At 35.8% G+C, this 126,038-nt stretch overlaps 7 protein-coding genes across 10 annotated transcripts; 3 read left to right on the top strand and 4 right to left on the bottom strand.

Moving 5' to 3' along the window:
* The first annotated feature begins 6,792 nt into the window (after positions 1-6,792).
* On the top strand, positions 6,793-8,614 carry LOC135072910 (keratin, type I cytoskeletal 9-like). Its single transcript, XM_063966935.1, has 4 exons — positions 6,793-6,836; positions 7,085-7,342; positions 7,767-7,827; positions 8,098-8,614. The coding sequence occupies exons 2-4, from the start codon at positions 7,337-7,339 to the stop codon at positions 8,475-8,477; spliced, it is 447 nt and encodes a 148-aa protein (XP_063823005.1). The 5' UTR covers positions 6,793-6,836; positions 7,085-7,336; the 3' UTR covers positions 8,478-8,614.
* Positions 8,615-9,163: 549 nt separating this feature from the next.
* LOC135072456 (odorant receptor 94b-like) lies at positions 9,164-13,166 on the top strand. Its single transcript, XM_063966364.1, has 6 exons — positions 9,164-9,250; positions 9,377-10,236; positions 10,332-10,431; positions 10,510-10,611; positions 12,203-12,361; positions 12,498-13,166. Exons 1-6 carry the CDS (start codon positions 9,239-9,241, stop codon positions 12,540-12,542), a joined length of 1,278 nt encoding a protein of 425 aa, XP_063822434.1. The 5' UTR covers positions 9,164-9,238; the 3' UTR covers positions 12,543-13,166.
* Positions 13,167-13,236: 70 nt separating this feature from the next.
* LOC135072448 (glutamyl aminopeptidase-like) lies at positions 13,237-49,481 on the bottom strand. 4 transcript variants are annotated; one of them, XM_063966351.1, is made up of 20 exons: positions 49,099-49,481; positions 48,908-48,963; positions 47,331-47,531; positions 46,489-46,850; positions 43,082-43,217; positions 37,669-37,945; positions 37,295-37,465; positions 37,002-37,099; positions 36,775-36,909; positions 32,317-32,483; positions 31,975-32,118; positions 31,548-31,633; positions 31,235-31,365; positions 26,305-26,505; positions 24,575-24,651; positions 24,241-24,398; positions 23,442-23,571; positions 23,013-23,235; positions 22,147-22,297; positions 13,237-13,557 (listed from the first exon to the last, which is right to left on the bottom strand). In XM_063966351.1, exons 3-19 carry the CDS (start codon positions 47,526-47,528, stop codon positions 22,151-22,153), a joined length of 2,841 nt encoding a protein of 946 aa, XP_063822421.1. In that variant the 5' UTR covers positions 47,529-47,531; positions 48,908-48,963; positions 49,099-49,481; the 3' UTR covers positions 13,237-13,557; positions 22,147-22,150. The 4 variants fall into 4 exon arrangements, with proteins under 4 accessions (XP_063822421.1, XP_063822418.1, XP_063822419.1 ...); XM_063966348.1 differs by lacking the exon at positions 13,237-13,557 and adding an exon at positions 18,944-20,824; XM_063966349.1 differs by lacking the exons at positions 13,237-13,557; positions 48,908-48,963 and adding an exon at positions 18,944-20,824.
* Positions 49,482-50,295: 814 nt separating this feature from the next.
* On the bottom strand, positions 50,296-56,305 carry LOC135072464 (uncharacterized). The gene is made up of 2 exons (XM_063966376.1): positions 56,066-56,305; positions 50,296-54,214 (listed from the first exon to the last, which is right to left on the bottom strand). The coding sequence occupies exons 1-2, from the start codon at positions 56,256-56,258 to the stop codon at positions 53,943-53,945; spliced, it is 465 nt and encodes a 154-aa protein (XP_063822446.1). The 5' UTR covers positions 56,259-56,305; the 3' UTR covers positions 50,296-53,942.
* Positions 56,306-64,588: 8,283 nt separating this feature from the next.
* On the bottom strand, positions 64,589-73,977 carry LOC135072909 (protein apnoia). Its single transcript, XM_063966934.1, has 3 exons — positions 73,782-73,977; positions 66,087-66,259; positions 64,589-65,397 (listed from the first exon to the last, which is right to left on the bottom strand). Exons 1-3 carry the CDS (start codon positions 73,888-73,890, stop codon positions 65,233-65,235), a joined length of 447 nt encoding a protein of 148 aa, XP_063823004.1. The 5' UTR covers positions 73,891-73,977; the 3' UTR covers positions 64,589-65,232.
* A 9,936-nt stretch (positions 73,978-83,913) lies between these two features.
* LOC135072441 (uncharacterized) lies at positions 83,914-86,236 on the top strand. Its single transcript, XM_063966343.1, has 2 exons — positions 83,914-84,334; positions 85,060-86,236. The coding sequence occupies exons 1-2, from the start codon at positions 83,929-83,931 to the stop codon at positions 85,542-85,544; spliced, it is 891 nt and encodes a 296-aa protein (XP_063822413.1). The 5' UTR covers positions 83,914-83,928; the 3' UTR covers positions 85,545-86,236.
* Positions 86,237-87,852: 1,616 nt separating this feature from the next.
* Positions 87,853-122,418, bottom strand: LOC135072440 (acyl-CoA Delta-9 desaturase-like). Its single transcript, XM_063966342.1, has 8 exons — positions 122,330-122,418; positions 95,770-95,891; positions 93,606-93,718; positions 92,054-92,216; positions 91,468-91,641; positions 90,139-90,324; positions 89,483-89,643; positions 87,853-89,110 (listed from the first exon to the last, which is right to left on the bottom strand). The coding sequence occupies exons 2-8, from the start codon at positions 95,877-95,879 to the stop codon at positions 88,878-88,880; spliced, it is 1,140 nt and encodes a 379-aa protein (XP_063822412.1). The 5' UTR covers positions 95,880-95,891; positions 122,330-122,418; the 3' UTR covers positions 87,853-88,877.
* Positions 122,419-126,038: the final 3,620 nt, after the last annotated feature.

Below are 126,038 nucleotides of genomic sequence, written 5' to 3'. Positions count from 1 at the left end.
CGACAAAAATGAAAGTGGTGCACATGCTGGATCTAGTCTCTGACTATATCATGGGATGTAGCCAGAGACCATCCCCAGCCTGTGCACAGGGGCTATTGCAGTTATTGGAGAATGGACTAGGGTTATGGATGAAGGATGGATGGACTGGTTACTGGGCTATGGATGGAGACTACGGGACACCTGCCTGGTTCATAGTCTCGGACTGAAAAAATGGCAGGCGGTGACTAGCCAGCGACTAAATGGGCCCCCCCTGGCGTCATGGGTCGTATAGACCGGACTGAGGGGCAACATTGGCGTCAGCCAGCTCAGGGGTGTAGAGAGGTGTGCTGCGCTTTCTCCGAAGTTACTCGCGGCGTTATGCCCTTTAACACTTCCACCCCTGGAGCATATAGCTCTAGCGACTCCACTCTGGCCGGCCGGTTAAGGCAAGCCAGAGGTGAAAGTCCTGCAGACCCTCTCGGATTCCACTTCGGCAAGCCGAAGACGAGGGTCTTGACCGACTCTCGGGAGCACTCGGATTAACAACTGGCCCCGTGGTGTCGCTACTCACCAACAGCTCGCCACAAAGCTGCCCTGCGGGGCTATGATTATTATTATTATGGAATCGAAATACGGACGCACCGACGGCCATCACACAATAAGGACACAATAAGCACACTATAAGTGTAGTGTGTGACGGTACTTGGAGAATAATAAACATGGGGGTAGAATTAGATGATTCTACCCACCATATGGATCGCGCACTCGATTATGTATGTATAATAATTCAATGTTACCTATCCGCGTTTCGCGTTAAAACCTGTTTAAATTAATTCAATTTTTGTAAGAACTTTTTAATTTTTCGTGAAATTCTGTAGAAATCTTGAAAAATTGTTATTGAGCTAAGGGAAAACATGTTGGGTAATAAAGTCAATTTTAAGTCATTTATTGGCATAAACAAAATAGAGAAAGAATAATTAAGGGGAACTTCCCGTTGGATCGGAGTTTACTCAAAGGGTTAGGTACTACTTAATTATTAATAGGAACCTAATTACATCTGCATAATATTACAGCAAGTCTTCCATTTAGCTATCAATACTTTAAAATTAAACACAACATTGAACACAAATTTTCAGAAATCTGTGAAATCTAACAGCAAAAATATTGACTCTACTTTTTCAGCAGGCAGGTGAACAACCGTACCAAAGGTTTGAAACAAGCTCAGATCAGTGACTAGACGAATTCCTTAGCGCCTTAGAAACTACTCGCTCTTGCGCTCTACTTTTTTCCAATAAAATATATGAAAAACTTATTCAAGAATAGAATCATGGTTCTGTGAAAAGGTGTTTCGATAGAGCTTAGAAAATGGACGTGGAAAAAGCTAGTGAAAATCGCATGTAAAGGTATATTCACATTACACGTGCGTATTACTTATACAGGGTGGCATGGCGCTAAAAACACAAGTCCATCGCCATCAACAAATGAAGAAGTACCTATTGCACTCAAGTAACTATAAATAATGATTGACGATATACCTACAACTAACTCCCGATTTCATTCAGATTCAATTGGATTCAGAAAGCTCCAAGCAAGTACTCCAGAATTTATACAAATTGTAGGTGTAGTTTCTGAGATTTCATGATTAATCAGTAAGCCATATTTAATTATGTACTAGCGACCCGATCAAGCTTCGCACGGGTGCTAAGTGTATTTATTATATAAACTTTCCTCTTGAATCACTCTATCTATTAAAAAAACCGTATCAAAATCCGTTGCGAAGTTTTAAAGGACAGTCAATACAGAGGAACAGACAGCGGAAAGCGACTTTGTTTTATTACTAATGTAGTAAATTACACTTAGCACCCGTGCGAAGCCGGGTCAGGTCGCTAGTACATATGTAGAAGAAAGATAAGTACTGATACAGATAAGTAAAGCTAACCTACCTTATTTAGTTTCAATGTGGCATTCGACTAGAATCGTCTTCGCATGCGCACGTGGTTATTTGGAAGTTAAAACACAATGTCACGCGACTCACGAGACACACTTCTTTAAAATTAAAATACCTACTTACCTATAACATTACCTACAGTGCAGTTAACCAAATCTACACTCGCGAGCAAAACTATGGAATCACTTACATGAAGTTGTTTCCACGCGAACTTGTGTACTAACGAATTTGTTAGTAACAAAAAAAGTGGCACCATTTTAAAGATTAAACTTTTATCTTTAAATTGATACCAAATTCATTTAAATCACACCAGTATTTAAAAAGATATCCCGGCTGATGTGAAGAAGTAACGAAAAAGACATGTATGAACTGTTTGATACGTCGCGAGTTGCGGCCTATTTACCCCCTATAAAAGCACGCGTTTTCGGATTTTTGCTTCCACACGTTGATTCATACACATCTCCGCTTCTTTTGACACTTTACCTGGGATTCTACACCTTCAGAAGCAGCACAAATCGTTGCACTATTGCTAGAAGGGCTCCGCCAGCGGGCTGTCGCACGTCAGCGCCACATAAGCCAGTCCTGGGTTTCGAAAGTTTTAAGACGCTTTCGGGAGACTGGTGGCTTTATCCCGAGACCAAGTTCTGAACAGCGCCGGCGCACATCGCAGAGGGGAGACCGTTTTTTCATGTCAACCTCTCTATGAAATCGTCATTTGACTGGAATCGACGTCCAGTAAGAGCTCAGAAATGGTTGTAGGATAGCTGTTAGCGAGTAGACAGTTTGTCTAAGACATAAGCAATAGAATTTAACTCCAAAAAGGCCTGCCACAGTCTCGAAACTGACGGCAGGTCACCGATAAGCACGCTTTCAAACAGTTCATACATGTCTTTTTCGTTACTTCTTCACATCAGCCGGGATATCTTTTTAAATACTGGTGTGATTTAAATGAATTTGGTATCAATTTAAAGATAAAAGTTTTATCTTTAAAATGGTGCCACTTTTTTTGTTACTAACAAATTCGTTAGTACACAAGTTCGCGTGGAAACAACTTCATGTAAGTGATTCCATAGTTTTGCTCGCGAGTGTAGATTTGGTTAACTGCACTGTAGGTAATGTTATAGGTAAGTAGGTATTTTAATTTTAAAGAAGTGTGTCTCGTGAGTCGCGTGACATTGTGTTTTAACTTCCAAATAACCACGTGCGCATGCGAAGACGATTCTAGTCGAATGCCACATTGAAACTAAATAAGGTAGGTTAGCTTTACTTATCTGTATCAGTACTTATCTTTCTTCTACATATGTACTAGCGACCTGACCCGGCTTCGCACGGGTGCTAAGTGTAATTTACTACATTAGTAATAAAACAAAGTCGCTTTCCGCTGTCTGTTCCTCTGTATTGACTGTCCTTTAAAACTTCGCAACGGATTTTGATACGGTTTTTTTAATAGATAGAGTGATTCAAGAGGAAAGTTTATATAATAAATACACTTAGCACCCGTGCGAAGCTGGATCGGGTCGCTAGTACATAATTAAATATGGCTTACTGATTAATCATGAAATCTCAGAAACTACACCTACAATTTGTATAAATTCTGGAGTACTTGCTTGGAGCTTTCTGAATCCAATTGAATCTGAATGAAATCGGGAGTTAGTTGTAGGTATATCGTCAATCATTATTTATAGTTACTTGAGTGCAATAGGTACTTCTTCATTTGTTGATGGCGATGGACTTGTGTTTTTTCGCCACTGGGGGCACACTGTTCCGCCAATGTCACGTGCGCAGCTTTTACACAATGATAGAAATAAAGTAACAAGAAAAAATAATTTAACTGCAAAACTAAACGGACTTATCGTACCTAAAACTGCAAATAGGTAATCTCTATATAGAATGGCCGGATGGAATGATACGTCAATGCTATATACCTACGAATGTTATGTTAGTGAAAAGGGAAGCATAAGGTAGGTTATGTTCACATAGTTACATGTCGATGGAGCATACTTTTTACCCGATAGCGCCAGGAGGGTTATGTTTTTTGAGAGACCCGTACAATCACTGATATATCTACTGCTTCTGTTGTAAAGTTGTTGCATTTAAGCCGTACAATCAATCTTTTTGTTTGATCCATACTTAAAGCGCCATGCCACCCTGTATAAGTAATACGCACGTGTAATGTGAATATACCTTTACATGCGATTTTCACTAGCTTTTTCCACGTCCATTTTCTAAGCTCTATCGAAACACCTTTTCACAGAACCATGATTCTATTCTTGAATAAGTTTTTCATATATTTTATTGGAAAAAAGTAGAGCGCTTTCAATTTGCTCGTACACATCTCGATGGGAAGGCGAGTAATGGAGGCGAGTTCTGTTCTCCGATGAATGCAAACTGTGTTTGCAGGGCAGCAGTCGAAGAGGTCGGGTTTATAGGCGGCCTGAGGAGCGATTTGTGCAGTGCTGGTTCGCTGAAACAGTGGCTTATGGGGGTGGCTTGCTCGACTTAACATCGAGATGTGTACGAGCAAATTGAAAGGGTGCTTATCGGTGACCTGCCGTCAGTTTCGAGCCTGTGGCAGGCCTTTTTGGAGTTAAATTCTATTGCTTATGTCTTAGACAAACTGTCTACTCGCTAACAGCTATCCTACGACCATTTCTGAGCTCTTACTGGACGTCGATTCCAGTCAAATGACGATTTCATAGAGAGGTTGATTTGAAAAAACGGTCTTCCCTCTGCGATGTGCGCCGGCGCTGTTCAGAACTTGGTCTCGGGATAAAGCCACCAGTCTCCCGAAAGCGTCTTAAAACTTTCGAAACCCAGGACTGGCTTATGTGGCGCTGACGTGCGACAGCCCGCTGGCTGAGCCCTTCTAGCAATAGTGCAACGATTTGTGCTGCTTCTGAAGGTGTAGAATCCCAGGTAAAGTGTCAAAAGAAGCGGAGATGTGTATGAATCAACGTGTGAAAGCAAAAATCCGAAAACGCGTGCTTTTATAGGGGGTAAATAGGCCGCAACTCGCGACGTATCAAACAGTTCATACATGTCTTTTTCGTTACTTCTTCACATCAGCCGGGATATCTTTTTAAATACTGGTGTGATTTAAATGAATTTGGTATCAATTTAAAGATAAAAGTTTAATCTTTAAAATGGTGCCACTTTTTTGTTACTAACAAATTCGTTAGTACACAAGTTCGCGTGGAAACAACTTCATGTTAGTGATTCCATAGTTTTGCTCGCGAGTGTATATCTAACTGAAAACTTTTTATAAAAAAAGTTACCGTTAAAGTAACTCGTTCGTTACTTCGTTTATTTCCCTTCAATTATCTAATTCGTCTAATTTAGGAGGTTGTTTCTAATTGTCTGAATTTAGACATTCCATTTTATGGATCCTGTTTTCCTCATATTATTATGTTCTTCTAATTAATTTTGTTGCGGGTCTAATGACAGTTTAACTTTCCCCCCGGGACAAAGACCTTCACTGGTTGAGTTTTTATTGGCGATCAAGCTGTAGATCCTGGCTACACAGGAGTTGCAGCGGTGGGAATGAGAGTTTTATTTTTTATGGATCCTATAAATGCTCTTTATTTTGTGTCTCTATTGTAATAAAGAGTAATGAAAATCAAACTACAAAATCATTAGATTTGGATACCGAATCAGTTTATGTTTACCTAATATAGGTAGGTACATACTTGTAGATTGTAAGAATATTAAATTACCTATCATAAAGGTGTTTACTTATTGTTGATAATATCTATCATGATGCATAAACATGACCTCTTGAACTTTGGATCATCATTCAAAGATTCTGCATCATGACAACAACAGACAACATTAAAATTAACTCTTTGACACTTTCTCAAATTAGAAACTGAAGTTTTCAATCTTGAAAAAAATCTAAAGTCAAACTGAATGGTAAATATATGCACCTACCTACTAATATTAACATAACATAGTATATAATTTGTTATAGGTACATCCTTTTTACCATTCCTTCAGTGTAATTTTTCAGGATTGCAAACTCTTCAATTTCTAATTGCAGTTTTCATTTAAACGTGTGTGTTTAAAAGTAATCATCACTAATTTTAACTGTAAATTATAATAATGTCGATGGATATTCACTTTTGTTATAAGTAATGAAACAAAAAAAAATAAACAAACAGAAGCTCAAAGTTGCACAGCGTGCTATGGAGAGGGCTATGCTCGGTGTTTCTTTACGAGATCGAATGAGAAATGAGGAGATCCGTAAACGAACTAAAGTCGCTGACATAGCCCGACGGATTAGCAAGCTGAAGTGGTAATGGGCAGGGCACATAGTACGCAGAACTGACGGCCGATAGGGCAGCAAGGTTCTGGAGAGGAGGCCGCGTACCGAAAAACGCAGCGTGTGACGTCTACCTACAAGGTGGACCGACGTCATCATAAAGGTAGCAGGAAGGCGCTGGACGCAGGCCGCTACCAACGGGGAAACATGGAAAGCATTGGGGGAGGCCTATGTTCAGCAGTGGACGTCCTATGGCTGAGATGATGATGATGAAATAAACAAAAACAATATCGAATCGTATTACACTGAAGTTAACGTCATGGCAACAACAATGCTTGTCAAGAACACATTATTTGATTGTCAGTTGACTGTGAGGCTGTTGCGTATTGTTTTTATAAGTAAGTAGGTACTTAATATTTATCTTTCACTGTCTTCCTATAAATTACCTACATCAAAATTTGTTATGATAGGTAGGAATAGGGAATACGATTACCTATACACAAAACAATATTTCGTTATAATTATGTTGTTATCTGTACAGAAGACTAAATATTCTAATAAATATTTTAGCCCAAAAATTTAAATATTAGATATGCCTAATTAAATTAGATACCTGAAACGATTCATTAATTAGACACCATGACGTAATAGGTATGTTCGCAACGCCTGATCTTCATTCTTCAAGCCTTCTAAATCTTTCTGTCATCAACTTATTAACGCCCGTATTCACAAACGATGCTTGCTTAAGTGAAGCAGCAAATCGAACGCACAGCGTTGAACAGAGCTCTGTAATTGGTTCGTGTGTCACCTTGTCCGTCCACGCGCACTGTGAGACCTCATAGTAATGTTTGTGAATACGGGCGTAAGACACAAATGATCTTAATACTTAAGTAATTCAGATTTTTTATCGAATGGTCGGAACCTTGAGAAATTCGTCGGTTTTCCCAACATCCGCAGTCCAAGCCTTCTCGTCGCCACAGTAGGCGTAATCCCATTTAATGCTGCGAACGTGACAAGCTAATGAAGAATATTAATCGACACACATTATAGGCCATTCATTGCGATGCACAAAAACCAAATGCTAGGGATGCAGCCGGTATATAAGGACTGGTGGAACCAACATCGATATCACATCCAGGCGAGCTTCCAAAATGGCGGTAAGTTTTATAGATTCATCTATATAGAATAGAATACAAGAATAGAATAGAATTTATTGATCACAGTAAGCACAAATTATAAACAATAACAACACAAAACGAATACTTATAGAAAAATAATGGGTCAATAGGCAAATGTAAATACTTAACTAATATAATTTTATGTAATATTATATTTAATATTTGCAAAGAAAAAGCCTTCATTGCAAGTCAGTGTAACTAACTCTGTACAAGCTTAAAGTTTAAGATGTTGAACATTTAATTCCAGTGACGAAATTGTGAGCTTCAGTCATATACAAACGCATGGTAGCATTTTTCCCTGTTATCTAGTTAAAATATTAGGTGCTAATTTTAATTCTCTGTCATTGTAATAAAATAGCTACCAGTTCCTACTACATTTTATAAACTTTTACTTTAATTGCAGACGGTATCACTGCTCTTCGCGCTTGTAGTTGCCATTTCTTCAGGCGTTATGGCTCTACCTGGTAAGTTAATGAACAAATAATGTCAAATATTAAGAATTAAAAACCGTACTTACCTTACGAACGTGTCACAAGTCACAAACCGTGCTATGCTGAAAATACTGTAGTTTCATTAAAATCCGTCCAGTAGTTTTTGCGTGAAAGAGTAACAAACATGTTAACATCCAGACATCCATACAAATTTCACTTTCCCATTTTAGTATAATATTAGTAGGATTAACTACTGCTATTGTTTACAGCACATTACAGAAATAATGATCATTTGCTTGATAGGTGGCGGTGGCTGGCAAGGCGGCGGCGGTGGCGGTGGCGGCTTCCCCTCTGTGGCATCCGCCCGCTCTGGCTTAGGCGGCTGGGGAGGCAGCAGTAGCTTCGGAAGATCCAGCAACTTCGGCTCAGGGTGGGGTGGATCTAACGGCCTTGGACGGAGCTCAGGCGGATCTTGGGGATCAAATGGTTTTGGACGAAGCTCTGGGTCAGGATGGGGATCCAACGGAGGATTTGGAAGAAGCTCCGGTTCAATCTGGGGATCTAACGGGTATGGAGATGGCGAATTTTCCGCACGAGACAGCTCTTCATGGGGAGACTCCAGCTTCAGATCAGGCTCGGGCTGGGACAGCTCCGGTGGAGACTTCCGATCTTCCAGCTGGTAGGACTATCTGATCTCAACGTGTTCACGATTTAGAATGAATTGAAAAATGAATATGGATTTTGAATGTGCTTGCTTGTGCAATATACCCACTAGTTATGTATCATTAAAAGCAGTAAATTAAACGGTTTCAGCTACAAAGTGTTTTACTTCGATAAACTCGTTCGCGATACGTGATTAGTTGGTAACATATTGATTTGATTCGTGTGTTAGACTGCAAATGTCTAATTAAGGTTTCGTTTTCATTGTTTTGGTACATGAAATAGGCGGAGCTCTCGTAGATTGAGTGCAAATAATGCATGGTGTTTTTGTTCGTGAAGTTGAAGACAAAAGCTTTTCCAATAAGAACATGAATACTTTTGAAGGAATACATTTTTAATTCTAAAAATGAGAGCGAAGTGTTTGTAGTAAAATATACCTAGACATTGACAAACAAACGTAGCCTGCTCATGAAAATTTAACTTCTTTCGCTGTGACGTCAACGCGTTTAAGGGCATTTTTCCCGTAAGTTAATGGCATCATGAACAAATCAAATAGATGAAGAGTATTGCTACATGGTTTAGATACTGGATGACTTTAATCCATTGTGGCAATAGTACTTTTCGACGCGATCATACCTGCATAGAGCTCTATGGTAAAAGAGTCGATGGTATCTGTCTCACTTACCATTTAATTGTGTACTTCAGCATTGTTGGAGAACACTTGCACTTATAAGACTAAAAACGAAATCCTTACTAATTAGTTCTTCAACAACACTTCATAATTATGAAGTGGAAGGTAATATCAGTATTACTTACCCAATTAGTTACTTACCTACTCTACTTGCTCAAAATAAGTGATTAAAAATTTGGTTAGTATATTTTATAACATAAAATTATTCTATCATAGAAAATATTGTTACAGAAAAATAAATACCGCTCCCGAATTGTCTTAATAAAAAAAGATAATGAATTCCTGCAGAAAAATATCTTAGTGACCATGATCACCCATAGGATTGAGAACATAGGGCTGACCTTTTGTGTGAGTGATGGGATCAAAATACATTGGCTGGCCATATTTGCTATAATTTCTTTTGTACTAACCCAAGGATTGCAAATTATTGGTTTGTTCAATGCAAAAGACGACATAGACAAGGTATTTGAATGCTTCAGCGTCATGTCTTTTTGTGGCATGGGAATTCTTAAGCTCCTGTCTCTATGTCGAAACCACAAGCAATGGAAAATGCTTTTGGACAACATCAAGCAGTTAGAAAATACACAGTGCCAGAATGAGACCTCGAACGTGGAATATGAGAGTGACGACGAAAATGATACATTTACTTTCCCAAGCTACATCGAATCTTACACCAAAAAGTTTCAAATTGTCTCAACTGTTTTGAGCAGAATGTATGGATTTACAGCAATTATTTACATTCTGTCACCGTTCGCAGAATTTGCCCTTTTGATATTGACTGGCAATGAGGATTATGAGAAGCCTCACGTTCTGCCAGGTTGGGCGCCATTTGATTCATGGAGTTTTATTGGGTACTTAACGAATGTGGCGGTAGAGACAATTTCAGCAACTTATTGCGTATTGGTTCACATTACTTTTGATTTGACATCAATTGGCGTGATGATTTTTATTTGCGGGCAGTTTTCTTTGATTCGTGATTACAGCAGTCATACAGGTGGAAGTGGAGCATCGTGTAATTTGTCGAAAAGAAGAGAGGATCGCGCACATCACAGAATAATTATATGCCACAAAACTCATTGTCTACTCATGAAGTAAGTGTATTGTACGTATTGTAAAATCCTCGTAGATACCGTAGTCTTCATTATAATATAATATTCATACTTATCTACTGAAATGTTTGTTTTAGTACATGTGACGAATTGGGAAAACAACTGCAGAATATACTGGGGGTGTACTTTTCCGTAGCGACCTTGACTCTATGCTCAGTTGCAGTAAGGCTCAATTCGGTAAGTTAAATCGCATTTAGCGTAATAAAAACACAAACATACTAGGTATACAACTAAACGTAATATTATTTCATTCAGGAATTGAGTCGCATGGAACTTGCGAGCTTACTGCAGTTTATGTGCGCGACTCTTACGCAGCTTTATCTCTTTTGTCATTTTGGACACAACGTTCTGCACCAGGTAGGTATTTGACCTAATAAAAAATAGTACAAGACAAACAGTACAAAGAGCAAAGAAGTCATAAAAAACATACATTATCTTTGCACCCGCATTGCACTAATTTCTCATCATTCAATGTATTAAAGGCGACGATAAAATTCAATTCAATCACGTGTACCGTTCACGAGTTTAACTTCCATTATCTTAACAGCTATTAATAACCAGAATATTAGTCTCTGCTTAATTACTCACCACGCTATTTGGGAGGAATAGAAAGGGTCAGGGAATTGCATCATCGAGGGTCAGTCCGACAGCGTAATCAGAAGACTATGAAGTATTTCTTGGAAAATGCCAAAGCTCCTCCGGCAATCTCTTAAACTTCCTGAAAAATCGTTCCTAAAAAGAATAAGGGCCTCTTTCACCGTCTCCGAGTAAAGTTCCAATTAGTTATTTCCTTATTACCACTACTTAGCAAGTAAAATAAGGAGTAATTTAGCGTTATTCCGAGATGGTGAAATTCGACAAATTGCTACTCGTGACTTTAAGCAACGAATAGCCTACTTTACACTACCTACTCGGAGATGGTGAACGAGACCCTTAGGTCCCGGAAAGTTGTATTTTAACAGCAAAACAATACTGAAGGAAGTTCAAAATTGTAAATATTCCAATTACCTTAAATAAATACGTCCATACAGATATAATATATCTATTTTTATATTACCAGTAGGTATAATTTAACCGTCTAGTATAGCTCATGCATAAATATTGTGATTGTGATGAAGCCAATTGCTGTTTTATTGCACAATTGGAAAGGCGTACAGACTCAGTAAACTTTCCTAACCTTGACGTCAATGAAAGGTCGATTTGAACTATAGGTCTCATCTAATACTGCACATCATGGGCGATAACAACGTACAAGTTGACACTTATTACTTAATGTGCGTACGTGAATGGGCACATGTTACTGACGTTTGTTCATTTTTAAATAAATAAGTATCAAGTTGATACGATGATAAGGGAATTTGCGAGTATATTCGCTTATCTTAACTTTTTATTCAGATGCCCAAAAAGTGTTTTGGTTTGACGCAAATGCATTTTAGTCTTATTATGTAAGGTATTTTACGTGATTTGAGCGGGCCTTAGTGGTTTTAGCGGGTCGGGATTATGTTATATTGCGTGTAATTGCAGCTTGAAAACTCCATTCAAATTGAACTGTAGATTTAATTTCATGTTGATGATCGGGAGGGGACTCCCCAACCCGTCTGGCCAGCGTGTGGCAGTATAGACGGAATCATTCAATTGGCTCTAGCAAATGAAAGAGTTATGCTTCTGCAATGTAAACCTCATTTCAGAATAAATGCACGTTTCCTACAACTAACGCTTTCTTTCTAGGCGCAGAAAAGTAGTTTGCCGATAGTTGGGTCCGATTCTGATTTGTATGAAGAATCGGCCGATACCAAATCGGTGTAGGTAATGTGCGCATTTCATACATCTCCATACTGATTAACAGCTCGACCCAACTATCGGCCAACTAAAAGTCGGTGGTCTGTGCCGAGGCTTACTGGTTGTCTACCTAGCGTATGTTTTTAAACAGTTTTCATATATTTTTCAGAGTTCAATAGGAATGGGCGACGGTCCATTTGGGGCTGCCTACTGGTGCCTCAGCCCTCGCATACGCCAAGAACTGGTGATACTAGGCATGGGTATGATGATGCCAAGGTATTTTAAAGCAGGCCCATTCATTTCGGTGGATTTACCTTCGTTTGTTCAGGTAAGTTTAGACCACGTCTTCGCAATGGTTTTGGCATAAGGTTTCGTATGTTTATTTATGAATAATAATAAGAATAACATTATTATTACTTCTAGCCTGTGCTCCAATTTCAAGTAATTCAAAAAAAAAATTTCAGGTTTTACGCACAGCTTATAGTTATTATGCTGTAATACGGAAATGAGCTGATAATGGGGTCATATTAGTAGATAAATTGTCTACATTTACTTAGATTTTTGCACGATATAATGTAGTGATGCAATTGTCATGGAAAATTTTACTAGAGCAGGGGCATTGAGTCAGATCACACCGCAAAGATAAAATCCACCAATAATATGTATGAAGCTGCGCTCACCGAACTCTCTAGAAGGCTGTGAGAAGAACCAGAGTAAATTGACACTTCTGTCGAATTTATTAAGTTTGTTTTTTGAAGTGAATCATTCACGAATTCATTAATTCACTGCAAGTACGAGTATCGCGGGAAAAACAAGTAATGTGATGGGAATATTTGGAGTAAACAAGGATAAAAAAGAACAATAAGCCGCTACATGAAGCTGCAGACACTACGGCCTCACAAGTCTCGACGCAACAACAGTTGACTCACGCCCGTATTCACAAACGATGCTTGCTTAAGTGAAGTAGCAAATCGAACGCACAGCGTTGAATGGAGCTCTGTGATTGGTTTGTGTGTGTGTGTCACGCGCACTGTGAGACCTCATAGTAACGTTTGTTAATACGGGCGTCAGATTATTTTAGCACAGTGCGGATTGATGGATGGCTGGTCACATAAATAAATAGTCGCGAAATTAAAGTAAATATTTAGATTTAACGCAAATAAATTATTATTTACTTTATTATTTCAATAAAATGCACTAAAATGTAGATTAAAATACTTTTAATAAAATATTATTAGACTTTTACAATAGTATTAAATTCGTACATGATTCCATAACAATAATAACTTATTTAAATAACAATTAGGTAATACAACTTATGATTTCTATTTACAATATGATTCTATACATAATTTGGTTTAGTATACATTTTTATTCAGCCCGGGTCCAACTAGCAGCATTAAAAAGAATAAAAAAGAATTGCGACTTTTCCAGTTCAATTCAAGTTTATTTATTTTGATAAGTTTATCTGGGACTATAACCCTTTACTGGTCTGGTTTGATTCGTGGTCAATGGCCGTAGATCCTGGATAGACAGGAGTAGAAGTGTTAGAATATAGATTTAAGAAGAGTCCGATAGTTCTCTAGGTTTTAACGGTAACGGTCCCTGTGCTACATAGAGTATGTTCTCTAATGTTACTATTCTCTCGTTTGAGCACATTGGGCAGTAGCATTGTGGGGAAACCTAGTGGTCTAGGCAGGATCCAGACTTTTAACAGAACATGTGCTACACATAGTACATGCCCAATTTTTACTATGTATCATTGAGTACAGAGATTCCCACCTTAGGCAGTTCAATTTTTCACTGCAGACCCACGATACCGCGCCGGTCCTCGTTTGCCAACTTTACTCCCAGGGGTATCGTGGGTCTGAAGTGTAGTTCTTTAACGAGGCCCACGATACCACCAGGGGTATCGCCAGGGGTATCGTGGGTCTGCAGTGCAATTTCACTTTTCAGGTTCACAACATCAGCCTATTCATTTTGTAGTAAAATAACCCTTACATCGAAATAAGATACCACAGTATTGATGGATGTGCTGTCGTCTGTACAAGATTTTAAATTTGGATAAATATTGAAAATTTAACTCATTGGAATTTTCTCATATTAGGGGCATGTACCTATCTACACTCGACAAATAAATCGACCCTCCCGCGACAAACACTTTCAATAGTATGCATCCCCACTTCCCACCAATATTGGCACCATTTAAAAGCCTAGTTCTAAACTTCATTTCATTAAAGGAAAGGTTTTTACCCCAAAAATGTGTCTGTAGAAGAATCCAGTCACTTCTTAAAAAATAGGTAGTTACGCTTGAGCTAACTTTTATGGCTATAAAACGAGAAGAGTTAAGTTGGGATTAATCGCTATCCATCTGTTAAATAGGACACGTGAGATCATTATTTGGTTTTATAACCATAAAAATTGGTTCAATTAGACCAATTTACTAATAAATACGAGTAGGTACTCGATACTTTTGATTCGATACCAAGTATTTATTGTATCGAATCAATTTTGCGATACATAATCGGTATCGAAACAAAAATACTTGGTATCGAATCGAATCAGCAAAACAACCGAAAACGAGATGAAGTTTCTCTTTATTTATCAAATCCAGTAGTTTCTCTTAAAAGCAACCCATTTGCAGAATGGGATGACATGAAGTTGGTGTTTCCTTGTCTTTACAAGTATGCACAGCAATATTTAATTGTTGTTGCAACATCAGCTCCTAGCAAGTGCCTTTTTTCCAAAGCCGGTGCAACAATGACACCAACAAGGAACAAGTTACTGTTTTTGGGCAATCTTAATGCTGAAGAGGTTTTGTTTAAATTAATAATAAGCCTAATAAACATTTATAATAAATAAATAGTTATTTTCTTCTCAATTTTGTTTAAATTATTGTCCTTCAACGTTCATTGATAGCACCCTCAAAATAATAAAACAAAATAAAAGTCCCAAAAAGTATCGATATCAGTAACTATCGATACTTTAGGAGTACTTATTTAAGTAGTATCGAAAAAAGATTTGAGTATTATCGAAATGAGTAGGTATCGATACTTAGGTGGTATCGGAACATAGGCTAGTTGCCTCATGTCACCATTTATCATAATAACTTTTAATTCAAATATTATTCTGTACAAGGGTCCGAAATATATAAACTTCAATAAATATAAATAAGGGATTGCTGTAAAAATTCAACTGAAACCCGTTAATTATTTACTTTTTTTTTCTCTTGACTGAAAACACCGTCCGCCATGTTTCTACGTCACCAATATTGTAAACAACAAAACGTCAAACACTAGTTTCAGGTTATTCGTGGTCTTTCATATAAACCTTTAGACATACTCTCTAATCTGTGATATAAACGCCTTGTTTTCACATAAAAATATTGTACAGTTCGCATTTATTGAAAATTATCATGGATCCTGAGTTTGTGAAAGCAGAAAGCACAAATCTGCTCAAAATCGACACATTGATGGTTGCAAAATTGTTTGCTTTAAATCCTGATTTCTGCTCAGCTAAGCTAAGGAATGTTAAGTTAACTAAGTAAGTACAGTTCATTTACAACCTTTTTTTTAATTTAGACCACATCATTAACTGAAAATAAGGAAATAAGTACTAATAAGTGTATTCTAACCTCTGACCAACTACTTATTGCTAAACTATTATATTATTTTTCAGGTCTGCAGGAGAATCATATTATGGTGATGATGCAATTGGTTATGTTCAACTTAAAAGGGAAAGTAAAATCTACACTGTGAAATGTAAAATGTGTCCTGAACATAAGGTGCACTCTAAGCAGTATCAGTTTCAGCAGTCATTGATGAAGAAGAAGAGATTATGTTGTTTGTCAAGATTGTCCAGCTGCAGCAGGGGGCTGCAAACATGCTGTTGCATTTTTAATGTAGTTGCATCGTCGCAGTGAAGAGACATCTTGCACATCAGTAGAATGCTACTGAAAAAAATCCAATCGTTCAAAAGTCGGCAGCACAAAACATCAGGTTCCGGAACCAGATACCAGTGTTATGGAGGAATTTGTAATTGAATGCAAAAATCGAAAAATTAAATCATGTCAGTTTATCAAGCATGTTGGAGATTATGAAGAGGTAAAAAGTTAGTCGGTGCAGAACGCATGATGGTTCTTTGGTTGCAAAGATTTTTGGTGCAAGGTCTGTGTTGACGGCTGCAATGAAACGAGGCCAAGAGCCGATTTGTCCTAAACTATTTGAAAGTGTAACTCAATAATAAATCATTTAACTCTTAGTATTAGCTTTATTATTTTTACCTATTTGTAAGTCTAGTATTAAGACAAAAATACTCATTAACTTGTTCTGTTCAAAATCACATTTAATTCACATTGCCTAAGCTCTGAATAGTAAGATATTAACAATTTTTTTTTCTTTTCTATCAATCTGTTTCCATATCTAATGTTTACCTAATAGTGTAAATTATTATAAAGAAAGATGTTTGTATCTGAATAAACTGAGAGAGTATGAGATGAATAAACTTAAATCATGGGAAAACCAGTAGTATAAAAGAAGAAGCTACCTGACTGACTGACATAATATCAATGCTATCATACATAATAACCTCTTGCCTTATGTATAAAAGGGTAAGAAACTTGAAATTTTGCACAGCAGTTACTCTTACAACATAGTGGGGAGACTAATTTTTGAATACTTACCCCTTTAATAATTTATGAATATACGAGTATAACCAGGCCTGTTCATCTCCGCGAGTTCACATCGAAAACAAAACACGCACGATAGCCCACCTACAGTGGGTCTAGACAAAGTGCAAATTATAATCGCAAAGCAGTCGAAAAGTGGTCGAAAAGCCCCTTTTTTGTATGGAGTTTTGACGGATTCGATTTTCGATTCGATCAAAAAGTGCGTTTTGTCTAGGGGGGCCGGACAAAGTGCAAATTATAATCGCAAAGCAGTCGAAAAGTGGTCGAAAAGCCCCTTTTTTGTATGGAGTTTTGACGGATTCGATTTTCGATTCGATCAAAAAGTGCGTTTTGTCTAGGGGGGCAGGAGGCGATTCGACAAGGCGTCACATACGAGATACGAGCGAGCATTGACACACGCACGCGTACTCTTGTATTATGGAAAAAAATAAAAAAATACTGTGTAAAAAATACTGTGCAGTATTTAACTGCCTAAATAATAATAAAAACACACAATTAAGTTGCCTGAAGACACTGAGAGGTAAATAAGTGGTTATTATTATTCATGATAATTCATGCAAATTCATGTATTTCTTCCGACATTTTCCGCAATTTGGCACTTCACGTCACACATTAGTTTGCCGAAGTTCGCCGAGCCAGCTATTGTCAATTATTATAGGTGTCAAACAGGATAGGGTCTTTGCGCTGGTTTTCGTCCAACTATCGGAGTTGCCAACTTTGTGATCTTAAAATACCCTTACATAAATGTATCATATTATTTTATGTCGTTCGAGTGCTCATAAAGGCAGTCAACTAAAGTCCATACTGCAACGCACACACAATCCGCACCGTAACGTAAACGCCTTGCCTCGCCGATGACAGCGCGCGAAGGGCAATGACAGCTCGCAAAACACTGACGTATATCAATGTCTCATGGACTTGGCGTAACTTTAAAATAAACGTACTCGGTACATTACGCACACACTTACACGCATTATAAATACATACACGATTTAATAAAACAACATGGCCGTAATATAGGCAATCAGCTGACAGGTATTTGTGTGTGTGTGTGTGCGTGTAGTTGTCAGTTGATTGCCTATAAATATGTTGTTTTCTTAAATCTTGTATGTAGGTACCTACTCGGCACAAGTCAGGTAGTTAGTGACGTCACATGAAAATGTTGCCAGAATGAGTACTGACCAAACATTATCTATTTCTTTTTTTTATACATCACCAGGGGTAAGTTAGAAAGAGATAAACAGCTGTTTGTCATTAATTTGTCGAATTTTTGTATAGATCTATATTTCCTCTCCACTATTACCTCCATGTCACAAAAGGCGATACGTTGTTGATCCCTTTCCGAGTTGATTTGCATGCTATATGACCTGAGCTATGCTTTAAAAAAATGACCCTTAGTCATCTAAGATTTAATTTTGTATGAAGAAGTTTAATAAACACTTAAAATTGTGTTTATAATGCTATCAATTAGACATACGTGCCAAAAACTTTTCCTGTCAGCACGTTTTTTTTTTAGCGCGATGATTTCTGCAATGTACCGGTGACCGGTGTATGGCCGCGCATTTACGTAATTTTTTGGAACTCTCTACTTTTTAAATTACATTTTCATTTAGGTAGAACTGTTGCTTAGGCATTATAGATTGCAACAAAACTAGCGCGGGATGGCTACTGCCTTCTGTGAATACAATACTTTGTATTCAAATTTTACGCATGTGTTTATGGCAGCTCAGTGAAATGGACGAAAACCGAAGTTAGATAGAAAACCAGCACAATGACCCTACTTTAAAAAAATAATATTGCGATTTTATAAATCACTTAAACAACTTTATATTAATTTGCGGTACGAAGTACGCCGGGACAGCTCGTAAAACAAATTCATTATTTACATATTACTAAATTAATCAACTTTGTTCATTGTTAGTTCATTAGTTGTGATTAGTTGTTCGTGTTTCGTTTGGGTTAGACCAAGAGCCGAATGCAAAAAATAAATGTTACGTAATCTTTTTGATGTTTTAAATTCCAGCAGTCTAAGTTATAAAAACAAATTTAAAACTGCCTTTAAATTAACCGACGTACACAAAAAAGTTTTAATTGAAGCTACAAATATGTTTTCGACTATTACAGCCACAAATAAAAAAACAGGAAAGAACAACACAAAACGCATCAAATCTTTTGTTAATTTTCAAATATCTATCCAGGCAATCAAAATGTTGTACAAAGATCTCAAAGAAAACGGATTTCAGTATTTATTTACTCGAAGACTAAATCAAGACGCTCTTGAAAACTTTTTTGGGTCAATTAGGCAGCAAGGTGGCTCTTGCACTGAACCTACACCCATCCAGTTCCGAAGAGCTTTTTCCAAGCTCTTTTTTTGCAACATGTTGAAAAATTCCCCTGTTGCTAATTATCCTATACCTATCCTAGACCTATCCATAGATACCCCACACGTATGGGTTTAATGAAAACCAAAATGTATTGCTTTTTTCTATATTAATTTGTGTGAAAATCTTAATGCTGTTCACAGAATACATCTACATACCAAGTTTCATCAGTATTTTTCTTATAGTTTCGGAAAAAAATGGCTGTTTCATACGGACGGATGTCTGTCCGTCCGTATGAAACAGCCATTTTTTTCCGGAACCCTTATAGATTCGTCATATAGTCTGTCTAGACATATGACGAATCTATAAGGGTTCCGTTTTTGCCATTTGGCTACGGAATCCTAAATACCGTATCAAAATCTGTTGCATAGTTTTAAAGATCTAAGCATACATAGGGACAGACAGACAGGAAAGCGACTTTTTTTTAATAATTATTACGTAGTGATGTTGGGCATATAGACCAAATAAAGACATTTTGATTTAAGGGGGGGACATCGTAAGAGCCATTCACATTTTTATCAGAAAGTTAATAAATTAATATATTTAGGTTTTTGAAATCTAAAACAGCCAGGAAATCAAAGAGGCAAACATGATACCTTTGTGATTTTATAGGAATTTTATTGTAAAACACGGTCATATTAAACTTTTATAAAAAAATCCAGAGGTAAATGTTTTTTTTTTCGAGAAAAAATTTTTCTAATCGTGTTTTCGAAAATATCATCCCATCACACATACGTTCTGTAATACATAATATTGAAAACAGTGCGAAATATAGTCAATTGCAGTTTTCACATACTAAGGGCCCATAATGACATTAGTATAATGTTTGTTTATGTAATAAAATTTGGTTTGAAATACCTACTGAATTGAATTTTTATTTCTTACTAGCTTTTTGGCTTCGCCCACGTGAAATAAATTGTCACAGTTATGTGTGTTATAAAATATTTAGGTGCTAGCTCTTACACTATATAACTGGCGGCCGCATGTAGCTGCGCGTTGCCGCGAAGAGCAGTGAATGCAAGTGTGGTGCGCTAGATGGCGACACAGTAGCTTCTTGTAGCAGTCAGCCCTATGGCATCAAGACAGTACCGATCACTGACGTATGTCAACAAAACGGTGCTCGACTCTTAAGACAAGCTAAATTACACCATATTGTTGATGACATTGAGCATACATTTTTTTGAATACCTTCGCGAAGAAAAACTTCTGTACGTAGTACTTATTATTATTCTGTGGTATAACCCATAAAACAAAGCTATTTTGTACAATAGACTGATATAAAAATAAAATACTTTATGTATGTATCATTTAATTTATTGAATGAGAGTCTTGTAAATTTGCTATCCTGAAGAAGGTGTGTATGATAATCACTGTCATATTTTTCCTCACTTGAAAAAACTAATCTTCTTGTTGACAATTTACTTCTAAATGTAGATTTCTTGGGAGATGTTGTAGTTGATTGGTGGGACGTAGACTTTATTGGTGAAGATATGACATCTTTCAGAGTTGCACTAAATTGCACCTTCTTACTTCTATAGTGTTTCATTATTGATACTTGAGTGACCTTGTGATCATAATTTGAAACTACTTGGCATGATGCATGTTCTGGCTCAGCTTGCACTGCCTTATCTCTGAAGTGAGGATTACATTTTTCTGCTTGCATTATTTTGTCACAAATCTTATCCTCAACAGAAGAATGGTACAGCATCCTCCTTAGGCAATTCTGAAACGAACAAATTACATGAATAAATCATTTAAATGATGATCAACATGCAATTAAAATTGACTGACTTAGTATATTTTATAACCTCACCTGAACGTTTAAAGTGAAAATTGAAAAAATAATCTGCTGTTAGTTTATTGTACGTACATTAAAGTGATCTTCACAGAAATACACTGCAGTTCAACTGGACAGAGTTACGGGATCTCTTTTAGCTAGTTGTAACCAGGAGTTCCGCATATTCTCATCACTGGGTACTTTAATCCACAACTTCTCTAGGTTCTTTATTGATGTATTCTGACATTCCCGCACGATACAATAGTGGTAATTACTATATTTATCATGTAATCCTTTCGAAGCCATGGTAAATTCCGATAAAAAGGTTATGTTATTCACGCGTATTGTTTACAAGAATAGTGACGTCACGGCACAGATAATTAATAGACCATCATGGCGGACGGCGTTTATGGCTGTATAGATAAAATATAATTTAAAATTTAAAATATATTAGGATAGCTACTTCAAAAAAAATTCATATTTTTTTTATGGTGTAAAATAATCGTAATGAACCGTTTTATCAAATAATAAAAATAGTGGCAACTAGCCTATTGATCCCAGAGGTGAGCCCAAAGTGAGGTCTTTTTTCAAGTCACATTTATGGTATACTAGCTTTCCGCCCGCGGCTTCGCCCGCGTGGAATTTTGTCTGTCACAGAAAAACTTTATCGCGCGCGTCCCTGTTTCAAAAACCGGGATAAAAACTATCCTATGTTCTTTCCCGGGACTCAAACTATCTCTATGCCAAATTTCATCAAAATCGGTTGGGAGGTTTAAGCGGGAAAGCGTAACAGACAGACAGACAGACAGACAGACAGACAGACAGACAGACAGACAGACAGAGTTACTTTCGCATTTATAATATTAGTTGGGATGTTAATCATTTATTAAGAAATGAAATGTGTTTTTTTAAAGATATTTATTGAGATTTTAAATAACACCAATATTGTTGGGGTACCATGATTGTGTCAGAAGAAAATCTTTAATGTTCGCGTCGCGGGCGGGTCGATTTATTTAATGCCGAGTGTATATGAGTAAAGCCTGGTCCGTGAGCACGTAGAATTTTGTCCAATGACCCCAAGCTACCCATCCTTATCGCTCGCGTGTAATTATATTTCTGTCGCGACTGTGCGACGGGCGCCCGCGCCCCGCAGTGAGTGTGCGAGCGTGACAGCAGCAGCAGGCTTTAGTCTTATTTTAAAAGGATGCCGATGATTTCAAAGGCACCCTGTATGCAGTGAAAGGGTTAAGATGAGATCAAGTAAGTACCGCGTTAGTCTACGTGTTGTTCCAGCCAGGCGGCTACCGCGGCTTGGTGCGAGCCGGCCCACTTGATGTTGCCTTTGACGGTCTCTAACGCGCGACGTCTCGCCGCTTCGCCCGCGCCCGCTTCTGGGTACTGCTCGAAGAACGCCTCCATCTAGAACAATAAAAAGATTATAATCATTACCATTTACGGGATTATTGCTACCATATACCTCAATTTTGAGTTTCCGATATTTCGGCACTGTTGCAAGCGCCATGGTCACGGAGTTACCGGCCACCTTCCGTATATCATGCCACTGTTTACCAACTCACAATTTTCTCGCAACTGTTCTCGACACAGCACTTAAAGTATCCGAAAATAATAATTATTATGTTAGTAACCATGAGAGTTTAAAACAATTGAAAAAGATTGTTGTTACATAAATTTTTTGGAAGTTTGCTTTTAATAGGACCTTTTACGTGCAAATATATTTTTTAATGGTAATATATTTTTTAATGGAAGCAACGCAAAAAAAAAACTCAGGTCGCTATTAATAAAAGTATTGTAACTCTCCTTTCAATTAATTTGCATGTTTATGTACTGGTCTGAGCTAAACGGTGAGCTAGAGGTTTTAGAATTTAATTTCTGATTTCATCTCATAGCACAATACATGTGTGCCATGCTTTAGGCTATTGGACGAATGTCCTACTAGTAGTACAAGTAAAGTACACTCTGAGCCTAAGTCGCGAGTTAGACAAGCTAGTGATGCCCTGTTAGCTAGCTATGATAGTATCGAATGATTCACGTAATTCCTGAGGTAAATGAGCTAAAGGAGGCAGGAGGTAGGAGTGAACGAGCTTATGCTATTACTTATTCTCTGATTACGTACCTCTTTAAGCCTAAGTTGCGAGTTAAACGAGCTAGTGATGCCAGGTATCAGATTTCCCAGGTACCGGCTGTTAAGAGTAAATCGGTCTACTAGCTCCGGCCAGCGCGAGCGAACTTCGTCCCACACTAGTGCAGTGCCAGACGGATTGGAGCTGATGTAATGCAGCACGTTTAGGAAGTCTTGACTGCGAATGTTCTTTTCATCCCAGGATAGATATAAGTACCTGGAAGAAGGTGAAGTTTGGGCTTTATTAGAAAGAAAAAAAAAATACTACCGACGTTCATTAATTAAGGTACAGTTTTGAAAGGGATTATGTTGGGATTTTTATAAAGATTTAGAAGTATCAAAATATTGCTACGTCTGTTTTATTTGAATCTTCCGTACATTTCCGCACTTATTTGCATCGTTTTGAGGGTTGAATGAACTTACGTTTTAAGCAGCTCAGGATCCCGCGGTCCTGCCAGCGCATTCCTTAGCTTAGTTTGTTCCTGCGCATCTTCTTCCTTCAGGTAAATCTGCCAAAGCTTATCCCATTCGGCCTGGCTAGAAGATTTCATACCTGTAGGGAAAACAAAAACATAAATTAGTGCAGTTACACCCGATTTGACGATTCTAGGCCATCCTACTAATATTATAAATGCGAAAGTTTGGATGTCTGAATGTTTGTTACTCTTTCACGCAAAAACTACTGAACGGATTTTGATGAAACTTTACAGTATTATTGTTTATAACCCAGAATAACATATAGGCTATAATTTATGACGATCTGTGACAAACGAAATTTTACGCGGGTGAAGCCGCGGGCAAAAGCTAGTCTGTAATAAATACGTCTTAAAGGTTTTTGAAGTTAGGTTAGCTATTCGAAATTAGGTTTTTCAAATAGTTGGGTTTTCATAGTTACTTTTCAGAAAGTTGTGTTTACAAAGTTAGGTCTTCGGCAAATTTTGTTTTTGGAGTGAGGTTTTCAAAAGTTATCTTATAGCAGTTCGGTTTTATGTCAATGTTTAAAGCCTGGTCCGTGAGCACGTAGAATCCCGTCCAATGACCCCAAGGTACCCATCCCTATCGCTCGCGCGTAATTATGTTGCTGTCGCGACTGTGCGACGGGCGCCCGCAGTGTGTGAGCGCGACAGCAACATTATTACGCGCGAGCGATAGGGATGGGTAGCTTGGGGTCATTGGACGGGATTCTACGTGCTCACGGGCCAGGCCTTAGTTGTCAACTCACCATAATAATAGACGAAGTCCCTAAGGTCAGGCTCTATGGTGGAAGCTTTGTCAGTCCCGTGGTTGTTCAGCCAGTCCAGGAATAGGGCCCTCACTTTATCCTCGGCTTCTGGCAATCGACACCTTGTGGCCAGGGATAGTATCCTTGTTCTTAATAATCTGAAAAAGGTTTAAAGTTCTTATTTAATTAACCAGTTCTACTAGAAATAAGAAGGAACAAAAATCCAGGTTGTTATAACATAATCTCATAACTGGCCATAGCCTATTATTTTAAACTAGAATTCAAAGATTATTATATGGTATATTTACATGATCTGAACAAATAGATTACTTACCCTTCAATTACACCAATTTTACTTCTTTCCCAACTCTGCTTCGCATACAAAGGACTCACAAGCTTTTGAATATATTTCTGTGGAAGAAAAACTATTTGAACTATTTGACTTGTTGAACAAATTAATAAACGCACGACACGACACGGGACGACCTATAACACTGCACAACAAAATTGCAACTTTTGGCTGATGATTGACTTTCATTACATGATGTTTACTAATTTGACGTCGCTGATTCTGAATCTGCCGTCCATTTTTTCGTAGCAGCTGTTGTTTACGTGTTATAGCTTTCACTCAAAAATTGCTAAATTTCAGTCTTAATTCGCCGACAGTTCAAAAAATACTATGTTTTCTTGGTATAATTTAATATGGTAGCATTAAGAAGTGTTTGTATGAATGATCTAAATTAATTTTGTTTCATTTGCGGAGAGGATATGTTTAAATAATCCGTTTAAATGTGACAAAGTTCGTAAAATTGGCTTACAAAAATTAGTTTGGGGACCCAGTGGAAATGAAAGATAAGCCTTAAATTCCGCAAAAGGCGTGGAAAAGATGCGTTGAGTTTTTACGTTTATAAACAAATAAGAATATGTGTAGATTTAGGTACGAAACCGCTATGATCTGAAAGGAACCCTTGAACCATCGCGACGACTGTTTTTTTTATTTTTGAACAAAAATGGTATTAACCAAAAAATATTGAACTAAATGGTAATTCCTTGCATACGTTTGGCATGTAGACGTCTTTTCAACCCTAAGAAGTCACCTGAACCTCATGTTGATACTTCACATGAGGATTTTGAGGCGAAAACTGTCAGTGTGGTAGAGACTTTGAATTTGACCCGAAATTTTCAAAACCATGTAGCCAAGATGGTTTAAACGATCGTTTTAGATATTTAGGATCTTCAAGTCTTCCGAAAAGACATAGATGAGTTATTTTGGCATTTTAATTTTTTTTTTTGTTAAATCCGAAAAAATATTACTATTCTTACACATCGAACAACGTATGAGTCACTTACAAACATGTTTTTTTGGTTGGATGTAATATAAACATCGAATTACACTCTCTTCGCAATCACCTGAACAATTTTATCACAACTCTTAAGGATCTAAGTGAAGAACATGGCGAGCAAATCCACCAGGGCCTTCGTACGATAGAGGGACGCTATCAGGGCCACTGGAATGCACACATGATGGCTGACTGCTGTTGAATCATTCAGAAGAGCTGTCTGCCTTCAGCATCAGCAAGGAAGTCAAATAAAAGAAAGTTTTTTCAACTTCACAACTTCATAAAATAGGATCATCTCTAAAAAAAGAGTGTTTTTTTACAAAAAGACCCAAGTGTCATATTTTTTTAACCAAAGCTGATACAGATATTTCAATCACAGATTTGAAATCGTCATTAAAAATTGGACTAATATCATGTAACATAACCCAATCATCAGAAATGCTGTTGTGAGGTGTAATCGTTATTTCGAACTAGAAATCTTAATAATTCTACGGGTGGGTCTACCAATACCCCTGACGCAAGCCAGATTAGGAAATATAGATTTCCTTACCTACCATACGCCCTACTGGAATCGAACTCGGGACTCCACGAATTGGGATCAGGGATTTCCTCGAAACTGATTAACTGATTCTTACTGAAGTTTTTGCAAATAAAATGTTGGCTAACACATTCATAATGTTACTTGATATTTTTTCGGGAGCCTTTTGGTGTATTTCGTTCCTACCTGCAGCTTATCATGCACCACAGTCCCCATCAGTTTGTCAGCCAGTCTCGAGAAGACCGCCGAAGCAGTCTCCCAGGGCACGTAGTCTTCTTCCACCGACAGGTAGCCAGTCAGGTCGAGCGCTAGCCCGTACGGCACTGCCTTAGTCTCGGCCAGCGCAAACACGTCGTCTACCAAGTTGGAGCGGTCTGATATTGTTAACTGGAAATTTTGAAATTATTTAATTAAAATAGACGTGTTGCCACCACCAATCCATTGACGTACTTTTTAAAACTGTCAAAACGATTCTCCCATAGTGTTTGTATGGCAATACAAGCAAGTGACGTCACTATTTTGTCAAATCAAGTAAACTACATACTTTTTTCAATTACAATGCAATCAAAAATCTTAATTTAAAATTAATTAAGTTTTTAAGACCAGATTGAAGTGTCTTTATAATAAAGTTGTGCTTCAGAATTATTGGGGAGTGGTGGCAAATATCCAATTTATTGAATCCTGAATTCGAGATTTAATATTGAAATGATTTGTTCAAATTGGTGTTTTTGAATATGTTATCCGGTACTTTTTTATCCACAACGAGGATACCATAAAATCTGATTTTTATCTATACTAATATTATAAAGCTGAAGAGTTTGTTTGTTTGTTTGTTTGTTTGTTTGTTTGTTTGTTTGGTTGAACGCGCTAATCTCAGGAACTACTGGACCGATTTGAAAAATTCTTTTTGTGTTGGATAGCCCGTTAGTTCCTGAAGGCTTTAGGCTATTTATCATCACGCTAAGACCAATAGGAGCGGAGCACCAATCAAGAATATTTCAAATTAGTGAATTTTTTTCCTTTTGAGAGCTGACGCTGCGTAAACGGTTAAAGTTTCGCAAAAATCATGTATGACAGGATTGTTCCCCTTTAAAAGTTCTTTAAAAAAGTCCGCGGTAGCATATGTCTATCTTTTAAGCTTGGCTCATAGTAACCATTTTTATGCAAAAAAAATCTGTTTTAAAATAATGCATTATTTGCGAAGGTGTTTTTATAAACATGATATTAATCCTTATCCAAATAAATAAATTATTCACCACAAGTATTTAATTTTAAACATTCTTGCCCTTTACACCATTCGATTTCAATAAATATCTTAGGAGATATCGCAGTTTTAAAATCACATCCCAGCAAAATAATGATCAAGTACTACGCGCGCTACTGATGGATCAATGCACAGCCTAAACCGCTGATCGTAAAGACCTGAAACTTGGACAGTGTGTTCTTTGTATGACGTAAGCATCTGATAAGAAAGGATTTTCCAAAATTCTACCCCTAAGGAGGTAAAAAGGAGGGGCAAAGTTTGTATGAAATAACGAGATTCCTTCGTCCAATCTACTTAAAATTTTGCATAAGCATTCTATAACAGAATTAATGGAAGACGTGTTTCGTATTTTAGTGAAATGCACCCCCTAACTATGTTAAAAAGGGGTAGAAAGTTATTTTAGTGGTGATTTGCTTCAAAGTTGATATTAATTACTCATTAGTGCATTTTTTTACAATCATGACGTCATGTTAACGGCTACAATACTCTAGGGGCCTCCACTTAACCTCGGAGTGGGTGCCCGCTGCGTGCGCTCGCCCAACAATGCATAGTAATGCATGAAAGTCATGCCGCGGGCACCTGCTTGCGCTGTATACATAAACTCATTTTCGCGCGAGAGTTTTGGCGGAGGCCCTTGAGGTAGTGGGAGTAGTCTTGAGGAAAAGCTCCTTCTCCCACGGCCAGTGGCATGCTGGAAGCTTGGTGATTCTAGCACCCGTAGGAAAATATAAAAAAAAGTTTACCAATAATACTGCGGTAGGTGTAGTTTTCGATTTCGTTGTAAAAAAATAATACCATCGAGTAACTTTCACCGGATCAAAGGCCGAGCTGCATATTCATAAAATATAAGAAAAAAATATTTTCATGTTTATTTAAGGCGATTACATGGCCGAACGACCTTGAGCATTAGAGCGAGACAACGCGCCACCCGCCGCGCGCCCGCGCTTCTGCCTGATACCAAAGTGCGCTCAGAATACAGATGCGAAGCGCTGTCAATTCTAACATAACTGCCTACGGGAATGTTGACTCGATTTTAATTTACGCAGATCGAAAAAAATTGCGATGCTTATTTTGTGTTTCAAAACAGAGTTAAAAAAAAGAAAATAAATCATTATACAGAATAATAATAATTATCGTCAGCATATTTTCAAACTGAAACAAATTTCCAAAATTATCACTTCACGGAATTTATTGCAACAATATCTATTTTAACGGTAAATAATTTACGGTTAAAATAGATATTGTTGCAATAAATCCCTTGAAGTGATAATTTTAGAGTAAAAAAAAATGCAACATATGTAGTTTAAAATATTAAGAAACAAAATTGAAATAAATGATTATATTTCAATTAGACATTATTATACTTTAATTAGTACCATAACTATGAAAAATAAACAGTTATTTCCTCCTGTAAAGTTTGCAAAAAGGGACATACCTAAGCAGTTTGAAAGTTAGGCTGACGATATTCGTGATCATCTTTGAATATAAATATTTTTGATCATCGAATACAATTTAAGACTTTACTTTCTCCGTTATTATTTTTTGGTAAAATCGAGAGAAAAATAAGATTTTAGATTTTTGCGTTCCATTTCAACTAAAATAGATAAACACGGATTGAGCGACATTTTTATATGAGTTACATGTCAAGTACGAATACGAATACTGTGTGTCGAGGTAACACCACTACAATGTAACATTATGACAATATGAGGGTAGTTTAAAATATTTAAGCCCACCCGAACGGACAATTCCGCCAGCTGCCAGTCTGCTTGTGATCACGGCTGCATCATAGGCAGCCGAAAAATCAAGCCACATACAAAAACAGACTTCTTTTTCTATGCGGTTATTATTTTTGATTTGATTTTGAAATAAATCATATAAAAAAGCTATGAAAAACAGTATATCAGAAAAGATGGAGATGTTTGAAGAAACTTTTGATGGATATTTTTTTATATTATTTTCACATTTTCATCACTAAACTTTGAATTTTTGTCGAAATCCAATATCTAATTACTACAAGTGATATTTAGTTATTATCGTTGGAAAGAAGAGATAATTAGATGTTTTTAATGATCTTAAAAACACATTTCATTTTTTAATCAATTTCAAGTTAAATTTTTTATCGTGTTTTATACTTTTGTTAAACTTTGTCTGCTCGTAATTAGCTATTCAATCATTATCTGGATATAAAATGTTTTTATTAGAGTAAAGACATATTGGATCTTCATACCAAATAAAAAAAATCGGTTGAAAACGCGACAAAAAAAGAAGCAGATTTAGGTCAAATTTCGAAAAAAAAACATAATTATAAAAATATCAATCAAAAAAGTAGCTCATTTAGGGTCAAATGGGCGAACCTTTATTCAAAATGACCTAACATACGAAGTTTGTCTAACGTTCTACCAAACACCTGTAGGTATATTTTATATATTATTATCAGGGATCGAAATAGGTGGTACCTATCAATTTACCTAACCCTATTCGCGACGAGATGATTGAGCTGGATGAATCGAAAATTCCCTGGGAAAAATTCCGATTTTTTGTGGAGACCAATGAGATAAAGAAAACTCAAACCAACCAAAACCAATATACCAAACGGGGTACCCTGTAGATTAATATCAATCGAAACGCAAAATGCACAAAAGTGATGTGATAGTTTCCAAGAAATTAATAACATACGGTTTTGTTAATTACAGAATTTAAATAATCCTTTGTAGGTATTTTTTGTTGTCTTGTGATTTCCTATACCTAAGTGCGTTGTTTTATTATTATTACCTACTAATACATAATAAAAAAAAATACCTATGTATATCTCGAAGTATATAATAAATCTAGAAAAAATTGATAATTAGCATCTTGTATACCTATGTATTTAAATTATCTTAAACATTTTATAATAACCTATACATGTTTAAAATGACGTAGTAAGTAGCTACTTAGATCACTTTCATTCAGCCGCCGAACTACTATGAGTACCGAGTGTACCATCTGCGCTACAAATTCTTTATAGAAAAACAAAGAAGCGGAGCGTGCCGATGTGCGACACAGCCTCCCCGTGCGAACGCTAGTGAAAGACTGAGCTCCCGCATTCGCGCGGCCCGCGTGTGGAAATTACAGGGTATTTTGAATGTATGACACGTAATACATTATTTTTGAAAAAAAATGAACAAAAATTTTTTAGATAATTAAATTTTCTATCATTTGGTGAAAGAATCATTAAAATCGCTTCAGCCGTTTAGGAGTAGTAGGAAATTTCTTTGGTGAAATTAGAAGAAAGTTAAGAATTTTTTCTACCAAAACTAATAGTTGTAACAAAAAAAACGAACAACAATTTTTTAGTTTAAGATATTATACATCTCACACATATTTTTTTTTCTTGTTTGGATCATCCATTTAGGAGGAGTAGGGATTCAAAGAGAGGTCTATTTTGCAGTTTTGCCTCACCTATCGCCTTAACCTGATTTTTATATTTTAAAAGTATTCAAACATTTAGATAATAACGTTAAAACATTTAAAAATAATCGTATGAGAACGTTTTCGACTTCTCCACGGACGAAGTCGCGGGCAAAAGCTATTTGTAAAATAATTAGACTAAATTATTAAAAGTGCCTAACCAAAGTCATTATTCCACGCGGACGAAGTCGCGGGCACAGCTAGTGTATAATATTTGGCCAATGATTAGAAGTTGTTTCCTCAACAGCCAGATAGTTTTGACAGTTCCAACTCCTTGCTCACATTTTTAGGGTAGCTGCCTATATTGGGAGCATACGCTGACAAACTTACAGCTTTTATAAAATGACGTAGGTCTGGCAGTCACTAGCTCTTAGTCTATAATCAATTCAACAAGCTTACCTGTTCAGCTTTTAGTTTCAATTGTTTGATCAAGCTCTTCCACATGTCTAACGTATAGTTTACCCTGTAATAGCCTACTTGGTTATTGTTTATTTTCACCCAATTTTCATCTGCTTCGAGAATCATATCCACTGAAAAAAAAATAGGGTATGTAATGATGGTAAATTGTTAAGTTATTCACTGCCTGGGTAATGGCCGTTTTCACCATCAATCCCTAATTTTAAGTGACCCTTATGAAAACAAAATTCCTGTTATGTATTACCATAGGGGTCACTGAAAAATTATGTATTGATGGTAATTGGTCATTAGTTACCTTTTTGGACGCCGTTTGGGAACCACAGAATGTCTTTTTTCGGTCCCTTGTTTGTTGTATATGTGATTGGAATGAACCAACGGTAGCTGAAATATACAACCGTCATTAGCTTGCATACAGATAATAATAAAATACTACAACAATCGCCAGCACATGAAAATATTTTTTGATGGAAAATAGTACATATTACCACTGCATAAGATACCAGTGTTTAGCTTGATGTGCCATCGTTCATACTTTAACAAATAAATAACTAACGGCCGCCCACGACTTCGTACGCGTGGATTCCGTTTAACTCCTTAGGGGTTGAAGTTTGGAAAATCCCGTCTTAGTGAGCACCTACGTTCTAAACGCGGATTTTTTTTTTAGTCGAAAGGAGGTGCGTCTCAAATAAGTTAGGGAACCCCTGATACAGATAAATACTCACTCGAACTCCGAGTCATTTGGATACACAGCTTCGGGATCAAGTAGGAAACGGCGTTGGGTAAGAACGTATGTGTTTGGTTTCTCGCCTCTGCTTACGGTGACTAGCGGATATCCCATTTGTTTGGTCCATGTATCCATTACGTAACTGAAAAATAAAAGTAAAGAAAAAAATCCAGTTCAGGCGTATTTTTCGACTCAATCTATTTATTAGTTCACCAAAAAAAAAACTAATCAGTTAATGTGGAATCAGTTTCAAAAGCTCCTTTGATTCCTCCTATGTTAAGCAGTAGACCTATTCGTATTTAATCTTTTCGTAGATCAAGTAAATATAAAATAAACTTACTTAATATCCAACTCAGGGTGTTCCTGTTTGCTATAGGGCTCCAAAGACGACAGCAAATCTTGGGTCACTGTGTTGCCAAATTTGTATTTCTGCAGGTAGTCAGACACTCCTTTGCGGAAATTCTCTTCACCTATAAAGCCTTCCAGCATACGGAGAACTGAGGATCCCTTGAAAAAAGAAATAGCTAGTAGAATATAGGGAATATTGGATAATTTGCATAAGGGCTGATTTTTCAATCGTCGGATAACTTTTATCTGAAGAATAAGTTTGGCACATTGACATTTTCAGTATGGGAAATATGTCAAAATGACAAGTTTATTCTTCAGTTAAAAGTTATCCGACGATTGAAAAATCGGCCCTTAAGGCTTGGTATTTCTGCTAAAGTAGGTATTTCGCGCTGTCAAAATCTGCGCGCGCAATACTTCGCCGAAGACAGCGCGCCAAAGAGCTCTCGCGGCTACACAGTATAGAAATACGCAGTTTAGAAATACGCAGTTGGTTAGGTTAGGTTGACTTCTTTCCGTTCAAGCGTCACACTCACAGCACTTTCTAATATAAATCATATCCAAGTGATACAAATTAAAACAACTTTCAAAATTTTTGGGAATATATTTTAGAATCGAATAAATTTAGAATATAACTGCCAAAGTAAACACGGTTCAAAGAGGCGTGGCGTCACCCGACCTTCCGGAAGTTCCGCGCCGGCTAAAATAATTTCAAGATTACGTCACCCGACCTATCGGTAGATCCTCGGGAGCTTGAGCGATTGGAAAAACATTTTATGATCAGTTACTCGTAGTAGTGATTATTTAGAGCTTGGATAATAAATTATAGTTGTTGCAATTCACGAAACTTTGCATGAGGTTAATTACATTAATCAGTACACGCATCAATTTTGTTCAGTCTTTTTGTTTATTAATAAATAAAAATATCATACTAAAATTGCATACATATTTGTTTGTATTGGTCTGGGTGTTTTCTTTCCATAATTTATGTATAACTTACTATGTACGGGGCTCTGTATCGAAAATCACTATGAGCAATGAGCATCACACACGGTTACCTGGAGTGCATTACCGCAGCAAATTTTTTATAAATGTTGTGCTTTAGAGAGTCGAGAGTATAGCAGATAATTAGTCCATCGTGAGCAGAAATTTGTCCACTAATAGCAAAATTCGTTCAAATTATAGTTTTAAAGTTATTAGGAAAAAACAGATTTTGCTGGGGTAATTTATTTTATTTATTTATTTTATTGGGCTATCAACATGAGATACAGTATTAAACACAATTAAAAAATTAAGCCAAAGGTCTCTAGCTAACTGCTCCCACACAAACGATAACCACAGCATGCATAATATATTATAATGTAAGCAACCCGTGAACTTTACACAATACAATAACATATAGTACCTAATTACAACTTTGAATTTAAACAACAAAAAGAAAGCAACAAAAAATAAAAAATAAAATAATAAGAGGCCTCCTAGATGCATGCCACCAGGGGCATGTCACCCGTCTTAATTGTTTTTAAGAAACCAGCGAGGCTTTGAAAATGTATATCAAGTTCTGGCAACTTCTTGCTGAGATCATTGTACAAACCAGATACACGAACAATTGGTGAACTGCGACCCATCCTCGTCCTACAAAATCTATTTCTGAACAATCCACAAGGGTAACGTGGTATTCTCAAGGGCACGTTATAGGCAAGCTGACCCAGCAAAACAGGACTATCAATGTGGTTGTTCACCAAAAGTAATGTTTTGTGATGTCCCAGATCTCGTAAATGGCTCAACGCAGAAGTTTGAAAAAAATACCAATGATAGACCTTGATATGTCCAAATTAGTTCAAACATTAATCATTGATTTGAATGATAAACACCAGTGTAATTGAGAATGTTACTAGGTATGCAAAATCACTTGAAACCTATGTTACGGTTAGGCTTTTACATTTACAAATACATTAGTTTTTATTTCATTCAAAAATACCCAGTAGTTATGATTTTATAGGCATTCAAAGTTCGCTTAAATATTGAGTGCCGCCGACGGTCACGTGACCCCGCGTGACGTACATTCACAGTATCCGCTCACTAGAAAACGGATATAAACATACTTAAATACATTTTTTTTTGTAAATACAAACTTATTATACATATTAACACCCAGACCCATCACAGAAATTAAAATTGAACCAAACCCAAACTTGATGCGATTGTGTCGTTTTATTGCGAATTACCTTCCAGCTCCATCATTAGACCCTGATTACTATATAGAATTAAAGTACTCGTCAATACAAAACGAACGAACCCAAACTCGATGGATTTAGGTCGTTTTATTATAGAGTTCCTATGGCCACCTTCCAGCTCCATCATCAGATCAGCTCCATGTCATCATAATATTGCATGGTCATCCAAATCACATGTGTTTGCTAAATTTCAGCTTAATCGGTTGCCTGGAAGTGGGTCTTAATTCAGCTTGCAAGATTCCACCCATACAAATATGAGCCAGTCACAGTAATATGACGTCACGCGCATAAAATGGCGGGCCGGCCGCCGCCCGCACTTTTAAAATTCAATATCTTGGAAACTAATTGACGTATCGAAATAATTCTTTCACGTGTATTTTTTATTTTTAACAGAGAATACAGAAAGCTAAAAAACAAAATTAGTCAACATTCTTCATTAAAAGATTTCGAAATTCAGATAAAACGAATTTGTGAGTAAACCAGTACTCTTACAATCGAATAAAAAGGTATATAACCACAGTAAATATAAATGATGTGGCTTTGCGCAAAAGAGAGATTTCAAGAAATCTAATTTATTTTAACAGTCTTACTTTCGTGGCCGAATACGCGATTCCCTTATAACAAGGGAACATGGCATACAATGGACAAATTAAAATGTTCCTTGAATAAGCTATCCTGTTAATTTCAGCTTTATATTACGACTTATAAGAAAGTTATCGAACTGCAAAAAAATATCAGGAATTCTTCTATAAGCCGACCAAATTATAAAGGTTACAAAAAAGCGACCGTTTCATACATCAACTCCAGTTTTAAATCCGTTGACATCTGCTGCATCTGCCATCTTTTTGGTTAGAAGATTCTTCCATCTTGCAGCGTAGACCTTTAGCTACAGACCTTAGACAGTATTTTTGTGAAAATTCTTACGCATGGTGGAGGAAGGGACGCTCTAGACACACAAGTCTACAAGGAGTCACATCAACTCCAGTTTTAAATCCGTTGACATCTGCTGCATCTGCCATCTTTTTGGTTAGAAGATTCTTCCATCTTGCAGCGTAGATCTTTAGCTACAGACCTTAGACAGTATTTTTGTGAAAATTCTTACGCATGGTGGAGGAAGGGACGCTCTAGACACTCAAGTCTACAAGGAGTCACATGAACTCCAGTTTTAAATCCGTTGACATCTGCTGCATCTGCCATCTTTTTGGCTAGAAGATTCTTCTATCTTACAACTTAGACCTTTAGCTACAGACCTTAGACAGTATTTTTTATTATTTATTTGTGTCAGTGTGCTCTTTTAAAGAGTGTAAGACGATTGTATGTAGGTACTATTAAAATGAAATTTTAACTCATTGGTTTTGTCTCATATTTGAGGAATACTATGTATCATGAGTAGTCTTCGTTTAAAAGGATGCGAACGATTTAAATTTCAATAGGTAGACAAAATTGATAATTCTTAATTATCAAAAATTTAAGCTTTCTCCAGTAACACTGATATTATTATACTGTGACTCATCAAAGTCATCATTGTCAAAAATATTGACAAATCGCGAACTGTCACGGCCAAAAAACTGACACGCGTCCGTCCTCCGTAAGCGCCACCGCGCGACTGATTGAGATTGTTCAAGCCGTCATGGACGATTTTTTCCACATTTTTTAACATTGTAACTAAATAAGACGCAATATAAAAATTTCATCCGTTAAAAGCCCTCAAGTTATTTCTGAACTTTAGTTTAGTAAAAGATTTAGAATCTCAAATCGCTTATTTTAAAAATAAAACCATAAATAGAAAACGAATAGAGGTAACTTTGGGAATTTATTCTATCGAGTCAACTTCATCAAATCGTGTTTCCATCCGTTAATAGCCCTAGAAAATATCCTCAACTATGCTCAATAAAAACCTTAGCCTTTAATTTTACTGTTTAGTACCTCAAAAATGAAAAATGAAAACCTCATTTTCGCCATTTTCTCTGCTACCCGGCCTTAACCTAATGAATCGTTTTAATAGGAGGGAAAATGCTACCGTTTTGTATGAACTCGCAAAATCTTGTTCATATGAAACAACTGAATTGTGGCGTCAGACATTATGAACATTAAAATAGGCCTTAGGATTAGGGGTACAACATGTTTAACTGAAATTGTAGTTTAACAAGTTGGACATAAAACACTGTTACTAACATTAAGTTAGGCGGTCTTAGAGAGCTTGCGAAATTACTAACCTTGTTGTAAGATATAGCATCAAATATGGATGTAATCTGGTCCGGTGTGGACACAGTCTGGACAATGGGATGGCTTGAGAGCTTAGCATCGGTCACCAGCACAGAATGTAATGTTTTCGTCAAGAACTGGTCTAACTGAAATAGAAATAAGTCCACGTATTAACAAAAGAAGACTACAATAATATAAATTTTAATTCACTTTTAATTGATGAGAATAATGGGCTTACCATCGTCCACGATGGCTCAATAGCATTCAAGGCTTTTACTTGCATGTAGGACGCAAAGCCTTCATTTAGCCATAGGTCGTCCCACCATTTCATAGTCACTACAAGAAATAAATGGGCAGAGTTAGTTTTTCATAGTTTGAATTCAATTTATTTTCAATTTCACGTTATTAAATTGTTACCAGTTATCAGTGTCATGGTTTCGTTGCTACTCGTGGCTTTTAAGCAACAAGTAGCCTACTTGACACTTTACTCAGAGATAATGAACGAGGTCTTTAAAATTTTAAAAAGCATACCTAAGTTACCAAACCACATATGAGCTAGTTCATGAGCGATTGTATTAGCTACACTGATCTTGTTTTTAGATGACGCTGTACTGTCATCCACCAGGAAAGACGTTTCCCTGTAAGTGATCAGTCCCCAATGCTCTGTGGCACCAGACACATAGTCTGGGATCGCAATCATATCTGAAACAAAATTCTATTTAAGTTGGTCACATAAAAATATGTAGGTACATGTATAATGTCATTTTTAAAAGTAGGTTCTTATTTACTTTAAGAATAGTATAAGAATAAGAATAAGAATAAAATTTCCAGAAAAGTGCCCTTTAGTTACACTAAACTCATGATTCACGACTTATCAATATACATGTAATTAAGGATTTCTATACCTAATTTGGGAAGAGCGAAGGGCACTTCGTAGTACTTCACATAAAATTCCGTTGCTCTCCTGCCAATATCTTGGGCAAAATCAATCTTATGCATCTGATTCTTTTGCGCAAAGGATCTAAGAATAAAGTTCTTTCCAATCCCGTTGGCGTTTATTTCATTCTCCTTGTAATCAAAGTCACACACAACGAAACAAGCCAAATAAGTTGACATTGGGACGCTTGTTGCAAAAGTAACCAGTTCTGATTTGCCATCTTCAGTAGGCGATTTAGATATTTCCTGGAAGGAAAAACCATAACAATATTAATTTAATCAATTAATAATACCATCATAGGACCATTAGAGAGAACACTTATTATTAGGTCAGTTTTCAAGGATTAAAAAAGGACTCTCTTAGGATGCTCAGTCACATCATTGGTAATTATATTTAATGATTGATTTTCCTATTTAATATTGTTTATCCACCTCACTGTGGCGTGGAGCATATGCTCCAATGTCAAAATGGCCCCGTCTGTGGCGTGGAGCATATGATCCACAAAATGTAGGTTCACATTTCGCGGCACAGCACGCTCAATTTTTATTAGATTGCATTAAGATTACTACAGTACGTTCCTGACGAACCGGGCTGTATAATGATATACGCCTTGGATACGGCCTAGAAGGAAAATAAAAAGTTATCTGTCATCAAAGTTACGCTATTTTCGTTGCGCACTTTGCCTACTTGCCGCCTTGATTATACTACGTTGGCAGACTTATATTCCTTGAAATTTGTATTAGATCATAGAACGGTAAATAATCTTCAATTATTTATCTATTTTGTGAGGTTTGTTAGCAATTTTCATTGAAAAAAGCTGTGATGAATGCAAAAGTACCCTAAGTATGAACGACGTCTGTGCCGATTCATTGACTTTTAAATGATCTAAATTACCACTAATCTCCAAATGTTTCTTTTATTAGTTGCAGTATTTATCATTTTAGCTAAATACGTAAACATGAGGCATATTCTGATGTAAAACGTGAGAAATATCAATAAAAGTGTGTAACGGTTTTTTGTGGATCAAATGCTCCAAGCTCACAGACGCGGTTTGACATTAGTTTGACATTAGTTTGAAGTTTTTTTTGGTGGGGTGACTAACATGGATTTCCGTTCGTCGGCTTTATTATTATGACTTAAAATTAATTTGACTATTTATTTTATTGTATTTACGTCAACTTTTTATTTTTATTAACATTAATAATGAAATAAAAAAATCTTTTAACTGTCATTGGTATATTTCTTTGGCACTTGGTACAATTATTCTTCATACTCCTGAGCAGGTTATAGTATACTTACTTCCCACGGCAACGGGAATTAGCGGGAAAATCCTTATGTATGAAAAATCTAAACCGCTTAAGTTAGACACTTGAAACTTGGCATGCAGGTACCTTAGTAAACTTAAAGCTTAGTTACAACAGGATATCGCAAAATTCCTACGGGAACGGGAGTTAGCGGGAAAAAACATTTGTATGAAAAAATCTAAACCGCTTAAGTTAGACGCTTGAAATTTGGCTTGCAGGTACCTTAGTAAACTTAAAACTTAGTTACAACAGGATATCGTAAAATTCCTACGGGAACGGGAGTTAGCGGGAAAAAACATTTGTATGAAAAAATCTAAACCGCGTAAAATGGGATCCACGCGTACGAAGTCGCGGGCGGCCTCTAGTTATTGAATAAACAAAAAACCCAACTGCGTAAAAATGAATTAAAAAGATAAAAACAAGATTTGATGCCTCCGACTGCATTTGTGAACACTAAGGCTGAGTTGTCTTTTTTTTATCTTTTTAGTTCATTTTTAGGCAGTTGGGCTTTTTGTTTATTCAATAATAATTGAGTTAAATTTACTAGAACTTTCAAACTGGAAGTCAAACCCTCTTATCTAAATTAGTGCCTAATGTGCGCCTACACTTAAAGTGGAAGTTTTTTTCAACATAATTTTCTGTTGCTACATATTGTTGTTTTTTTTGCAGCAGAGCCATATCTCGTCGAGCCCGTTGAGCCCGTCGAATTCGACGAGCCCAGCGAGCACGTTCAAATTGTCGAGCCGCCACATCGGGTATCCTGGTTAGCCAGCCGGGCGAGAAGAAGTGACGCGCCTGTCTGTGGCGTGGAGCATATGCTCCAATGTCAAGGCCCCGTCTGTGGCGTGGAGCATATGCTCCAATGTCAAGGCCCCGTCTGTGGCGTGGAGCATATGATCCAATGTCAAAATGGGCCCGTCTGTGGCGTGGAGCATATGATCCACAAAATGTAGGTTCACATTTCGCGTAGCAGTAATAATTAAAGTGTTCGCGCCTTGCAGACGCGATGGAAATTTATAAATAAAACTCGGAAACTGCTTATTTCGTTGTATTCTTGAGACGTTACAATTTTGATGTTGTTCGATCGGAATCCAAAAAAGAAGTGATTTTATACAATGGTTTTCAATATAAAGTATTGACTGACAAAAGTTATGTGACATTTACATTAGAAGTAGATTTTGCTATTAGAATATGACGAGGCGCGAGTAGGGCCGCAACAAAAGCGTTTTCCTTTTATAAAATCATAATAATAATTATCTATGAATGTCATAAAAAATATTATTTATAGTTTTCTTTTTATTTTAGTTTAAGATGTTGAATAAATAACATTAAAACCTTAGGTAAAAGCTGATAAAAATTTAAAAGAAGAATTTGTTTATGTTTGTTTTATATTTTTTGTCTGTGATGTTACTGTTTCTTTCAATAAATAAAAATCATAATAAATCAATGGATTTTGATTTTATTAACCTACTATAATATAACTTGAAAAGAGCCCGGCAAGCGAGAGGTCATGGGTTCGATTCCTGCCTAAGGAAAGAAAGACAACAGCCCGGCAAGCGAGAGGTCATGGGTTCAATGAGGGCTATCGTTTTAGCGCTCACCAGTTAGCGCCACTGTAGAGTAAGGTCCTGTCACTTGCTAGTAGCGAAGACAGTGGCACCAACTGGTGAGCGCTAAAGTGGTTGGAGGACTATCGCATTTGTACTCATCAAGATGTTCCCAGAAGGGAATAATTTATTGGCGAAACAATGCCATATTTATTTACAAAACTTATGTACTATCAGGGACTCTTCCGCCTGACCACTTTGTAGAAATTTCAGCGTAAGCGCATTGCTCCGGTCACGTGCTCACCCCGTCTCTAATTGTTACGCATTTTACTATTTTTTACTACGACCAATAAGAAACAATCAGGGCTTAGGTTGCAATACGAAATACCATTGTGCACTTTATTGTCATACGGTTAAGGTTTAAAACGAAATGTTTCTTTTTCTTCAATCTTTCTTAGTTTTAGGCTCAGTTGCACCACCTAACTTTGACCGTAACTATAACGGTAACCGGTGCTTTTTATATGGAGTTTGACAGGGCAATCGCTAGTTCAAATTTTACACGAAGCCCCATATAATATTTTGTAGAGATTCTTTGTTGGGTTTCAAATTGACTAAAATGCGACGTTGCCAAACGTAGCGCTCGTTTGGCAACGTCGGATGCGGGTAATAAGCAATACTCAATCCTAAACGCTTTACATAGAGCTTGGTTTGCTAGGGCAAACATGTACAGTGGTGTTTGTCGTGCGGCGCGCGCGCGGAATGCGAGGGGAGGTGTCGACTGGAGTGCCCACTGCCCGGCTTCGATCTTTTCGACGGCGGGCAGCGGCGCAGGACGCACGTGTGCACCGGAGCGCGACGCGGCGCGTGCCCACGCGGCTCGCCGCTCCACACGTGGGCGTTGGTGATGCTGCTTGGTGACAGTGGTGCGAGCGGTGCTGGTGCTGTGATGAGGGACAGTGCGACGTGCAGTGGTTACACAAAACAGCTCTTCTCAGAGCTATGCAACGGCTCTTGTCAGGGCCACATTCCTGTTTCTGTGCAGAAAGTTGCTTGTGGCTTCGGCTGCAAACATTCATTGTTTCTATTCGATGACGATTTTTATTGTGGTCACTGGCGGCTACAGCGCCACTGTAGAGTAAGGTCCTGTTAATCGCCAGGGGTGCCAACTGTTAAGTATAAAAACGATAGCCCTCATTCCCGCCTTAGGCAGTTTTTATTTTAATCTGAATTTTCTAAGATGTTGCTAAGAAATAATATTTACGAATATGCAAATTTTCATGTCAGTAATAGCATTCAAAACATTTTCCCTCCGCTCCGCTCCTCTCCGCTCCGCTCCGCTCCTCTCCGCTCCGCTCCTCTCCTCTCTGCTCCGCCTTAATGGTGGAAACCGGCCCTTACTTAACGTAAGTATTTTTAAATGATCGATTCAGATAATTCTTATGAAAAAAAAATCTAATAATAATAATAATTTATCTTTCAAAATGTTCCAACAATATACTTCTAACATCCCTTTTTAATAAAATAAAATGTCCAGAGACATTAATAATGTGTGTGTGAATAATGACCGGAAGTTATCCGTACTACCTTGACACATTTCGGCCATTTTTGTCTGATTTTGTTAGTATTTATCTCATAAATTTTCGTAAAAATCCTTAGAAACCTTGCAAGATGTTATGTTCAGATTAAACCTAGGTAAATCTAGTTTCTGGAAAATGTAACTTATAGTTACGTTATCAGTTCTAAACATGCAGAAATCCATGTCTTGTAACTACCGATTTGTAAGCAAAAAAACAGACCCATTTTTGTTTATCTCTCATTTAAATTCCATTGTAATCACAAATGAACCACTTATATCCTCGTCTAGCTGATATACTCAAGTTACTGTAAACATCTGTTTCAACACTCTAAAGCCTTGGTTCTGTCGAATAAACATTTTTATGTCGACCTCAGTTTCGATGGTACTCTGAGTACTTAGTTTTTCTATGAAAGTTTCAAACATGTTTTGTTGAAGATATTTGTATGAAGAGGGTTGGTTTTTTGTATCAAATCTGTTAAAATGTGTGTTGGGGATTAAATGAAATACATAATACAGTCAAATACTCGTTTTTATTACAAAAATACTTAAAACTAAGTTTAAATTTTCGTCACAATTATTTGGTGTAGTATACAAGCTTTATTATAACATTTCTGTTGGAAAAACTTATTAAATTAGTACTCTTATCTCATATTTAGTATTCAGTAAAAATATCAGCGCTTAATTCCCACTAGAAGCGGAGATATTAGCGTTTTTATGAACAAAGGCGTAAAAAATACCCTGTCTGTGGTGTTGGAGCATTTGCTCCACACATGCAATGGAGATCGCAAGATGGCGCTTAACATGATAGAGGTATTTATTTAACTACTCAAAATGTATTTTCTTAAATCATGACAAATTACAATTCTTAGAAGCTCAAGAATTAGAAGGGCTTGTAATTCAGATTCTTAGATTTCTAAAGTTGTATGGAACTCTAAATAAATATAATTTACTTACATTCATGTTAGACAAAGCTATGTATGACTTTGGCTTCACTAAAGAAATGTTGTATGTGGCTTTGAAATCAGGCTCATCAAAGCATGGAAAAGCTTGTCGAGCGTATGTTGGCTGAAACTTGCTGGCCACCATGGTTCTGAAACAAAAAAATAAGTACCTAAGTAAAAAAGTTGTCTACCCAATAGTCATTGTGTTATAGTAAACTATATTGAAATGATTATTTATGTAGGTACCTATTATCCTGCAATCTTGATGAATAAAATCCAACAATATTCCTAGTAAGGCTACCATTAAAATCAATGACCATTTTGTAACTTCCCGGCACAATAACATTATCAAAATGTATCAGCAGCTGTTCAATTTGCTTCACTTCTAGAAACTTGGACACCTGAATTTCTTCTTCGCCTTTAAACACTTTCACAGAAGTTATATCTAAAAAGTTTGTGTGTAGAGTGATGTAGCTCTTTTCTTGTTTGACGGTTACATCAATTTTCACTGTTCCTTGAAATAATCCCGTGTCCATATTAGGGTGCAGAGAGAGGTCATAATGAACGGGTCGTACTAGAGAAGTCAATCTCTCAGATAATTTGTATTTTGTGGATGTTTCCATCGTTGTAACAGAGGAACTATAGAGCCGGCAAAATTGCTTCACAATGCCTGTAGTTCTCGGTAAAAAACGAGAGAATTTCGAAATCTTGAAAGATGTCATAAAATGCTTTTAACTAAATAACACAAAACACAACAAATTTAAATTTAGGGATTTATCATTTATTCCCTACAAAATCAAACAAAATGAAAGCAATATTGCATCAAAATGACAGTTTTGATCATAGAGAAAAGTAATACATAGGAAATAGAGAACCCTCTCTGTCAAATTTTTGAGCCTACTAATTGATAGCCTGGTGTTAAATTCCCTGTACTTAACCTACGTACGTAACGCTCACATACATACATAGTACACGCACACATACATACATAAAGTCCACGCACACATACACACAGTTCACGCACACATAGGCCCTCATAACCTTCAAAGAATTATTGTTTTTATGATGTACAATGTAGAATTTTTTCAAATCCATTATTTTGAAAATATTTATCTTTATGGTGTACGTATTTTCAAAACAATGTATTTGGAAAAATTCTACATTGCACATGGAAATGCAAATAAGTAAACAAAAACTTTTGAATTTAATAATTTTACTTTATTTATGAACACACATAATATTATACACCAAAAGCGTCTTTTCGCAAAGTTTTCAACACTAAACACAGAACACAGCACATTGAGAAAACTCAGATCACTTGTGAACATAACAGAAAGTTTCTTCGCGATTCACGAAGGAACGAACAAAACTCCGATGAACCAGAACAGCAGCAGGTACGAAGGAATGAACTTGAATTTGACTCGACTCTTCAATACTTTAATAGGGCCACAGAACTCATAAACGATGGCTAAGAAAACAATAATGCATTCAATTCAACCTAACAAAAACAACACCGGCCATTTTGGAGGAAAAACAAAGTTGCCATATGTTAAATAGTAATTTCTACTACTCTATTATGTAAATTATAACAAAAATGTCAATGTTCAGTTTTAAATTAAAACAAATTAATTTCATTTATAAAAAGTTTTCACATTGTAATTAACAATATTCTCAAATATATTTTAATTAAGAAAAAAATGAAAATATGAAGGAAACAGGAGCAGCGACATCTAGAGCGTTTTAGGGTAGTTAAAAAGTATTTGAATTTATTCACCGATGTCGCTGTTTGGAAGCAAGTTTCACTTCGATGACCGTTGTATGGAAGTTTCTTCACCCTGGTTTTGATAAAAAAAAGAGAAGATATCTCAACTAGCCAAAGTACTGCACAGTACAGTACTAGCATGAGGTAGCGCCCTCTTTATTTCTTGACAAAAACTAATTTTATTTAGGAGTGTGTTTCTTGCATATTGCTGAATTAATTAGAAATCAACTTATACATGTGATGTTGTAGGGATGTGAAAAAGTATTAAAATCTTCATTTTTGAGGTTTAAGTACCTGTATTTGATGTACCTGTCAGAATATTAGAGAAAGTTTATGAAGCTGATTTTACATACTAGATTTGCTTTTTGCGCGCAAGTTTTGTAAGAAATTGCAATCTAGTATGTAAAATCATCAAACTTCTAATGCTCGTAACTCAATTCAGACTGAGTTTAGAGGTACATGTAATAGTAAGTTTGGTTTATTACATTTGTAATCAAAAAACAAGGTTTGGTCGATGGCCGCGCGAAAAATCAATAATTATGACGTTTTACTTTATCATTCGAGAAACTTATTATACAATGTTTTCTCAGTTATTATAAGTTCAAATTTTAATATAGATGGCGCTTATTTTTATTTCAAGCATTTGACTCTTTGATTTAACGTCATTTATATTTTATGTCATTGTTTTTATTTTAACGTTTAAAGTATTATAGTATACAGATAAAATAAAGACGAAGATAATAAAATAAAGATTCATGCGCATCAAGTCGGCTGATGACCAGACCTGACATTCGGATTGTATCATTGAAGTTCGGGTCTTTTTAACTTATATATTAGTATTATCTCTCTGTATTTTAATATTCATTTTACTTCCCCTTTACTAATTAATGTTACACGCGAGTTAAACACTTGTTTCAGTAACGTTTTTTATTGAAATGCAATTTTAAACTACAGTTTGACGCGTCTGTACAATGTTCGTCACATTTTGTATAAACGGGGGAATATTAATAATCTTAAAAACAAAAAAACTGCACATAGTCGGCAGTAACCTTAAATCCTTTAATGCAACAACCTTGAAGATTAAAACGTTAAAATAGCCAGATGTAATGTTCTGTCAAAATACTTTAAAAAAGTTTAGGCGGGAAGAAGTTATTTTTTTATTCTAAAACACTACTCTCATTTATACTTATACAAAGCATTTTAAATAATAATGTTTTATCTAGGCATAGGTAAATAGAGAAGAACAGAAGATTACTACTTACTACGTGCCGTTAATTGTTGTTAGTTCACAAGACTTGACACCGATGCTTATAATCTCTCGAGGAAGTTGTCAGGTTCAATTTTATTACAAGGTAAGGTCCTACCTTATTTTTAATAAAAAAATATTTTATTTTAATTTACAGTTACAAAGCTAGTTAGTACCTAGGTAGGTACTGCGTAGGTACGCAGTTGTGGAAAATAAGTAAGTAATATTGTATCTTTGTCCCCGAAGAAATTAAACACGTTTGTTTATAAATTCAGTACCTGTTTTACATTGCTGCATTGGCAACTCCAGTCAATGATTTCACCCTGTACTATAGTAGATAGACCCTTTCAACAGTTGATATAGACTAATAATTAAGTAGGCAAGTTTAAAAAAATGCTAGGTAGGTACTTACTTTCCATTTTTCAGAGTACTCGAGTAAAACCCAATGAATCCTTTATCCAATCGCCCGCTAAATTCTATTTTTAGCGCATAGCTACCTTTCTGGATTTCGTCTTGTAAATTGACAACTAAAAATTCTCTTTTTCCTGGAACTATGTGAATGGCATCTATTGATATTTTATCTTTGCGCTTTTTTGTGAGAGATGTTGTCGTGATATTTAATTTGTTTGAATGGAGCGTTATGCTCTTTGTAGGATTTGTTACTTGGAGAGAAATTTCCACGACACCGTGAAACGTTTTGTTCGTCATGTCGGGTTGAAGGAGCAATTTGTAGCTTCTCGGAATCGTGTGTCTTGGCAGTCTGTAGTAAGCGCTCTGAAATGGAGAAATTGTATATAATTACAATAGACTGACATTAACAATATAATTTGTATCTATTATGTAGGTAAGTATCATCTAGTTTTTTCAGTGTGTAAGTAAAGTATTCAAAATTTTACTTATTACAATTTTATTTTTATTTTATTTCAAAGAATAATATAAAGCAATTATTGTAGGTTACTTACTTATAATATAATTATTTATTATAATTTATTATAATATATTAATACTTTTAGTAGGTTTAATTTAGTGTTGAATTATGATAAGTACGTAGGTAGGTACTAAGCGCCTATTAATTTGAAATATTATGTTTTCTGCAGTAGTTGAAATAAAAAATTTGTAAATAAATATCGAAATGAAATAATGAATTTTTAAATAGGTAAACAAAGTAATATTAACTAAGCATTATTGAATTTTAAATAAAACAGCTCGAAACAAATTAAGTTGAAGTGCATGAGATGTTTTTAATAGCCTTACCTTATTTGAAACGAGATCATCTTCCTTCCTTTCATTATTAAAATTTTTTTGAGTGTAAGGCGATCCCTCCAATGGACACGCCGATGCGTGCTTAATTCTGCTAGAAAGTACCACAGTTGATACAAGGAAACAGACCGTGGTAATAAGTAGAAATATCACCAATTTGTTGTCATTGGTCCATTGAAGAAATTTGGACATGTTCTGGGGAAATAATAACGTAATTTATAAACGACTCTTAGTCAGTCTGATATTTTCATATTGGTAAAAGGTTTCTTTCATTTCAATAAAATATGATGAGATCAGTAATTCATACATACCTTAATAACAATGGGGAGGTAAAATAAAATAAAGTAAGTATTTCTAATGACTTAAAATGCATCATTCGCGTTCGCAAACACAAGTTAATAAATAAAAATAATAAATCTGTAATGTCAAGGACGTCAAGGTGTTTTTTAATAATATTCACATTGATTATTATTCATATTGATATACAGGGTGTTAGGTAAATGGGTAGGTATATGAGCCGACACTAGCCCATGTTAACATATGCATATAAATGATAATATGGTAAAGTCAGAAAATTGATATCATCATTTTAATTATTTTAATTTTCATACAAATCTGATTTTATATTTCTTTTTGTATGAACATTAAAAAAATTAAAATGATGATATAAAATTTCTAACTTCACCATACCATTTATATGCGTATGTTAACATGGGCTAGTGTCGGCTCATATACCCATTTACCTAACACCCTGTAGAATGGTCGATAGCGATGGGTTTTACCTACTTAAGTATTTTCCTTAATATTTCTTCTTCTTTTATTTATTTTGGCCACGACTTGGTTTTGAGAACCATGATTTCGCCAATGTCACGTAATCAGCTTAGACAAAGTTTACAGGGTTTATAAAATTCAAAAATGTTTAGGTCCTTATCATTTAGTCTTCTATCAAAATATTGTCATACGTACTCTAAGTAGGCTATTAAGGTATTCTGTGACATTGATACACTTTCCCTGGCCCAAATTACGTAACGCATTCAAATTATTATCTATCAAACAACGATTCATTGTGCGTACAGTCCACGCCAATCGAAATTGGCAATCTTGCAAACAAATAGTCGAATCGAATCGTCTGTGTTTCTAGTGACGAGAATAACTAAACGATAGCAAAATCGAATTATGCGGAAATCTCTGAGGCAGTTTGATAGCAGTTTCAGTTTTATCTTAGTAATTCTATAAACAAGATTACCAAAATCTCTTCAAGTGAAAGTCATCATCAATTTAAATAACGTACTAACTAAGTATCATTAATTATCTTACGAAACTTAGCCTGAGTTGCACCATATTACTTTTTTTGACAAACGTCAAAAATGTCTCAAACTGCTCAATAGAAAAAGTTAGAAAAACTTTACTTTACTCCTTAGAAAAAGCGCCGGTTAATGTTAATGTTACAGTTAAAATACGGTGATGCAACTTCGCCTTAGTCGTACATTTATCTATGTATGTAGGTATGTATTATGAAGCATAACATTATTTTAAATAACTATAGGTACATAGAAAATTAATTTACTTACGTATAACTGATCTATAATTCAAATCACATAACTTTCCTTGAAGTTACGACGGAATACTGTAAGTAAACAATTTAGGTTTCAACAACGTTTCCATAGAATTCTTGAGCGTGTTATTTTGTTTCTTAGCACCAAATTAGGTAATAAATAAGTATTGTTGTTTGTCTGTAGATGTAGTAAAAGATTTCACTGACCTTCTAATTTCACTTAGCACTGTTACTTCATCGCGTAGGCAATCTAATGTTAATTAATGATTTAATTCAACACTTTGTACGTGGAATGCCTTAACATAAACGTCGCGTAGAAATCACAACAAGTGAATGCGAATTTTAATGTTTACCCATTAGTTCTAGTAATAAACGGTTTGTGTTGGCTCCGTCAGGCGCGATTGAGTGACATAATGGTGACCACGGTTTAGTGGGGCTACCCCCACTTTGTTTTTATTGCGTTAAAATGTAAATTGCGTCTAGTTTTTATTCTCGTACTAAACGGCTACCACAACGGCTACAGTCCTTTTTTGATAGGCAATTAGTGTTGCTGCAGTTACAGCAATCAACACAGGTTGCGATTGTGGGTTCGATCCCGCTGGGGACATGTCACAATAAGAAAAAAATCGATTTATTTTAAATTGATATTTAGAGATAACTCTGGAACAAAAGATTAAAAAAACTAAGCTAAGAATAAGCTTTTATTTGTGGAGTCACATTGTTTTAAATTCACAAAGTAAAATATCATTTTCATGCCAGTCAGAGCATAATATTCATATCTCTGAATCCTACTTACCTTCTACCACAGATAATATAATACTAGTCTTCTACGAAACTTGGTGAGCAATATTCGTTCTCAAAATTCGCAATAGATCCGAATAACATTTCAGTTCCTCAATCTCACTTCGGTGGTTTCACTTCACGCTCTAATAATTTTATTTTGTCAACCAGGAGACGACTCCACACCATGTGAATAAAATTATAGTTTAATAGGTTTTTTTATTTAATAATAGGAAATTATTGTGGAAAAATAGTAATTTAAATATGGTTTTTAAATGAGGCATAGATTTTGCTTCATTCTGGACGAAATTAATACACCCTACTACTACTTACAGCAGATTTTATCCTAATCTTTTCTCGAGGGACCACTTTTAATTTCATTTGAAGGAGTTAGGAATAAGAAAATTAAATAGGTATAGCCTGACCAGGAACATAAAAACCCTGGCATAGAGGCGCTTCAATTGCATTTGATAGTGCAACACTGAGTTTCGTACATGTGTTAAATTAATAGGCTAAATTTATGTATCAGGATTCAGGATTACGGGCTAATTTGATATTTTCATAAATGAACGAAAAATATTATTAAAGGTAACCTGGTTTAAATAAATTAAATGAAACCATCAATCGAGCTAGTAGGATTTATTTTATTATTCATCAATAATCAAATTCAGAACTTGAATATTCAACTGCAATGTCTGCTCAAGAACGCTTCAAACTCGGTACTTCTTTCCCAATTCCATAAAATTAAAAACTTAGAAAGTGACAAAAAACTTTAAAATAGGTAGTTGAAACAGACTACAGCAAATTTTCATAGTGGACTGTACTATACGATAAACATGTCAGTCAATTTGACAACCTTTGTCGGAAACATTATTCAATGAAAATATTGTCCGAACCCTTAGTATTTCTCTTCGACAAATACATTAACACATCGTGAACCACTTTTCTTTCACGACTGTAAAAATATTTTAGCAATTTAATTCACAAAATCAATTGCACACATTTAAAATAAAGTTTGTTTACACTTTGACAACAATAGACTGACATGCAAGGTGACATGTCAATGAAGTTTTCAGTTACTGTTGCCATTAAAAGAAATTAGTACCATTAGTTTTCCGCAACATGGCGAGGGTTTTTATGTTCCTGGTCAGGCTATAACTGAAAATATTATGTTTTATCAGATATTACAAGCGTCACACTCTTTTCTTTATTATGCCTGGTGATTTTTTGCTTCTCAAGTATGTAAAATAAAATTATTACTTTTACTGTCTACATCAATGATATTATAAAAACAAAAGTTCTATAATATCATTGGTCTACATATATTTTTTCTTCGTATTAATTTTTAGTTTGAAGTGGAGTGCTTTCAGTGGAAAGGCACTGCAATGTACCGCGCGAGAAAATTCAAGGACACATCAATTTTTCTAATGTAGACTACCATAAAGGTAATTTTTAATCTACACTACAACTAAGCTAAATCTTAGATACGTTGGTAAGAGGCGTAGGTATGGCAGGAATTAGAATCTTCCTCTGTCCTCTATTATTTTGAGTACTAACTTGTTAATTTTATTTGCAATATCCATAAGTTCTAAATCCATTTTTATTTGTATCTTTAATTGTAAGCCCGGTCTCAGTTTACAAAAGTGAAATAAAATCTCGAAAGGAAACTCCGTCTACTTTTTCAATAAGTCGAAGTTAAGTCTCGGTCTCGTAATTTTCTCAGACATCTAATGAACTAAAGAAAAGTGCAACTATTTCACAATAAAGTTTAGAGTTTTAAACTTTGTTAGTAAGTCTACAGTAGTATTTTAATTGTGGTCATCCGATTCTTAGCAATCTAGGTATGCCAGTTTCCATACCTTGACTAATCAAGTTGAAGTTTCATTACTCAAGGTAAAGCAAATGGTCACTATTTTATAGCTCTGGTACAAAGTAGATAATGTAGAGTCATAAATAACTACTATCAAACTGTCAATGAAAACAAATAAGTGCAATGAATTCTGTAGTTTATTTAAATGCACGACTGCCATATAAAATGTCTTATCAAAGTTAGGCACTTATAATAATAAAATTGAATATAAGTAAAACTTCAATAATGGAAAATTCTATATTGATAAGAGTGGTCACACCTAGTTACTTGCGGTATTGAAAGTTTTATTGTACTTTAATTTCAGTTCTTTGAGCTTAATTTTTATTCGATTCTGTATACCTTCAGTATAACTACATTCCTCATTTTCTCTTTTTCGGGTCCAACGTTAAATCCGTGCTGCTCTATGGGTGTGAAACGTGGAAGGTCACCAAGGTCATCTCGCACCAGCTGCAGGTCTTCGTCAACCGCTGCCTTCGCCGAATTCTCGGGATATACTGGCCTGAGAAAATCTCCAACGTCGAGCTATTGGAACGCTGCCACGAAATTACGATCGACCAGCAGATCAAGCGCCGCAAGTGGAACTGGATTGGCCACACTCTCCGAAGGGATCCCGATCACATCCCCAAGCAGGCTCTGGATTGGAATCCCCAAGGAAAACGCAAACGTGGTCGCCCCAAGCAAACTTGGCGGCGCACTGTGGCAGACGAGGCGAAGAAGATCGGCAAGACTTGGAGCGAGATCAAACACATAGCTCAAGACCGAACGCGATGGAGGACTGTTGTGGACGCCCTCTGCCCCATCTAGGGGACATAGGACCATAAGTCAAGTAAGTCAAGTATACCTTCAGTATACCTACATTCCTCATTTTCTATACTAGCTTAAGAATAGAGTTTGACTTAAGTATGCCCTGAACCTAATAAAATATGAAAAGTTTCTACTTATGCAGATAATTTGCAGGCTCAAGTTAAAATATCATAGTCAGGTATTACCTAATCATTTGGGTATAATAAAGAATCAATAATAATATAAAAAGATTATAAAAATAAAAACTCTAATTAATCAAAATAAATAATTCAGTATTACCTAAAATAAATAATAAATTGTATAATAGACTGCTCCAAGAAGAGACAGTTAGTTAAGTATTTACAAGAATAAATTATTTTTAATTAAATGATGTATTTACAGGTAGTCTTAAAGTTAGAATGTACAGACAAATTATGCTTATAATATTATTTCGCCCAATGTTAGATGTATCTAGGTGTTGAAAAACAACCCCGCGCCCGTATTCACAAACATTACTAAGAGGTCTCACAGTGCGCGTGGACGCACAGGGTGACACACGAACCAATCACAGAGCTTTATTCAACGCTGTGCGTTCGATTTGCTGCTTCACTTAAGTTAGCATCGATTGTGAATACGGGCAATATAGTCTTAATACTACGTATCACCTATCTACGGAGAAACAAACCAAAAAGTCGTTCAGTGAAAGTTCATTAAAAAGTCTCATACATAATTGTTTTTGTCTGAGGAATTTAGGCTCCTTTTTTACTTTTGCTTTCAAAAGTGTATACAAATGCTACTTAGTAGTATTGATAGTAATTAGGTGGAGGCCTCAGATTTTAGAGATGATGCTATGGGTGGAATAATATTTTTAGGTAAATTATGTACTTTTAGGTACAATCACTGAAAAATACTTATAATAATTGACATGTACAAGACAATTTTTCATGATAAAAGTATGACTTAGAAAAGGCTAAAGCTAACTTAATTACCACAATCTTAAAAGATTTTCATCTTTTGAATACTTAAATGTGCGAACGTGCTGCCATTATCACATTTAAGTATTTTAATAAATCTAGATTAGCTAGGTTCTACTTAGTAAGAGAGTCATTGTTGAAGATACATCCGAATTTTTGTAGCAAAACTGAAATCGTCTGGTTTTGTCACCGCAATGGAAGCAGTGGTTTTGTAGAGTAAGCGCCTTACTGACTTACTAAAGCCAGTAATCCTGTTAAGCTGCATAGGTAAGTATGTATGTATGTATATAGGCCTAAAGATGCCACCAAAATTTTCGTCGAAAAATGTTTGACAAGCATTGAATTTCTTTTTTCCCGTACCTCCATTAAAATAAACAAGGAAATTGTGCTTATTTTCCTTAGAAACGAAATTACACACAGACACTGCGAACCAGATAACTGTCACTTGACGGGGTTATAGAATGGCGTCACTTTACAAAAACCGAACATTTTGAAGATTTATTAGCTGATGAATTACTGGATGAAAAGGTGGGAGAGCTTTTGGGGCTCCACGAGTTTATCACGAGTAGTGGACTGCCCTAAGCTGATATTTCTCTATCAATATCTTTATTCTCTCTCTCTACATAGTGCAATCTCCATTGCCTTTAATTTACGTATGCACCATACTCTTCCATCCCGTTGCCATGGTACCCATAGTGTATATCTGCCATCACAGCATCTCGTCCCTTTACGGCGTTATTATTTTTAAACGCGTTAATAATAATCAGCATGAGAGCGAGTTTTCCCACGAAGAGAGACTTCATCAGCATGAACTTGAGCATGCTGAGGAATAGCGGGACTATCGTGGACTGGATGAGGAACGGCATGATGAACATCGGCAGGATTCGCTCCAGGAGCTTCTTCTGCTTCCCTCGACCTGAAATGAGACACAGTTTGAATTACTTAAAGGCTTTAGGGTACCTATTTTGAGTATTTTTTGATGATGTTATATTAAAATTTATTTTTGGTAAAATCCTGAGGCTGCTTAGGATGACTTTAGGAGGACTTTAGGATGAAAGTTTTAAGGGGATAATGAGAACCATTGGCTCGTTCGATTTAGTTGCCTATATTTTAGACATTGTGATGTATTTTCCTGTAAGGTACCTATGAACACAAAAGATGAAAAGTTACATTTAGGTAGGTAAGTACGATTACTTAGGTATTGCTTTCTATTATCTCGTTTATCTGAGTACAAGTAAGTGCAAGTGTTAAATTAGACTGTGTAGCAGTTAGATAATACGAGTATCTATTAATTTACATAGTGCTCAGGTTTAAGTTAAGAAGTGATTGTGGGTTGAATGAACGCCTTATTAATACGTTCGTGTTTCTTTTTTCATCAATAAACACTTATTTTATGTGCATAAAGTTATCCTAATAAATCGGCGCAAGAGATTTCATTAATATTAAACAGCTACAGCAGGAATCATGACAGGTGATGTGTTAGAATGATTAATCATTGAATTGTATGAGACTTATAAGAAACTTGTACCTACACTTACTTTCCATAGTAAGGCTGGTTAGTAAGTCCATAGTAAGCCTAATTAATTGGAAGCCACAGCCGAGAAATTGGTGCAGTTGGCAACTAACATATCGAGGTGTGGCGTGGGGTAAGTACATCTACCTTATAACAGAATAATGTGGATTCAAAATCCACAGTTATTTTGAACTCATACAAGTATTTTCACCACTAGTGCAGCGCCTAAATGGTGTGGACTAGATTTTTTGGCGGCTTAACATAAATAGTCATAATTATTATCTATTTGTGCGGCAATGAAGCCATCAAATAATTAAACTTAACCTGTTGAAGAATTCTTACCCATTGATGTTCGTCTTTATTTGGTAATTTAGAAAATGTGACGTCATTAGTATGCCGCATGGGTAGCTACGTGTATGATAGTATCGTTGCCGCCAGTACGCATTCTGCTCACTACCTATAGCGGGTCGTTGATCTGGTTATCAGTGCACGCAATTTCTCCACTTTCCCAAGTGGCAAATAAAACAAAAAAACATCATTAGCAGCGGGGGCGCGCGCGCCGATTTTTGTCTTGGGAATTTTTAAATTCAGATCACATAACGGGTGATCTGAATATACGAGCTATCGAAAAGTAGGTTATAATAATTGCATGCTACAGCATAATTATTTTGTTTTAATTGATATTTTTTATGCCCGCCGTGTTCCATTACTGAGAAATTTTAAGTAGGTAATGCTGGTATAAAATGCCTCAGTGAAACCTACCTACTGAAATACTCAATACCTAATAGTTTACTTACGGTTAAAGTAACCGTACTTACATACCTACCTACAATGTGCTGTGTAATACAATGCCTTTAAGGAAAACCTATTTATTTATTAACTTTTGCTGACTGAGGCTTATGAGTGAATCCCTCACGTTCGTAAAATTATTGTTAAAGTATTTTAAAATTTTACATGTAGGTATGTAGCCGGAGCTTTATAACTCCTGAATGTTAGGGATATTTCCCATCGATACAATTTTTAGGAATGTTATCAAATATTAAAATCAATTTAACCTTTAAAAATTTAAGAGTAAGGAAGAATGATTATGAATCATGAAAAATTCACTGGATTTTGTAGCGGCTGTTTCCTGAAAACCTTTTTCATGTCGGCAGGTAAGTGGTATTATCATTCAAAAAGTCTCAAAATTAATATGAATGATCCTTCTGGACTAAATGAGTTGGAAGATAGCAAATAATAAAGCCTGTAACCTACCTTCGACTATACTCCCGGTGTCCACCTCCAAAGACATCACCGGTCCCGTGCTGTTGCTCTCCTGGGGTACATTGACCCGGACCCCATCAAAAAGTTCGATTTTCTTATCAGGTGCAGGCGCATCTTGCACTGTGGCACTCACACCAGCAACACAGATCACTGCACAGAGGAACCAGAGAGCGTGAGCGCTCATTCTGATGGTTGTTTTGACTGTGATGCGCCGGCGCCGCCCCACTACGGACTACCGCTAGCCAGGGCCAGTCCGGCTCCGTATCACGACCACAGGCAATTTCCGGATTATGTACTCGAATATTCTTATGTAATTTAATTATTTAAGAAAGTAGTCGGATAGGTAGCTATTTTATTTTTAGAAATAGGTTTATAGTGTGGAGCTAACACACGTGTTTATTTTATCTATTAGGAAAGATGGCTAGGTCTGTTGAGGGTAGGACTTATGCTCCAAAAAATTTTCCACAAAATGTCTCTTCTACAGGGTGGAAACGTTAAGTGATCTCAGTCGATTATTTCTAAACTATACAAGATATCGAAAAACTGATTACTGATTCTGATAGTGCTTCACAAGCTCTTTCAAACGGTACCAATAATAAGTTACATAATAAACTGAATCTATCCGAAAATTCAATGTTTCCAGCTTCCATACATTTAGTAAAACCACATAATATTAAAACTATACAAAATATTCAAAAACTGGTTACTGATCCTGAAAGTGCTTCACGAGCTCTATCCAACGATACCAATAATAGGTTATAAAATAAACTGGATCCATCCGAAAATTCAATGTTTCCATCTTCCATACATTTAGTACAGCCACAGTCATGGCACTCATGTCTTGATAATATTATAGCAAGTAAAGCCTAAAACCAACGTTGTCCATGAATAATTTTAAATAAGAATGCAATTTGCGAGTTCATTTTAAGTGTTTATTATTTAATTAAAAAAAATATTTCAAATATTGTTTGGCTGGCATAAATTTAGTATGGAGGCTGAAAACATTTAATTTTCGGATAGATTCAGTTAATTCTGTAACCTATTATTGGTACCGTTGGATAGAGCTCGTGAAGCACTTTCAGGATCAGTAACCACTTTCTCGATATCTTGTATAGTTAAGAAATAATCGAATGAGATCACTTATCGTTTCCACCCTGTATAATAAACTTAAATCTACCTATCTACAGGAAGTAAAGAATAGTTGCAATTGGAATTTTCCCTGCTCTATGTAATTTACTTAATGAGTTCCACTATGTTCCGCTCTAAAACATTATAAAATAACCATACAATCTTCATGCAATAACTTAAAATAATAATGATAATCTTCTATACTTATAATAAATCTGTAGAGAGGTCAATTCTGTACATGAAATATATTTTCAAAATAACTATCAGGGGGTGATTAGTGATCGATACTGATGCCAAAAATGCAATCAGTAAAAATTTTGTCTGTCTGTCTGTCTGTCTGTCTGTCTGTCTGTCTGTCTGTATGTTCCTTATAGAAACAAAAACTACTCGACGGATTTTAACGAAACTTGGTACAATTATTCTTCATACTCCTGGGCAGGTTATAGGATACTTAGGAATTCCCACGGGAAAGGGAATTAGCGGGAAAATCCTTTTGTATGAGAAATCTAAACCGCTTAAGTTAGATGCTTGAAATTTGGCATGCAGGTACCTTAGTAAACTTAAAGCTTAGTTACAACAGGATATTGCAAAATTCCCACGGGAACGGGAGTTAGCGGGAAAAAACATTTGTATGAAAAATCTAAACCGCTTAAGTTAGACGCTTGAAATTTGGCATGCAGGTACCTTAGTAAACTTAAAGCTTAGTTACAACAGGATATTGCAAAATTCCCACGGGATCGGGAGTTAGTGGGAAAAAACATTTGTATGAAAAAATCTAAACCGCGTAAGATAGACCCTTGAAATTTGGCATGCAGGTACCTTAGTAAACTTAAAGCTTAGTTACAACAGGATATTGCAAAATTCCCACGGGAACGGGAGTTAGCGGGAAAAAAAATTGTAAGAAAAAATCTGAACCGCGTAAGATAGATGAAGGGGGGGTAAAACGAGATCCACGCGTACGAAGTCGCGGGCGGCCGCTAGTAACTAATAATTCTTGCAATGATTTCAGTCACATGATTCATGTCGAATATTTATTTACTTAAGTAGTCTTTCTGAATTTCAGACATTAAAAAAATGAACCTACCGGAAATATATTTTCAGGAACATATCGTATGATGTCTCTATCAGATAGAATAAATTACCCTAGTTCTCTCTATTAATGGTTCTATCAATGGTTGAGCTGTAATGTAAAGCTCGTAAAGTTATTTTTATTGAATAGGGGCCAATAACCTAGTTGATGAAAGTGGTCCAATAAGGGACTAATTCACGACACTTTTTTATATTCAGCGTTTGTTTATCGATATTAAATGGTACCGTCAAATATAGGAATTACTTATTTGCATACAGTTTAAATAAATGACTAAAAGCTATCTATAAATCCTCGTAACTTTTTAGGGTTCCGTAGTCCTGACAAGGAACCCTTACAGTTTCGATATGTCCGTCGGTCCGAGGTTTTGCTTGGAAACTATTGGCACTAGGGAGCTGTAATTTTGTGGAGGTAGGTATGTATATTAATCACGCGACAAAACGGTAGAATAAAATTTTGAAAAAGAATTTTTTTAGGGTAGCTCCCGTAGTTACCTACATGTAAAGTGGAGATAATTTTTTTTTATCTTCTACCCCATCGTGAGGGGTATCGTTGGATAGTGACGAGTAGGGCGTCCCACCCCTCTAAAAACTAAACTGTTGGCTTGAAAAATCTGGAAAAATTCATGATAATAGTGCTTTTTATGAACTTTCAAGGAAAACTATAGCGGTTAATGTAGGTTAGTTAGTTCAAGATTAATAGTCATTTGACACATGTATTATAAAATTTCTTAACCAGTAAAAATTCCTTAGAAGAAAATATGAAAAGTGACTTTAGGTGAAGAAATTGCTTGATTCTGAAATACAGTGTGAGTCACGTTAAAGTGTACATATGAAAATAGATGAAACTAGACCTATTTTTATCGACAAAAAAGTGGTCAAAAATTTTTTGAGATTTTTTTTTTAATTTTTTATAGAATTTTTTTTCTACCAATTACTTATTGTAAAGAAAACGTAATAACTTTTAAACTAAGCAGTATATCCTGATAAAATAAAAACAGTAATAATGCTAAATAACAGGCGATACTAAAAAAATACATACAATACACAAAAAATGCCAACAAATAATAAAAAATGATACTTTTTGAAAAAAATCTGCTTAAAAATTCGTTTTTTTTTTTGTTATTTGATAAATTTCTCCGAAAAATGCCCCTATAACAGGTGGTTTTTATTGTTTTGTATTATTCTCTATTGTATTACCTTTGTAAAACCAAAAATTGCATGTCTCTATCCCTATCACAACATTTGCTATGATCGTTTGAACTAAGCCTCTCCGGGCGCGCCATTCAACGCTTCGTTAACAACGAAACTGAAAATGGCTCTAGATTTGTAATTTTGATAAAGACAAGTTAGATTTCAAGTAAAAACAAAAGATTTCGAAGTAAAATAAGCATTTTAGTTAAAATTAAAATTGTCCCTACCTGTAGAGGAGAATAATGTTGTGGTAGGCCTTTGTTCAAACTATCATAGCAAATGTTGTGATAAGGATAGAGACATGCAATTTTTGGTTTTACAAAGATAATACGATAGAGAATAATACACAACAATAAAAACTACCTGTTATAGGGGCATTTTTTGGAGAAATTTATCAAATAACCAAAAAAACACGAATTTTTAAGCAGATTTTTTTCAAAAAGTATCATTTTTTATTACTTGTTGGCATTTTTTGTGTATTGTATGTATTTTTTTAATATCGCCTGTTATTTAGCATTATTTCTGTTTTTATTTTATCAGGATATACCGCTTAGTTTAAAAGTTATTACGTTTTCTTTACAATAAGTAATTGGAAGAAAAAAAATTCTATAAAAAATTTAAAAAAAATCTCAAAAATTTTTTGACCTCTTTTTTGTCGATAAAAATATAGATAGTTTCATCTATTTTCATATGTACACTTTAACGTGACTCACACTGTATATTGTGGTAACGACGGACAACTACGGAACCCTACACTGCGCGTGGCACGACACGCACTTGGCCATTTTTTTATATTGATTAGTAACATAGATATTTATTGATTGACTTGAGTAGTTAATCCATTAATCACTCGTCCACGAGGAATCATAAAAATGATTGACAGTAATGGCATTTACATAGTCACCTACCCTTATAACTTATCTACGTAATCAATTTCGAATTACATATTTACCTACTAAAAAGGTGCTCTTCGTCAATATGACTGGTCGAAGCACTTTCCTTCAGCGGTTAATGCTATAACTGGGAGCAGATTACTAGGCATTAATCATTTTAAAGAGGTCTTGAACACCTATAAAACTGGTTAGAAACTGCATTTAGAGACTGGATGGCGGCCTCAATCAGTTTAGGATTTCACCCCACTGGCAACATTGATAGACACTCGCTTAGTAGGTACAAGGTATTTCTTATACGAGGTTTTAAATATAAATAGGCACTAAAGCTTGAAGAAGCTTGCCACCAAACCAAGTGTGACGACGACCGCGACCTCTCTACCAAGAGTGTAGAAGAAGGTGCATAAATTATTGACTGTTATTATTTTTATGACTTTTATAAGCGCCCAGTTACCGGAAGAAAAAATATTTAAAAATTCAATCCGACGACTTGGCACGTGGTCTCACGTGGACCAAGCTAAAAGTGGGCCAAATCTCTGGAAGACTCCATACGAGCCTACTTATAACAAGCATTTGTTTATTTTTTGTAGCAAATTGAAATCCTTAAAAACAAGTAAAAGTTCTAAATGCCTATGGTGACATTAAAAACAAAAATAAAAACACGTGAAACATTCACGCACTTAAAAAATCCAACAAATTATGCTTTAATTGTTAAATTATACACATATCGTAGAAAAGGGTTAATTACGATTCTATTGCCGGTTCACACATTCTCAGTTGTTCTTTACTGGATCGTTCCACAAATTTTAATGGGCATATTATATTTTCTCGGCAGTTGATTCTTTAACTGTGCATGACGAGAATTACTGCTGTTGTCTTGGAGACAGAGATAAAAGCTTAATTGGTAGTTTAAACCCTTTGTTAAGTAAGTCTTTGTAAGAGCCCTTTTCAGTGAAATTTGCTTCTGACTTTATTATTACCTATGATGGACCAACTCATTTCCATGAAATTAGCCTAGAACTTAGTAGTTACGGCTGTCCATTTAGGACACATTTGTTCTGCCTCAGCAATTGACTTAACTCGTGTGAAAATCAAATTATACAGGTACCTACCTACCCTTTCGATTTCCTTAACTCTGTTTTACACTACTTTTTGCTTTTGTGATTTGCTCTTCTATCTATATTTCACTAAAACGAATAATGACAATATAGAGCACGATAAAGTTAAACTATTAATACTAAAACCTTTATAAGAATTTATTATTATTGAATTAGATTATAAAACTACCTGCATAATTGTGCATCATGTTTGCTCAATAAATAACCCCAAATTAAACAGAGTTTAAGTTTCTAAATAAATAATTAATGAATATTACATGGGTACACTGTTGTTATACTATATTTGCACAGCACCATGGTTTTAGAAAATCAATTAATTTGAAATTAGACGCCTCAGTAGTTAAGTAACGCTCAAAACTAACATTTTAGCCCCAGAGAGAATTCAAATTCTAACCCGTACCTACACACGCACAACATTAGGCCTAGTGGCTGTCTAATCTACTCATATAATTAATAACAATTGACTGTGATTATTAATAGCCATTTGTTATTATTGCTTATTAGTGGAGAATTTCTTCAGTAACGTTTCAGTGAATAGGCGTATTAAAACTTTTTTTTTCATAAAATCATTAATTGATTTGATTTTTATGAGCAATTGGATTACTTCCGGGAGAGAAACCGTTAGGTTTAAATTGGAAGTTTAAAAACGAAGTAATGATAAAGATTATTTGTTGAAGTTGTTCATGTAGAACGATATCGTGAATCGGAGTTTTTTTTCCTTATGGGAGAGATAAATTGATTTAATTAGATACAAACAGGGTGTAAGAAATTGGTTAATACAAAATATAGTTTTGACTAATATTGTCTTATTAATTGTATGGTGTTATCTAGACTGTTTGTAGTTTGTTTAAGAATGCCTATCCAAATCAAGAATCTATAAACTTGGCCTCATAAATAATAACCTTAATTAATTCTGAATTAGTATGCTAGACAACACAATAAATAACAGTGCTGTTCTCAATTTTTGATATCCATCACATTATTTCAACTATTTACACTACACCCTGTGAATAGCAACAATTTATTCACGCGTGGTAAAAAGGACACCTCGTTACCTGAGAGTCCCACTTTGGGTGTTTCTAGAATTTCGAAACTTAAATACTTAACTAATATAAAGTATATTAGGTACAGTATAATTAAATGATTTGCAGGCAGGAATGCATTCTCTCCGAGGGCTATCATAAGGCTTCCGATAATGTTAAACTGGTTTAAACGTTGCAGGTGCCTTTCGTTCATAAACAACTTTCGTTCTCATTCGCCACACGGTGAAATTTTCCATAATGGCTACAGTGGCACGCGTAATAATGTGCAAAACTGTGTTCTAGTTATTTTTATAATAAACAAAGCAACTGCTTATTCTGTATATTATAGAAAGCGGAGAAAATAGTATTATAATGCGTAAAACACTACGCTTGGTTTAGAAAAAGATTAAGATTTTAATTAGTTTATTTAAGAATAACTTATCAACCACAGAGCACGACAGGTTATGTGCACTTTTTCACATGTTTCACCGTAATAAGACATAATAGTTTTTCTTACTTAATCAGTAAAAGTAACTGTTTCATAAGCCCCATCTTGACAATGATCTCGAATCATTGTGTATTGTCATTTTGTGAAAACTTCTCACAACTTGCATGCGTGTAATGAAGATCAGATTAAGTATGCTCACTATAATTATTGTCAAGACCTATCTTGATTTTTAAAATTTTATTAAAATCTGGGATTTTACTTCCATTACTGGCTCATAAAGACAGTCTTCGTGATATTTGTATTGCCGCAGCAAAAGTTATTATCAAACTGGAAGCGATTACGATAAATGTTGAGTTGCACAATTAGAAAGCAGGATAAGTATGTCAAATTAAAGCTTTCACAGAGCTTTTACCTGAAAAAAAAAATGAGCATGAGCTTCTTATACTAAATTATCTCCAATGTGCAAATGCAACACTGCTGTATCCTAACATTAATAAATATCAACCAGGATAAGAAAGCCTTGAAACTGAATACGTGTGTGTCTGCAGGTTCTTAATTCACAGTGGCTAAAACCTTCCCAAGCCCCGAAAGAAAAGTCCTATATAATAACCACTATTTGTATAGATAAGCTGCTAAAAATCTTTCTACTAGAAATAGAAAATATCTAGCTTATACTATTTACATTGGTAGAAAATGCTCCTACTGTATCCACCTGTATTTGTCACATACATACTACTATGCTATGATAATGGCTGCATATTTGGTTTTATTTTACTTTCGATGTGAAAATACAACATTTTTTACTGCCCATTGTTAAACATGTCTTATAGATACATTACAACTGTTAATTATTAGTAGTTGTATCGTTTAGAATGTTAATTGAGATCGACTCGACTCTACGGAGGTAGGTACAAAGAGTGGAAAAATTAAACCAAATAATCAAAATCTACAGATTATTAAGTTAAGAGATTCCTAATATTATTAGTTACATAATTCCCCATTTATTAATAACTTAGGCTGGGTTGCACCATCTCATTTTAACTTTGACAAATGTCAAAAATCTTTCAAACTCCATACAAAATACACCGGTACAGTTACGGTCAAAGTTAGGTGGTGCAACTCGGCCTAAGGAGGTAAAACAAATGACACAAAATTATTATTCACTTAGTTGACTCTAGCTGAGCTAGTTACTTATACATTAATTATTAAGGCTTGAGTTGCACTATCTAACTTTGACCGTAACTGTAACGTTAACCGGTGTTTTTTGTATGGAGTTTGACGATTTCTGACGTTTGTTAAACCGATCCTAATTTCTGATTCTGTTTGCCGGCAGTGTTATTTTGTAAGGAACTGAAACTACAAACCTGAAAGTGGGACAATACGAATTAATTATTAATAGGAAGACCTATCAACAAGGCTCCATTTATTTCTCAAATGGCAACTAACTACTACTAAGACCCGGTTAATTTATTATTCTGTCAACTGAATGTTAAAAGGCTTAAATGATGCTATTTGTTGATGAACAACACGTCTTTTCATACCTACTTACGTGGTTATACGAAAATAGACCTATTTAAAGACATCTTTAATCTAGAAAAGGCTATTTAGTTCAGAATAAAACAACAAAGTAAATTGTATGATAGTTTATTTCTAGTATAAATAAATAGTTCTAATTACGTATAAGAAATTCGTCGTCTATCCTCCACAAATGGAAAGTTTTGCGGGAGACAGACGAAGTTTCGATACTTAAAATTAAATAACATATTTAATAAATTATGTTTTTAAGATGTCAATTAGTTAATAAATAAATTAATCGTTATTCGTGTGATGTCGTTAGTAATAAATGCACGTTTACATTCGACTATTGTTTCAGTCACGAGGTAGCTTTACCTAATTTCTGTCTGGTGGGAATCTTCAAAAGAACTTAGTAACGATAAGTTACGTAAAGGTCATTCATTTGATGCTTTTGTTAATTTCAAGTGATTCGTGAAAAAATTAAACCACGGGAAACTGAGTCGTGATTTAAAAAAACCGTAAGAAATCATCTTTTCTTTTAAAGACAAAAATCATTGCTTTCCCTTTATGGAAAATCAAAGTATCTTCATCACCATTCAACATAATTATAAAATTTTTAAGACACTGGATTTCTTTCCCGTGCCTTTGATTTTGATCTTTCGTTCAGTAGCGTTTAAGTTTGAATCGAAATCTCTCTTCGAGTTCGTAAATTATTGTAAGTGTAAAACCAAAAAAAAAAAATTAGCCGGGTGATCGTTTAGTCAGAAATGGTGGCGTCATTGTCAGATCTGGCCCACGGGGACAGTAGGGGGCCAGGGGCGGGCCAGGGTGCGGCGACTGGGGCCGGCAGCAGCTCAGCTCGTGGGTGGAGATGCACCAGGGGAGACGGCGCTGATGCCGCGAAGAACAGCCTGGATACCGCCTGGAAAGTTATTTGAACAGCTTAGTTATAAGAAGGATACATCAATCAAGTTTTATCCCTTCCTTTATATAGGTACATCAATCATGTTAAGTGATAATGTGGTGGAAGTGACAGATTTCCTAGTATTTTTGTCATCTACTCGTACTTAGGTAACTTGAGTTGTACCCTGCCTACCTATTTGCAAGTAAAAGTGGTTGAAGTCTTTATATACGTAAATATGTACATGCATAATAATATACAATTAATGTAATAAGTCAAGCGATCTTAAATTACTAAATAACTATTTTAGTTATTTTTAACACACGAAATAAAAAATTAATGTTCAAAATAAACTCAACTGTCGCTTCAGATTGCATTTTAATTGCATTCCAATTTAGTCGTTTAAATAACGAGCAGCCAGAGTCAGTTAAATAACGAGCAGCCAGAGTTAGCTATCATTTAAATAAATACGTGAAGCGAGTTAATAATATTTAGAGTGCCACGACGACAACCCCGATGTTCATAATAATCCTAAATGAAAGATAGTTTCATTAATTTTTGTCACTGGCAGTCCTCTTCTACTACAGCCTAAGCAAAGAGGGACGCCCTTTTTTCCGTGCAGCCGCGACAGTTAAGTACATATCTTCATAAAGTTCGTCGATACATCTTACTTGTATTAACTATCATACGAGTATTTTATTAAAACTTACTTGACTAATAGCAACGATGAGAAGAATGACGCCGATGGCCAGGTTCTTGACAGAGATGACGGCCAGAGCCATCAGCAAGGTAGAGATGACGCCCAGCGTGAACATCACGGGAAGGAAGATGAAGGACAGCCTCTTGAGGGCATTGTGACCAAACGTACGGCCGACGCTCATGTCTGAAACGTAAATAAATATAAAATATATCATTAATAAAACTTGCGCTTTCCTGCTACCTTTAAGAGGTCATCGGTCCACCTTGTGGGTGGACGTCCTACCCTGCGCTTTCCGATACATGGCCTCCACTCCAGAACCTGATGCCTCTTAAAGGTAGCGCTGGATGCAGGCCGCTACCAACCGGCCATTGGGGAAATCATTGGGGGAGGCCTATGTTCAGCAGTGGACGTCCTGTAGCTGATATGATAATGAATAAAATTTGCCCACATAAGTGCTAAATATTGGTCTAAAATCTAAATTGATTAAAGATTTTTCGTATTAGGCTACTCGTCCGCTAGTGCGATGGAAAGACCCGAACAAAACTGCTGTGGGTGGCCTCCTGTACGAGTGCTGATTTGACCATCAACAGGGAAAGATGGCACATCATGATAATCACGACTCTACCAAAAGTGTAGCAACTGAGAAGAAAAAGAAGAAGTCCACTTCTTATAGGATTCAATGCAAACTTAGCCCGGCCCTAACTAGGTCATTGCCAATAAAAAATACAAGTAGGTAAAGAGTAAAAACTAACGAGCATTATTTAGTCTTGTAGACAAACAGCAACGTGTGTGGTTTATACAAAGAACTATTATTTCCCACTTTACGAACATCGTGACTCCTTGTGGAAGATATGTTCCACGCCTTACTTTCCGAACTAGGTCTCCACTTAAGTTAGTCATTCTAATTTACTTACCTAAACTTGGTGCGGTGAATAAGTACTATAATGGTACGTTTTGCCAACTTTAATTCGTATGTTAAACTTTGGTTGACGTTGTTAGCATAATTATGATCAAATTCTGTTATACAAAACTTTTCGTCACATAATGAATACTTTTGAATTAATACAATTACGACAGAGTTCACTCTAACAACTCACAAATACACACCTCAGAGACAGTAGCCTCAAATATGAAATTAATTACGATGAAAAGTTTTGATTTGTTGGCTTTTATTCCTTTAAAAGGTTACGTTTTCAAAGTTAAATCTAGATAATGAAAAGAATCAGTAATTGGTCTTGCTCCAGTGAAACTTTTTGACTCTCTAAGTAGATTTGATTGTTTTTCTTCGAAGGAAAAGTTTGATTTTCATCGTATACACAGTTGTAGTGTGGTTGTAGTGTTATTCTATTAGGATTCCGTAGCTCATACGGAAAAAAGGACCCTTAAATAGTCTAAATCGAATAGGTCTACCTACATGTAGTACCAACTCCCCATTGATCTGTGGCGACTACGTCCCACTTACGCCTCATACCAATTAATTAAAATATACTTAATTGTAATACTTCTTGTACAAACTTAAGATGTAAATGCTTTCTTAGTTATAGCGTGTTAATTTTAGAGCATGGTAATTTTAGTTTCTCACGCACCTGCAATTTTAGGATTTTATTGTCGGAATGTTTAACTCAAATCTTTTTAGTGTTTCGCCGATGTAACATGTGGTCCATTGTTGATCTATGCAATTATTGCAGGTGTCTGTGTATCAAGCAACACCAACCTTTGTAATGTCTTTCTATTGTTTGTTGTTTACTTTGTATTATGTTTGTGCCAACCTTTGCCATGTGTTTCATGCTAATTGTTTTGTTTGTATCTTCGTGTTATTTTTACTTTGTTTTACGATTGTTACCTGAAAAGGCCGCCGACCGTCGAGAGAAAAACCAATGTTTAGTTTAGTCAGTCAGTACGCAACCTCGGTACCGGTCGGACGCCTTGAAGGCCCATCCTCGCGCTTACACAATACAGTTACCGTCTTACCAGTCTATATGAACTTTTATTTATAAAAACCTACGAACCCTGCTACCCGAGTATAGAGCGCCGACAGTGGTGACCCCGACGTGATCTTACGTGTTTTATTGTGCGCTTAGGGTTTTATCAGGGTTCAGGTTCGCGCCGCGCAGTGGATAATTTCGCGCAGTGATAATTTATAGACTTTCTGACAGTTTTTTGTGTGAGTGTAATCAACGTGTCGTTAAAATGGTTAATAGTCCCGTCAAGAGGGATACGCCACTCGACACATTCGCCGACATCGCCGACTTATTAGCTGAAAACGCTAGGCTACGGTGCACGAGGCCATCGCCCCCGGTAGCAGCGATCTCCACACACGACACTGATGAGCGTTTACGCCGGCTGGAAGAAAACATGTCGCTCCTCATAAAGAACTTGCAACAGGCACAAGTAAGCGAGGTAGATGCGAGAAGTAGCAGGCCACGCGGTCGTGCGAACTCACACTCGCGAACACCATCACGGTCTAGAACTAGACCGGCGGACTGGCTGTGTTGGTACCATCATCGCTACGGTGCACAAGCGAGGAAGTGCATTGAACCATGCCCCTACAACAAACCACAGCAGGGAAACGCCAGCGGGAGTCATTAACGGCGGATGACGCAATTTCCCATACACCTACACGCCGCATCTTCGTTACCGACAAGGCCAATAATGTAACGTTCCTCATTGATACAGGGGCCGACCTTTGCGTATACCCTAAAGCACTAGTCCCTACGGCTTGCAAAGCTTCTGCCTACGGATTAGTAGCCGCCAATGGAACTCCAATAGCTACGTATGGTACTATCGCACTGACCTTGAACCTCGGGCTTCGAAGAGACTTCCCATGGATTTTCGTGGTAGCGGATGTACAGAAACCCATTATAGGTGTAGATTTCCTCGCTCACTACAACCTGATGGTAGATGCAAAAAATAAGAGGTTGGTAGACGCGATCACTCATCTTACGGTCAATGGACATGTGGCTGAGTGTGAGCAACTCACTGTGAAAACTTTAAGTGGAACATCACCTTACCTCGATCTGCTGTCCAAGTATGTTGCGATAACACGACCAGACGGAGCCATGCAGGAGGTAAAGCACGGAACGAAACACCACATACTGGTGACGCCAGGACCTCCCGTAGCACTCAAACCGCGAAGGCTCGCTCCCGATCGTCTTAGAGCTGCCAAGAAAGAGTTTGATTCGATGGTAAAACTTGGCATCGCTCGTCCATCGAAAAGCCCGTGGGCAGCACCGTTAGTTATGGTAACCAAGACGACCACATCCTCCACGCCAGAATCCAGTTCGTCACCGATTCCCGGAAGTGAAAAGGAGACTGAAGAAAAACATCGTCCATGCGGTGACTACCGAGCTCTGAATGCAAGAACAGTGCCCGATCAGTATCCAGTGCGTCACATTCAAGACTTCGCACAGTGTTTAAGTGGTAGTAAAGTGTTCTCAAAATTAGACCTAGTGCGTGCATTCAATCAAATCCCTATCGCTGAAGAAGACATTCCAAAGACTGCCATCACAACGCCGTTCGGTTTATTCGAGTTCAAGTTCATGACGTTCGGCTTGCGCAACGCAGCTCAAACGTTTCAGCGGTTTATGGACGAAGTGTTAAGTGAATTAGACTTTTGTTACTGCTACATAGACGATATTTTAATTGCATCCAGTGATGAAAATGAACATTTAAAACACTTAGAGACAGTATTTAATAGGTTAAGAAAATATGGTGTAGTGATTAATCCTAAGAAATGTGTATTTGGCCAATCAGAGATCGAATTCCTAGGTTATTTAGTGTCCGCCGACGGTACTCGTCCGCTCCCTGAAAAGGTTGAAGCAATACGGACGTACCCACTTCCGGCCACAGCAAAGCAGCTACGACGGTTCCTAGGTATGCTAAACTTTTATAGAAGGTGCATACCTAAAGCAGCCGCTAGCCAATCTAGTCTTAACGAGCTGCTGCATGGTAACATAAAAGGTAAAACTCCAATTGCGTGGACGGATCAGGCGAGAAAAGATTTCGATGTTTGTAAGGAGAGTCTAGCACAGGCAGCTTTGTTAGCCCATCCTCGGGACGACGCCGAGTTAGGCCTCTTTTGTGACGCATCAAACAATAGCATTGGAGCAGCTCTGCAACAAAAAGTAGGTAACGATTGGCATCCTATCGCATTCTTTTCTAAAAAACTTACTACGGCCGAACAAAAGTACTCAGCGTACGACCGCGAACTATTCGCTATCTATGCTGCAGTCAAACATTTTAGGCATTACGTTGAAGCACGACAGTTTGTAATTTTTACTGACCATAAGCCGATAACCTATGCATTTCGTAAAAAGGAGCAACAGTGTTCACCCAGGCAGTTTAGATACCTGGATTTAATCGGTCAATTTTCAACAGACATACGTCATGTGAGTGGGGAAGACAACGTGCCAGCCGACGCACTTTCACGTATAGAGAGCGTTCGTAAAGGCCTTGATTGGGAATCTCTTGCGAAGTCACAGAAAAATGACACTCATCTTAAGTCGTTGTTAGATTCAAATAACTCGTCATTGCAATTACGACTTCTTAGTTTGCCAGATAGCGACACACCAGTCTATTGCGATGTATCAACTCAACGCGCCAGACCCTACCTTACAGAGCCTTTCAGAAAGTTAGCGTTTAACATACTTCATCAGAATTCACACCCCGGGGCACGTGCAACGACGAAACTCGTTTCACAACGATTCGTGTGGCCCTCAATGAATTCTGACTGCAAAAAGTGGACGAGAGCGTGCTTGGGTTGCCAGCGTTCCAAAGTGTCGCGACACGTTATCACTCTTCCTGGCACTTTCGCACCACCATCTTCTCGGTTTGACCACGTTCATTTGGACATTATCGTTATGCCTTACTCTGAGGGATATCGATACTGCCTCACGTGCGTCGACCGCTTTTCAAGATGGCCTGAGGCGATACCGATACCCAACCAAGAGGCAGAAACAGTAGCACGCGCGTTCTATTCGAATTGGATTGCACGTTTCGGCATTCCAAGCAGAATCACAACGGATCAAGGCAGGCAGTTTGAGTCGCACCTATTTAGAGATCTAAACGCTCTACTAGGTTCGAACCACCTACACACCACTGCTTATCATCCGTCCTCAAATGGCATGGTAGAACGCTTTCATCGGCAACTTAAGAGCGCAATTAAATGTCATGCCGACGAGAGTTGGACGCGGGTATTACCAACAGTATTGTTAGGCATTAGGGCATCCTGGAAGGAGGATTTACAAGCTACATGTGCTGAACTTCTATACGGACAGAGCTTGCGCCTCCCAGGTGAGTTTTTATGTAAGAGTGTTACGCCCAACCCAGTGCCTAGCGATTACGTCAACCATCTACGACAGCAGTTTAATAAGTTACAGCCAATCGACGGCACGCGCCATGGCATTAAGAGTACTTTCTGTTTCAAAGATTTGCTGTCGTCCAGTCATGTATTTGTAAGGAATGACGCTGTTAAAGCTCCTCTGCAACAACCCTACGAAGGGCCATATAAGGTAATAAGCAGGACAAACAAAACGTTCGTACTCGATATACGTGGACGCGAAGTAACGGTATCGATCGAAAGACTGAAACCTGCCTATATTCTGAGAGATGCAGAACATCATCCAAACAACCATCCGGACAGTGGTATACCATTGGAGGTAACTTTAGAGAGTGGCCGAGGTCAATCTACCGGTTCCAATGTTAATTCAGGTTCTCTATCTGCAGCTTTACCGCCTATCTCTATCGAACCGGACTTCCCTCGCCGTTCTGGTAGACGCGTTCGTTTTCCAGACTACTACCAAGCAGGCTTGTGATAATCAAACGTAATTCGTAATATCTTCTTTTTTGTAATTTTGTTATTTCGTTATTTAGATCACTTGTAGTTTACTTATCGCGATTGTTGTTTTTGTTCTCTTTTGTTCTCGTGATCTAAATCACTGGTAGGGGGGTACTGTGGCGACTACGTCCCACTTACGCCTCATACCAATTAATTAAAATATACTTAATTGTAATACTTCTTGTACAAACTTAAGATGTAAATGCTTTCTTAGTTATAGCGTGTTAATTTTAGAGCATGGTAATTTTAGTTTCTCACGCACCTGCAATTTTAGGATTTTATTGTCGGAATGTTTAACTCAAATCTTTTTAGTGTTTCGCCGATGTAACATGTGGTCCATTGTTGATCTATGCAATTATTGCAGGTGTCTGTGTATCAAGCAACACCAACCTTTGTAATGTCTTTCTATTGTTTGTTGTTTACTTTGTATTATGTTTGTGCCAACCTTTGCCATGTGTTTCATGCTAATTGTTTTGTTTGTATCTTCGTGTTATTTTTACTTTGTTTTACGATTGTTACCTGAAAAGGCCGCCGACCGTCGAGAGAAAAACCAATGTTTAGTTTAGTCAGTCAGTACGCAACCTCGGTACCGGTCGGACGCCTTGAAGGCCCATCCTCGCGCTTACACAATATAGTTACCGTCTTACCAGTCTATATGAACTTTTATTTATAAAAACCTACGAACCCTGCTACCCGAGTATAGAGCGCCGACAGATCTACTGAGAATCAGATATTTGATAGATTTCACAGTACCAGTCAATAGATCGAACTTTTTTAAAGTTCGTTCGTTCGTTCGTTTCAGCCGAAAGACGTCCACTGCTGGACAAAGGCCTCCCCCAAGGATTACCACAAAGACCGGTCCTGCGCCGCTTTTTAAAGTAATACAACTGAAATATTTTTAATTAGACATTTGATAGAACAATTTCCCATGGACTCAGAAAGTGATGAAGATGAAGTTTTCTATATAATAAAGCCTACGCCTTGTGGGAAGAAAGAAATCATTATCTCAATGAGGATCCGAGAATTTGACCGATTCACACTTGATAATTTTTTGTTACTTAATTGATTAGTTTAATAGGTACATCACCATTTTATTAGGCTGGGTTGCACCATCTTACTTTAGCTTTGACAAACGTCAAAAATCGGTCAAACTACATACAAAAATACCGGTTATCGTTAAAGTTGCGGTCAAAGTTAGGTGGTGCAACTCAGACTTAATTTTATAGTCGAATGTTGACGATAAACATTTTAGTGCCAATTCACGTATGTTTTACAGACAAATGCCTGCCAAATTAATAAATTGGACAATAAGGCAATGCTTCTAATAAGTTTAATGAGTAATTTTTACTGGAGTAGGTAACCAGTGTACCGATCAATTCCAATTATGACCAACGTTAATAAAAAATATTTGATTAGAATTGTGTAATTAATTACTTACACGTTTTAACGATTAGAAACTTTAGCATCGGATAAAAAGAAATATTGATTTATCATCAGAAAACACCAATTTATTATGCCTGTGCCGGGTTTGATAAAATAATTTTCTCCTGAAATACATTTTCAGGATTAGTTAGAAAAAGTTCATGATAAGTAATTCTAAGAAACTTATTGCAAAAAGCTTAAGTAAGTAATCATTTACACAGAAAAATCGATGTGTAAACTCAAACAAAGCGTTGTTGTTGTATGAGGCGTCATACAAGTTCGGTTAGTTCAATCATGTAGAAAATTTTCTTTCACAAAACGATGCTTTTACATTATTAATAAGTGGAAAAGGTCACATAAAATCACGGGGGTGTGTGTATTGATTACCTATAGTTTTGGTGCATAAAAGATGACGGTGTCTCAAGTCCTTTGGATAAAATTACACACCTTTGCTCATGAAATCCACTACCCTTTCGGAAGCTGCATCTTCACTTTTCACTACGGCGACGAATATCGTCACATACAGTAGGGTTAGTACCGTGATTTTGTTGCACATTTTGCTCACTATTAAAACTTTGGTTAGTTGATTGACCACCGGTTGGTGTTTGACTGATTATTTTTTTGTCGGATGCCAGGATATAAAGTGTCCTGCTGAAGACAATGGTCGGCGAGACCAAACGTTCGACAAAAGAAAGCGTAGGACAACGTGACGAACCGATAGAAATGTCGCCCTCGATATGTGGGCTCACGACTTCCCAAACTTTCATGAATTAAACATAGGGCGTAAAGTTTGTTTTTGAATAAGTCGATCGAATCGAATCAATTGTTTACACAGTACTTAGACAGTAACCAGACTGTACATTTTTGTTGCTTTATGTACAGGCTATTATCCGGTATTATAACGAGAAAGAAGCAAAGAAGAACACTAGTTATGTTAGGAACATTTGTTTGACTAGTCTTTTAATTATGCATACCTTTGACTTCAAATGAAGTCGGTGTAGTGAAAATTAAATCACAACAATTATTCGGGCAGGAGTTGTGGTAGTACTATTTTCTTTTGAGCTCAAACATAGGTGAATTAATGAATGAAGGCAGAATTTTTTCAATATTAATTAGAGATGATACAATGAAAATTGAAAAATTAAACTAGTCTTAAAGGACATAATATGACATCCAGCAACAGGCTGGAATAAACTGGATGTAAGTGATCGCGGACAGAAAGTGGTAGAAGGTTGAAGAGGAGGCATATTATTATGTCCGATTAGCTGCCCAAAGGCAGAAAGACAGAGAGATATCTCAACAGTCATAATATGACTATTTGGTAGGTAGATACTGCTTTAGGCAAAAAATATCTTGATGAAACTTGTTGTAGAAATTATCTTTGCAAATAATAATTTCACACAAGCTAGATCACAGAAAAACTAGTTACCTATGTAAGTATCTATGATTAAAGTTTGGGAACCAGCGGCCATTTCTTTTCAAGGACTAATGTCAGTCGTTAACGGCAGTGCTCCCGACGGGCCTGCGCTATGATCCTTATCAAACAAATGAGTTGGAGAAAGTGATCATTTGCAAATGGATAAGTAAGTTTTCCGGCCCGCATAAATTGGGCAATGGTATTTGGTGAACCCTTTTTAATGGCACATAATGGAACTGCTGAAATTAAATAACGTTGTTACAATGTTTGGCTTGTAATGAACAGGCTTTTCCATAATACTGTTTCCGTATGTTTGGATTTGTTCTATGTTGTGCAAATACTTAGTTAATACTTTTGCAATATCCATAAAATTCATTATGAGAAAGGTTTTTAGTAGGTAGGTAATTCTATTTGTTAAATGATTCTATTTTATGGTTGTCCTTTACTTCATCGTTGGTTTCCTTTTCAATCATTCACATTCATTGTACTCGGAAAACAAAACTCAGCAAGAGAGAAGCCTCTGAAACCAAAGTTTCTTACTTACCTATTTGCCAGAGCAATGAGGATCAGTACTGTTGTAGAAAATTTAATAAAACTAGTATCTACGTAGTCCAGTCAATGAATGCCTTAACGACGGTGTAGAGAGAAATCCGTGGAACACAATTTCTGACCTCGGGACTTTATTTAGCCTAGTTAGGTGGTGAACATAGCAAAAGTCCCCGCCCTTAGCCCTTGAGCCGGCAGGGAGAGGGGGGTTTAAAGGTACCACTTTTCGGTTTTTCGCTTAATCCTCGGAAACTATGCGTCCTAGTGACATAACTCCTATGAACCAAAAAAGCTTATTCAATTTGCTACAGGCGAGACCGTCAAGTTTTTCTATATCTTGTATAGTTTTTGCGGCATCTGCTCTAGAAGGTCTGTAAAATTGGAAATTTAATTTTTGTCTTACATGTTCCTATCAGGAGAAAATCGACTAAATCAACATTGAGCAAACACTATAGACATGCGGGAGCATGTTAAGCCTAGTTCCAGGGAGGGGACTGCACCGTGCGTATATTTATACGAACCAATTGGAGCCACTTTTGACTCCTCATCATTCAAAAACTACTGTGCATTAACTCTTCAAATTTGGCTCATGTATTGAGACTTGCAAGATATACATCAGCTTTAAATTTCATAAATATACCTCAAACGGTTATTTAGGTATTGACGTTCAAAAATCGACATTTAGAACACTAAAATCTATCTATCACCTGTGAAATGTTAAAATTTACTGGTTTTTTATTTGTTCCTTTGTATTTACATAACTACCTTTCTGGATGCCAAATTTGAACCTTCGAGGTCATCTGGAAGTGGTTAGAATTTGGTATATAGGTCAGACATGTAGTAGACTAAGAGCTAGTGAACGCCAGACCTACGTTATTTTATAAAGGCTGAAAGTTTGTCAGCGCATGCTCCCAACATAGCTAAGAACCATGGCCAAACATGAAGTTTGGGTCATGGTGGCTTTGGCAGACAGACGGTACTAAAGGTGTGTAAAATACCAACTTAATTACGTCAAAGTATAAAGGCTGATTTTTTGATATTTCCTTCAAAATGTTATTAGAAATGACGTCATTAATTGACAGACACCTACCATGGTGGCAGCCCTTAGCCAGACACCTTAAAGTTCATGAAAATATAGTCCTACTTACGTCATACTATAAAAGCTGATATTTACATAAAATATTTGAACTATCATTTGATGAAGTTTCCTCATCAGCCAGACACTTTCTGATGGTTCCTTCGCCTTGCCAGACAGCTTTTAGGGTGGCTGAAAGTGCGAACGCGAGGCACTATAAATATTGTTATTTGTACTTTTTCTTAAGTTACTCAAGTATTTGAGTCTGTAATTCATCATCTCATGTTGATGAGCTGATGATGGAAGGTAAGTACAACTCCTTAAGGCTTAGGAGTTGGAGGACAATTCTTTAACCAGTACGAGTATAAATAAGTATAGTTTCTAAAGTTATTTGGGTGTTTGCATCAGCTAGTCATCATCTCATGTTGATGAAAGTTACAACTTCTTAACGCTTAGGAGTTGTAAGATTATTCACGTCATGCTCCCCGGCGAAACTACTTTTGATTTAACTAGTGTAAGTTTCTAAAATAAATCTATGAAATGTCTATAAAATTCTAGTCCTATTTAAAAAAAACCAATGCCTCAGGTTTCGCCGTATTTTGTTATTGAAAGTGGTTGCGCTGCAGAGTATCCTTCCAGCGAAGCCATCACGATATATCTATTACTATGCATAGTATAATCAAATTTATAGTATCAAATAATTCTATAACAATTCTATATTGAATTAGGACCCCCAAATCCTCATTAGAATTTATATACACGGAAAATGTGGTGCCACAAATTTTCTCTTCGAAATAGTTGCTAAACGCCTAGAGTAAAGTTCATAGCAACATTAGCATTAACATAGGTAATGCTAATGTTGCTAAGAACTTTACTCTAGGCAACTTTCAGAGGAAATCACTTTAAAATTGGGGATTGGGGGAGTTGTACTTACCTTCTATATCAGCTCATCAACATGAGATGATGATTTACAGACTCAAATACTTGAGTAACTTAAGAAAAAGTACAAAAAACAATATTTATAGTGCCTTGCGTTCGCACTTTCAGCCACCCTAAAAGCTGTCTGGCAAGGCGAAGGAACCATCAGAAGTGTCTGGCTGATGAGGAAACTTCATCAAATGATAGTTCAAATATTTTATGTAAATATCAGCTTTTATAGTATGACGTAAGTAGGACTACATTTTCCTGAACTTTAAGGTGTCTGGCTAAGGGCTGCCACCATGGTAGGTGTCTGTCAATTAATGACGTCATTTCTAATAACATTTTGAAGGAAATATCAAAAAATCAGCCTTTATACTTTGACGTAATTAAGTTGGTATTTTACACACCTTTAGTACCGTCTGTCTGCCAAAGCCACCATGACCCAAACTTCATGTTTGGCCATGGTTCTTAGCTATGTTGGGAGCATGCGCTGACAAACTTTCAGCCTTTATAAAATAACGTAGGTCTGGCGTTCACTAGCTCTTAGTCTATAGATTTTTGGACGTCAATACCTAAAGAACCGTTTAAGGCATATTTATGAAATTTGAAGCTGATGTATATCTTGCAAGTCTCAACACATGAGCCAAATTTGAAGTGTTAATGCACAGTAGTTTTTGAGTGATGAGGATTCAATAGTGACTCAAAGTGGTTCGTTTAAATATACGCACGGTGCAGTCCCCTCCTTGGAACTAGGCTTAACATGCTCCCGCATGTCTAGAATGCTTGCTCTATGTTGATTTAGTCGATTTTCTCCTGATGGGAACATGTAAGACAAAAATAAAATTTCCAATATTACAGACCTTCTAGAGCAGATGCCGCGAAAACTATACAATTTATCAGAAAAGTTGACTATCTCACCTGTAGCAAATTGAATATGCTTTTTTTGGTTCATAGTAGTCATGTCACTAGGACGCATAGTTTCCGAGGATTAAGCGAAAAACCGAAAAGTGGCACCTTTAAACCCCCCTCTCCCCGCCGGCTCAAGGGCTAAGGACGGGGACTTTTGCTATGTTCACCTCCTAACTAGTCTAAATAAAGTCCTGAAGTCAGAAATTGTGTTCTACAGTTTTCCATCTAAAATGCTTTATTGACTGGACTAACGTTAATCTTTAAGACATAAGAAAGATATATCTTTTTGAATTATCCAAATCGGACCATTACTTACGAAGATATTAAGTAATAAACATAGGCCGTTTTTGCCGCTAAAAGACAACGTACGCAGGGCCGCGTGACGTCACTATATCCGAATCGAGCGCAGCCGGCGTACTATTGTGATGGAAAATATTTTTTTCCAGCTAAACTATCAGTTTTAGAAAAAAACTTTTAATAACATTTATTCATCAAAATAAAGTAACCTATCGACCAGTAATTTTTAAAAATAAAAATTGTGAAAAATAAGTATCGCTATGTCCAAAAACCACATTTTTATAGGATTCGATGGAATGCGGAGACGCGGTTGGGGTGAGTGTAACTTTATGATTGTTTGTATTGAACATAATAATACATAATATGAGTGCTAATACTCAGTTTTGGCCTGGGGGGGGAGGGGATAAGTCATACCCAGCTTATAGCCTGGGGGGAGGGGCAAGCCTTACCCAGCTTCTGGCCTTAGTAAGAGGGGGGGGGAGAGGCAAGTCATACCCAGTTTCTGGCCTGGGGGGGGGGGGTTAGTCATACCCAGCTTCTGGCCGAAGGGGAGTCATACCTAGCTTATGCTTATGGACTTGGGGGAGGGGCTAGCCTTACCCAGCTACTGGCCTAGGGGAGGGGGGGTAAATCATACCCGACTTCTGGCCGAGGGGGAAGTCATGCCCAGCTTATGACCTGGGGAGAGGAGAGGGACGGGGGAGTCATACCCAGCTTCTAGGCTTTTTTTTTTTTTTTTTTTTTTATGTGATAGGAGGCAAACGAGCAGACGGATCACCTGATGGTAAGTGATTACCGTCGCCCATAGACACCCGCAGACCCAGGGGCGTTACAGGTGCGTTGCCGGCCTTTAAGGTAAAGATACGCTCTCCTCTTGAAAGCTTGCAGGTCGTATCCGTCCGGAAACACCGCAGACGACAGTCCATTCCACAGTTGTTGTTTTGTTGGTCCACTAGGCTAAGATTAAATAGATTTTCAGGAGGGAGCAGCTGGCCCGCCCATGGGAACGGCGAATAGATAGGTAGGTACGTAGGTTTAACTCAGAAAAACTAAATAACAGGTAGGTATTGCGTGTACATCGAAATGATCTTCATAGCAATGTCTTGTAGCCTAGGCAGAGTGTATCTGCCTCAGCTATACTTATTGTTAGAAGTAAATAAATTAATATTTATACATTTTTATATTTTACTTGGACGAAGATATGACTCTAACAACACTTATGAACACTTTATTTGAATAAATCGCCAAATATACCACCGCGGAGACCCTAATCGCGTCTCCGCGTTCCATTGAATCGTATGAGCGTATGGATTTTTTGCGATATTTTTCACAATTTCTTTTTTAAAAAATTACCTATCGATAGCTTACTTTATTCTGATGAATAAATGTCATAACAAGTTTTTCTCTAAAACTGATAGTTTGGCTAGAAAAAAATATTTTCTATCCACGCAGTACGCCGGCAGCGTTCGGATCGGATATAGTGACGTCATCGGTCCCGCGCCGGGCGGTCAGTGAACTTTTTTAGTAATTTGGCCATAACTTCGTCAATTTTTGTCATAGAACGAAAATTTTTGGACTGTATATTAAGGATTTCTTAGACCTATAAATCTGCATTCACAGCTAAAAATCGAAATGATCCTCATTGGCAAGCCTCTGAAACCAAAGTTTTTTACTTACCTATTTGCCAGAGCAATTAGCAATCTTAAGCTGGGTTGCACCATCTTACTTTAACTTTAACAAACGTCAAAAATCTATCAAACTCCATAAAAAAAACACCGGTTATTATCGTCAAAGTTAGGTGGTGCAACTCAGCCTTAAATTAGGTACTTGATCTATACTTATACTTATAATAAATCTGTAGAGAGGTCAATTCTGTACATGAAATATATATTCAAAATAACTATCAGGGGGTGATTAGTAAGATACTGATACTGATATACTGATACTGATGCCAAAAATGCAATCAGTAAAATTTTTGTCTGTCTGTCTGTCTGTCTGTATGTCTGTCTGTCTGTCTGTATGTTCCTTATAAAGAAACAAAAACTACTGGGCGGATTTTAACGAAACTTTGTACAATTATTCTTCATACTCCTGGGCAGGTTATAGTATACTTAGGAATTCCCACGGGAACGGGAATTGGCGGGAAAATCCTTTTGTATGAAAAATCTAAACCGCGTAAGATAGATGAAGGGGGTAAAACGGGATCCACGCGTACGAAGTCGCGGGCGGCCGCTAGTTTATAAATAATCTGCTTCTAATATATTTACAATCCACATATTATACAAAATTGTTTTTATTATTTTGTTTATTTAATTCAACTCGGATATTCAATCGATTACTACTTCAAATAAAATAAATATTCATTTGATTACCTTAAAAATCTTTTTAGAAAGCTCGTTGATGTTAGATAATCCTGAACATCGGAAATGGAACCAAAACATGATATAATTTTCATGTTAATCACATGCGCTACAAATATTCCAGACGGTCCTACTTTTAGTGCGATTACAAATTACATTATCATGATCTAACAGAATTTAGTTTGCTTGTTGTATAACATACCGGGTGTTACTTTATTAACTACGTTAGTTTTGACGTAGTTTTGACTAGCATCTCATATGCAATAGTCAAAACTACTGTGAAAATTCACCATTAAGAATGTCCCATGCTGAGCGTAGTACTAAGTTTTTATTTAAGGCCAAATAATAACAATATTATTCCATATTACCTTCTCTCAACTCGTTTATCGTGCTTTCATGAAATATACCTAGCACACGTACCTACTTATGTACATTTCGATAGAGGGTTGGTTGGAAAACCTGTTCATATGACAGTCATCAGGATATAACAGGACTGGCTTGAGGCTGGCTAGCGGCACTTCGGCGGTTGTAAGCTTAAATTAAGTTTAAGCCCTCGCATGGGTGCTATAACGAAGATCATTCATACAACAATGAATAATTGAACAGTATTTGATCCATAATTGGATGCAAAAAGAAAAGCCTAATTAATGCAGAAATGGAAAGCAAACACGCAACGGATTTTGTGCAATTAAAGTGTTGAAAGATAATCAAGACCCACAAGCGGGTGTCAGCGGGTACCCTCAGCCTTTACGCATTTATTTATTACCTAAATTACTTTTTCATTTTAAATTATCAAATATCCGTAAATTACGATAGTTTTATTAGCTACTCGTCTATTCGTATCAAGTTCATTTAAATAATGTATCGGCGTGATTGAAATGCAAAACGATTTATTTGTGTAGTGGAAAATTGCCGCAAATGATTTTCTTTATCAAAAGTAAGAGCGGTGAAAGTAATGTTAGATACAATAGGTTTCCTTTTAAGCCTTTGAAAGTATGTAACGGCCGTATTATTGATATTAAGTACAGTCATACATCAAACTAAACAATCTAGCATCTTAAATGTAGTTGTATTAAGTACTATTTTTCAATAACAATGTCCTATAGTTTATAATGTGCTGCTGTCGATTGTACTTGATGGCTGCTAGACTTGGGTCCGATGTACACGATAAAGTTTCATGAGCGGTGTTAGCATATCGATATGGGATTTATTATTTAATATTTATTATCTTAGACAGATCGTTGAACTCTTCAGAAATTCTGATGACTAATTTGGAGAATTATATTTGTATAGTAGGCAATTCCCGAAACTGTACCTATATGTATTAATCAATGGTAACCTTGTTACAGATATTGTTCAGTTTATAACTATACCTAGTACCTATAATACTATAAGCTTAAATTCCTAGAAGTTTTGGGAATTAATCAGAGTAATTTACGTAATAGTATGTTTAATAAAGGCAGGGCCTTTCAGTCCCATTATATAAATATAGTATTTCCATGAGCATTAAATATCCAAGCAATAACAAGACCAGCCAAGCAATTCATAATAGATCCATCAATGACAATGTTTCAATACTGTTAATGCTTTTAACTAAGCGGCAGTAATTAGTGAAATGACTCTACGCTAATCAATTCAGTATCTATGCACGCCGGAGTCCGTATGCGCGACACGTCGGTAGAAACTCGATGCGCCCGCGCGTGACGGTAGTAGGGTTGCCACCTTAAAATTGGGCAGTTACTAAAAATCCCAATGATTTTGTCAAAAAATATTTAACTTATAAAACAATGCAAGCCATGAAAATTCCACCCAAAACATAGAAGTGATATTAAAAAAAAATGTTAGCTGCTCGAATTATGCATCTGTCTAAGTCCAGTTAGTCATAAATCCGGAAAAATCTGTGTTTATGGTAGCCCTGCGCACGCGTCGCCCGTGACCACAGGGTCGCCAACCTGCGTAATATGCGGCCGCTGATACAGCTATTAAGCCATCGCCTCGAGTGGAACACAGGAATCAGAGCAAATAGCTCTCAAAACTTAGCATCTGTAACGAATAAGCGAATTCACGGACACTCTCGATTTTCAAATGTCTCAATTTTGAAACGCATTGGCAGATTCTTCTTTGTTATTTCAACAATCAGTTTAGCTTGCGTGATAGATATAAATGAGAACAAAAAAAGCCTCATTAGTACCTTTTTTAGTCATAATGACAGGCTTTAAATAGGAGTAAACGTTTTTTTTTTTTTTTCGATTTTAGAATGGACGTTTATTATGAATTAAACGTGTCGTTTCAGGCATGATACCAATTAAAGCAAAGCCTCAACATAAAGTTCATGAGGTGACAGCCCTATTTAATGTCAAACTTGCTGTATTTGGCCATACAGGCCATTTCCTGTCCATAAACAATGCAGAAAAACATTAGCTGTACGAGTAAGTGTGTAGCTATATCGACAGAATCGTATCACCTACAAATTTGAGATCACGTTTTCGAAAGCTTTTGAAATCGATTTTCACCGGAATTTGTAAAGTAACACGCGGTATTACAATCAATCAAACAGGGGCAGTTCGAAATTGTTGCATATTTTTTCCTTATGGATATCGCACACGAAGATACCAAAGATGTTATGCGTCAAAAAACCAATAAGTTCCCTGTATAGTGCATAGGTTATTTGATATGCCTATATATTATTTGAAAACCTATTTTAAAGTCATAACTAAGAAACTATACTAAAATTACTCTACTTAATTCATGTTTCAAGCATTTATTTTTATGTTTACGTGCAATAGACCAATAATTATTAATTTCAGATTATGTTCGTCTAGTTAGAATTAATCATTAACGAATTTATGCAAAAATGGTTGTAAGTTACCAATTATGCTAGTCACTATTAATCATTAGAAAGTGCTCTGCGTTTGAATCGTCAACACTATTTGTTATGTAATAAATCCGTCCGAATACTAGATTAAAATCGTTATATCGTTGCTCGGAGTATCCCCAGCGGGGTGACATAGAATGTAGAGTCACTCCTCCCACTGGCGAGAGGTGCGCGCGCTCAGTTGGACGATAGCGATGCGTGCGACCGCCGCGATCGTCATTCTTGCCGCGTTCTCGCTACGCTCCTGCGCGCACGCAACGGACCCGTCGCGGCACCGTGACGTCACTGACGGAGTGCGGCGGCTCATCAAATGCGCTCGGACTCTCGGCCCTTCGACATGCATCGCAGCTCTTGCCAATTGGCGCGCCGAAAACGCGATAAACACCAAAGAAAAGAACCCAACATTCAGTTTAAAGGAAATCCAGAAGTTTCCATGGGAGCAGTACACCAACAGTACTGAAGATGAACTGTATTCGCGACTGTGCAGTGGGACGGAGAAACTACTCCAGTATAAAGCCCTGAACTTCAACATGGTTCCTGGCTATGAATTCCAGCTGGCGTCTCGAGGCAACGGTACTCTGAACATCGACGTTTATAAAAGTGAGTAAAATTACACAATTTGCAAATAAATAATAAAGTATACGAGTAGGTAACATGCAGTAGGAAATGTAGTTTAATTTATAAAAGAAACCTTTAAGAGCTTGCAGCTAATAAAGTGACTTGTGCAATACAGTACAAAAAGCTCTATTGAAAAAGCTTTCTGTTGAACGGTTCTATAATTCACAGTTGTATTATTGTTTAAACTTTTTAGATTTCATAAGAGTCCTTTTGTGTTTTTGTTTTATTAAATCAATAGTAATTAGTGTTGCTGATATTTATTGTTAACTACTCGTATAATAAAATATAATATATTTTCATGATAATGAAAGATAGCATAACACAAAAGTAAAAGTGCTTTTTTAAAGCTTATTTGCAGAAATAAATTAGTTTTATGAGTTTTTTTAAAATCCGTGTACAAATTAAAATAACATTTAACATTATTTTATGTATTGATAGAGTTCAATTCCTAGACAGGAATTTATATAACTGTGTTTACAGTTGGGGATATTTATGCGTGTACAAACTATATTCCGTAACGTTTTGTGTAAATCAGTCCTTACCTACTTTCATTCGTGGCAAATATTTTCTCGTTGACTACTACAACACATTCGCGTCTACATCGATTTCGTTTTGGATTAAAGGAATACTATTAAAAATAATTGGTGTACCTACTTGACAAGTATCCTACTGAACAGTGTCTGTAATATTTTCTTCTGCAATTTCAGGCACTGAGAATGAAACTTCGCGTGGCATGAAGAAGATGCGGAAGAAATTCTACGCAATCTTACCGTACCTACTCTTGCCAGGCCTCATCATGTCGGCCGTCTTGCCCTTCGTGTTGCCAGCGCTAAAAATGATGACTGTCGCCGTGGGTATGCTCAACAACATGGCTTTGTCTGGTGCCATTTTCACTTTACTAAGAAACAACGCGTTCAATGACAAATACGACAAGAAAGTTATATACGTCAACGAAGGATACTCCAACGAAAAGGCAGCCACCATTAGGGATAATAAACCAGAAGTGAAAATCCGTTACGAGCCGGGTCAGATTGAGATCATCCCCGGCCCAATTGGCCCCCATGAATATGAAGTTGTCGAAGATTGGCCCACCAATAACGAATGGATCAACCAATTCTATGCTAATAAGTTCACCAAAGCTGCTAAGAAAGATTTGTGGAGAGAAGGGGCACGGACTGAAGTAAGGGTGTAAGAAATAATGCCAGAATCTCCGTGCAAGTGTTGCCACTAGTCTGTTAAACTTTAACTCGTACTGTTATTTATTTTTACTATTTATTTCTGTAAATATTTTACATTAAACTAAGATTTCTTAAGTTTTTACTTTAACTAACCATCATAATTTCGAAGAGCTCGTCATTGTATTATTATCTATCTACCTACAACCTATGAGAAAGGCAAGCATATATTTTTAGTTAACTTTTTATCTGATCAAAAAAGAGTAGACCTTTTTTAGGTTGAATTTAAATTATTGCTTAAATAATACAAAAATCATTAGTAAACATATTCATGTTGTCTATAGTTAATGAACTCATTAGTAAAATAAGTGACTATGTATTGCTATGATTTATTTATAGTCGTTTGTTCTGTGGTGTTGTTTGACCTAAATTGATGATTATTATTTACCATATTGGTAGGTTGTTTTGGCTCCATTAGCCATTTCCACGTTCTCAGCGTAGTTTTACTTTGAACTTACGATATATTTAGCTTTAATTTAATGAATTACGCGATATGAATAGACAAGTAGGTATTGCTTTAGAAATATAAACTAATAATAGGCTTAATTGTCTTTCGTGTTAAACACAGTTCGTTGGAAAAATAAATGAACAGCGGGATTGAATCTGATCCTTCAATGAGCCCAAATGAGTAAATGATTTTGTATTTAGACTGTTTTATTTGTAGAAATATATTTTTAGTTCACTGTATTGAAAGGTACCAAAGTGATTTTGGAACCCAATAAATAGGTAAAGCTTTTGCTATCTATCTATCTATCCTAGGTTGTAATCGTGACTAGGTAGAGCATTAAAATAATGAACACGTAACCATTCTCGGCATGTTCTACAAAATAAAAGTTGAATAATTCAACGTGCATTCCGAATAAAAGTTGTCCTAAACTTTATCACTTACTCTGTTTTAAACTTTCACGTTCACTTTCATTTGACTTAAGTAGATTGAGATTTGTTATTATCAATGTTCATCTTTGTAATTTGAGGCGACGATTGCTCCTATTGAGATTTGAGAAATGTAACGTAAACGTAGACCGCCGGACTATTGTAGTAAAACTACTCATAACAATTAACTCCAAAAAAGCAATGAAATACTAATAATTGAACTTAATAAAACACTTAGGATATTGAAGGGATCATGTTGAAGCAGACCGTGCTCAACTCTTCTCTATTTGCAACTCTACCAAAATACTGGATACTCAAAAACAAAAAAGTAAAGTACGTTTTAATATCCTGCAGGCATAGAATGCGCGGCGTTTTATCGATTTTACCCGATAAGCCCATACGTTTGTCTTCTAAAACCATCGATAAGGTTTGATCACGGGGCGCATCCTAGCCCAGCTAGTTCAATCAAGTGAGAACTTCATTATCAAGAACACCTTGAAGTTTAGAATAACTTTAATCTATCTAACTAATGGCTGTTGGGGCAGAAAATTTCTCGAGTGGCGACCACGGGCTGGAAGACGTAGCGTAGGCAGGCCTCCTACTAGGTCTAGTAAAGGTCGCGGGAAGAACCTAGATGTGGGCAGCGCAGCACCGTTCATTGTGGAAACCCTTGGGGGAGGCCTTTGCCCAGCAGTGGACGTCATTTGGCTGAAACGAAACGAATCTAACTATGACATATTTCCAATTCAGTGAACTCTAATGCTTAGTATCGAACTAATGATTCTTCCAACGATTCCATAATAATATACAGTTTTCTGCTTTAATTTTAAAATCTTTCAATTTACTCAGTCGTAGGTATTTAAAAAATACGTCAGTAGGTAAGAAAATATCTCATTAGATAATGCCTACTGAAGCGAAACCATTAATTCATCAGTACTCATTAATCAATGTATTTTTATTTTATTCCATATTTTTGTTTATTAAATTTCACAAGCGTTATTAATAAAGGAAGTAAGTGTTGTTTTATTTATGGACATCTAATATATCACGTACTTACTTTCCTGCAGACGGCCTTCATCGAAATATTTTTTAATGGTCACTAATTATGATGGAATACCTACTACTTACTTAAAATGACTAATGCCCGTTTTCACCATCAATCCCTAATTTTTAAGTGTCCCCTATGAAAACAAAATTCCTGTTATGTGTACCATAGGGGTCACTTAAAAATTAGGGATTGATGGTGAAAACGGGCATAAGTCCTACTATCTTAATGCTTATCTATTTTGTTTTAACTAATGAGTTAAGATTTAGTCGAAACGGTTAGTTTATTTGTAGATTTTCTAGTGTTATAAAATTAGGATCAACTAAATTAGATCAAAATAAATGAAATGCTTTCGAGCTGTTTTTTATTTTATTAAAACGCTTTAAAACAAGTTTTATTTGACTTATTCTTTACAATAATCCTATAATAAATCATCATTTTACGCTAAATGCTATAGCGATATGATAAAAGCTTACAATCAATAGGTAGAAGTCTCAAAAATATAATTTAAGTTCATTAAGAGCCTATTACACCATCAACGTCTTAATACATTTACTAACATTAATGAAGGTAAACAATAAAAATATGGAGTCTTAAAATAATTTGTATCATGTAATCATAGCAGCATCCTATATCAGAGTAAAAATAGGCTCCTAATAAAACAAATAAAAATAAATAAAATAATAATAATATGCTAATCTATCACCGAATCCAGTCCTTTTATTACCGAATGATAAATACGTATCCTATTCTCTGAAATTATTAATAAAGATCAACAGGATAATTACATTTATTTACATTCAGCGATTTAAATGTTTCCTTTAATTTGTTTTGTATCTTGCTTGCTTTAATTAGATTTGTATCTCATGTAGGTATACAATTTTATTCAGTGCTTTTGACACTGTATGTACCTATACAATAGAAAAAGTGCCAAAATGACGTGCCTCCCGTGTGTAACAGGACTTTCATTTTAATGATTGCTTTGCTACATTCCAAATTAGGTACAATGACGTGATGTAGGTATGCAATGTTATCGAATTATCATCATCTACTCCGCTGTCAAAATATCGATTATTTTCCGACTGCAGAAAAAAAGAAAATGTTTTAAGTCAGTTAGCCTTTTATGTAGCCTCTAACTAGGTTAATGAGTTTTGGCATATAAATTAAGGCACATTCAACATAGTTTTTAAGTCTTGCGCCTTTAGTTTCTCTATATCCAATATCAGACCCTTTTAATGTGAATTAAATAATTTGAGTAGTTCTTTTGTCTTGCAAAATCTTAAATTTTGATCCACATTCAAATTACAACAGGAAACTTTTAAATGCAAATGACTCCACACACATTTGTACAAATTATTAACCTAAAGCTATACTATTCTATCTTTCTATGACTGATTTCTGCTAGCTGTTTATCTTCTTCTGGCATATCCTTGTCTTCCCAGCCCCAGACTGCGTTCTCATGAGAGTGGTCATGGTCATGGTCATGGTCATCATCATCTATGACCTTTGGAGCTTCTTGGCAGGACGGGTGGGAGCCGTCTCCGGTCCTTGCAGCACGTTTCTTGATCATATCCACTGAGACTGTCTTGAGGTCGTAAGCCCAGCCTGAAATAAGTGAATCTAAATAGAAAAACCTTTTGAGAATGAAAATTGTGAAAACCGTAAATACGGAGACAGTAGTTTAGTCTAGATACTTTGTCTATGAAAGTCCAAAACAGGTAGGTAGGATACATTCAATGATTAACAGAAAGATATTCAGCGTTGTCCAACAATTCAAAATGATTTCGATTCGATAGCTTCAATTTAGTACTTTAGTCTAGGGTGGCCTTGATCCAGCAGTGGGCTTCTTATGACTGAAATGAACGAACCCTAGTATCTTGGGCTGACTGAAATAGTTTTGTGCAGCTTTAATGGCAACGGTTACGTTGGCAGCTGTAACTTTGTTTTTATTCAAAGTAAACCAATAATGAAGCGTACCAAACTTCGCTGCAAGATCAATCAAGGATGTCGACATGTTGGTGCTATAGTTTCCCAGCTCAGCCGCCTTGTAGTCCCACGGGAAGACGTGGTGGTAGTTGTGCCAGCCCTCGCCGAACGCGCAGATGGCCACCGTCACGTTGTCGGTGGCGCCAATGTTCCTGGAATAGCAATACACATGTTGAGGAAAAGTGAATTTATGGAGAGGCGTCGTCGGTTTAGTCGAATACTTGGAAAAGTAAGTATTCGTGGAAAAATGATTGTTCGATGTTTTTATAAACGGCATGTGGAACAGAAATTGTTCACGCTTTGTTTCAAAAGGTGCCTAATATCGAATATTTTCCTAAAGATGTCGATATTTTCCTGAAGATAGGTAGAGGTAGTACTTCAACATAGTGGAAGATGTACTATTCTTAGTAATAGCCCTACTTGGTTGTTTTACGTATCGTTTTTTTTGGTCGGGTAATTTTGGAAGCGATCTTTTCGATTTCAGTTGGCATTTACCCTTGTCAAATGTCCACTAAAAGGACTCTCTTGAACACATTTTTATGTGTGCTTAGTTTACTTAATCCAACTTCATAGTTGTTACTTAGAGTTAGAGAGGTAATCTGAAATGAGATAGAAGAAGAAGTAATTAAATTTCAAGATTTACTCACTTGTCATAAGGTCTGTTTCCCCAAATGTGTGCAGCAGAGTTGACCAGCCAGGTGAAGTGGAGAGAGATGGTGTATCTCAAGATGGCTGCCACGTACCACGAGCTCCACGGAGTCTCACCCCAGAAGTGGATGGGGATCCAAGCAGGGATTAAGAAACAGAGCACTGGCATAAGAACCAAGTAAGTCCTGAAATAGAAAAAAAATAACCTTAAATACGAGCATTTAAATAAACTGTTGCTGTTGACGCCTGAGTAAACTTCGCTTAATAACGACGAGTAAAGCCTTCTTAAACTGACGGGCCACTATTGTGTACTTTAAGATATTTAGCGAATAAAGTTTCTTATTGTGTCTATAACGGATTGAAATGACATTTAATAAACATTAGACTTTTAAGACCAATCAAGAAACACAAAAGCAAGGTTATTTCGAATGACGACTTTTGCCCAATTTTGTAAATTAGGCACACAAGCTTGATTACCTACCATTTGCCATTTTCCTGATTGCCTTTGACAGTTAATCAAGGAAGTTTGAAAACAGAAAACCTAATCATCAATTTAAAATTTAAGATACCTTACCTTTGTGCGTTTACTTGTTGATCTTGAAATTAATTAACAAAGTTAAATCTAAATTTTTGTTAAATTAATTAGAGACGCTCGCTTTGACTTTCTGGTGTACGTTTTATGTTATCGCGATCTATAAGTACTAAATATAATAAATCTTTATTTCAGGAGCTCTTCATAATAAATGTTTGTGAGGTAATTTTGACAGTAGAGCTAATGGAGCAAAGTCGAAGCGCAGAATCTCCTGTTAAGATTTAAGTAGCAATTGTGCCTCACTGAGAAACTGTTCAATAAAAAAAGAATTATCTGAGCTACAAAAAAGAAATATCTTACACACAAGTAATCTTACAAGTTCAGTTTTGCACCTGGTCCCGAATCACACGAATTGTGCCGGAGGGAAGAAACATGAATCGAATCTTCATGAAAATTGTGTCTTGTTTGAGTTTTTACGCGCTCGCGTGTTACCAAATTACATTGTAGATGGGTAATACATAGTTACTATGTTATTTGTGGTAATACGACCATTGTAATATGTTTACCTACCTTAAATAATTATTGTACTCTATAAAGTTATGTCCCCTTAAATAAAAAGTTACACCTAGGATGAACACTGGATTAAAATGACATATCCATACTAAATGACAATTTAAGCCAGAGTTTAACTAGGGTGTAACTTTTGTTAATAATGGGGATGTGCCTATAAGTAAGCACTATTCTTGAGTCGTGTTTATTATAACAACAGCTGGTAAACCAAATAAGTAATGCTTACTTCTTCTGGAACATGACGATCGGGTCCTGCTCGAGGTCAGACATGTCGATGGTGGCTCCCTTCTCGAAGACCTGCTTGTGCTTCCGGACCATCAGCCAGCCGATGTGGGAGAAGAAGAAGCCGCGTTTAGCGTTGTGAGGATCCGCATCTGTTTCCGTGAATTTATGGTGAACTCTGGAAAAGTAAAATAAAAAATAATTTGAAAACGCCCTCATAAAAATATTTCTTCTATTAGACTTGAGAAGCGTTTTTTACAACAGTTACACGAAAAGAAACTAATAAAGGTTATGAAACTAGACAAAAATGTTAACAGTGAAAAAGTTAAATTCTGGAAATTCATGCTAGTTTTTCACCCGAAAAATAATAGGTAGTCTGTTACACGTGTAATAAAAAGAAAGTTAATAAAACTTTGGGCCCTATTTTCCACGAAAAACTAATGTAAACCATGTAGGTAGGTAATTTTAAGTTCACCCTTCAAGTTTTTTCCAATCTGTCTTTCACAATGCTTAAGGCTGAACTATTTCTAAAATAGTTCATAGGTAGTTAGTTCATACCTATCTACTAAATTAAACATCATGTCAATTACCTGTGATCTCTGACCCACTCGTAGATGTGGTTCTGGAAGGCCATTGTCTGGAGTACGGTCAGAATGACGCGTAGTGGCCACCGGGCCTTATACGCCTGGTGTGCCCACAGCCGATGCGCGCCCGCCGTCACCCCCATGGCCGATACTACGGCGAATAGCACCCCTGAAAAAAATAAAAGTACTATGTTCATAAAAAGAAACAAAAATCCCCTCATTTGCTTTTTAAAAACCTTATTCGAATTAAAACCTCATAAAATATCGTGCATTTGGCGGAAAAGGGGAATAAAAATAATGGAAAAGTTATGTGTTACTCTTGTATAAATTGATGAAACGACGCTGGCTTAAATGCGTTAATAGAGATACTTGAATGTAACAAAGCCAGAAATCCATAATGTAAAAAGAAGTCATAAAATGAGAAATCTATGTTACTTTTGTGACTAGAAACTCTTTCAGAAGGGTTGGTAAAGACATTATTCTATAAATAACTAAGATTGAGAGGCGGAAATGAAACTTGGTTTTCTTGGTAGGAGGAGGGATTAATTTTGATGATCAAACATTACTGTAATTTAATGGTTTAATATTAATATTAGAGTAATGAGATCCAAAACGCGGAATAAAGTTAGCAATATTAGTTTGAATATACTATTGATAAACTATAAGAATAATCATAAACTAAGGTAGCTCTACGAGGGAATTTAAGGTTTTATTTATTTATTTATTTATTTATTTATTTATTTATTTATTTATTTATTTATTTATTTATTTTAGATAAGAAATTAACTAGACTTTACGAGCAAATTAATAAGTAGGTACTCCGAAATGCAACCTTGAGAGGTGTTTTAATAACCTGTTTTGTGAAGCTGAGAAACAGCGAGGGCCAGGAGAAAGTGGTGTTGCGATGTAGGTACAAATTTGAATAATATGTATTAATTATTTTCTTCCTTTACTCTTCAAAGATATCTGTTTGAAATAAAGGGGAAGGCGGCGATTGATACAAATAGTTTTCAATAAGTATTATGTTTGTTTCAGCCAAAGAAGACCTTCCAACTTCGGCCTGATCATCACTTACCATCAGGTGAGATACAGGCCAAGAGCTTCCCCGTTGTGGATAAAAAAAAGAATGTCCGCTGTTAGACAAGTCTCCCCAAGAATTTGCACATTGACGTGTGCCTCTAGACGGTTAAAGTAAATATGCCTAAATAAACTACTACAACTACTACTAAGATACTGCCCAACATTGTTACTGACAGGGTCAATGCAAGCAACTTGTTATAATTATGAAAGAAATCTTTTAAAACATTTCCAACTTGTCCAATTGTCGGCCATAGTGTTTCAGAACGGACTACTATGCCGAGAGGTCCCGGGTTCGATTCCCGGCCGGGCAGAAATTGAAATGATGAATTTAAATTTCTGTGACGGGTTTGGGTGTTTTCTTTGTATATTAATGTATGTATTTACAAAAAAAAAAGTATTCAAGTATGTTTACATTCGTTAGCTAGCGGTGCAGTGTAAAATGTCCAAGGATATTTATTTATTTATTTGTTAAACTTACCGAACAACCACGTATACATCTTCGCCCGGCCCGTGAATATAAGGTAGAGCCCGTATATGGCGGCGGTGTGAAGGTAGACGAACCCGAGCACATTTCTCCAAACGATCTGCCATCTGGAAAGTGAATGAAGCAGATTTTTTATGGTTGCGGCTGAATTCATCTCATTTACCAACAGAAACATTGAAGGAGAAATCTAAAATCTATACGAATATTTTATACATAAATGCGAAAGCAATGTGTGTGTTGTTACGATTCTACGCAAGCCGATGAATCAATTTTAACGTATCTTAGCATACAAATAAACCTTAATCGATTTTGTATGTTAATTATCCTAATTCCCAATCCTTTAAGTAAAAGTCTTGGTTAATAAAAAGTAGAGCACGCATTTTGGTGACAGATACATCTAGTCTTCCATTCGTTTACTATTTTTTGTTCGTATAACTAAACATTTCAAAATTTATAACCGAACACTACAAATGCATCACAAAAGCGCATCATGAATCACAACATTAGCTAAACCACGTGATTTTGCCTCAAAAGCCATCATCATTTCAGTATATCGTCCACCGGTTAATGTAGACTTCTCCCAGTAATTTCCATTCAGAACATTCACTGTGTCGGTGGATGACACGTTACTTTCCACTGGGGAGAGTCGAGAACCTTCCATCCCCATCTTCCGCCGGATCTTCGCGCTACGTTGGTTGCCCTTTGCCAGTTTGTCAGCTGTACAATGTCGACTAACAGTTTCAGTTACATTATGTGCTAAAAAGTTTGTAGGATTTAATGAATGATCACCGATATCAGTCTAAGGGCCAGTTTATTAATTAGTTAAAATAACCAATAGTCAAATTTTGTTACTTCCTAATGGTAAAATATTAACAAACAATAAACTAATAGTTAATCAATTATACTGAAAAGTCAACATAAAAGAATTTTGATGGTTGAATTAATTACGGATCGAAAAACTGGCTCTTTGAATAAATTTCACCAACTATTTAATGTTTAGCTAAATGAATTGAGCTTTATTGTCATGGCAGTCCGTTTCCATGTCAATTACAGTTCTAAACCATTGTTTGTCAAACTCGTCTGTTAGTGAAATGGGGTCTTAGAGTGCTACTACATAGATTTCTATGGATAAAGCTACTCGTAACATAAGCCACCCACGGTTCCGCTTTGAATACATTGTGCTCATTGCATTAAAATTTTTAGAAGCAACATTAACTTAAGTAGCACCACAGAAGCATAATTTGAAAGCACCAGGCCAGTCGGATCATTATTAAGTATCTTGAGTTTTATCAAAAAGTAAGAGTTAAGTTCAATTTATAATACTCGTAATGCATAAGACTTGTTTCTAAAACCTTATTTGCAAATAACACCAAAACATCACAAAATCTTCTTAAAACTCACATGGCACTATCAGCCAGTTCTTATAATACTTTTTTTCCAACTCAAATTATGTAAACTATTTCAAATCCTTTGTGGATGTATAGTTGTTGTCAAATAAATAGGAACAATTGCCATCGTCGATAAGTTGTCATCATAAATACATTTCTTTGAGATTTACTTCATCATTCTGACCTACGTTTAGGTTTACTGATTAACTGATTATGAATTATTTTTTTCGGATTTTCAAAGTAAGTAAGTAGATAAATGTCAAAGTTAGAGAAACGACGTCACATTGATTGGCATTTGGAATAAAACAATGATGGACTTTACTTTCACAAAACCTGTTTCATATGCATTTAGGAGTCGCAACTATGTCAAAAGTTATTGTAGGTATATGTTTCTGTAGTTATTATTTGTCATTAATATACCTAAAATATTACGCATAGAAAAATCATACGTCTTTCTGGCCGGCCTACCATGTAGGTCCAGGTACCAGTCGAGTTCATAAATATATTGGCAGTGCGCTATACGCTAACATAACATGATAATAATTAACAGTTTATTTGATTACATTTTATTTATGTTTGAGTTTGCATTCAAATATATGATTATTAAAACGCTAGTAATATTTTTAAACATTGGCATTGCCAATAATTATAAACTCGACTGTACACACCACAAGTCCGCCAGAGAAACTGTTTTTCTCAACAATTTGTAGTAACGACCAATATAGTTTTTTTTTTATCTTCTCTCCATTAACATTTTTTCTCCTACTTACTCGTGGCTCCTGTTCTTCCCCTGAGGAATGTGCGCTGTGACCTTGGAGACATCATCCAGACCCGACTGCTTCGTAAGGAGGGTGCTCGCCAGGAGAAGCGACGAGCTCATTGTGAACCACACCTGGAACAATTGACAACTGACATTTAGAACCTGATAACATAAAAAGAATTTATCTATATTATGTAGATTACTAGAAATAATCGAAGAAATTTGGTTTATTGAGTTAACGACAGTCTCAAAGATTATGACGTCACTGTGTCAAATAATGATGACGTTATTAATCCATATTAATTACCTACCTATAGACATAGAGAACAGGTATTGTGTCTCAAAACATAAATTATCTACTTTTATTTAGGTACTGAAGTATTGGCTTCCTTATCATAAATCACACTAACGAAATACAACAAAATTGATAAACATGGGAAACCAATACACACATTCGTATTTTACGATGTAGCCTCATTTTGTCAACATTCGTCATAAAAAACGAGCATAAAAGCCTTTCGCTTTTATATTCTCTACTTGTACTCTCAAGATATTTCTATAAGATTCGATATAGATTCTATTTTCGTTTTTATATTCTCGGGAGACATAAGTAGATGGAATATTCTCAAAAGTAAATAATATACTAAATCGACTCAAACATTGATATTATTCAACTTAAAAAAATAATAATAGAAAATAGTGGCAAAATACAACAATAGGGTAGCAGAAGACAGTATAAGGTGACAGGGGCGCAAAATGTCACACGAGGGGTCAAAAGTCGAAAAAATATAATTTTATAAGGAAAGTAAATTATTTATGATATGAACCACAGAAGTAAGAAATAAATTATCGATTCGACGAACTCATTCGTTAGCTTCGATTTGGTACTCATTGTTGAGCTTTAGAATAAATTATCTTTTAGATGGTTTTAAAGAAGGCCTAATGTTTGCACACTTGTCCCATAATCGTCATTTACGACATTTTCTAAAGTAATAAAATTGTGTAACTCTAATATTGACCTTTTCTGCTATGGCGCCGCATTTCATTTGTTTTTTCTCGTCAACACAACGTCGCGCCTAATGTGTGACAGGTGGACATTTATCTCCGCTAAAACGGCGCGAACGTAGATTTCTACGAAAGTTTCATTAAGAAAAGGCGCTAGCTGTGTTGGCACTTTCACATGTCATTTCTAGGCTCGGTGGAAGGCTTCTAAAACATGTGACATTAGAGGCTTGCCTATTGGAAAGTAAGCAATTAAGATGAAAAGTTCAGACCGATAGGCTTCTAAGGCTTAGTGAAAATGAGTGACGCGCAAATGCATTCGAGTTACTTAGAACATTCAAGAAAGTAAAAGATGACGAGAGATGAGATGATTTTATTTTATTATATTATTGTTTACCTATTTTATAATGGATGCTTTATTTATGTTAATTTCCATAAGCTATTGACCTTTCAGAAGAAACAAATTCATAACGCATACATGAATTGGACACAAATCATATCCACATTGTTCAAAATTTGCGGAAGACGAAATTACGGCAAAATGACTATGACTTTTGCCGAGGATTTCTAAATAAGTAAAAGCTGATTGTTCAAAGGAATATTATTATTAAACATAAACTTTGACGCATTCGTGGAAAAAGAGGTCGTCTGTATGATTGAGGATGAGAATTTCAAAAATAGAATTTGGCAGGTATGTTTATTTTGTCGTACATATTATATCCAGAAGATTTCAATTATTCGTCAATTATTCGGTGACTGTTTCACTAAAAAGGAAGACATTTTGTAAGCAAAACAAATCTAATTAATTAATTATCACAACAGTTATACTCACTGTTAAATGAAATAAATGTTGTGCTCGTTTATAGTACCTAAGGTACAGTAGCGGCACACTGCTTTAGTGGCGATCACAACCACTGTAAAGCAATTACTCGCCATCGTAGGTGGTTGAGTGAAATTCGGACCATATTTAGTGATGCATCCTCGTTTGGAAAAACTCGTTATGAGTTATTTTCAGCCAGTACCTATCACTTTTTTTTATGACTACGCTATGTCTTTTGAAACCTATCACTTTATTTTCGATTATAAATCATTTTTGTTAATTTTGAAAAAAGAACGCCTTAAGATAAGATAGGAAGCGTTTATTTGCCAGAATACAGGTTCAAATGTCAAACTTACTTTTTATTTTATGAATACAAAACAAATGAATGAAGGATTCTCCAGACCTTTTAATAGAGACAAGTCGTCGCCGACTCGGAATGCTAGGATTGAGTCACACGTTACTTTTACTTCCTTTCGATGAAAAGTAAATAATGGGAACGAAACCTGTTCCATGCTGACCTCGACTCTGAGCGAGCGTAAGATTGCGTGGAACTTTCTCCGCAACGGCACCGTCTACGCACGCTGCGTAAGCCATTTTGAGACTCTATTCTAAAGCTCGTAGATATTTTAATCTCAGTAGTTTAGAAGGCATTTTCGTGTGTTCGTATTTTTTAAAGTTATAATTTATACACTGCAAAAAAATTAGAAAGAAACATGAAAATCAGGTGCTTAAGAGACAGGATAATGTAGGTAGGTATTTAAAAGTTTAAAAGCTCAAACTTAAAGCTCTGATCGGTTACTTTAGCAGATAAACTTAGTACGCACATTTCATAAATACACACATTTAGAAAACGCGTTACTTACACAGACAGTAGTAGTAAATACGCATAACAGATGACCTTATTTATAGAATAAGTGTCGTTTGTATGAACAATATTTTTATGATAATAAATATGACTTGTTTATTACTTCCTCATACTTAGCTACTGACTGTAAATAAATCATAGTTTATAGAAAATAATTTCATTTATATATAATACTTATATAGGATCATAAAGCTGTAAAGCATAAAAATACAGCAACTAACCACCGTGTATTTTTAGACATTGTCCGTGAAAGTATGCGAAAGTTTTCTAGCGGTTTTCGAATAGGGTCCCAGGCTGAGGTTGACCTAATGCCAGCGGCGGGTCGGTGTTATCGGACTTTGAAACCAATGCCAAGTTTACACCGATTTATCACATTTTACTTTCATTTTTGGTTTGCGTACAACCGGCACGGATTTTGTTTCAAAGTAATTTTACTTATGAATAAAATTACACATGTGGTGAAAAATTTAGCTTTAAGTGTCACTCCTAACTTGTTATTATTAAGGTGGTTATTTTGTGATAGGTCATAATTCTAAGGAACTGGAATTCGCTGCCTGCTGCTGTCTTTTCCGAATACTTGAAAAAGCCCGTATTATAGTGTTTTCACTCTCGTGAATAGGCACAGGGCAGATATGTACCTACCATCCTAGACTGCATCTCACTTAGCACTAGGTGTGATTGCGGTCAAATGCCTTGGCATAAAATAAATAAAGTATCGTGACAAAGTAAGATATTTTCCTAAGAATTGAATCTTACTGAATTTCATAAATTAGAAACGAATGTAATATGGAAGTGTTTCTACAATTAAATCATACTGAATTTCAAGAATGAGAAGCGAATTGTACAAGTAAGTTTTACGTACTTATTTAAGTATCTTAACATTTCAACACGACTTTGACCGACTTCAAAGAAAGGGGAGGTTCTAAGTATATTCTATTGTGTAGATCTGTTCCGTATGAAAGTACCTACTTACATTTATTATTGTCGATCGTGGACCAATTTTATTTATGTTTAATGATTTGCAAATACTGCGTTGGCTTCAAATAGACGGCTTAATTTCGTTGTCAAATAAAACCATTCAAGTAGAGTATGAATAAAAATATAAAGTTCTTCTAATTTTACTTGCGGGTATTCTGTCAATGAAATACGTTATTATTTTTACTTACAGGTCCCCTAACTTTTTGATTTAGGTAATATCAAAATTTACAGTTACTCGTAAGTTTAAATCATCACATTTTCAGAGTATGAATTAATTGTATTTAAAATGATTGATTCTAAATAGTTCTATCATAGAACTTTTGTTTAGTTATAGTTTCAGATAAGTTTATATAAGAACTATTTTAGTAACATCTGGCATTACAACTTGAATAGCAAAAGCTTTTAAATCGTTTCATTTCATACTTTAACTAAGTTTAGTGAGTTTAGAGAGCTTTTACGGCTTATTGACTTATTCTTTTTAAGAATAACATCCCAAGAAAGTATATTATCTAAGTATTTTATGGTATCTATCACACAAAATTTCAAATCTAACTGTAGTTCACACTAATAATTAAATAAGAGCCCTCCATCAAAAGTAACAAACACTTACAATTTTGTAGTCCACTAACAATTGCACGCATCTCAATGTTAGCATCTCTGTACCTACTCTGTACCGTTAGCTACCGCCCGATTATTATAGCATGATGGACAGAAAAGTGGGCCATACCTCGAATTTATTTCAAAAGGTATGTAGTGATTATATTAGGCAGAACATCGTTAGTGTAATTGCGAATTCATCCAGAAGCGAGTTTATATGCTCCGTATCAATATTAAGTAGCTTGTTTTGTAGGTCGTCAACAGACGCCATCGATTTTCCAAAAATTTTACTAATTCATGAGATACCTAATTTTTTGATTTGAAAGTTGTTCAGATAGAAAGTATAATTACCTACCAATATTGTCATTGATTTTTAACCAAATAATTAAATAAGACTCCGTGACCGTAGCTAAATCAAAATATTATGTGGGTATAGTTACTTTTCACACATCATAAACACTGACTGCAAACTACTTAGTTATACTAACTACAGGTTATACAAAAAAAAAGAAAGCTCTCTCGTTGGCAAACTTTTGAACACAATGGCAAGGTTTCATAAACCAGCCTGTACTTTAAATTAAATAACATGTAATTATGAATTAACAGTGCTAAAAATTACTCTTAAGTGGTACTTAAACAATTATTTCTTATATCTGTAAAGAGTTATTATAAGTTATTATGGAATGAAAGTGAGAGTGGCACTGAACTACGTTTCATTGACCGCGGCACGGACGAACCCGCGGACAGCTCTTAATAAGGCGTCAGTTTCTGTCGGAGACTCTTTCTTTTCTGCAAAGCAGTTAAATTAAAACAAAGGTTTCTTAGGCTTCCAAAGCTAGGTTTCTTAGGCTGAGTTGCACCACCTAACTTTGACCGCAACTAAAACGATAACCGGTGTTTTTTATATGGAGTTTGAAGATTTTTGACGTTTGTCAAAGTTAAAGTAAGATGGTGCAACCCAGCCTTAAAATAACTTGCAAAACTACTAAGTAGCTACCTTCTACACTTTTCAAGTTTAGTTTTTTTCTAAACTTGATAGCTTATAAAAAACATTTTATAAATCAGCTTTTTTTGTAACTAATAGTAAACTATTTATTGTCTTCGAAGAATGAAAAAAGTTTTCTAGTAGACATGTTGACACCACAGTCAATTGACGTACTTTTTAAAACTGTCAAAACGAAACTCTCCCATAGATTTTGTATGGCACTATAAGCAAGTGACGTCACTATTTTGTCAACCCAATTAAACTACTTTTTTCAATTACAATTCGAACAAAAATCGAAATTTACAGGTAATTTAAAATAAATTAGGTTTTTAAGACCAGAATGAAGAGTCTTTTTAAAACAGTTGTGGTTTCGAATTATTGGGGTATGGTGTCAAACTGTCTATTCTCATTTATAAATAGATTAAATAACGCTTGAAAAGGTTACTGTGATACGTAACGATGAAAAAACTTCTATGTTCATTGTCCAAAGAATTCACAATAAAAATAAAAGCGACGTTAAGCCCTTTCCTGCTAGTGAGAACTTAGGAGAGCAAAATGAAATGGGTTTGACAAGCGACCACTTCCAATAAAGTCGGAAAATGTGCCCAATAAATCCTACTAATATTAAAAATGCGAAAGTTTGTACGGATGTCTGGATGTTTGTTACTCTTTCATGCAAAAACTACTGAACGGATTTTGATGAAACTTTACAGTATTATTGTTTAATAACCAGAATAACATATAGGCTATAATTTATGACGATCTGTGACAAACTAAATTTGACGAGGGTGAAGCCGCGGGCAATTAAAGCTAGTGTATAAATACATCAACGTAAAACAAAAATGACATTAATATCGTTGTAATATGTCATCGTAAAATTGTGAATTCCGTCAGATTTGAAGTTAGTTAGATTACAATCTAACATAAACTACAGTTAGGCTGAGTTGCACCACCTAATTTTGACAATAACTATGACGATAACCGGTGTTTTTTGTATGGAGTTTGACAGATTTTTGACGTTTGTCAAAGTTGACATGTACAAAACATTATTTTTTGGTTAAACATTATATTTTGATTTAATTTCAAGTTGTTTTTTAAAAGGAAGTAGGTAGGTAATCGCTACTATCTATTTGTTTATTTTATAACAATTAATCGTCGATTTTTACGCCGCTCTCCTATCAGTAAGTAGAGCATGTCCAATCTTACTGTGTAACTAACAGTTATAAAAATAACACATTTAATGTAACAGTTATAACAACATAAACTGTGCTGTACAATTAGTTTAGTCTGTTATAAATTCATTTTCCAATTCACCACTTTATACTGGCAGACAGACAGGCATAATTGAAGAAATACAGAAAGACTCTGCTCAGTAAAGGAGCTACGTTCATTAAAAGTAAACAAACCTTTAATTAGTTAGGTATGTTTTGTTTCTTTCACAATACTCATGGGAACTGATAACTAATAGTCGCGGGATAAATTCATTGAAGCTATATCATAGTTTAGGAATTGTTATTTGTACAATAAGTATCCCAAAATATAAGCATTGCACAAAGGATTTTTCAGATAAGTAATTTAATAATTTTAATTTGAATATCAATCGCGACGTACATTTTGTTCAGTAAACGGTATAAACCAATGTTTATACATAGGAAATAATGGCAAATAATTTGCCCTTAATTGTAAGGGCTGATTTTACCATCGTTGGATAACTTTTCACTGAAGATTAAACTTGTAATTTTGACATATTTCCCATACTGAAACTGTCAATGTGCCAAACTTATTCTGAGATTAATATTTACTCTTGTTTGGTCGAATCCACCCTAAGGCGGATAAAAAAAATCTTACATTGTTCTTAGGTGTATAAATCCGTTTTAGTGACTAAATGAAATTAGTACCTATCTAGCTATGTAAATATAACATTTATGATACAAATTACATGATATCTTCTAACAAATTTCCAGGTCCCTGAACCACGAATATTCAGGTAACATTACACCACGTCAGTCATAATACAGTCATAATTTTGTAGAAGTGCACTTTATATGACATCAATTTGCATCACTCTAGTTAATGTACTTTTGTCTAACGTAGCACTAAAGATAAATAGCATTCTTTTCGTTTATACCTGACTTGTTTTATTTCAAACTTAAAATGTCACGGAAGAATTTAAATTAAATTATTTCCTTTTACATCGCACACCTCTAAAATCTGCTACAACTTCTTATTGCATTTTGTTTAAAGGAAGTTTGCTAGTAAAAGTGCCCTGAAATTCTTAGACGTCAGACAGGAGCCATTGTTTTGAGATAAATTTATCATGACTGATTTAAGGTAAGTGATAGAAAAAGTGAATTCCGTAACAAGTGGGTTAAGGATGGTCTAATATGCCCTTCTTACGGCACATGTAGGTAAATATTGATCCAAGAGAAGCGTTTTATTTTGTGCTATAATATATTGAACTTTTTAGTGCATTTTCATGCATCGCGTCAGTAAGGTTTTATTCAGCTTAAGGTTTAGAGTTTCTAGCAATACGTTTGTACCTACTTAGATTTCCTTCGACCAAATGTTAGTTTCGTTGTAGCTACAGAAAACAATTCCGTCCCATTTTATAGTTATTGCATTTAAAATGTCAATTGTGTTCGCATGTTGAATGTACGAGTATGATTCAACTTTGTTTCCGAATGTTTACTGCGGCCGTCCTAGAAGTGTGCCGTCGTAAAACTTATTCAAGCAACACAATGGGGCCGTCGGTGCGTTGAGCAATGTTATTATGCTTAGTAATGAACGGAAAATGCATTTATTAGCCTAGCGTGATGGCTCATACAAAATTTCAGCAATCAAAATATTTTGAAAAGTGTGAAAATCTGAAACACTGAATTTATCGTCTATGTGATGTGCATGTGTCAAAAGCTTACAGGCTTCTTGAGTTTTGGGTTCGATTTCTAGATAGTAGAGTATAAAATTACTTTGTTATGGTGTTTTTTTTTCACAGTTTGATATTGCGGGCTGGATACGTGAAAGAGCTTAACAATTTTACAGGAGGACTCCGGCAAATATACTTATTGGTACAATAATTTATTTCACTCAACATAAGGTCGGAAACCAATGAAAATTTTCATTAGGTTGCGCCTTTTATAGAGAGTTAAAGGTTATGCAGTGGTCCAATTAAGCGATATTGTGCTTACCATGAGTTTACGTTACGTGTGCTCGCTAGCGTGTACGTCAAAGAAATCCATGCAGATTTTAGTTCTTGAAAGTAGCCGCTAGGGGCGTTGTACAATCTGTCATTAATTAAATGTAATTTTTTTACGCAGACGCTAGCGTGCACACGTAATGTAAACTCATGGTGAGCACACAGACAGACCCCTATAGTGGTTCGAAAAGTTTGACAACAATATGAGGAGATACATTTATTGCCATAATTTTTACAAGTAGATAAATAAAATTGTAACGTCTGTCTGCAATGTCAAATAACAGTTAAAAGAAAACAAAAGCTACGACTACAACAAATGAATCGAGACTTTCGGTATCAATGGAGATGTTCATTTACTTTTACTTAGCCATTTTTTACCGCTAAGCGCAGAGATTCGTAGCGCAGAGCGGTAGACCACAAGTTCTAGCGAACAATTCCGTAGTCATTCCGTACCCTAAAATGCCACTCTGCGTGACCAATTAATCAAATGACGAGTCTCTGATGAACGAACTGAGAGGCAACACGGTGTCATGTCAACATTGTCAACAGTAGCAGCCTATCCCTTCATTAGTCTAACACCTTGCCCCATGGCCCCAGTATGCCTAATTCGATAGATAGATAAATAGAAATATAGTTACATTTAAATATATACATAAGTGCCACTTGTGGTCTAAACTGAATAAATATTTTTTTGATTTTGAAATATTGTACAGTCAGCGTCAAATAAATAGTTTGTGACACCCAAAGTAGACAAAAAGTTCGCAACACGTCTTTGTTACAAATTGGAATAAGGTTGTGTTGTCAACTTTTTGACCACTTGGGGTGTCCCAAACTATTTGACGCTGACTGTACCTACACCACATAAATACAAAAGAGACGATTAATATGGTTCCTTAATGCTTGATGTCTTTTATTTAATATTTGGTACAAAATATTTAAACCAGAACAGCTAATCTGATCATTTGGACAAGTCACCACGCCCTAAGCGGTAAATAATTGTACGAAATGATGTATGACAGCGCCATCTTAACAATGGCAGCTAAAATATCAAATATTTAAACTGTCCACAAATCAATATGCTTCTCTGAAGAGATACCATCATTGGAAAGTTCTTTCGCCTTGTTTGAAAGTATGTTACTAGACATAAATAACTTATTTGTAATCCACCGAGTCATCTTTGTGCTTGAGGTATTCTATTGTTGTTGTACTTATACCTACTTTAAGAAACAACTCCCGGTATTTAGAATTTCAAATCGTAGAGACCAAATTACCCATATTTTAAGTATCTTTTTGCTATGTATTTATGAAACGCAAGAAAAATATGGCCAATAACTTTATTTTTACCGCTGATTCTCTTTTGCGGCAATGCTTGTACTCGTATGTACAGGCATAACATTATTTTTGTTTTCAGACTTCATCTAACTTTCAAATTCAAATACAAGAGTAGATTTCTATAATATTAAGTAGCTTATCCAAGTCTTACTTTTAACGACAAATGTTTTGAACGCCATTTTATAATTTCGTTTATTTGCGTAGGACGGGATTATCTCGCACAAAAGTAAAATTACATTTGCGTAGGCGATCGGTTAAGGAACTCGCTCTCGAGTTTTCTTCACTTGATCCCTACTCGATCGCGTGCTTCAATCATCTTTGTCAATTTGTTTGACGAACTCATTGCGTACATATATTTTTTTTTCTTGGAAATCTAATAACATTCCCATTAATTGTGATCCAATAATATGAATGAGTGCAAAGTTTGGCGATTTTTATAAGTTCAGGTATTTTTGTGTTGTCGTCTGTGAAATACAAATATTATGAATGCAAAAGTAACTCTTTATATCTATCTGGCTGTTTATTGAATGTACACGCCTAAGCAATGTTGATGGATGTAAAGATAGATTGGCTCAGTGAGAAATATTGGGCGCTATTTTTTCGCAAAGAAGGGATGAAAACTTCAAAAGGGATAAATTGTATCTCATCATGAAAGAGATAAGTTTCATTTTTTTAGAGGTTTTTATCTTTAGCTATGTTATAAAGACATTCTGGGACATACCGAAGCCTAAAAGATATTAAAATATAGATAAGTATAATAACCTATTTATTTGAAAATTGCTGTTTTAAAATGAATGATCGAGGTCCTTATAATGTAGATCAGTTCGGTTAAAATGTTGCTTTTATCATGAGTCTTATAAAAGCAAGCCAGTGAAAGTTAGAGGAATATATTACGTTTTCGAAGAACCATTGAATTAAAACTACAAGGGTCTACTATGTCGCTATCTATAAAAACATACTTAAGATATCGCATGAGTACCTTTCACAAAATAAGAATTTGAAGTTACTTACTCCGCATTCGGGAAATACTCGTATTAAACAACAATGAAACTTCTTTGTAAGGTACCTCTTCAGGTAGGTACCTACTCAAGTAGGTAGGCAAAAAATATAAAAATAAACAATTTGGTCTAGTATGGTTACAGCAATACTCTTGAAATATGCGTGGATTTCTAGTAGAAAAAACATTGTGAATTGTGTTCCATCGTCGGCGGAGACATTGCTACTTTATACAATTTCTATAAAAGTTACGACCACATACTTAACCACTAAAAATACTGCCTATACTTTTTTATTGACTAGTTATTACAATTTACTAATAGCACGTTATCTTACACGATAATAATTGATAACCAATCTAATTAAAAATAAGAAATTAACTCCACATTTATGGGTAAGTAATCGGTAGAGAGTTAATATCCCCTTAATTAAATATGATAATTGCATAGTAATGGGGTACTTAAATCATACGGAATACACGTGAAGAGATTTCCACAATAGCCATAAACATTTTAATGTATGAATGGTTTATCACCTTTTATGTAGTAAGGCTTTCAACATGACTAAGTATTGTTCGAAAACACGGCTTATTCATATTATATGATAAATTTTAACCATGAATTTTCGTTTCAGCCAAATGACGTCCACTGCTGGACAAAGGCCTCCCCCATGAATTACTGAGATTTAATTACTTTTAAGTCTATTTACCTTCGAATAGTATCACATAGCCGTTTTTATAGAAATATTGAAGTCTTAACCTACTTTAAAAGACACGGTAAAATTTTTAGCGTCTCCATCACAATTAAGTAGCGTCAAAACATTTTTGGAGTGAAAAAGTAATTTTCTTTTATCTACATGAGTTTTATTTTACTTTAAGGTAAGCTCATTAATTTTATGAAATGAGAAATAAAAATCGGCCAGGTAAGTACCTACTTACTATCAAATTACTTATTTTTAACCATACTATAGAGCTCAGGTTTTTATAGAGATTTACTTAGGGGCTGAGTTGCACCACCCAACTTTAACGATAATCGGTGCATTTTGTATGGAGTTTGACAGATTTTTGACGTTTGTCAAAGTCAAAGTAAGATGGTGCAATCCAGCCTTAGTATGTTTTAACATTGAATATTATGTCTTATGGTATCATATTATCATCAGTGAAGTTTATCAGGTTGTAGTTTATCAATGTTCATGTAATAATCATCAGTGAAGCCACGTTATCTCCATAGCGTAGTATAGGTATAATTAAATTTAATACGGAACGTGCTCGGCTCTTTATTCTTTATTATGCTTGTGATGCATCGAAAGAATTGTGTTTAGGAATTCTATGTCGTTCTTATTTTACGATTAATTCCCAAGTACCTACTAAATACTAGAGTCGAATAATTAAACTTTATAAGACACAGACCTATCTTATAACTTACGATTTCACACGAAGGCAATAAAATCAAAAACAAACATAAAACGAGAAACTACTCGCACTGAAGTTTGATTGAAGCCTTTTAGAGTTTTGTAGTCATCTTATTAACACAAAACAGTAAATTCGAATAATGCGAATAAATAAACAAACAAGTTTGATACTAGGCTATGTGTTTTAAATCTCCAAACTAACAGAGTCGGAGTACATATTTTAATTTTGCGAAATTCTATCACATCATCAGAGCAAAATATTTTGCAACAGCAGTTTAATAACACATTCTTATTTGGCAGCTTTTATTAAAAATAGTTTTGCCACTTTTGGAGAGAAGCGAAAGTCACTATAGATACTTCTAAACCAATAACAAGAACGAGAATGTCGTTACCCACCTATTTATAGGATATTTTAGGAATCCTGCTCCCTACTGTAGAGCAAGGAGAGTGCCTCTATTTGCCTATATGACAAGGCTGAGTAATAATAATTATATTGGAACACTTACAGTTTTCCGCGATAACCTATCATCATACTAGCTGCGCAAGATCTTGGGAAACATACTTAGAAAATTCGTTTTACAACCCGTCAGTTTTGTATGTAAACCAATAGGCTCACAAAATTTTGCACAAAGTAAGCGACCGCCTTGGAACAAAAGTTGAAAACTATAATATTAGGTACTCGTATCTACGAGCAGAGCGTGCGTGGGTTGTATCCCAATATAAAACTTTACAAACTTTGCTTGTTCATCATCCTCCATATCATTATAGACATAAAAATACCTTATTTCATCCGTAAGAAGTAACTCAGACACAGATAGATAGTCGGAATAAATGCTTGAATGAAGTGCTTAAACCATTATCTCTACGATAAATTTGTACAAACTTGATCGTAGAGATCGTAGAATTTATTATTAAAATGTTCTCTTATTAAAATAATAATTGTTAGATTTTAGCTACAAAATCACCTCTTTTCAGATCAGGCAAGGTTCTTATACTGTATATTTTTATCTACATAAATTGTTCCGTATTTTAGTACTTTAAGGATGAACACTAAGTAATACAAGGTACTAGGTAGTCAGATTTCGGGAGCGGGGTGGAAGCTTTTTAAAAAGGATTACATTTAATTAAACTAAGTGATCACGTCCTCGCCGAGTTGGAGGCGATTTAATAATGATTTAATATTGTGGCCGATCGCAGTCGTCCAGTACGGTGTTTACAATTTAGTTCTGCTGACACATCTCTTATGTGAATAACAATTCTACGAATGCTTACACTGTAGAGTGGAAAGTGATGACTTATCTTGTTTAGTCTAGAGCAGAGGGAGCTGACGGATGCATAACTCCTCCCTCCCTAAGTGAGAAATTATCGGAAGTTTCATTTTTATGAGTATTCCGATAATTTCGTTTACATAAAATTTTTACATGTTTGCGGAAGGCAATTAACACAATTAACATAAAAAGAATCAAAACTAATACAAATGTAAAGTATGTAAAATAAGAAGTGTCTGTTTCATTTTCACTAGCACTGATTGCTGCACTGTGTTTCAGGGCGTACGACATGTATTTGATTTCATCCAAATTGATTCCATGCATATTGAGTGCGCGTGCACCGGATAGCGTTGCGTTTACAGGTAGCTCGGGTAGGTGAATCACCGGTATGTGTTCTACGATGTCTGATGAAATGTAGAGTCGATGGTGGATCTGCAGGCCATGGATTTCCAGGTCACAGGGCTCATCGATGGTGATGATGTACGTGCCGAAGACTGACTGCTTGCTGACTTCGCTGTCGCAGTGTTTGGTCAGCGTGCTTTTCAGTCTGCTGTACAGAATCCAGTTGTTCGCGTTGAGCTGCTGGAGTTTTACTTCTTCCAGCTGGATCTGGTGCTGCTTGCAGGAGGTAAGGTCCTTACTGAACCTCATCAGCTGTTCCACGCAGGTAGGCTCGTTATGTAGAGCCTGGTTGTCCGTAGAGCACAGGAAGCGATCGCCGGCGGCAAGCGGGCGACACGGTGTTACGATCGGTAAGTATTTCAAACCCTTCGCCAAAAGGTAAGGAAATTTGGGGAAAATGGAAAGCGTAACGTTTTGGGATTCTTGGAATATAGGAAGTGAGTATATCTTATAATAATTGTAAGTATAATTATCTATCAATGGTATTTCTAAAATAAATGTTATCTGATCCTGTTTCATATAAGATTTTACACAAATAGTTTCTTCTAAATTTAACAAATTACTTTCCGTAGGCTGGTAAACTAAATTGGCAGAGTTTGAAATTAACTTTAAATGATACAATAATTCTGTAGAGTTTACAATTGCTTGGTGTAAAATGGATACTCTACTTAATGCTAATGCTGTTTCTATTTCACTTAATCTTATAAATATTGTACGGAAACTACTTATGAATATGTTATACACTCCTAGTATGTATGTAGAAAAAGTCCAATCGTTTTGTGTGGACGTTATGTTTTGCAATAGGCTTTCAACTCGTTTCAAGCGTTCATCAATAATAATAGAGTTGTTATTTATTTGCTCTGAAATATTTATGAAACTGTCGAACATTTTTGAGACCAGGGTAATTTTCTTAGAATATTATCTTTAATCGGTTGCAGTTGAAGGGCCAGCGCCTGCGTCTCTATCATTAGCAGAAGGCACCACTTGCGGAGGGCGTTTTACGTTTTTAATAGGCACTTTGGTAGTCCTATCACCTACTTTAATTGGTAAGATGTTTCGCTTGGCTTTGCCTACAACCTTTGCTTTTACATAACGTGGTTTGTCTTTGCTTTTACGCTTATTTACGTCTTTTGCAAATATTATGTTTCCTTCGGAAAACTCTATATCTGTTTCACCACCTTTCTTTTCCCTAATGGTTTCCTTTTTGGCTGTCGTTTTCTGAGCTATGTATTTATATAAGTGCTTTGTACGTTTCGCATGATCTTGAACTAATTGCTGATAATATTGCTTTTCGAAATTGATTCTAAATGGACTATCTGAATCTGTATGACCAAAAACTACCTCAAATGGTGTTAACTCAGTTACAGAGTGGATGGTGTGGTTATATGCCATTACTGAATATGTCATAACTGATGCGGCATCTGTACATCGTCTTTCGTATTTAGCCAATCTATAGATCTCTATAATTGTCGAGTGAAAGCGTTCGATAAGTCCCATAGAATTAGGGTTATTTGGGGTTCCGATGTGAAGTTCAACTTTATGTAAATTTAGAAATTCTTTCATGAGTTCGTTATTAAATTCGGTTCCTGGATCTGAGCTTATACGTTTTGGAATTCCGTAGAATGAGAAATATTTCATAAGTGCTCTAGTAACGTCTGATGTTGATTTACTTGGTATCTCTATTGCTTGTCCTAATTTGCTGAAGGCGTCAATTAGGGTTAAATATGTGATTCCTTCAATACTGAAGAGATCAATGAAAATTTCCTGAAATGGGGAATCTTGAGTTTTAGTTAATTGAAAAAATGGTTTTATGGGTTTCCTATCGTATTTCATTTTACGGCAGGCTTCGCAAGCGTTAATGATTGCGGAAACTGTTTGTTGCATGTTAGGCCAAAAATGATTTCTACGAATTCTAATCAATGTTTCCTTAATACCACGGTGGCATGTTTTTCCTTCATGGTATTGGATAACTATTGCCTTTTGTTCACCCTCGTCTTCTATGTAATTTACCCGTTCTGTACACTCGTAAAACTGAACTACATCTTTCTTAAAAAGTTTAATAATTACGTCTGTGAAAATTCGTCTAAGTTGATCTGATTCAAAATAAATGAAATACTTTGTTTTAGGTTTGATATATTCTTTTAAAAACTGTTTTACTAATTCTGCATTATTATCAGGTAAATGTACTTCAAGAACCTTTTGTTTATCGCGTGAAAGGTTTTTGACTGAAAGTTCATTATCGAATCGTTCAAAGACTAATATTTGATTAGGTTTGTTATCGATTGCTTCGTTTAAGATTGGGATGCCTTGTGATTCGGTATCCTTTGCGGAATGAATAGTTTGTGAGTTATTTGATTGTTCATCGACACAGTCTGAATTATTTGAAGACGGAATCGGATATTCTGAACCTAATTGTCTACTTCCTTCTGAGGATGTAGAGTCGGAAATTACTATTGTACTTCCTGATGATAATTTTTCTATTTTCTTTACAACTTTATCAACATGTTTTTGAATACGTTTTTCCTTTTTGCTAACATTTACTTTCATGGACTGATTATCTGAATCGAGAGCATTTACTTTTATGCGGGATAACGCGTCTGCGTTTGCGTTTTGTTTATTGATTGATTCATTACGGTAATTAGCGGTTGCACTAGGCATTCTAACGTTGTCTGTGAATTTTTTGTAATTTAAAATGATTGGAATGCATGCAGTTTTAGTTTTGAGGACTCTATTTTTAATGTCGATTAATGCTTCCAATTGTTCCAATAAATCTTGTCCAATTACACCATCGTACCATTTGTGTACGTCATATAAATAAAATTTGTGGTATTTTCTGCATTTAAAAGTTGGAAAAAGGGGAATTTCTATGGTTTTGTTGTGCGTACTTGACGCGTGTGTACTCACAACTTGGAATGGTTCATTTTTTATGAATTCACTGAAATACTGATAGCCAATACGCGGACTGAAGAACGAACGCATGCTGCCAGTGTCGATCATCATGCGAGCATCCAGTTCCGGTAGGTACATATATGGTAATGTTAATTCCGGATCGCAATTAATGTTTATCTGTTCTGTTCTTTGATGGAGGCTGTTTCGTGAAAATCCTGTTGGAATTCAGTTTCCTGGGTTTCCTCGGGAGTTTCCTCGAAATCAGGGTAATACTGTTCGCTGTACATGTTATTATATTCGTCTATAGGGTATTCACAATAATATTGATCGTAATACGACTGTTCTGATTCATCGTAGTTCAGATCATTTAAGTTTGTTTCATTTACATTGTTTGGTTTTGTAGCCGTACGCATAGACACGTCGGTCAGCTGCATACGTGGCGGCTGGACTTGTTGGGCTTGTTGAGCACCGAACTGTGGCTTATAGCCGAATTGAGGCGGTTTGTAACCGAATTGCTGAGGAGGATGTCTATAGCCAAATTGCTGGGGCGGTCTGTATCCGAACTGCTGTGGAGGCCTGTAGCCGAACTGCTGCGGCGGCCTGAAACCTGGTTGATGCGGAGGCTTGAAATAGCCGAATTGTTGTAAAGGTTTATTTCCATATTGCTGGAAGGGTTTGTAGCCTTGATTAGGCGGAAGGCCAAATTTAAATTGTGGAGGAATTATCGGTTTGAAAGCATTAGAGCTGACAAAATGAGGCTGATTGCCTGAAAATTTCTGTTGAGTTGGCGTAAACGAATTGTTAGGTTTGGGTTGCGAATGCATTTTGCTTCGCATGTTATATTGGTCCATAAAGTTTACTTCCTCGAGCACAATCGAGAGGGCGGCTTCCAAAGTGGACGGTGCCTTTAGTCTCACAATGCGCACAAGGTTTTCTGGTAAATTATAGAGAAACACGTTTAACGCGGTGTTGTTGTATATGGTGATTTTGGCGTGACGGATTGACTCGTCTGCTATGGTGTTTACTTTAGATATAAGCATTGACCTGGTTGATTGCACGCGGTTGCAAAAGTCTGTGTACGATTCATTCGATCTGATTTTTAGTGATTCTAATTCGATATTAATGCATGCCTCACTACGCGGGTCTCCAAAATGTTGTGTCAGAATTTCTTTAAGTTCCGACCAGTTTGTTAAATTTTCTTGTTCTGATAACAGTGCTGCTGCATTTTCTGTAAGGCGGCTAGTTATAGCGTGGTACACGTATAAATCTTGCTCAACCCCACCTCTATATCTCGATATAACATACTCACATTTTTTAAGGAACAAATTTAGATGTTTTTTGTCACCATTAAAAAATGGAATTAATCTGAGCATTTCGTTGGGTATTGGCGTGATTTGTACGGATTCGATTTGTGGTGAAGCCATTTTACTGAATTTAAATGTATTTAATTGATATGCGCCAGTCAGAATTTGTAACAGTACTTTACACAATATTCACAATTAAAATATACGTAGTGATTACCGTGTAAAACACACAATAAAATACACAATAAAATACACAGTAAAAATAAGAGTGGTTCTTAATTTAATTGTTCAATTTCGAGAGACAATTAACTTAAAAACTTTAATAATTTTTACTTTACACAATAAACTTATTTAATTTAATTTAATATTCAATTTATTTACTTTATTTCACTTTATTTCACTTTATTTACTTTATTTCAATTTATTTACTTTATTTCAATTTATTTACTTTATTTCAATTTATTTCTTTACTTTGTTTCAATATTTAATTCACTTAAATCTAAACGAAAAGTGTTAACGATAAAGTTTTATGACGAAAACACAAAATGCGATACCCTGGGAGAAGTTCTATCCCGGAGTAGCAATATTTCCCTACGATTTAAAAAGCATGAAAAATACACAGAGGATAAGGAGTGGAAGGATTGGCGAAAAGTTCTACTCACCAACCGACCGTTCTCTGCATACTCGTTCCACCCGTACTTCGATGACAAATTTATTTGGTTCGGCGGATTTATTAGTTTCCCGTAGTATCACGAATTTAAACGGCGGATTTTGACACCAATCGCGTAAACTTTTAGGAAAACTTGCAGCAATAAATCCGAACGGCTGCGCCAGTCAGATTTCGGGAGCGGGGTGGAAGCTTTTTAAAAAGGATTACATTTAATTAAACTAAGTGATCACGTCCTCGCCGAGTTGGAGGCGATTTAATAATGATTTAATATTGTGGCCGATCGCAGTCGTCCAGTACGGTGTTTACAATTTAGTTCTGCTGACACATCTCTTATGTGAATAACAATTCTACGAATGCTTACACTGTAGAGTGGAAAGTGATGACTTATCTTGTTTAGTCTAGAGCAGAGGGAGCTGACGGATGCATAACTAGGTACATACTCGTACGTTGAATGGCATTTTTCATTACGATAAAAATTGCGTGGGTATACCGAAGTATTAGTGGAATTGGCTAACAGTAACGAACACAAACTTGTTAGCTAAAAGGCACTTTCATTCGCTTTAATGAGCTTTTCGTCTTGTAGTAATAAACGTTCATATTCCCTATACATGTCTGAAGATTGGAAATAGTTTGTGTGAGATGATCCGCTAGTTATCATCAACATGATTAAAATAATTTGTATTGGAACTGCTACTGCTGAAAATGGCTTTTATTTCTAATACTAAAACAAACATTGATTAAGTCTATGATAATGTTGGAAATGCGGCCTGTCTGTATTTTTTTATTACATTTTTATCTTATGTTGTGATTAAAGAATTTTCTTATCAGAGGTAATCCTACTAATATTATAAATGCGAAAGTTTGTGTGGATGTCTGGATGTTTGTTACTCTTTCACGCAAAAACTACTGAACGGATTTTGATGAAACTGTTTATAACCCAGAATAACATAAGCTGTAATGTATGACGATCTGTGACAAACTAAATTTCACGTGGGTGAAGCCGCGGGCAAAAGCTAGTCTTAAATACTTTAATTTAGGCATGAATGGTTAAAGAAACAGATTATCATGCTATGTACTTGAAATTATTCAGTTCATAATTTCAGCAGGTCATTTCGGCGCCCTGAACTTCTATTAGGCTATCTACACACCTAATTCAATAACGGATGCAGACTTGACCCACGAGAGCTCTCAACTACAATGTAACGATGCTCGCGCACTCATAATTACTGTGCGTGGCCCAAAAAATCACGATAGACGCTATTAAAGTTAAAAATGTGTATTTGGCGCAGCGGTTCCGTTACAAAAATACTTCACGGGCTGTAACAATCAGCTGCAGTGCCTACCAGCGCAGACTCTGTGATCAAAGTCAATGTCAAACATTTCTTTATTTGTATAACGAGACGATTTATATAGAATCGCTTTGCCCCCGGTTTCAGACGCATGAATTTCGATCTGTCATAGAAAGGCTTTATCGACATCTCTCTTCGAAAACATGAGATATAAATTTTCCATGTCCACTCTACATTCTATATCAAATCATGTCATCTAATTCGGCAGCATAAGTATAAGGTAAAAGATAAGTAGATTAATTTACTTTTGTATGGATATGGATACGTCTCACAAGTTTTTAGTCTACCAGCGCTTCGCGATATTTGACAAGTGCTGAGAACAAGCGCTACGTCAAACTCAGTCTCCAGTCACCACTGTCTATAGCGGGCATCATCCCAAACCTCAAACCGTGACCCGTGGCGGTTAGCAAAATATTCCGTAGTCGCTCTTATTTGGACAAAAATATCTTAATACTTTAATCATAGATAAAGTTTTTTATTGAAGTAGAAGGAGACTTAATCGTTTGATAGAGACATTTCAAAAGTCTGCCATTGGGTGAGGCAGGAAATATTTATGATGGTGTCAGATAGAAAGTTTAGAAATAAATGTAAAAGTTTTAACGATGTAGTTAATATTGTATCAATAAAGCACATAATTGCAACAAGCAGGTTCGTTCAGCCTTGAAGTAATGGAAAAAAGTAAAATGGTTTTACACTGTGTCCCGCCTAGGAATCGAACCAAGACCCTTCCTAAGTGGAAAAAAGTCGCGCAGCCACTGGACGAGGCGTTATTTTTAATGAGTATATCGCTAATTTTCGCATGAGAGAAACAATTATTTATGAATTGACGTTTACGTATCCGAAAGTGTGCCATGGGGATACAACAACGCAATTACCTATGTAAATTTACCTATTGTCTTTATTTACGAGTGTCCTTCCTTTAATATAGAAACTTCTTACATTTTTACCTTTTTAGGACTCCTTATTTACAAACAAAAAACAAGCGTACAAGAGTTTTACAAAGGAAAATTCACTGATATAATTACACAAATCAGATTATCTTCCCTCCCTCGTAGCAAAAGTGTTTGTTTTAGGTGCTTAGAGTGATTAATATTTAACTTGAATCCATCCGAATTAACGTGACTTATAAAAACAGCCATGTTCTTTTCGTTTTTTTTAATGAGTTTGTATTAAAATCTAATAAATGTATTAGGGACCACTACATTTCGTTTTAACTATTAATGTTATGCTTTTAATCTAATACAATAGTCTACCTTATTCATATTTAATATTATCTTTAGAAGTAATGATTTTGTGTCATTAAGAATCATAAAGATATAGAGAGATGCCAACTAATGCGCTGAGTTCAAAACTCAGTGTCGCATTAGAAATTCACAAACACAAAGTAATCAAAATTTGTACTCATTATCCATCGCGGTATCAGTACTCAACGTTCGAATAATCTTTAGTACTATGCAAGCAATGTAAACTGTTTACACTATGACGTCGCTGCTGACATCATTGCTGTCACGAGAAATGTGTTTTGTTTTTGGGCATATTGCTGCGACACCGGCCCCGTCCCCTTGTCACATCTCTCTATAGTTTCTGTGATCTGTGTTCAGAATACATGACCCCCGTACGGTAAGGGATACCGTACCGTACCCATGTGATATGGAATAAATAATTTAAATTTGAATTTATCTCGTCAAATAATTGAGCATAATCTAAGTATTTTCCTGATCACTTTTATTATTTAGAGAGCTGAAAATTCTATGAAGCAAAATGACAGTTTCAAAACTTTTCTACAGTTTAAAATATTTTTAAAAGATAATGGTGAATAATTAGGTTAAATTATGATAAAAAGGTTGAATTTTATAGCAAGCATCAATGGTTGTTGGTCGTTCTAAGAGATTAGTTCGTGCACTGCTCAAAACATTGCGTTTCTGTGGTTACATCTTCATTGATTGTGTTCTTGCGTTTTGGCCTTCATAGACACATATTTTTATGTCTCATGATACCATTCTCATATTATATTAGAGCTATATACGACTAAAAGAAAGTAATTATAGGTAGATAAAATATCTATCTTACTTATAGAGTCGTTGAACTTTTTTTATCTTACAGTTTTTTAAGCTACCATAATAAAATCAAACTTTACTAACATTTTTTTAGTAGACAGTAAATGGTTTAATTTTTTCAGATGTGTTTATGCCACCCTTGTAAAATAGATAAAAAGGAAAAAATCTGGTAAATTGGCTTACGTAGAGTCAACTTAAAACTTTGGCCCCAGGATATTGTTTTATTTTGGTTGTTGATATTTTCACAAATTAGATTTTATACTAAGATCACAAGTTTAATAAGTTTTAGGTAATTTTATCGGTAACTGAATTTACTTAAAACATATTTATTTATAAGTCCTTAAACATTGAGAATATTTAAAATATTCTCTCTCGAGCTGAATTTATGAGCAAGTATGCAAACTGCTTATTTAAAATGCAAATTCATAAAGAAAGTTTTGAAAAACGGAATGTAATGCCACTTTGTCGAACTCTTTAGCCTAAAAGCCTCTTGTATGGACTGAGTTGAAGAAAATTACAGACGAATTTAAACTTGAGTCTTGACAGTGTATAGTTTTTTATTTGCATGTCTGGAAGTACTAAAAGTGCATTCTTCCCGGCTTTTAGTTACCACTTTTAAAGCAAATAATACTCTATTCTAACCTCAAATGGTACTATTATTCGTATAGGAAGTAAAACTAATTTAATCGTGTTATGCAGCAATTCTTGTGTTTATGGTGGGTTGTCAAAGTTGAAGATTTAAAGAACATTAAAGACTAGGGTATTAATGTCCTTGAACATGGCGCACAACGTTGCCGCTGTTCTTCAAAACCGACAGTTTCGTCATTGTATCTAGTTTAAAATATACCATGAGTTGTTGAGCGACAAATTCCGCAACATTTCGCTCTAAGTATTTATCCCCTTGTACTTATATCTGAGACAAATCTCATGTACACTATGTACAGGATATCGATTGACTCACCTGGAATATCGTAATCGGGCATATTCTGATCAAAAAGAACAACTTTTACTTTGGGCGAATCAACAAAACCGTAGAAATAACCAGAAGAAACCTTTTCGACGAAGTAGGCCGATGAGTTGTATAGAAAGCACAAAATTTTATCGCGATTTTTATGTCATTTCCATAGTAAAAGTTGATTATTTTTATCAACATGGTCGCCTCCTTATAGGTGTGATGACAAATAATTTAATAGAAAGTAAATCATTAACATCAGATTTATATACAAAAGCAGGAAATTACTTAATGCGTTGAGCTAATACAGTAATTGCTTAACGTGGTTTTTATTATGATTAATTAATATCGTTAAGTAATGAAAAATATTAATATAGTTTTTAAAAATAACAGGTAAAAGGAAAGTTGCAATGACGCATATTTAAATTGTTATTTTTTCCCTGATTTAAAACAAGGCTTGATACATAGGTACTACATCACATATTTTGCATGTTGCATCAGGGCAGTAGGTCTGTACCTATATTTATTAGTAAAGTTCAAATTAATTTCATTATTACTCGCTAAGGAAATTAATTTGTACGTTTTAGTTTTTATATAGCACTAATTTATCTTAGTTGTAACAAATAGTGATTAGTAGGTATTCGATAGTAAGAGTTGTCAAACAGCATAACTATTATCTTTTGATAAAGCAGATGAAATTACATAAATTTTCGGTATACAATACATATTAGTTTGGTAAAGGCGAGAAATTGTAAATAAATTTGTGGTAAGTACGAGGGTAGGTCAAAAAGTTCTAGGTTACAGAGTAGATTTTCCAGGATTTCGAAGCCCACCCTTTGCACAAAAACCACTGCAACTTGCATCTTGCGCACGGGGGCAGCGTCGTGTAAAAACAGTACACTTTTGATTTATTTTCCCCACTTTTTTACCCTCACAGCATCTTGAAACCATTCTTAAAGTGAAGCGTAGTTACGAGTATCTCCTGTTGTAATGAATTTTTTTCATTTGTAGTTAATCAACAGGTTTTCTTCAGTATCCCTGAAGACAGCGGTTATGAATTTTTCAGCCGACGAGGACACCTCGAACTTCATGATCGTGGTGTGCTATCTTATGCTGTACCTATGGAATCTTTTTTGAGTTTAAAGTCATAATTATACACCTAAATTTCATCATCAGTTTCAATCCGGTCCAAAACTTTGTCTTTATTGTCTCTACAGAGAGTCAAAAAATGACGATAACACTCAACTCACTGTGCTTCTGGTGTGGCGTGGGCATTCTCGGTATCGGTTCCACAAACCTCTAATAGGCCAATGGTCGTGCAGAATACTAGAAATGGTCATAATTATTTGACACTCAAGTTATTATTCTGCAAGCTGTTTCTTTTTTAAACAACATCCTCCAATGTGATATTTTCAAGTTCATGGACGTTTTCTGTTGTGGTTGCTTCGACAGGCCGCCCCGGCTCCGCTCATCTTCAATTGAATCTCGGCCTTGATTAAAAAGGTTTTTCCACTTGCAAATCATGGTTTTACCAAAGCAAGAGTCCCCATATACAAAAAAATCCCTTTCGAAATAGTTTGAAGAAGTTTTCCTAACTTAACCAGGAACTTAATGACTGCGCGAAAGTAATTTTTTTCAGTGTTATGATTTTTTTCCGGATTGACTTGTTTATTGAATTTTATTTCAGTGAATAATGATCTGATTTGAATGAAACTTCGTATTTATGCTTTTGATGAGTGTGACTACTAATGCCGATAGAAAAAAGTTACCTTTTCCCCCTCCATACCCCTCCTTCCGCGAGTCAACTAGAGATTTGATGGGGTTTCAATGTACGACGCACAAAATCACGTCAATCCGTATTTAGGCAGTTTAGTATTTAAATCATTTATGTTTGCAAAAATAAAGTAAAAAATTTCACACGCAAAAATATCTGTCAGTAGTAATTTGCGTGGAAATAGATTCTAGACAGTCACAATAAATGTTGATGAGATTACAAGTAGGTAGGTAGGTATAATGATTCGGTTGATTTAAACACTATGGTCCATAGCTGGTGAAAGTAAACACCGATACATCGATGGCCATAATATGTCTGACTCTTAACAATGGATCATCGAAATCGCATAGAAAGCATTTTTCCTTTTATTTATGCGTCAGTGTAGGCATGTTTTGTCTAGACGAGTTTCTTTCGACCTCATTTTAGCTTGGGGTATGGAAACCAAATTTATAAATACATCAAACATTTAATATCGGTAGGAAAGCACTAAGTTTGACCAAGAAGTAATTTGTTTGAAAACTTTATTGTTTACAAAATAAAGATTTCAGAATTTGAGTCTTTATTTATTTGATCCAAACCAGATCAAGTTTATGATTGGGGAGTACGCTCGTTTTAAATTGGGCATTTAAACTTTAAATAAGTAGGTTTAGGCTGATAAAGGTAGCGGGAAGGCGCTGGATGCAGGCCGCTACCAACCGTGCGATGTGGAAGTCATTGGGGGAGGCCTATGTTCAGCAGTGGACGTCCTGTGGCTGAAATGATGATGATGAAGTAGGTTTATTTGGTATCGTATGACTTGTAGATATTTCTAGATTTAGAATAACTGACAATATTGCAACCACGAGCATGGGTACCACGTTTATTTGCTTACTTGTGTAAGGACGTGCTCACTTACAAAACTGTGACTACAATACGCATGTACACGTGATGCATGTGCATATGTAGTATATAGGGTGGTCTGAAAAACGGAGCAGTCTTGAGATTACGTGATAAGATGCTCGTTTATTAAGCAAGTAGTACTCGTATAATACCTATGCAAGTAATGGTTACTTTAATGGGTAAAATTTTATTGAACTTTAAAACATTGTCAATTATGTTTGGAGAGACAAATTTTTTACGATTTTGCTAATACAGTAGTATAGTTTGATGCTTTCCACCAAATATTTGACAACATGTTTACAGATTGTACGCCCTGTATAAAAGTAATAACATTTAAGTATAGTAAGTACTTATTTTGTTAAGTTCATCCTAGGAATTGCGTGTTTGCTCAAAGAGTGTAGGTATTTGATCAATTTATTGATTCCTTATTGTGGAAATGTGGACTTTTATACTATTAGTTATTATTTAGTTGCATTTCTAAAGATAGCGTTAAAGCTATTTGTTGATTACAGGCGGCTAAGTATAAAGCTGCGTAGCCGGTCCAACCAAAACAAACGCTCCAAACAATGCAGTATATATTAAATTTAAGCAATATATTAATTGTTTTTATGACATTTCGATGCGTATAATAAATTCATATTATGTTAGATTATGAATTTTATTGATAGAGGCGGATTATAAGTAAAATCTATCATAGACAAATAACAGATAAATCCTTTTTTATTTATAAGAGAATAATAATTGGAAGATAATTGTTTTTTTTTAAATGTTTGTCTAAAAAATGTATTAAAATTACACTTTTTTTTAAAATCATATTTTATATAAGTTATAATAAATAAATAACTCACCTCGTATCAACTCGTAAATATCCAAAAAGTGTAAACACACACTTGATCACTTTAAACCGATGCACAGACGTGCAACGCGCGTCACTGCAGGTCGCAAAGCTTTGGCGGCGCGCGCGCTGCCCGCCCCTACTTATAGTTTCAGAGCGCTGTGTAACACTTTCCCCTACCGTACTCTTCTCTAAGAAATTTCTCTTTAATTTTTTTCCGAAATGTTATGATAAATGTGTATGGTGCTTGTGATTTGCCTCGTACGAATCTAGTTTTGAAAGAAAAAAAGTTTTAGCAAATCACCTTGATCTTGAATAAAGTGAACTCGGGTTCACGGTCATGGTTAACAGTAGTATTTTGTTCCGATTAATTCTTTGTTAGACAGCTGATACAAATATGAGCTTTTAAATCAACATCCATGCCCAACGGAAAAATAGATTACAATAGAAGAATAAGACAAGTATGAAACAGCGTTATTTTACCTAGCTACAAAACCTTTTTATTCCCTATTACAGGTTTTCTTTACAATTAAATGGAAACTGTGGGTCCTAGACAAAGTGCACATGATAATCGCAAACCAGTCGAAAAATGGTCGAAAGGCCTTTTTCTGTATGGAGTTAAGACGGATTCGATTTTCGATTCGATCGAAAAGTGCAACTTGTCGTGAAGCAGAAGCGACTCTTTTAGATTTAATTTTCGGAGTAACTTTTATTAGATTGTTAATGTGGTATAGCGCCCCAAGTTTCCATCAGCTCTGTTATTCTGCCTTAGCCAAAATTTCACGCTATTTCTTTCTTTTTATGGTAATTATGTCAAAACGTCTAATCTAATTGAGTTCAAAGTTATCTGATGGTTGGAAAGTCGACCCTTGGCTAATGACTAGCTCATTCTGATGTTTCTAGACTTCAACTTCAAGTGACCTTCAACCAAACGTTTGCTCTGTATTGCGTGCTTGCCTCATTCCACATGAACCTCGTTTTAGTCGTAATTGGTACTGAAACACAATATTTTTCATAGCCCAATGAAAATTATATGAAAATATGATACTTATATGAAAGTATTCCCCGGCCACGAGCCGGAAGACGTAGTATGGGCAGGCCTCCCACTAGGTGGACCGACGATCTGGTGAAGGTCGCGGGAGGTGCCTGGATGCGGGCGGCGCAGGACCGGTCTCTGTGGAAATTCTTGGGCCTTTGTCCAGCAGTGGACGTCATTTGGCTGAAACGATTCATTCTCCGATGATGAATCACGGTGAAATTCGTGCCTTTCAAGTTACTTAATTAGATATTGTGCGCGTATTTAAAACATTACACAATTAACATATAGCATGAGTAATTTACCATTACCTAATGATTTTTGTTAATAAGCAAATCTTAAGCTGAGTTGCACCACCATACTTTAACGGTAACTATAACTTTAACCAGTGTTTCTTGTATGGAGTTTGATAGACGTTTGCTACATGTATTAATAAGGCTGTTTGTTTCTTTAATAATGAAAGCCTTAATAACATGTATGTTTGACCTTACGAATAATACCGGAAAGAAAATAATTAAATATATATCTCTTTCGATCGGTTCATAAATATATACTCATAAAATAAAAAAAATGTAAAGTTAATGCTAAATTATTCAATTCAAACTCAAGTATTATTAAGGCCATTGACTAGGCTAACTTTTTGAATAGACGCTATAACAATTTGAAAATGCGGTTGGAATATTATTTTTTTTAGTCTGATTTTAGGACTTTCAGGTTTCAATCATCATTATTAAAACGATTCTTATGCCTGTATTCACAAACAAACGGGCATTATGAACTATAAGCCACGTAATAGTGAACCACTCTAAAATTAAACAAGTCGTGCTATTTACAGTCAGTTCCTTTTTAAACGGACGCACAAAGTGTAAATAAACATTATTACATAGCAAACAGCCTGAAGTCATCCACAAAGGATGTATAGTCACTTACAGAAACATTAGTTCAGTTTTTTTTCACTCACAGTTAAATAAAAGGTCATAATAGTCATTTGATTTTTGCAAGCAGGCTTTTAAAAACCACTTAAACACGTCCCAGTATTAACCCTAACACTGCTTCGGGATATTAAATGGGTCAGTGCTGAGAAGAAGCAAGCAATGTATAATAAGTAACTATAAGGCACGTTTACGAATGGATATACGGGTATATAGGTTCTGACATAAAGTGAGTAGTATTGTTAAATTGTTCTATAGAGCTTATTAAAAAAAATTATACTGTTTGCAAAATCGTATGGGTTGTACGGGTCTGAGTTTGCGTACTTAACCTTGAGTCTCCCTTTTGTATGTGAGGAACAAACATAAAGTCAACAGTTTTGAGAGCGAGATAATGTTTGCGGGAAAACGCTGAGTAGCTCGAAAAGGCATTTAAAAGCCTTGTCCTTTCAAGAAAAGAAAAGACTGCAGCATTATCTAAAATACTGAAGCGGAATAAAGTATGTGACTCCTTGAACACGTGACATTGGCAGAACCACTGCGGCAATAAAGCCGCGGGATAGTAAAAAAAAATTGTAGTAGAGCCATAAGTATTACACTAATGTTGTAAAGGCGAAAGTAAGTATGTTTGTTACTTCTTCACGTCTAAACGGCTGGAGCAATTTTGATAAATTCTCCTCCTTTGTCCAGTATTTAGTATATCTCGATTTAGATATTCTAGATTCAATACCCAGTCGGTACACGGGGACACATATTGAGAAAAATCACTTTGTGTTCCGAGTTTGACCAAAAATAAATTCCTGTATTTGAATAACTTTTATAAAATTTATTATAATGATGATTGATTTTAATTTAGGGCATCATTATCATAAAATATCTTTATTACTTTAAATTTATTCCTGTTTTTGATATTGACATAATAAGTGGTACTGGTATTGTTCAACTCTATCTATGTCCTTTACTTCCAATCTTTTCCAATGAAAATTTAAACGACGTTTTGTCTTATTTCTTTTAGGTTAAATCATCAATTTGTAAGATTTTCAAAGCGCCTTCAGAGTTTTTCAAGCAAAAACAATTCGATGTGAAATGAGCGTCACCGAGAGAGGACACTTAATCTAAAGTGCAAGAGCTGGTCTTTTTTGCATTAAGCATAATATTTTAAATTGTTTTTATTTACGAGTTAACAGCTGTTATTTTTTATGCTGTAGATAATATTTAAAGCTTAAAATCCTTAAAAATAAACAACCAAAAGTCGAGTAGAATCACAAGGGCGTGAAAGAGGGTGCAATGTACCTAACAATAAAATACTTAGCATCAAAAATACTTACTATCCTCAATGTAGGCCGTTTTATTTAAAAAATAAAAATATACGAAGTTAAGAAAGGTTTCTTTAATCTAGTTATTTTATTTTACACCATTCTCAATTCTCGAAATGGAACTAGAGAAACTCATAAATTCTCAAGGCGTCATGGCGAGAAAATTTTTTTGGTGTATTTTCTTTTTATGAAACAAGAAAGTCTTCACCTAAAATAACTGTGTACCTTTGTACAAATAATAGAATAAAAGAAGTTGGTAAATAGTAGGTAGCGCCTTAAATTATTTACACTACATTAACCAAGTTTTGGAGTTGATGAATTTGCTGGTAAATACAGTCAGGGACACTCCCTTTATTGTTCCTTAAATAAACGGACAACACTGGTTCATTGTACTTTATTTATTTTTGACTGAACTAAGTTATCTAAATGTTAAAAGTTTCA

This window comes from Ostrinia nubilalis, chromosome 6 (assembly GCF_963855985.1).
Source record: "Ostrinia nubilalis chromosome 6, ilOstNubi1.1, whole genome shotgun sequence".
NCBI classification, from domain to species: domain Eukaryota; kingdom Metazoa; phylum Arthropoda; class Insecta; order Lepidoptera; family Crambidae; genus Ostrinia; species Ostrinia nubilalis.
The sequence above is the reverse complement of the archived record's forward strand: the minus strand, read 5'-3'. Positions and strand labels throughout refer to the sequence as shown.

Bases quoted from the DNA above. Each gene is read 5' to 3' on its own strand.
- LOC135072441 (XM_063966343.1), top strand. From the start codon at position 83,929: ATGCGTGCGACCGCCGCGATCGTCATTCTTGCCGCGTTCTCGCTACGC. The intron at 84,335-85,059 runs GTGAGTAAAATT...CTGCAATTTCAG, and splicing joins GAACATCGACGTTTATAAAA to GCACTGAGAATGAAACTTCG.
- LOC135072456 (XM_063966364.1), top strand. The intron at 10,432-10,509 runs GTAAGTTAAATC...TATTTCATTCAG, and splicing joins TTGCAGTAAGGCTCAATTCG to GAATTGAGTCGCATGGAACT. The intron at 10,612-12,202 runs GTAGGTATTTGA...TATATTTTTCAG, and splicing joins GACACAACGTTCTGCACCAG to AGTTCAATAGGAATGGGCGA.
- LOC135072448 (XM_063966351.1), bottom strand. From the start codon at position 47,528: ATGTCCAAATTTCTTCAATGGACCAATGACAACAAATTGGTGATATTT. The intron at 46,851-47,330 runs GTAAGGCTATTA...TCTCCATTTCAG, and splicing joins ATGATCTCGTTTCAAATAAG to AGCGCTTACTACAGACTGCC. The intron at 37,466-37,668 runs GTATAGAAATCC...ATTTTGTTTCAG, and splicing joins CTTCGCTCTTCCCAAATTAG to ATATGATTGCGATCCCAGAC.
- LOC135072464 (XM_063966376.1), bottom strand. From the start codon at position 56,258: ATGAGCGCTCACGCTCTCTGGTTCCTCTGTGCAGTGATCTGTGTTGCT. The intron at 54,215-56,065 runs GTAGGTTACAGG...GTCTCATTTCAG, and splicing joins CACCGGGAGTATAGTCGAAG to GTCGAGGGAAGCAGAAGAAG.
- LOC135072910 (XM_063966935.1), top strand. The intron at 7,828-8,097 runs GTAAGTTAATGA...TTTGCTTGATAG, and splicing joins AGGCGTTATGGCTCTACCTG to GTGGCGGTGGCTGGCAAGGC.
- LOC135072909 (XM_063966934.1), bottom strand. From the start codon at position 73,890: ATGTGCAACAAAATCACGGTACTAACCCTACTGTATGTGACGATATTC. The intron at 66,260-73,781 runs GTGTGTAATTTT...TTTACGTTTCAG, and splicing joins AGTGGATTTCATGAGCAAAG to ACATGAGCGTCGGCCGTACG. The intron at 65,398-66,086 runs GTAAGTTTTAAT...ATAACTTTCCAG, and splicing joins TCATCGTTGCTATTAGTCAA to GCGGTATCCAGGCTGTTCTT.
- LOC135072440 (XM_063966342.1), bottom strand. From the start codon at position 95,879: ATGAGCTCGTCGCTTCTCCTGGCGAGCACCCTCCTTACGAAGCAGTCG. The intron at 92,217-93,605 runs GTAAGTTTAACA...TATTTTTTTCAG, and splicing joins GATGTATACGTGGTTGTTCG to GGGTGCTATTCGCCGTAGTA. The intron at 89,644-90,138 runs GTGAGTAAATCT...TTGCTATTCCAG, and splicing joins GGAAACAGACCTTATGACAA to GAACATTGGCGCCACCGACA.